Source organism: Oryctolagus cuniculus, chromosome 9 (genome assembly GCF_051225735.1).
Source record: "Oryctolagus cuniculus isolate XC-2025 breed Fujian yellow rabbit chromosome 9, ASM5122573v1, whole genome shotgun sequence".
In the NCBI taxonomy this organism is placed as follows: domain Eukaryota; kingdom Metazoa; phylum Chordata; class Mammalia; order Lagomorpha; family Leporidae; genus Oryctolagus; species Oryctolagus cuniculus.
Window position 1 is genome coordinate 72,374,475 of NC_142875.1, and position 144,179 is coordinate 72,518,653.

The window sequence follows — 144,179 nt, forward strand, 5'->3', positions numbered from 1 at the left end:
TAGCAGCTTTATTCATAATTATTAAGAATTGGAAGCAACCAACATATCCTTCGATAGAGGAGTGTATAAACAAACCAGCATGTACATAAAATGGCATATTTGTCAGCACTAAAAATATTTGAACCATGTAGCCATGACAAAGCTTGCTGAAACCTTGAATGCATATGGTTAAGTTAAAGAAGCCAATATGACAAGGCTACTTACTATATGATTCTAGCTATATGACATTCTAGAAAGGTATAGAGACAGGAAAAATGAGCAGTAGTTGTCAGGCACTGGTGGATGAGTAGAGGAATGAATAGGTAGGAGACAGGGAAGTTTTAGGGCAGGGAAATTTATGCTGTAATGATGGACCATGACACCATGCATTTAGCAAAACACATAGAACTGTGCAATACAATGAATGGACCTCAACTATGGGTTTTATTTGGTATATTAGCAAGTGTACCACAAGAATATAAGGTGTTAGGAATAGAAGAAACTGTCTGAGACAGAATGAGTATAATCAGTATATGGAAACTTTCAGTACTTTAATTTTTCCACAAATAAATTTTCTCTAAAAAATAAGGTATACTAGAAACAAAGTACAAAGAAAAATAATCATTCTGATCTCATGCTCTCTCTTCAGTTTATACAATCTTATAGTTTAGGTAGATGCTGACCTACATTACTGGCTTCAGGCTAACCAAATGGCCACCAGGGACTAATTTTTGCCATTCAACTGTCATTGTTCCAGCATTTTCCCCACCCCTTTATTTGTAACCTCACGTCCACTTTTATCCAGATGGATTTCCCCATCCCTACACTGTCATTTCCCTCTCACTTCCCAAAGTTCTCTGACATTGACCAGAACGAGACAGAGAACAGAATGTGGGGAAGGAATCTTAACCATCACATTGGTGCTTCCCCTTGCTTCCTTCTATTTCTAGTAAATAATTACATTCACAAGGACACACGCCCCCTCACATACACACACAAGCGTATTTTGAGGCAGGCTTACAGGTCTCGCTGCCATGATCCTAAACTGTGGCTTTAGTTCCCATCATGTGTCTCTAGGCTTTCGCATGTATGACTTATTCTTTGTTCCCTGAAACTCCTGTCTGGAAAGAGCATCATTTCATCCAAATTGTCTGATGGTTTTTTTTTTTTTTCCGTTTGTTTTCACAGGGATGGTAATCCGTTGACAGACATTTTGGTTGTCCCTAACCAGAATGTCAATAATAGGTGAGTTTGTTTTCTGTTATCTGCATGGGAAACCATTTTGGAGTCGTTATGACAACACACAGTTAATTTACAGCCTGTCAGTGTCTGCGTGTAACCTGTTTGTGTTTTCTACCTAGATGTAAAAAAGTGAGCCAGGTCAGAAAATATGTACTCATGATATGTTTGTGTACCTCAGAAACCAGAAACCTGAGCCTATCACAATTCAGAACCCAGGCAACTATCAGAATACCTGTGTGTGAGATGCACAGTGACACAAGGGAGAAGAGAACCCATTTTGGAAGCAAGCACTTGGTAGATGTAGGCAGGGAGCACAGGAGGCCTCAGTGCAAAGAAAGGAGCTAATCTTCCCAGGATTAATCCCTCATGCTCCAGGGCACTGCCACCACGTGAGGCTAATCCACTCAGCCCAAACCCACCATCACACTGGGTGGAACTCTTGCTTCTAGCCTGCAGTGAGTCAACCCTATCTATGGAGCAGGAAAGGCAACCATGATGGGTTTAATCAAGGAGATGGTGAGAGGGAGGCTGTTAAAGCAGGAAATCAGATGGGACAAGAGGTATAGGTACTTAGAACTTGAAGAGGTCTAGGAGGTAGTTACAGAGAGTGGCTGCACAATGGGTATCGAAAGAAAGTTAGAAGGAGAAAGTCCTAGAGTTCCACAGCACAGTGGGGTGACGATAGCCTATTACATAGTTCACAAAGAACTGGAAGAGAGAACCTCAGCATCTCCAAACATAATGAAAGAATAATGAGATGAAAATGCTAATTACCCTGATTTGGTCAGTGTATGCTGTGTACATGTGTTTTAATATCATTAAACCCATAGATAATGAAATTGTTACAGTTAATAAAATTTTCAAAAAGTCTTGAGGCATGAATATTTACTTTATAGGCCTAAGAACTTAATTTCCACCATATAAAACTTTTTTACTTTGGACAAAAAGGAGTGAGCCTATTAGCACATCAGCTCACATTGTGAGTTACCAGGCTAAGGATAGAAACAATCAAATTCGGGGGACAATATTCATTCTATAACAAAAAGGAATTGAGGAGGAATCCTGTTTGCACTAAGGAGAAGGTAAAATTGAGCACAGAGAAGAGGAGCCCTAAGCACAGAAAAATAAAACTAACAGACCCTAGGAATGTCCCAAAGCCTCAAGATACCCATAATCCATGCCAGACACACTTCCACAAACTTTTGGATGGACCCTCAAACATACGAGTAAAAATCCATTTGTATCTAGAATAACTGTACTGATTTCATCTGAAATTTTTAAATAATAAATATTTTAATTAATATTTAATTTAATATTTTAAATAATAAATAATTTTTAAATATACTTTTGCAATTTCCATGCAAAAGTATATTTCTCTTCTTTGTTTCTATCTATAGAACTCCTTTAAGCATTGTTTATAAAGCTGTTCAGATATAGACAGCTTTCTTCAATGTTTGTTTGTCTCAGAATATATCTCTTCATTCATGAAATATAGCTAAGCTGGTCAAAGTATTCTGATAGACTTTTTTTTTTTCAGAACTTGACTATATCTTTCTGTTTTCTCCTGGCCTGTATTGTTTCTGTTGAAACCACGGTTACTCTTCTAATGATGTTTCTAGTGAAGGTCACTTGATAATTTTCTCTGGCAGATTTTAATATTCTTTGTGTTGTACTTTAGAGAGTTTGACAGAATATGTCATGGTGAAGTTCTTTTCTAGTCATGTCTATTTGAGGTTCTGTGGGCCTTCTATCCTAGCATGTCCATATCTTTCTCTAGGTATGGAAGGAACCTGGGATGTTTTCAGCCATTATTTCAATGAGTCGGTTTTCTAGTCCATTAATCCTCTGTTCTCTCTCAGGGATTCCCATAACTTGGATATTTATTTGTTTGGTAGTTTCCCAACAGTCTCATAGACTGTCTTCATTCTGTCTTTTTACTTTTTTGTTTGTTTTGTTTGATGACTGAGATGATATTCCAAATGATCTGTATTCAAATTCAGATATTCTTTTTTCTGTTTGATCAAGTCTGTTGTTGAGGCTTTCAACTGTATTTTTCAATTTTTATTAGATAAATATAAATTTCCAAAGTACAACTTTTGGATTATAGTGGTTTTCCCCCCCGTAATCACCCTCCTACCCACAATCATCCCATATCCCACTTCCTCTCCCATCCCATTCTTCATCAAGATTCATTTTCAATTATCTTTATATACAGAAGATCAATTTAGTATGTACTAAGTAAAGATTTCAACATCAACTGTATTTTTTATTTGATCTGGTGAGTTCATCCCCAAGATTTGTTTGGTTCTTCTTTAGGATGTCTATCTCCTTCCTGAATATCTCATTGATTTTGTGCATTGTTTTCTGATTTTGTTTAGCTATTTATCTGTGTTCAGTTGTATCTCTTTGACCACCATATAATCATTCTTTTGAATACTTTTCCAGGAATTTCATCAATCTCTCTTCTTTGGAACCTAATACAAGAATGGTATTTTGTTCCAGACATACATGTGCACACAGACATAAATGTGTCTTTGAGCATTTCAAATAATTAATGTGAAAATATAATTAAAATGTAATGTACACTTTATATGAAATTTTTGAAATAAATTTGTGTACATAGCTATATTTATACACATGTTAATATATATACATGTTGATATTCAAACATCTGTCCAAAGCATACATGTACACACACAGACACAATATACACAGAAGCCATGAAAAGAAATAGAGGTCAAGATATATAATATTTACTGGGAGAAGTATCCTTAGCAACTTAGACTCTATTAGACATAATCTAAATCTTCTCACAATAAGATCTGTAAATAACTTACAGATCTGTAAATATATATATATATATATATATATATAAAAAACTAAAGCTTTCCATTTATTGTCTCTACTGCATTGAGCCACAGAATGAAAGAAATCTATGGGAAGCAAAAAAGAAAATAATGGACAGGAAACAGTGACTTCCTTAGCAGAAATGATCAGAACTAATGGAACCTGGATGTGTCTCTCATACTCCAGTGCTCCGTCACTATATGAGTTTGGTGGCCCCAACCCAGTGTTATTTTGGAGAGTGCTGCAGGCTCAGGCCTGCAGTTACTTGGCTGTATGTTCAGAGAAGGAAAGTGAAATCTGTATGAAAGTAGGAAGGCGATTGAGAGACTTGAGAATTGTTATATAGGTGGTTTGGAGTGATGTGTACCTAACGTAAATTGAATTCAAAGGAAATGCTGAGGAAACAAAATGCTGTTGGGGGTGATGTTTTTGTGCAGTGGGTTAAGCCACCACTTGACTCTGGCATCCTATATTAGACTTACAGTTTGAGTACTGGCTGCACCGCTAATGATCCTGCTCCCTCCCAGTGCTTCCAAGAAGCAAGCAGAAGATGGCCCAAGAAATTGAGTCCCTGACACCTACATGGGAGACCCAGATGAAGTAGCTGGCTTCTGGCTTTGGCTTAGTCTAGGCCCAGTCATTGCAGGCATTTGAGGAGTAAACTAGTAGATGGAAGATCTCTCTATGTCTCCCTCTCTAGGATTCTGTCTTTCAAATGAACAAACTAATCTTTAAGAAAAGTTTTAAGACTACAGTCACTCCTAGGAATTTAGAAGCCTTGCTATTTTCACAGGACATAGCTATCCCTTAGTGGGATGTAATGTTTCATTTCTGATTTTTAAAAAAATTTTATTTATTTGAAAGGTAGAAGTACTGATGAAGGGGACAAGACAGAGATATCTGTCATCTGCAGATTCATTCCCTAGATGGTCCCTAAAGCCAGGAAGCCAGAACCTCCTTTCAGGTCTCTCATGTGGGTACATGGACCCAAGACTTAGACCAACTTCCTCTGATATCCCAGGCACATTGTGCAAGGAGCTTGATTGGAAGTGGACCAGCCAAGGAGAGATTGAGTGCCCAGATCTGATGCCAGGATCCTAGATGGCAGCTTAATCAATGCCACTGCATTGGCCCTCATAAAGCTTCATTTCTAATAAAAATACAAACCATGTGCAGTGATATAATATGGCCATCTGGAGATCGACCAGTTCATGTCCATAATAAATGTAGTCATGTGAGCAAAAATAATAACATAAAATATTGTGTGATTTCTGACTTTGTATCTTTATATTCCCTTAGCTCACAGCCAAAAGAATCGACATCCATTACTTATGTGGAATCCATCAATGACAAGTGAGTGAAAAACAAATTCAATATGTGTATATGTATACATGAATCCCCCAAAAGACACAGGTAATAATACACAATACTTAAAATTAAGGTACTACCTGTGAACTGATTGATATAAAAATACACATGTGAATATCATTAATTTGGACATGGTAGATATTTTTGAAAACTAAAAATGAGGCCTCATGTGACAATGACTGTCTCAGAACTCTTAAATAAGTATATAATTGTTATTAAGGAAATAACTATTTCCCCTTGTCTTTCAGGTTTGCATTTATGTCAGATTATATACATTTATCTGTGTGTGTATATGTGGTGTGTTTGCATATGTATGGGTGTCTACATGAATAATCATCAAAAAGCACATGGAATATCTTTTCCCTCCTTTCATTTTCAGCCTGCGTGTATCTTGTTGGTGAGATGTGTTTCTTGTAGGCAGCAAATAGATGGGTTTTCTTTTTTTTTTATTTGACAGGTAGAGTTATAGACAGTGAGAGAGAGAGAGAGAGAGAGAGAGAGAGAGAGAGATGTCTTCCTTCCATTGGTTCACTCCACAAATGGCCGCTATGACACTGTGCCAATCTGAAGCCAGGAGCCAGGGGCTTCTTCCCAGTCTCCCATGTGGGTGCAGGGGCCTAAACACTTGGGCCATCCTCCAATGCCCTCCCAGGCGATAGCAGAGAGCTGGACTGGAAGAGCAGCAACCAGGACTAGAACTGGCACCCAAATGGGATGCCAGCACCACAGGTGGAGGATTAACCAAGTGAGCCATGGCACTGGCCCCAGATGGGTTTTCTTTTTTAATCCATTGAACCAGTCTCTGTCATTTACCTGGATAGATAGGCCATTTATATTCAAGGAGACTACTGATAAATAACAACTTTGCCCTACCATCTTTCCATAAACATTCCTATTTTTTATTTTGTATTTCCTTTGTACTTTTACTGAGAGGTTTTCTGCCTTTACCTTCTTTCATAGTGATAACTATGTTTCTGTGTTTCTGTGTGCAGCACATCCTTAAGCATCTCTTGTAAGGCTGGGTTGGTGGTGACAAATTCTTTCAATTTGTTTTTTATGGAAGGTCTTTATTACACCTTCATTCATAAATGAGAGCTTTGCAGGGTTCACTATTCTGAAGACAATTTTTTCTTTTATTCTTGGACTATATCTCACTATTCTCTCTTAGCTTTTAGGGTCTCTGATGAGAAATCTGTTGGTTGTAGATCTTTGGATTGTTTCTGGTGTTTCTAATTGTTCCATTGGTCTATCCATCTGTTTCTGTACCGGTGCCAGGCTGTTTTGATTATAACTGCCCTGTATTATGTCTTAAAACCAGATATTGTGATGCCTCCAGCTCTGTTTTTGTTGTATAAGATTGCTTTAGCTATTTAGATGTCCTGTGCCTCCATATGAATTTCAGATTCATTTTTTTTTCTGCATCTGGGAAGAATGTCTGTGGTATTTTGATTAGTATTGCATTGAATCAGTAAATTGCTTTTGGAAGAATGGACATTTTGATGACATTAATTCTACCAATCTATGAACATGGAAGATTTTTCCATTTTTTGTACCTTTTTCTATTTCTTTAAAGTTTTGTAATTCTAATTATAGATACCTCGGACATCCTTGGTTAAGTTTATTCCAAGGTATTTGATTTTGTAGCTGTGGTGATGTGATTGATCTTAGAAGTTCTTTCTCAGCTGTGGCATTGCCTGTGTGTACAAAGGCTCCTGATTTTTGTGTACTGATTTTATATCCTGGTGCTTTACCAAACTCTTCAGTGAGTTCCAATAGTCTCTTGGTGGAGTTCTTTGGATCCCTTAAATAAAGAATCATATCATCTGCAAAGAGGGATAGTTTGACTTCTTCCTTCCCAATTTATACCCCTTTGATTTTTTTTCTTGCCTAATGGCTCTGGCTAAAACTTCCAGTACTATATCAAATAGCAATGCTGAGAGTGGGCATCCCCATCTGGTACCAGATCTCAGTGGGAATGCTTCCAACATTTCCGCATTCAGTATGATGCTGGCTGTGGGTTTGTCATAAATTGCCATGATTTTGTTGAGGAATGTTCCTTCTATGTCCAGTTTGCTGAGGGTTTTAACTATCAAAGACTTGTATTTTATCAAATGCTTTCTCTGCATCTATTGAGATAACCATATGGTTTTTCTTCAGCAGTTTGTTAATGTAGTGCATCACATATAGATTTGCAAATGTTGAACCATCCCTGCATACCAGGGAAAAATCCCACTTGGTCTGGGTGGGTGATCTTTCTGGTGTGTTGTTGGATTCTATTGGCTAGAATTTTGTTGAGGCTTTTTGCGACTATGATCATCAGGAAAATTGGTCTGTATTCTCTTTCTCTATTAATCTTTTTCAGGTTTAGAAATTAAGGTGATGCTGGCTTCATAGAATTTGGGAGGATTCCCTCTCTTTCAATTGTTTTGAATAACTTGAGAAGAGTTTTAGTTAGTTCTTCTTTAAATGACTGGTAGAATTCAGCAGTGAATCCATCTAGTCCTGGGCTTTTCTTTGTTGGGAGGGCATTTATTACTGATTCAATTTCTGTCTTGGTTATGGGTCTGTTTAGGTTTTCTGTGTCTTCATGGCTCAATTTAGGGAGGTTGTATGTGTCCAGGAATCAATCCATTTCTGATAGATTTCCCTGTTTGCTGGTATACAACTCTTTGTGGTAATGTCTGATGATGTTTCAATTCTGTTTGTTTTTTCAAAAAACCAGTCTTCATTTTGCTGATCTTTTGTATTGTTTTTTGAATTCAATTTTGTTGATTTCTCTCTAATTTGAATTATTTCTTTTCTCCTACTAGCTTTGGGTTTGCTTTGCTGTCATTTTTCTAGATCCTTGAGTTGCAATGATAGGTCATTTATTTGGTGCCTTTCCAATTCCTTGATGTAGGCACCTATTGCTATAAACTTTGCTCTTAACACTGCTTTTGCTGTATCCCATAAGTTTTGCTAAGTGTTGTCATCTTCATTTCCAGAATAGTTTTGATTTCTCTTTTGATTTCTTCTATGAACCACTGTTCATTCAGGAACGTGTTATTCAAACTCCATGTGTTTGCATATGCTCTAGAGATTCTCAAGTTGCTGATTTCCAGCTTCATTCCATTGTGGTCTTAGAAGATGCATGGTATGATTTTGATTTTTTTTTAATTTGCTGAGAGTTGCTTTATGGCCTAGTATGTAGTTAATCCTGGAGAAAGTTCCATGCGCTGCTGAGAAGAATGTGTATTCTGCTACTTTAGGATGAAAACTTCTGTAGATATTGTTAGGTCCCATTTGGTCTATTGTGTTCACGTCAAGAGTAACTGTAGTCATTTGAGCTAAAATAATAAGATAAAACCTCGTGTGACTTCTGATTATATACCGTTATATTCCCTTAGGTCACACTCAGGAGAATCAACATCTAGTATATATGTGGAATCCATCAGTGACAAGTGAGTGAAATACAAACTCAGTGTGTATTTGTATACATGAATCCCCCAAAAGACACAGGTATGTTACTACCTGTCAACTGAATAATATTTAAATACATGTGTGCACATCATGGTAGGTATATTTGATTTAAAATGAGGATTAATGTTACAATAATAATTAGCTCAGGACTCTTAAAACAGCAGTATATCCAGAGTGAAATAACTATTACTTTAAACACTAGTCTTTTAGGGTTGCATTTATGTCAGATTACATATATTTATTTGTGTGTGTATATGTGGTGTGTGTGTATATGAATGGGTGTGTGCATGAATCATCAAAAATTGCATGGAATATCTTTTTCTCTCCTTTCACTTTCAGTCTGCGTGCATCTTAGTTGGTGAGATATGTTTATGATAGGCAGCAAATAGATGGGTTTTGATTTTAATCCATTCAGCTAGTCTGTCTTTTAACAGGAGAGTTGAAGCCATTTACATTCAAGGGGACTATTGATAAGTAATGAAAATATGTACTCATGGTATGTTTGTGAACTTTAGAGACTAGAAACCAGAGCCTATCACCATTTAGAACCTAGGCAAATATCAAAATACCTGTGAGTGTGATGCACAGTGATCCTAGGGAGAAGAGAACCCATTTTGCAAGCAAAGACTTGGTAGTTGTAGGCAGGAAGCATGGCAAGAGACAGTCTTTTACACTCCTTTAATGTGTTCTCACAGTAGCATATGTAGCTACTTTTTCTAGGTTTTTGTATATATTTGGATTAAAGAGGAGTATGTCATAAGAGGAATATTTCTTCCTTCTGGTATTCACATTGAGTAACCCCTAGACAAAGCTCAAAGGAAATGTTCAGTATGCTAATGGATAGGAGTCTGTCTCTTTGTAGAAAAACTGAACATGAATTTTGAGTCATTTTTCCCATAGGCCAAAGATATTCATTACAAATACACAAAGTGCAATTTCCATGCAAAAGTATATTTCTCTTCTTTGTTTCTATCTATAGAACTCCTTTAAGCATTGTTTATAAAGCTGTTCAGATATAGACAGCTTTCTTCAATGTTTGTTTGTCTCAGAATATCTATCTCTTCATTCATGAAATATAGCTAAGCTGGTCAAAGTATTCTGATAGACTTTTTTTTTCAGAACTTGACTATATCTTTCTGTTTTCTCCTGGCCTGTATTGTTTCTGTTGAAACCACGGTTACTCTTCTAATGATGTTTCGAGTGAAGGTCACTTGATAATTTTCTCTGGCAGATTTTAATATTCTTTGTGTTGTACTTTAGAGAGTTTGACAGAATATGTCATGGTGAAGTTCTTTTCTAGTCATGTCTATTTGAGGTTCTGTGGGCCTTCTATCCTAGCATGTCCATATCTTTCTCTAGGTATGGAAGGAACCTGGGATGTTTTCAGCCATTATTTCAATGAGTAGGTTTTCTAGTCCATTAATCCTCTGTTCTCTCTCAGGGATTCCCATAACTTGGATATTTATTTGTTTGGTAGTTTCCCAACGGTCTCATAGACTGTCTTCATTCTGTCTTTTTACTTTTTTGTTTGTTTTGTTTGATGACTGAGATGATATTCCAAATGATCTGTATTCAAATTCAGATATTCTTTTTTCTGTTTGATCAAGTCTGTTGTTGAGGCTTTCAACTGTATTTTTTATTTGATCTGGTGAGTTCATCCCCAAGATTTGTTTGGTTCTTCTTCAGGATGTCTACGTCCTTCCTGACTATCTCATTGATTTTGTGCATTGTTTTCTAATTTTTTTTTAACTATTTGTCTGTGTTCAGTTGTATCTCTTTGACCATCCGTAATTCTTTTGAATTCTTTCTCAGGCACTTCAACAATCTCTTTTCTTTGGGATCTGATACAAGAATGGTATTTTGTTCCAGATATACATGTGTACACAGATATACATGTGTATACTAAAACTATGTTCAGAACATGGAAGCACACACACACAAACACACACACACACATTATATACACAGAAGCCGTGAAAAGAAACAAAAGTCAAGATATATAATACTTACCATGAGGAGTATCCTTAGCAACATAGACTATATTTGACATAATTTAAATCATTTCAGTATAGGATCTGTAAATAACTGAATTTATATATATATATAACTTATATATAAAAATATAATTATGTTATTATATAATATAATTATATTATTATATATAATATATAATCTATTTTAATATATAAATATATATATTGGAGGGTGCCACAGGCTTAGGCCTGCATTACTTGACTGTATGTTTGGAGAAGAAAAGTGAATCCTGTATGAAAGTAGGAAGGCGATGGAGAGACTTGAGAATTGGGAACATAGGTGGTATGGAATGATGTATACCAAAAGTAAATTGAATTCAAAGTAAATGCTGAGAAACAAAAAGCTGTTGGGGCTGGTGCTGTGATGTATTGGGTCAAGTCACCAGTTGCGACACTGGCATCCCATATCAGACTTATGGTTTGAGTCCTGGCTGTACCAGTTCTGATCCTGCTCCCTCTCAATGCTTCTGGCAAGTAATTCAGTCCCTGCCACCCACATAGGAGACCCAGATGAAGTTCCTGGCTTCAGGCTTTGTTCTAGCCTAAGGCCTGCCATTGCAAGCATCTGGTGAGTAACCGAGTAGCTGGAAGATGTCTCAATGTCTCCATCTCTGGGATTCTGTCTTTCAAATAAAAAACTAATGCATAAGAAAAGTTTTAAGTTGGAGTCATTCCTTGGAATTTAGGTAATAATCAAGAGCTTCACATAATCCAGAAGCCTTGCGATTTTCACAGCATGTAGCTACCTCTTAGTGGAATTGATGTTTTATTTCTGTTTTTTTTATTATCTTATTTCTATATTTGAGGCCAAATATAGAGATCTGTCTATATATATATATATATATAGAGGGGGCCAAAACAGAGATCTGTCCTCTGCAGGTTCCCTCACTAGATGGCCCCAATAGCTGGTGTGAGACTGGGCAAAAACCAGGAAGCCAGAGACTCCTTCCAGGTCTCCGATGTGGGTGAATGGCTGCAAGAACTTGTGCCATCTTCTGCTGATTTCCCAGGCACATTGGCAGGGGGCTTGATCAGAAGTGTAGCAGCTAGGTGGAGATCAAGTGCTCAGATCGGATGGCAGCATCCTAGGTGGCAGTTTAACCTATAGCTCTACACTGACGCCCATAATTTTTCATTTCTAATAAAAATACACACCAAGTTCAAACAGTGATACAACATGACCATCTGGAGATCAACCAGTTCATGTCCAGAATAACTGTAGTTATTTGAGCAAAAATGTTAAGATAAAATCTTGTGTGATTTCTGACTTTGTATCTTTATATTCCCTTAGCTCACAGCCAAAGGAATCAACATCCATTACTTTTGTGGAATCCATCAATGACAAGTGAGTGAAAAACAAATTCAATATGTGTATATGCATACATGTGATGTTTCATTTGTGTTTTCTTTTTTAAGTTTTATTTCTTACTTGAAAGATGGAAATACAAGGAGGGATGGGGCAGAGAGATCTATCCTCTGCAGGTTCCCTCGCTAGATGGCCCCATTAGCTGGGATGAGACTGGGCAAAAGCTAGGAAGCCTAACCTCCTTTCAGGTCACCTATGTGAGTGCAATGGCCCAAGCATTTAGACTTTCTTCTGCTGCTTTCCAGGGACATTTGGCAAGGAGCTTGGTTGGAATTGGAGCAGCCAAGTAGTGATCAAGCACCAACTGAGATGCCAGTGTCCTAGGTGGCAGCTTCACCTATGCTACTACACTGGCCCCCATAAAGTTTCATTTCTAATAGAAATACACACCAGTGTAACATGACCATCTGGAGATCAACCAGTTCATGTCCAGAATAACTGTAGTTATTTGAGCAAAAATGTTAAGATAAAATCTTGTGTGATTTCTGACTTTGTATCTTTATATTCCCTTAGCTCACAGCCAAAGGAATCAACATCCATTACTTTTGTGGAATCCATCAATGACAAGTGAGTGAAAAACAAATTCAATATGTGTATATGTATACATGAATCCCCCAAAATACACAGGTAAGTGTACACTATCCTTAAAATTAAGGTACTACCTGTGAACTGATTGATATACAAATACACATGTGCATATCACTGATTTGAATGTGGTAGGTACTATTGAAAATTAAAAATGAGGCTTCATGTGACAATAATGACTATATCAGGACTATTAAAAGAGTAGTATATCCAGAGAGAACTAAATATTACTTTAATCCTTTGTCTTTTAGGGTTGCATTTATATCAGATTACATACATCTGTGTGTATATATGTTGTGTGTGTATGTGTACAGGTTTATCCATGAGTAATCATCAAAAGGTGTATAGAGTGGCACACATGGAAGGTTGATACTACTTGCAGCTGTGGCATCACAGATTGCAGTGCTGGTCCCAGTCTTGGTTGTTGCCTGTCCAATCTAACTTCCTGTTAATGCATCTTGAAAGGATGTGGATGATGACTCAACATTAGACCCTGTCACCCACATGGGGAATTGAGATGGAGTTTCTGCCTCCTGACATTGCCCTGGTGCAGCCCTTGTTGAAGCCAGTAAAGGATAGCTATATTTCTCTCTGTCCTTCTCTTGCTCTTGCTCTTGCTCTCTCTCTCCCACTCTTTGTCCCTCTGTTTTTCAAGTAAATCTTTTCTTTTCAGTTTCATTAAATGAATTTATTTATTAAAATAGTTTAACTCCAAATACAACTGTTGAATTTGTATTGAGTTATAACTACAATTCATGTTTCAATTGAAATGTCAAGATTTAACAGCTGACACTGTTTAAAAAAATAAGCCATTGTTAAATTTTAAATGGTCAGTTGTATTAGAGTTCAACAATTAACTGTGAACTATATCTCTGGGAAACCCCAAATCAATAATGTTAAGTTTGTTTCCAAAACCCACTGCAGTCATTCTTGAAACCCTGATCAAGATTTAACAGATGCACAATGACATGTTAAAAAAAAAAAAGACTCCCCCCATAGTCTTTAACATTTCATTGGCTATGGAGACAATTAAGCTTAATCAGTGCTAACACAAAACTACTGAGAAAAAAAAAAAAAACACTGGAAAAAAAAGACAAACAAAAACTCAACATCAGCACACAAAACAATTATCTTCATAGGAACACTGAGAACACTCAAACTGGAAAACCCTGAAAGAAAATGCCAGACATCCTTAGGTAACATTTCCTCATATAGGAAAGCAAATATCAGTAGTTTTAAATACAGAAAAGTGATGGCAACTATAGTGATCAGAGGTGAAACTTCAGTCCTAACTCTACAAACCAAAGGAGAAAAATGATCGAAGCACCCTCTGATAGTTTAAGAAAAGATTTTACATAATACTTTCGATCAGATGCCAGCTGGTTTTCTTGTAAGTTCAACAAAATGAAAGGCAGAGTTACCATTGGCATCACAGCTGAAAAAAACAAAAGTTGTAATATTAAAATAAAACAACTTAAAATAAATGCTGCTCTTGTATAAAAATAAAAACCAAAACAAAACCTTATCACGATAGTTAAAGAAAAAGAGGGTCTTTGGATCAAACCATAATATTTTTAGGCATGTTAGAAATTCAGGCCGGCGCTGCGACTCACTAGGCTAATCCTCTGCCTGCAGCGCCGGTACCCCGGGTTCTCGTCCCGGTTGGGGTGCCGGATTCTGTCCCGGTTGCTCCTCTTCCAGTCCAGCTTTCTGCTGTGACCCGGGAAGGCAGTGGAGGATGGCCCAAGTGCTTGGGCCCTGCACTCTCATGGGAGACCAGGAGGAAGCACCCAGCTCCTGCTTCAGATTGGTGCAGCACGCCTGCCGTAGTGGCCATTTGGGGGGTGAACCAATGGAAGGAAGACCTTTATCTCTCACTAACTCTGCCTGTCAAAAAAAAAAAAAAAAAAAAAAAAAAAAAAAAAAAAAAAAAAAAAGAAAGAAAGAAAAAAGAAAAGAAAAAGAAAGAAATTCAAACTCACCTATCTAGCTGCTAGTCTGATCAGGGCATAGAATAATGACCCAAGGTCACCAATTTTCCTCTGTTGACACCAGTATTTCTTATGCCAACAAATACAGTCTTCCCATTGTTAAGCTTTGTATTAACATCTCAACAGACAAATTCTCTCAAACTGAGTTTTGTTCATACCAAATGAATACCAATAATAAGAGCACAGGTGGACCCATCTCCAGGTTTTGGAAATTTTGTTATCTTGTCACAAAATGTGTAGGGCTATATGGGAACATTGATCAGGTAGCCAAATCAGTTATTATTAACATCTGTCCAGTAAAAGCCCACCTTAGTATCTGATAGAAACATTTTTAACTAAAACCATAAATGTAAGATAATCTTTTCCAGCTTACATTTTGCCAAGTCTTTCACATTTTTAACCTATTTATAACATCTGCATAGCAATCCAAAATTAAAACTGCAAAATTTTCATAGTTGCTTCCAAAATGCAATCTTAGTTGTCATAAATTTCTATTAATTATAGAATTCTCAGAAACCAGAACATTCTGGGAAGTTAGAAGCTTCAAAACCCCACCAATTCACTAATGAATGTTTCCTATTTCCGTAAACTATACTTCTTGAATCTGATTTCCCTGCATTTGAGTCAAATCAATTTTTATATAGTCAAATATATTTTCAATAAAGTTGGTCAAAACTTTCTGTCTTTTACACAAGGAGCTTCATAAATGAGGATTATAAAAATTATACCAAAGCTTGGAAATATTCACAATGGAAACATTCTTGATAGCCATGGCCTGGCTTTAATTTCTTCAGTTTCCTTATCTATGAAAATCCTACCCAGCTTTTTTCCCATCCTATAACCTTAATGCCAGTTATTAAGCACTTCAGGGGGTGGGCTACCAATAATTTCAATAATGTATAAAAGACACTCAACTAATTTAAAAGAAAAAGTCTTTGATACAGCATATTCTGCAGTATAGATTCTCAGTGTAGGCAATTATTTCCAACTTGTGCCAAATTCTTAGGAACCATAAATACATGGACACACAGCATACACTCTTCTCTCAGCTACACACATAAGACAAAAGGTTACTTGCACAAGACTGTGAAACTAAGCAAATTTGGGGTGGTACATAGATCTCAGGATCAGTGATATAGCAGTTCTGAAGGCTAAATTTATCTCCAGCGGCCCAGCTCAAGATAATCTTTTGTCAGCTTTAAAAACTCCAGTAAGGGCCAGTGCCATGGCTCAATAGGCTAATCCTCCACCTGCAGCACCAGCACACCGGGTTCTAGTCCCGGTTGGGGTGCTGGATTCTGTCCTGGTTGCCCCTCTTCCAGGCCAGCCCTCTGCTATGGCCTGGGAGGGCAGTGGAGGATGGCCCAAGTACTTGGGCTCTGCACCCACATGGGAGACCAGGAGAAGCACCTGCCTCCTGTGCCATTGAAGAGTAAACCAACGGCAAAAAAAGGAAGACCTTTCTCTCTGTCTCTCTCTCTCTCACTATCCACTCTGCCTGTTTAAAAAAAAAAAACACTCCAGTTAGTTGAAAGCTCTTCTACACTTGATTGTAAAGCTTATGAATAGGTTTTTCCTGTGCTATTAGTCATGCAAATGATAAATACTTCACAGCTATGAAAACCAAAAATATCAGAGCTTGAGCACCTTTTCAAAACAAAATATTCATTCTAGTTTTACGTGCCACTTCAGTAATCAGGGCAAAACTATTATACAAAAATCTTTATGCAATTCTCCAGGAAAATTAAAGGTAAAAGGCTTTTTTGTCCTTCACCTTCCACTCTGTAATTTATGTTCTATTTTTAAGCCAGAATTATTTCACATGGTTATTCGATTTTTTTAAAATGTCTGTTAGAAAGCTCTGCTACAGCAAACTGGATTTTCACAGCCTGTTAGCCAAGGGTCATGCCACAACCATAGCCCTTAAAGGCAAGGAGGAATTTGCTGCTTCAATGAGTGTAAAAGTGCCAGGAATTTGTACTGTCCTGTGAGGTTTCTGCAGATGGAAACACATGGATGCAACATGGCTTCATTTTCCTTAGATGATGGTACTAGCTAATTGTTAGTAAGGCGAGGCAATCTCTCCTCATTACAGTTGCTTCCTTCTTGTTGAGTAAAGTAATGCAGACCATCCCTGCTTGGTTAACAGAGGGTGGGTTTGGGGTTTTAATTCTGATCCAACCCTTGTAAGAGCCTCCATTTCCTGTGGCAAAGCACGTGATTTAACAAATTCAAAAGCCAGATTGTGTTTTTATAGAATCTGTACTTTTGTTTGATCAAAGACTGATGTGTGAGTTAGTTCCATGTCACAAATTAGGATAACATCTACAATTAAGCATCAGTTTTGGAAAACACAACCTTGTCAGCTGAGCAGACTCCCTCTCTGCAATGCTGCTGACAGGTCAGCTGTTGCTATCTTCCTTGATGGAATACATTGGTTGGAAGCTCTATACCAAGTACTAAAACTCAGTACTCTCTTAGCAAAATATTCCCCTTTACTTAACTTTTTTTTGACAGGCAGAGTTAGACAGTGAGAGAGTGAGAGAGAGAGAGAGACAGAGAGACAGAGAAAGGTCTTCCTTCCATTGGTTCACCCCACAAATGGCTGTTATGGCCAGCACGCTGCACCGATCCGAATCCAGGAGCCAGGTGCTTCCTCCAAATATTTTAATTATAAGCGGTCATGGGAATTCTTCTGGTTTCTCCTTCATGGTTATTTTTTTAAGTTATGTATTTGCTGCTTCTGTCAACTCAGCAACAATGTCATCATTGCTTTCAAGTGAAGTGTTTCATAGGCAAGGAAGACGACCATGAGAGGTGAAAATAAAGAGGGACATAAGAATGAGGACTCTGGACATAGTAAATGGTATGTGGATCTATAAAATGTAGTTTGAGTTTGTAATAAATGTCCTTTCCAAAGACTCTTACAAGCTGGTGTTAAGATAATAGGTACTTAAATCTGCATATATTACAACTTTCACAAGCCTAATATATTCATTTCCACCACAAAGAGCTTCATTTCTAATTTTTTAAAAAGCCAGATTGAAAAATAGTGATATCTATATCTATATATCACATCAGTTTTTAGAATGAATGTAATTAGTTGACACAAAAAGGTAAGATATCTTACCCCATGGTATCTCACTATTTACTTTTTAATTCTTTAGACCAAATACAGAAGAATTGACATATGAAAATTATGAGGAAGCACCCAGTACCATGTGAGTTATAAATTTTAAAAGTTATAGATGTATTTGTGTGTATACATATACACCAAACCCATATATATGCATAACTAAATATAGGGCAGAACTTCCAAGAACTCATGAAAATGGAATTCAAATAAAAGCTTATGTTGAAATTCATGCACAGAGATATCTTTAAAAAGTTTTTGGAATATGAATATTATTAACAAACTGTGAATGCATTCCCAAAATTTGCAGCTAATTTTAATTCCATTTTCTCAAAAACTATCACGAGTACCCTATGTATGTTCATACACAAAGGTATTTCTTTTAATACACACACACACACACACACACACAAGTAAGACTATGAAAAAGAAAACAAGGTTGAAATTTATAAGTCTACTCTTGGGAGTATCCTTGACAACTGATGAAACCTTTTGTATCATTTAAATGTTCTCATTTTCAAAAATGTAGTGAATTTTCTGTTTTCTTTTTAGTTTAAACTGGATGAGAGGAGAGTTGTGAGTGGGATGATTCTTCCAGTCTGTATATTTGTCATTCTTAGTAACAGCCAATCCTGTAGGAAAGTCTGCCACCATATGGGACTGATGCTCCAAACCCATTCTGAAACTCATTATGATTTTGACTCAGGCCCACAGCATGGATTCGTGGAGTACAATGTGATATTGCAATACATGTATTCCATATAATGAGCACATCAGAGTAAATAACATTCATTACCATAAGCGTTATTTCTTTGTGTTGAAACATTTAAAGTTCTCTCTTCTAACTATCTTGAAATATATGGTATATTACCAATAACAGTAATAACCCTACTTGCAATAGAATATTAAAACTTATTCTTGATAATTGTAACTTTAAAAATGATTTATTCATTTTAAAGAGCTTGAGAGAGAAAGAAAATCTTCCATCCATGTTCACTCCCCAAATGTCCACAAAAGCCTGGTCTGGGCTAGGTTGAAGTGAAAAACCAGGAAACCCTTCTCTCCTACATAGGTGGCAGGAGCCCAAAAATTTTGGCCATCTTCCATTGCTTTCCTAGGCATATTAGCAGGAAGCTGGATTAGAAGTCAAGCAGCTTGGACTCAACCGTGCTCCAATATGGCATGTGGGTGTCACAAGCAGCAGCTTAACTTCACTGTGCCATAATACCACACCCTCTGATTTTAACTTTATTTTTTAACTTTTATTTAATGAATATAAATTTCCAAAGTACAGCTTATGGATAACAATGGCTTCCCCCACATAACATCCCTCCCACCCACAACCCTCCCCTCTCCCACTCCCTCTCCCATTCCATTCACATCAAGATTCATTTTCGATTCTCTTTATCTACAGAAGATCAGTTTAGCATACATTAAGTAAAGATTTCAACAGTTTGCTCCCACACAGAAACATAAAGTGAAAAATAATAGATGATTTTTTAAATGATGATGAAATCAGATCAGACCTATTGTCATGTTTAATCCCAGTGAGAGTCAAGTTGGGAATTGATAATTTCTTCTTCTTCTTCTTCTTCTTTTTTTTTTTTTTTTTACAGAAGATCAGTTTAGCATACATTAAGTAAAGCTTTCAACAGTTTGCACCCCCATAGAAACACAAAGTGAAATATACTGTTTGAGTACTAGTTATAGCATTAAGTCTCAATGTACAGCACGCTAAGGACAGAGATCCTACATGAGGAGCGAGTGCACAGTGACTCCTGTTGTTGACTTTACAAATTGACACTCTTGTTTATGGCCTCAGTAATCTCCCCATGCTCCAGTCATGAGTTTCCAAGGCTATGGAAGCCCCTTGAGTTCTCCGACTCTTATCTTGTTTAGACAAGGTCATAGTCAAAGTAGAGGTTCTCTCCTCCCTTCAGAGAAAGATACCTCCTTCTTTGAAGACCTGTTCTTTCCACTGGGATCTCACTCACAGAGATCTTTTGTTTAGTATTTTTTTTTTTTGCCAGAGTGTCTTGGCTTTCCATGCCTGAAATACTCTCATGGGCTTTTCAGCCAGATCCGAATGCCTTTAGGGCTGATTCTGAGGCCAGAGTGCTGTTTAGGACATCTGCCATTCTATGAGTCTGCTGAGTATCTCACTTCCCACGTTGGATCACTCTCCCCTTTATTTATTCTATCGGTTAGTATTAGCAGGTACTAGACTTGTTTATGTGCTCCTTTTGACTCTTAGTCCTTTCATTATGATCAATTGTGAACTGAAAATTGATCACTTGGACTAGTGAGATGGCATTGGCACATGCCACCTTGATGGGATTGAATTGGAATCCCCTGGTATGCTTCTAACTCTACCATTTGGGGCAAGTCAGCCTGAGCATGTCCCAAATTGTACATCTCTTCCCTCTCTTATCCCCACTCTTATGTTTAACAGGGATCACATTTCAGTTAAATTTCAACACTTAAGAATAACTGTGTATTAATTACAGAATTAAACCAGTCATATTAAGTAGAGTAGACAAAAAAACTACTAAGAGGGATAATGTATTAAGTTGTTCATTAACAGTCAGGGCTATGCTGATCAAGTCACCATTTCTCATAGTGTCCATTTCACTTCAACAGGTTTCCTTTTTGGTGTCCAGTAAGTTGTCACCGATCAGGGAGAACATATGGTATTTGTCCCTTTGGGACTGGCTTATTTCACTCAGCATGATGTGTTCCAGATTCCTCCATTTTGTTGCAAATGACTGGATTTCGTTGTTTCTTACTGCGGTATAGTATTCTAAAGAGTACATATCCCATAATTTCTTTATCCAGTCTACCTTTGATGGGCATTTAGGTTGGTTCCAGGTCTTGGCTATTGTGAATTGTGCTGCTATAAACATTAGGGTGCAGACCGCTTTTTGTTTGCAAATTTAAATTGCTTTGGGTAAATTCCAAGGAGTGGGATGGCTGGGTCGAACGGTAGGGTTCTATTCAGGTTTCTGAGGAATCTCCAGACTGACTTCCATAGTGGCTTGACCAGTTTGCATTCCCACCAACAGTGGGTTAGTGTCCCTTTTTCCCCACATCCTCGCCAGCATCTGTTGTTGGTAGATTTCTATATGTGAGTCATTCTAACCGGGGTGAGGTGGAATCTCATTGTGGTTTTGATTTGCATTTCCCTGATTGCTAGTGACCTTGAACATTTTTTCATGTGCCTGTTGGCCATTTGGATTTCCTCTTTTGAAAAATGTCTATTGAGGTCTTTGGCCCATCTCTTAATTGGGTTGTTGGTTTTGTTTTTGTGGAGTTTCTTGATCTCTTTGTAGATTCTGGTTATTAACCCTTTATCTGTTGCATAGTTTGCAAATATTTTTTCCCATTCTGTCGGTTGTCTCTTCACTCTCCTGACTGTTTCTTTTGCAGTACAGAAACTTCTCAATTTGATGCAATCCCAATAGTTGATTTTGGCTTTGCCTGTGCCTCCCGGGTCTTTTCCAGAAATTCTTTGCCTGTGCCAATATCTTGAAGAGTTTCTCCAATGTTCTCTAATAACTTGATGGTGTCAGGTCGTAGATTTAGGTCTTTAATCCACATTGAGTGGATTTTTGTGTAAGGTGTAAGGTAGGGTTCTTGCTTCATGATTCTGCACGTGGAAATCCAGTTTTCCCAGCACCATTTATTGAATAGACTGTCCTTGCTCCAGGAATTAGTTTTAGGTCCTTGATTAAATATAAATTGGCTGTAGATGTTTGGGTTGATTTCTGGTGTTTCAATTCTGTTCCATTGGTCTATCCATCTGTTTCTGTACCAGTACCATGCTGTTTTGATTACAACTGCCCTGTAGTATGTCCTGAAATCTGGTATTGTGATGCCTCCAGCTTTGTTTTTGTTGTACAAGATTGCTTTAGCTATTCGAGGTCTATTGTGCCTCCATATGAATTTCAGCATCATTTTTTCTAGATCTGAGAAGAATGTCTTTGGTATCTTGATTGGGATTGCATTGAATCTATAAATTGCTTTTGGGAGAATGGACATTTTGATGATGTTGATTCTTCCAATCCATGAGCATGGAAGATTTTTCCATTTTTTGGTATCCTCTTCTATTTCTTTCTTTAAGATTTTGTAATTTTCATCGTAGAGATCTTTAACATCCTTGGTTAAGTTTATTCCAAGGTATTTGATTGTTTTTGTAGCTATTGTGAATGGGATTGATCTTAGCAGTTCTTTCTCAGCCATGGCATTGCTTGTGTATACAAAGGCTGTTGATTTTTGTGCATTGATTTTATATCCTGTCACTTTGCCAAACTCCTCTATGAGTTCCAATAGTCTCTTAGTAGAGTTCTTTGGATCCCCTAAGTAAAGAATCATATCGTCTGTAAAGAGGGATAGTTTGACTTCTTCCTTCTCAATTTGTATTCCTTTAATTTCTTTTTCTTGTCTGATGGCTCTGGCTAAAACTTCCAGAACTATGTTAAATAGAAGTGGTGAGAGTGGGCATCCCTGTCTGGTGCCAGATCTCAGTGGAAATGCTTCCAACTTTTCCCCATTCAATAGGATGCTGGCTGTGGGCTTTTCATAAATTGCTTTGATTATAGTGAGGAATGTGCCTTCTATACCCAATTTGCTTAGAGTTTTCATCATGAAAGGGTGTTGAATTTTATTGAATGCTTTCTCTGCATCTATTGAGATAATCATATGGTTTTTCTTCTGCAGTCTGTTAATGTGGTGAATCACATTGATTGATTTGCGAATGTTGAACCATCCCTGCATACCAGGAATAAATTCCACTTGGTCTGGGTGGATGAATTTCCTGATGTGTTGTTGTATTCTATTGGCGAGAATTTTATTGAGGATTTTTGCGTCTATGTTCATCAGGGATATTGGTCTATAATTTTCTTTCAGTGCTGCATCTTTCTCTGGCTTAGGGATTAAGGTGATGCTGGCTTCATAGAAAGAATTTGGGAGGATTCCCTCTTTTTCGATTGTTCTGAATAGTTTGAGAAGAAATGGAATCAGTTCTTCTTTAAATGTCTGGTAGAATTCCGCAGTGAATCCATCTGGTCCTGGGCTTTTCTTTGTTGGGAGGGCCTTTATTACTGTTTCAATTTCTGTTTCAGTTATGGGTCTATTTAGGTTTTCTATGTCTTCCTGGTTCAATTTAGGTAGATTGCATGTGTCCAGGAATCTATCCATTTCTGATAGATTTTCTTACTTGCTGGCATACAAGTCCTTGTAGTAATTTCTGATGATTCTTTTTATTTCTGTGGTGTCTGTTGTCATGTTTCCTTTTTCATCTCTGATTTTATTGATTTGAGTCTTTTCTCTTCTTTTTTTTTAGTAAGTTGGGCCAATGGGGTGTCAATTTTGTTTATTTTTTCAAAAAACCAGCTGTTCGCTTGGCTGATTTTTTGTAATGTTTTTTTTTTTTTTTGGATTCAATCCTGTTAATTTCTTCTCTGATTTTAATTATTTCTCTTCTACTACTAGATTTGGGTCTGGTTTGCTGAAGTTTTTCTAGATCTTGAGATGCACTGAAAGCTCATTTATTTGGTGCCTTTCCAATTTCTTGATATAGGCCCCTATTACTATAAACTTGCCTCTCAATACTGCTTTTGCCGTATCCCATAAGTTTTGATATGTTGTGTTGTTATCCATTTACTTCCGGAAAATTTCTGACTTCTCTTTTGATTTCTTGAATGATCCAGTGTTCATTCAGGAGCATGTTGTTCAGTCTCCATGTGTTTGCATACTTTCTGAGGTTTCTGAGTTGCTAATTTCCAGCTTCATTCCACTGTGGTCTGAGAAGCTGCATGGTATGATTCTAATTCTTTTGAATTTGCTGAGACTTGCTTTATGGCCTAGTATGTGATCAATCCTAGAGAAGGTTCCATGCACTGCTGAGAAGAATGTAAAGCCTTTAGATGTAGGATTGAAAGTTCTGTTGATATCTGTTAGATCCATTTGGGCAATAGTGTTGATTAAATCTGCTGTTTCCTTGTTGATCTTCTGTCCAGATGATCTATCTATTTCTGAGAGTGGAGTATTGAAGTACCCCAGTACTATTGTATTGGAATCTAAGTCTCCCTTTAAGTCCCTTAACATATCTTTTAAATAGACTGGTGCCCTGTAATTAGGTGCATATACATTTATAATAGTTACATCTTCCTGTTGAATTGAACCCTTAATCATTATATAGTGCCCCTCTTTGTCTCTCTTAACAGGCTACACCTGCTTCTTTTTGGTTTTTGTTGGCATGGCATATCTTTTTCCAACCTTTCACTTTCAGTCTGCATGCATCTTTGTTAGAGAGATGTGTTTCTTGTAGGCAACAGATAGTTGGGTGTTGTTCCTTAAGCCAGTCAGCCAGTCTGTGTCTTTTAACTGGACAGTTCAGGCCATTCACGTTTAATGTGACTATTGATACACAGTGACTTTGCCCTGCCATTTTCCCAGAGATATTTTCTAGTATATGCTTTGAGCTTCCCATGCTCTTTTACTGGTGGTTTTTCTTCCTTTCCCTTCTTTCATATTGATGGCCGTGTTTCTGTGTTTCTGAGTGTAGCACATCTTTAAGTATCTTTTGCAGGGCCAGACAAGTGGCCTCAAAGTCTTTCAATTTCTGTTTGCTATCACCTTCATCCACAAATGAGAGCTTAGCAGGATATAATATTCTGGGCTGGCAATTTTTCTCTCTTAGTACCTGGGCTATGTCTCGCCATTCCCTCCTAGCCTGTAGTGTTTCTGATGAGAAGTCTGCTGTGAGTCTGATTGGAGATCCTCTGAGAGTAATCTGACGTTTCTCTCTTGCACATTTTAGGATCTTTTCTTTATGTTTCACTGTGGTGAGTTTAATTACAACGTGTCATGGTGAGGATCTCTTTTGGTCATGTTTACTGGGGGTTCTATGAGCTTCCTGTATTAGGATGTCTCTGTCCTTCTCCAGACCCGGAAAGTTCTCTGCTAGTATCTCACTAAAAAGGCCTTCTAATCCTTTCTCTCTCTCCATGCCTTCAGGAACTCCTAGGACCCGAATGTTGTTTTTTTTTTAATAGTATCCTGTAGATTCCCAACAATATTTTTTAGATTTCTAATTTCCTCTTCTTTTCTTTGGTTTGACTGTATCCTTTTCTGTTCTCTGTCTTCTAAGTCCGATATTCTCTCTTCTGCTTCACCCATTCTGTTTGTAAGGCTCTCTAATGTGTTTGTCATTTGATCTATTGAGCTCGTCATTTCATTTTGGTTTCTCTTCACTATCACACTTTCCTGCTCTACTAGTTTCTGCATTTCACTTTGATTCTTCCTTAAAATTTCATTTTCACGAGAGAGATTTTCAATCCTGTCCAATAAGGATTTCTGTAGTTCAAGGATTTGCTTTTGAAAACTTCTAAATGTTCTTATCAAAAATTTTTTTGAAATCTGTATCTTGCATTTCTTCTATCTCATCATCTTCATAATCTTGGCTTGGGGTGTTTTGTTTATTTGGAGGCATCATAATGTCATCGTTGATCTTGTTCCCTCGATTTCTATGTTTATTGCTTGGCATGGTTAATTCTGTTTCCCTTAAGAACAGGTCTTCAAAGAGGGAGGTGCCTTTCTCTGAAGGGAGGAGAGAACCTCCACTTTGACTATGACCTTGTCTAAACAAGATAAAAGTCGGAGAACTCAAGGGGCTTCCATAGCCTTGGAAACTCATGACTGGTGCATAGGGAGATTACTGATGCCATAGACAGGAGTGTCAATTTGTAAAGTCAACAACAGGAGTCACTGTGCACTTACTCCTCATGTAGGATCTCTGTCCTTAATGTGCTGTACACTGAGGCTTAATGCTATAACGAGTACTCAAACAGTATATTTCACTTTGTGTTTCTATGGGGGTGCAAACGATTGAAATCTTTACTTAATGTACACTAAACTGATCTTCTGTTAAAAAAAAAAAAAAAGAAACTATCAATTCCCAACTTGACTCTCACTGGGATTAAACATGACAATAGGTCTGATCTGATTTCATCATCATTTAAAAAAAAATCATCTATTATTTTTCACTTTATGTTTCTGTGTGGGAACAAACTGTTGAAATCCTTACTTAAGGTATACTAAGCTGATCTTCTGTATACTAAGATAATCGAAAATGAATCTTGATGTGAATGGAAGGGGAGAGGGAGTGGGAAAGGGGAGGGTGGTGGGTGGGAGGGACGGTATGGGGGGGAAAGCCATTGTAACCCATGAGACGTACTTTGTAAATTTATATTCATTAAATAAAAGATAAAAAAAAAATTCTGTTTCCCTTACTGTGAGGTTTTTTTTTTTTTTATACTATGTCCGTGTTAAGTGGACTGCCTGCTGTTGGAGGAGCCTTGGAGGCTTGAGATGGGTGTGGCCTGAGAGCTCTGCTTGGTCATTCAGGGTTACAGGTGTGCAAAGGTGACACCCTCAGGTTATGCGTGGTAAATCTCTCTTTATTTATTCATTTATTTTATTTTATTTTATTTTATTTTATTTTATTTTATTTTTTGTTCAGGAGGTAAGTAATACTGCAAGGCTGAGTAGAATGGATGGTATTTAGGTTCCACTGGCTTCTACCCAAAGAGTCTGTGCAGGCTCCGTTTCTACTGCAGACTCCCACTGGGTTGCCTAGGCTACTGAATTGTAGGCTTAACTCTCCCCTTTTATTATGTATATCCCAGCTCTTTGTCTCTTGCTCACCTTTGCAAGGTTGGCGGAGAGTGGAACTTGTCTGTACCAGTATGCCCCCACCTATTTATTTATTTATTTATTTATTTATTTATTTATTTATTTATTTTTTCCTTCTCTCCTGTAGTCTGTTGGACTTTCCCGCTTCAAAACCCGCGTCCCTCTAAAATTCTGTCTGCCGTTTCCCCGCCAATGTCTCTGGTTACTGAGCTCACCTCTGCTTCCAGTGCCGATGTGTGGACTCGGAGCCCTTAGCGTCACTCCTCTCCCCGCTGGTGTCTTTGTCACATAGACTCCCCTTCCCACACTGGTGCTCAGACTCTGGGGCTCCTGTGGTTCGGCTTCCGCGTGGTGGGTGACCCTGCTCTCCCAGTAGGTCCTTTGGGTCACAGCGAATAGCTCCGGAAGAGTTTCCTCTGCAATTTTTTCCTGATCCTTTTTCTGAGGCTACCGTAACTCTGCTTTTATTAAACTAAATTTTCCCGGACTACCGGTGCGTGCCCTCACTATTCTGCCATCTTGGCTCCGCCCCCCATGATTTTAACTTTTAACTTGCTGAAATCCTCTTCCCCATTCCCAACTGCTAGCCATTACTCTATACTTTACCTCTATGAACTAGGCTTCTTTAGGTTCTATGTATTAATGAGGTTATTCTGTATTTGTCTTTCTGGCCTGGCTTTTTCATTTAATATATTTTCCAGTTCCATGAATGTTGTCACAATGACAAGATTTATCTTTTTAATTGTTGAATAGCAGCCCTTTGTGTACATATACACCAAATTTCCTTTATTCACTATTGATAGATATTTAGTTTGATTCTGTATCTTGGCTCTTGTCTTACAATAAACATAAGAATGTGAAAACCTCAACATAATGATTTCAATTTCCTTCAGTATAAAAGTAGTCATGGGATTGCTGATCCTATGGTAGTTCTATTTTTAATGTTTTCAGAAACCTACAAAATGCTTTTCATAATGGCTATATTGATTTACATTCCCACATAGAGTGTTTATGGGATCACTTTTCTCCACATCCTTGCCAGCACCTGTTAACTTTCGCCTTTTGAATAATAAACATTCCAGCCAGGGTGATATGGTATCTCAATGTTTTCTTGATTTGAATTTCCCCAATGATTAGTAATGCTGAATGCTTTTCAAAATACCAGTTTGTCATTCATGTCATGTTTTGTGAAATGTTCATTCAGGTCTTCTGTATATTTTTAAATGAGATTATTTGCTTTATTTTTTTTTTAAAGGAAAGTCAGGCAGTGAAACACAACCAGTCAGAGAGAACCTGCATTTGCTGATCTACTCCCCAAATGCCTGTTATGACCATGGTTGAGCCAGCATGAAGCTGGGAGCCAGGAACTTCATCTGGTCTTCCCACATGAGCACCAGGGACTCAATTACTTAAGCCATCACCTTCTGCCTCCTAGGGTATGCATCAGCAAGCTGGATTTAGAACAGAGCTGTAACTTGAAATCAGGCATTGTGATATGGCATGACAGTATCCTAACCAGTGGCTTAAATGCTAGGTATTTTTGCTCTTGAGGTGTTTGAGTTCTTATATACTCTGGACATTATTAACATTATCAGATGTAGAGTTTGTAAATATTTCCACCATTCTGTAGATTATCTGTTCACTCTGTTAATTGTTTTCTTTGCTATGCAGAAACTTTTTAAGTTCAACATAATCCCATTTGTCTATTTTTGCTTTCCTTGCTTGTGCTTTCCATCATGTCCAAAATATCAAGAAAGGTTTCTCCTGTTTTCTTTTGATAGTTTCATAGTTTTAGGTCTTACACTTAAATTTTCAATCAATTTTGAATTAATTTTTGTAAATTGAGAAAGATTGAGTCTTCTGCATGTGCATATTCAGTTTTCTCAGCATCATCTTTTGAGAGACTGTCCTTTCATTAATGTCTGGTCTGCTCATGTTGTCAAAAATCTTCTGGCTGTAGATGTATGGCCTTATTTCTAGACCTTAAAACACAGTACCTCACTATAGCATCTGTAGGTATATTACCATGTTTTTGAGATTATTTTTGATAAAAGGAAATAGCACATAGGATGCTTCTTTCTCTTGGTGTTTGCCATCCTTAATTAGGAGACAGCAAGTGCTTTGACAACTTAGGTTTCCTGTGCATGAGACTCTATTAGAGTCTCTACCGGGCCATGGGAGGAAAGAATCCCACTGAAGCAAGGAGGAGATAGCAAAAGGCAGAGATAATGGGAGCACTCAACACAGAAGAATGGAGCTAAGAGACCCAGTCTGTGTTCCTCACCCTCGGGAATTCTGCCATTATGTGAAGCTGTTGCCTCAAACCCAAACCTTCCATCACATTGGATACAGCCTCTGCCTCAGGCCTACAGTTCCTGAAATAGGAATAGAGAAGATACAAAAGGGTGGACAGAGATGGGTGAAAATAGAGAGTTGATGGAGAGACATGAGAATAAGAAAATTAGATGGGGTAAAAGGTATTTGTACCTAGAAACTGCAATTTAGTTAGCAATAAATTAAACCAGAAAGTGCTTTCACATTGTGTGTAGGTTCAACAGTAAATGACTAAGTTTAAATCTTTTTTTTTTTTCAGATTTTTCATATATTTGAAAGGCAGTGTTACAGAGAGAGCACGAGGGACAGAGGGAGGGAAAGATCTTCCATCTGCTAGTTCACTCCTCAAATGGCTAGAAAGCCAGAGCTGCACCAGGCTGAAGCTAGGGGCCTGGATCTTCTCTCAGGTCTCCCTTGTGGAGGCAGTGCCCAAGTACTTGGGCCATCGCCACTGCTTTCCTAGGTACATTATCAGGAAGCTGGATCAAAAGTGGAGCAGCAGGGTCTTGAACCAATACCCATTTGGAATACTGATGTCAGAGGTGGAGATTTAACCAGCAATGCCACAACACCAATCCTTTAGCTTAGATCCTGAGTCATTAAAGTTTTTCACAGAAGGAACATATTCATTAAAACATAGAAAGCTTGATTTGTATGAATAACAGATAACAACCTTTCAAGTAAGTTATTTAGATGTGAACTAAATGTCAATCAGTCATGTATTTTTAAATTCTATAGCTCTCCTTCACATGCAGCAGCATCCTTTGGTGGAGTTATCAATGAAATGTGAGAAATAAATGAATACATAGTTATATTAATAGATAATTACATGAGGAACAGTTTTTTCAACTATTTGTTGTACTCTTTACTTAATAGTTAATCATATGTGTATAAAGTTAATTGAAAATAGATCTTAGTAAAAAATAAGAGTTGAATAAGAGAGAGAGGAGGAAGAGCAGTGGAAGAGTAGGTGTGCAGGTGGATACAGTGGGAAGAATTGTGATGTTCAAGCCAGCATTGTGGCTCAAAAGGCTAATCCTCCACCTAGTGGCGCTGGCATACCGGGTTCTAGTCCTGGTCGGGGCGCCGGATTCTGTCCTGGTTGCCCCTCTTCCAGGCCAGCTCCCTGCTGTGGCCAGGGAGTGCAGTGGAGGATGGCCCAGGTGCTTGGGCCCTGCACCCCATGGGAGACCAGGAAAAGCACCTGGCTCCTGGCTCCTGCCAGGATCAGCGCGGTGCGCCGGCTGCAGCGGCGGCCATTGGAGGGTGAACCAACGGCAAAGGAAGACCTTTCTCTCTCTGTCTCTCTCTCACTGTCCACTCTGCCTGTCAAAAAAAAAAAAAAAAAAAAAAAAAAAAAAAAAAAAAGAAATAAACAAAGTGGAAAAAAAGAAATCAATGATATGGAAACTAAAGAAAATACAAAAGATCAACAAAAATAAAAGCTGGTGTTTTGAAAAGATAAACAAGATATATAAACTTTTAAGACCAAAATTTAAACCTAGAAAGTTATAAGGTATCTGACTAATGTGTTTTTAAATCCAACAGGACTTCAATATATGAATATGGATCACTACATGTTGATGGAGCTACAAGTGAAGTGTGAGATATATATATTTATATATATATAAATAAAAATATATCAAGATATATACATAAAATATATACATTTATACATATATTCAAGCATTCATATATACATATTAAACAGAGAGATGAAGATTTGGGAAGTTCGTAGTCAGAAACATACATGGCATACAGCATCTTTGACACTGTTTCTAACTAGTCTCTCTGTAGCCTATGTAGGTACCTTTCTTTTGGTTTGTATTGGATAAGAGAGAAAAATGTTACAAGATCAATGTTTCCTCTTCCTTGTGTTATTTATACCCTGGGCAATCACTAGCCAAACTCTCAGAATATCTTCAGAATCCTCTGTATGAGACCTTATTGGATTGGGTGGAAAGAGGAGAGACATATTTAGAGCAAGAGGGAGGAAGCAGTGGACAAGGAACAGATAAATCAGATAAATTCAGCAGAAAGGGGAGGAGGTAATGGAACCTGGATGTTTCCTGTATCCTCCAGTTCTCTGCTACCTAGTAAGGCAGGTACCCTGAAGCTAAAAATAACAGCATATTGGAGGGAACCCTGACTCATGCTACCAGCTATTAGACCCTGTCTAAAGGGAAGCAAGATCACCTTGATGAATTAAAGGAGTGAAGGAGGGTCTTAGGAAGCAGGGCTTTAGGTGCAATAAGCATCCTAGAGTTGAATTTCAAATAAATCCCATCAGAAAAGGTTTTTACACATCGCGTCACATTCAGTGATAAGAAACTGCACTTTAATACTGAACCATTACATTTTTTGACAGGACTAAAGTACTTACCACAATGATAGAAATAATCATTTTTAAGGAACATGGCATATTCTATTCAAAACAACTGATTTGTATATGAAGTATTTAAGGGTCAACCAGTTTGTAAGCTGAAGAGTTATTGAAACCGTTTTGAAGTAAAGCAGCAAGTTTAGCAAGTTGCATGGGGTCTTACTATGTACCTTTTTAATCCTCTAGTACTGCCCAGTCAGACTTGAAAACATCCCCAAGTGAACGCATCAGTGTAAGGTAATAAGACATAAATGATTTGTGGTGTGTGGGGTGGGGGGTGGAATTTGGGATAGTCACTGTCAGGAGCGCACCCATGAGAATACTTAGTTCCTTCCATGCCATTCCTAATGGTCCTTTCATGGGAAGCTTCGGTATGTAATACTCTTTGTTTTGAATCATCATAGAAAGAAGAAGCATAGTTTGAAAAAGGATTCTTCTTACTCTTACTGTTTACTTCACTTACTTCTCTTGTTACTTACTGCTTACTTCACCCTGAGTTTGTAGCAGCCAAACCTTTAGGAAAGTATCAGAATGTCTGTATGACACTATTAGAGCAGGCCAACGCTGCAGAGAAAGCCATCGGGATGGACCAAGGAAGTGGCAATGACAGCAGCTGAGGTGCCCTCAGCAGAAAAGAATAAAGCTAATGCATCCTGGATGTATCCTTCACTCTCCAGAGCTGTGCCACCATGTGAGGCTGGTGCCTACCCACAAAAAATGGAGCTGCCACCTCAGGTCTGCTTGACCTTACCTGAGAGGCTATAGAGACAATGTGATTCATGGAGATTGAGATGGTGAATGTACTTGAGAGTCATGAAATTGGATGGGGCAAGAGAAATAGGTATCTGCAAACTCAGGGTGAATTTTACTTTTTGACATATCTATGGTTTACTTTTTAAATTGATTTTTTTAAAAGTCAACCAGTTTCTAAGTTAATGAGTAATTGTAACTAATTGAACCAAGATAAAATCTAGGAAATTATGTTGTATCTGATATACATATTTTTAATCCTTCAGCACTCCATTAAGTCAGTCAACAGTAATATCTGTTGATGAAGACGTCGATGAAACGTGAGCTCTATATAAACAAATATATATTTGATTATGTAAACCAATACACATATAAATAGACACACACTCATACACATGTATACCCAGAGAGATGGAGATTTGATAATTTCATTGTCAGCAGCATCAGTGACAATACAGCATGTCTTTGACATATTTTTCTAAAGTCTCCTTTTATCTGTAGGTAGCTTTTATGTTTATTATTTTTCAGCTTGAAAATTTAATAATTTTTAGTATTTTGCCACATTTACTTCATATGTGGAGATTATATACATATATATTATTTGTTCTTCTAAATTGTTTTATTTAAAGAGTTACAGAGAGAGAGAGAGAGAGAGAGAGAGAGAGAGACAGAGAGAGAAGACTTCCATTCACTGGTTTACTCCCCAAATGGTCACATCTGCCAGTGCCGAGCTGATCTTAAGCTAGGAGCCTGGAGCACAAGTACTTGGGCCATATTCAGATGCTTTCCCAGGCACATTGGCAGTGAACTTGATTGGAAGTCAAGTAGCCAGGACTTGAACTGGTCCCCATATGGGATGCTGGAGCTGCAGGCCGGGGCTTTAACCTGCTGTGCCACAGCCCAGCCTCTACTATTTTTTCTTGAAAACAGATTAATATGAGAAAGTGAGGACTCATGATCATAATCATAATGTGAAAAAAGGACATATTGTCATGTATATGGTATGAATCAGTGAAACAATTATTTATAATTGTAATTGTAATGTAATTGTAATTGTAATGGCCAAATGATATGCCAGCCATGCAATTTTTATACTCTCCCATAATATTAACTTCTGCAAGTAAAACATGTGATATTTGTTTTTCATTGTCTGCTTTACTTTTTTTTAAAGATTCATTTTATTTATTTGAAAGACAGAGTTACAGAGAGAGGTAGAGACAGAGAGGTTGGTCTTCCATCCACTGGTTCACTCCCCAGATGGCCACAAAGGCCAGAGCTGTGCTGATCTGAAGCCAGAAGCCAGGAGCTTCTTCCGGGTCTCCCACATAGGTGCATGGGCCCAAGGTCTTGGGCCATCTTGTACTGCTTTCCCAGGCCATAACAGAGCTGGATTGGAAGAGGAGCAGCCGGGACTAGAACCAGCGCCCACATGGGATGCCACAGCTTCAGGCTAGGGCTTTAACCCTCTGCGCCACAATGCCGGCCCCATGGTCTGCTTTATTTTACATAGTCTAATGATCTCCAGTTCGATGCATTTTGTTGAAAAGGTCAGGATAGCATTCTTTGTTGTGGCTGTGAAATATTCCATTGGGCGTACATGCCACATTTTGTTTTTCTAAACATTTTATTAAAATAGTTATACCACATTTTCACTACCTGTCACCATTTGATGGTCATCTAGGTTGCTTCCATGTTTTTATTATTGTCAATTATTGAGCCGCTATATATATGATGTGCAGCTACATCTTTCATATACTGATTTAATTTGCCTTGCATATATTCCCAGGAGTGTGATGTCAGGATCACATAGATCTATTTTTAGTTTCCTGAGGAATATTCTTCATGTTTTCCATATGATTGATCCAATTTGCATTGCCTCCAACACTGTTTGAAGCTGCATTTAAATTTTGATAAGAACAAAATAGTCTTAATTGTATATTTACTCTGGATAGTTTTGAAAAGATGCAGAAAAAGAATAGAGAGGCTAGTGTCATTCCTAGCTACTCCTTTGTGCCTCCATGTTTCTGTCAAGCATGGTTCTCTATGGCCCCACTCTTAAGCAATTTCAGGGTTGTAACAATTCTTTGCTTCCTGGAGATCCAGTGTACTGCAGGAGTCAGAAAGGGCTTGTAGTAAGAGGATGCCTACCTCAAGGTAAATTTTACTTTTTTAATCAATCAGTTGCCCATCTACCTAAGTCTTAGCTCCTTAGTCTGGGTGGAAAGTGGGTGGGTGCAGGTGGATGAGGGAGATAATAAAAGTATTGAAGATTTCTTATATCTCAGGTTAACCTAACAACATTCATCTGTGTCCCAAGTTCTCTGCTCAGTATCTGTTCTCTCCATTCTCCAGTTTTGGGCATAGGCTATCAGAGCTGTGTTGGGATTCATTCCACGTGGGATGGAATTTGGGTCTTGCATTGGAGGTTTCAGCAGGGTAGGAAATTGGTCCCCATTAGTTACCTTGTCTGCAGCCATCTGGTAAAATGGAGCATCACTGGAGCCTACAGAAACCAGGTTTTCCCTCCTGTGATGAATGGAAGGCACTCAGTCTTTAGGATGTTTTTTCCTTGGAAATATGTGCCTAACTTCCTTACCTCCAAAGTACATTTGCAACACCAACTGTAGCTCTCATTAATGATTTTTTGTTCATGGGAATCTAGATGCAACAAATGAACATTATAGGATAAGAATACCATTTATTCCTGTTGCCCAACCCTGAAATCTCTTACTACTGTGGAACCTGAGGCTTAGTGCAAATCTGGTGACCTGCCCACAACACCCTAGCTCATTAATGGAAGAGTTGGTGTGAGAATACAGTTCTACCTTACCACTCTCTTGTCCATACCATGTGCATTAGTTTATGTCCTTAAGTTCAATATTACCATTTAGAGTCATGGCTTTACACCTAAGGGAAATGTTACTAAATATCCAAAGCTTAGTGTTTTATTCACACACGAAACCTCATGTTGCAGAAAGCTAAACAAATTTCATTTATTAGCCAAAAAAGCACTTTGTTTCACAACTTCTGAAATTTTTTCTTGTAAAATTATGATTTAAGGGCCATTCTGAATTAAAACCTTAATGTATTTTAAAGGAAACCTGTGATTGATTGTATATTTCCTCCTTTTTGCAGCAGCAAGATGAAGAACACTACTCGTTTAATTGTATCAGCCTTTGCATTCAGGTGATACTTTTAAAAAGAATGTATTTAAATATGATTATTTAATATCATTATTAAAATGGGAAATTATATGAAAACAAAATAGAAATATTTCAAACATACACACACACATATATATATGTGTGTATATACATATATACATACATATATATATATATATACACATAGTATATATATATACTCTGTGCTTCCCTTTCATGTAATCTCATTTGTTTTGGAATTCTGGCTTAAGCTGGACATCAGGACTTGCAAAGAAATAGCATCTGCTAAGTCTAACAGTAATATATTAATGTTTTTTCTACCTGTATAAGTGAAAATAACGAAGCACACATTATAAATATTGTAAGGCATTTTAGTAAATACAATACAGAATGAGAATTAATTCTTAATTTTGGAAACATTTTACTTAGTTTCTTTTCTGTACATAAGAGGAACTTAGTACATATACTTAGTTCCTCTAATATACAAAAATGTACATAAACTCTGAACAAAAAGTATATAAAAGAAGATTTCATATAAATTTATGGAATATAAATAATTCTTTCCTTTTAAATTAATATTTTCATTTGAGTTGGAATTATTAAGTACTCTGATGATTAGTTAATCTTCACAGGCTATATAATATAATCAGTTTATAGGGAATGTGTTTAGAAGTTTAAGAGAAAGGTTTAGGAGGCACTTTAGAGTACAGCATTCAAAATACTGATAGAATTGAATTCTGTCTTATGTGAGAATTACTGGGCCAGAAGCACCCATGAATTTGTAATCATGTACTTGTTGAAAAACTCACTGATAAAAAAAATCTTACTAGTCAAAGTGGTCTTTTAAGGCCTTGATGTTGAGTATGCCCTCACTTGGTTTTTATTAAGTATTCTTCAGATTAATGAGGTTTCAACTTTATGAGAAATTTATAGAAATTCCTTAGAAATTCTTAAATTAGAAGAATAATTTACTAAAAGAGACATACAATTCTAATTTTGTTTTCCTGCTGTGTCTTGAGGAGTCAGTATGATATGCATACTATAAGAAGACAAGATAACATGCTGTAAAATGGGCTGCTGAGAATTTTATTCACCAGCTAATGCTTTGATTGTGTGAAAACTGAGTAATTTTTTGAGATTCTGAGGCCACATAGTTCTTCCCTTTACTTGATGGTTTAAGCCTAAATACTCACATACTGATATCTGATTATTGAACTAAACATAGCCCAACTATAGGACAAAAATCTCTTTATCTGTATTATCATTATTTACATTTTGTTCTTTATAGAGTATTTGGAATCCTGCTCATCTTTGTGGACATATTTCTCATCATGTCAGATGTAATTTTCAATGATAACAAAATAGTTTTCGAATGCCATTCAATTTCTTTGGCTATTGCATTATTTTTTTTCTTTGATGTTCTACTCAGAGTGTATGTTGAGGGGTAAGTTTGATTCCTTTTTTTCTTAGCACACAAAGTAATTTTTTTACACATGATCTTAGCCAAAACTGCCTAGAAACAACAACAAAGTAAATTTTAAAAAGTATTTTTATTTATTTATTTGGAAGTCAGAGTTACACAGAGAGAGAAGATGCAGAGTGGGGGGGTCTTCCATCCAATGTTTAACTCCCCAGTTGGCCACAATGGCCGGAGATGTGCTGATCCAAACCCAGGTGCTGGGACCTTCCTCCAGGTCTCCCATGCAGATGCAGGGGCCCAAGGACTTGGGCCATCTTCTACTGCTTTCCTAGGCCATAGCCGAGAGCTGGATAGGAAGTGGAGCATCTGGGTCTCGAACCAATGCCCATATGGGTTGCCAGTGCTTCAGGCCAGGGCATTAACCCACTGCGCCACAGTGCCAGCCCCAACACATAAAGTAATTTATGTTATCATGAAACATATCCCAAAATAATTGGTTGGTCAGTCCAACCAAATGTGTACCTCTTTATCAAAATCTTTCTTCTGACACGCAAAGTCCATAGAGAAACAGCAATTCAAATCCCAGTTTTTCACCAATTGGATGTTAATAGTATATAGTCTCCAACGGAATATTGTAGAAGCTTCTTTGAATAGATAAAGAGGATGCAAAATAGAACCAGCAGCTGATGTGTCCACATGCACATTAACAAGGAGAACATGTGTTGAATATAGATAACAAAAATTCTCAACAAAATATGAACAAGTTGATTTCAGCAGCACATCAAAAGGATCATTCACCATGATCAAGTAGGATTTATCCCAGGGATGCAAGGATGATGGCAGCAACGTCAATCAATTAACATGATATACCACATCAAGGTAATGGATAAAATCCTGATCATCTTGATAGATACAGAAAGAGCATTCAGTAAAATTCAACATCAGTTCATAATAAAAACTCTGAACAAATGAGGTATATGAGGAATGTACCTCAATAATAAAGGCTATAGGTGAAAAACTGATAGCCAACATTGCACCGATTGGAGAAAAGCTGAAAGCAGTTCTTCTAAGATCTGGAATTACACAAGGCTGTCCTCTCTCAGTACTTTTATTCAGAACAATACTGAAAGTTTTGGCAAGATTCATTAGGCAAGAGAAAAAACTAAAAGGCATATAGGAAGGGGAAGTCAAATTATACATATTGGTAGATGATATAATTCATCTAAAGACCCCACCAAAAGAATGTCAAAAATAATAAACAAATTCAGTAAAGTTGGAGGACACTAAATCAACCTGGAAAAATCGGTAACATTTAAAAGGATTTCTTTATTTAAAAAGCATACTACCAGAAAGAGAGCAAAAGGCAGAGACAGAGAAAGATCTTCTACCTGCTGGTTCACTCCCCCAATGGCCATGTCTAGGCCAGGACTAGGCCAGGCTGAAGACAGAATCCAGGAACTTCATCTTTGTCTTCCACATGGGTGATAGGGGCCTAAGTATTTGAGCTATCATCTGCTGCCTTCCCAGGCACATTAGGAAGCTGCAACAGAAGCAGACTAGCTGGGATTCAAACCAGGCAGTCCAATATGGGATGTGGGTGTCCCAAGCGGTTCCTTAACTGCTGCACCACAATGCCTGATCCACTGGCAGTCTTGTTATATACCAATAATGAACTTGCTGAGAAGGAAATCATAAAAACAATCATGCATGATATCAATTTTTTAAAGAAAGCATCATGGAGTAAAATTAACCAAGGATGAGAAACACCTCTACAATGACAATTATAAAACACTGATAAAAGAAATTGAAGCACACACACACGTACAAAGAATGAGGTCCCATATTTGTGGGTTGCAAGAGTTAAGATCGTATAAGATGGTATAATCGCCATCAAAATACCCAATGCCATTGTTTACATAACTAGAAAAAATCCTAAAATTCACATAAAAGCACAAAAGACTCCAAATAACCAAAGTAATCTTGAACAAAAAGAACAAAACTTAAAGCATCACAAGCATAATATTAAATGATAGTAACCAAAATATCATGGTATTGGCATAAGGATACATAGAGCAATGAAACAGAACAGGGATCCCAAAATTAAATCCACACATCTATAACCAACTGATTCTCAACTAAGTCACCAAAAATATACCATGGAAAAATGACAATCTCCTCTATACATGATGCTGGGAAAGCTGAATATCCATAGACAAAAGATTAAAGTATCACCCTTCCCTACTTCTCACCCTATACAAATATCAACTCAATACAGATCAATCTAAATATAAGGCCAGATACTGTGAAACACCTAGAAGAAATCATAGGAAAAACACTTGAAGGCATCAATATAGGCAATGGGTTTTTGGATAAGACCACAAAAGTACAATCAACAAAAGCAAAAATAAATAAATGGAATTTTATTAATCAAAAAAGCTTCTGCATGGTCAAAGAAACAATCATCATAGTGAAGAGATGGGAGAAAGATTTGTAAACTATATATCTGACAGAGAATTAATATCTAGAATATGTAAGGAAGTAAATGAAGTCCACAGAAAAATTCAGATTCCCAAAAAAGATTTATTTGAAAGGCAAAGTTACACAGAAATAAGAACATGTATATGAAGTACAAATATTGGTACCTTTATTAAGAGTTGACTCATGGTGCTGGCACTGACTCAGTGAGCTAGGCTGCCACTTTGCAATGCCAGCCTCCCATGTCAGAGAAACAGTTTGAGTCCCAGCTGTTCCACTTCTGATCCAGCTCTCTGATAATACTTCTCTGAAAGCAGTGGAAGATGGCCCAAGTATTTGGTCCTGCCACCACATGAAAGACTTAGATGGAGTTCTCGGCTACTGCCTTTGGCCTGGCCCACTCTTAGCCATTGCTATCACTTGGGGAGTGAACCAGAAGATGAAACATTCTGTCTCTCTCTTTCTGTCTCTGTCTCTTTCTATGTGTCTTTGTCACTCTGCCATTCGAAAAAATATTTAAAAAATAACTGAATCATAAATGACATTTAACAGTATACTAAGTACTAGACAATAAATCATAAATCACCCTGTGTCTTATCTCAGGATGAAAATTTTGGAGCTGGCACTGTGGTACAGTGGGTTTAGCTGCCACCTGCAGTGCCGACATCCCATATGGCAACTGGTTAGAATCCTGGCTGCTCTACTTCCAGTCCAGTCCTCTGCTAATGCACCTGGGACAGCAGTGGAAGATGACCCAAGTCCCTAGGCCACTGCACCCATGTGGGAGACCTGGAGGAAGCTCCTGGCTCTGGCCTGGCAGAGCCCTAGCTGTTTGGGCAATTTAGGAGAGTGAATCAGCAGACAGGAGATCTCTCTCACTCGCTCTTTCCCCTTCTCTTTCTCTCTGTAACTCTCTGCCCTTCAAATAAATAATCTATAAAAAAAAAAAAGAATGCAAATTTTAGTGAGGTGAAGAGGAGACATGAAGCATGCTCATCCCATTAGAGGGCCTTGGTAGTGAAGCAGTGGTCACTTTTTCTCTGCCAGCTTTCTGAGAAGGTGTGTGGTATGAGCCAAGCCTTGGACATGACCAATAGGGGAGTCAAGAACTAAGTTCTCCAGCCTCCTTTCATCTAGAGGTCTCAGAAGGCAGTTTGTCTCCTCTGTTGACTCCCCATCCTCATGGCATTGAACTAAGCAGAGTTGCCCAAAATCAGGTTTCTCAGACCCTGAAAGGGGCCTCCTTGACTCAGAAAGAGCATTTCCTGGAGAACAAATGCCCATGTCTGAAGGAGCCACTTTGAGGAGGAAGCTGTGGTGAATGGAGTTCATCTTTGCCTAAAGGAGGCTACAGAAGCCTGCTGGTATTCCAGTGTGGGTTCAGAGCCAGAATGTGAGTTTGCAGGTCTAAATAGTGGATGCTTCTTCATCTCATAAGCTTCTCTGTTATAACTCCTCACGGCTCCAGGTGCTCTAATAGTGTGACATATTCAACTTCCATTTCCCAATAGTACTGCCCAATATCCCACATTTCTTCTGTCACCCACATGAAATCAATGCTTACCTCTTATTCTGTGGTTCTCCTCTATCTCTTACTACACTGAAACTGCCATAGTAAAGCTTTAGTTATACATATGAATCTATTAATGAATATAAATTTCCTATATGTAAAATTTCCATTCACATTTCATTTTTATCAAAGTTGAATCTAGAAATTTCATCTTAAATAATTATTGAAAGGAGAATGTTTAATGGCAATGAGTCAAATAATATGTACTTTTAAAATATTCCTATCTTGTGAGGGACAAACTTTTTTTATATTGCAGGAGGAAGACATATTTTACTGATCTATTTAACATCTTAGATGCTGTCATTATTGCAATAACTCTCTTGATCGATACCATTTACTTCTTTTTTGACCTAAGATTTCTGAAAGACGTACCAAGGTATGAAACATATGATATATCTCTCAGTTTTTTCTTTTCCTTTTTCTATTTTCTGTGGTAATTATTCCACATAGTCTTTTCAACTTGGAATATTCTGATTCTGTACCAAATAAGCTACTTAAAAAAGAAATCTTAGATAAATTTCCATGCACTTCAACCTTTCATTTTAGCATAGGCAAAATTCAAATAACTTTAATCATGAGTCTCAAAGAACAGCAAACAAAACAGAAAAATAGTAAGTGTTGTGGATAGCAATGCAGAGGTAGTTTTGCAGTATAGTTATTGTAGAAATTAGGAAAGCTGAGGCAAAGTTAAAACTGTTCAGGATTAGGCAATTAATTTTTTCTACTGGAGCAATGAGGAACAGAAGCAAATATGATTTGGGATGTACATATAGTGGGTGGGAGCTCACCAGGCTTATCCATTAGTCAAATAGCTGACTTTCTTCTGTATTCCAGCTTCCCTTGGCTTCAATTCAGACCCAATTAACTGTGTTATGTGTTAGGCTTTGGAGTTGTTTGAAAATAACATGAGCCACAGGTGGGGGTGGGCAGGACCACTATGTTCTTAAATCTGTATATATGAAATACATGAAAATTGTACAGCTCAAATAAAATTTAAAAAAAAGAAAATAGCATAAGCCAATGTGGTCTTCAATAAGAAACCTGAGCAGCTAGGAGAAAAATACCTTGGTCCCAATTCCATACCTACTAAATCTGTATCTCTGGGACCCAAACAAGCTATCTTTAAACAAGCTCTTTCAGGTGATGCATTTATGTGTGCCCAAGTTAGAAAAGTATTAGTCCGGAATATTAGTTCCCGGATAGCCCACTTGGGAAGGGTGTCAATTTGTTGTATGTTTGATGTTCATTCGCAGTGGTAGTGAACCTATGTTACTGATGGGAATAACTGTTGAATAATAAGCTTGTTTTGCTGGGGAAAACTTGAAAATTTCTTCAACTGTAAATGTTGAATAAACAAATTCTAAGAACTTATTATCACTTTTCTAGGATGAATTTCTCAACTTTATTATTATGGGCAGTTTAAGTTGGATAATTCTTTGTTAGGGGGAAGGGGGAAATTTTATTTATTGTATGGTATTTGGCAGCAATCTTGGCATTTATCTACTAGATGTGAGTAGCACCCCATACCAGCAGCTGTGACAATCCCAAATGTCTCCAGATCATGCCAGGATGGCCAGGGGCAGGTGGCATAAGTGCCCCTGGTTAAGAACCACTGCTTCAAACTTTGTCTATCCGGATAAAATCTTGTTTCTAAAACAAAAAATGTATCTTTTAAATGTTTGTTAGGGTGGCCGTTCTGCTTCGACCTCTACGCCTTATAATTTTGGTAAGAGTTTTCCATCTGGCTTACCAAAACAGACAACTCCAAAAGCTGACCAGAAGACTGGTGAGTGGGCAAAACTTGTGTTTTGGGACATAATGGCAAGGGATGTAGATACCTATATAATGTTCTTCACTTCTAAGTTGATTTGTGTTTGACAAGTTAATTATTGTTTTGAACTCTCAGGTTTCAGAAAACAAAAGGCGATACAGGAGAGATGGATTTGACCTAGATCTCACTTACATAACTGGTTTGTTAAGCTTAGCTATTGATTTACTTACATTGTCCTACTTTTCTTGTGTGCAAATTTTTATTTTGCTTTTGCTTTTTCTAAGCCATATTCTTCCATTTTTCCCCCCACAAAGACATATGCCAGTGAGATGGTATGACATATCTGTAGTTTAACTCTCACAATGGAAGCTCTCCACATCATACCAAATCAGGGATACTTGACTGCTCTAGAGAAAGTTGAATGATTTTCAGTTTCTTGAGAATTTATTGAGTTCGGATAGTTCTCTTGGGTCTTACAGATCCAGAGAGTCCTCTTCTCTTCTTAGAATACCAGAGATGGAGGCCACTGCATTGCAGGTCTTAAAAGTCTTCTGAGTCAGGAGTGTTGAAACCCTGGAAGTTCCCACAATCACCAGAACCCAGACCTCTCAGTTTTCCTTTGGTGCTTAACGAGGTGCTCCAGAATGAGCTCAACACAACTCTGGCATATTACTAGAATCAACTGAGTCTTAGGACACCATGACATTTAACTGGTCATTACACTGGGTAATTTAGTATATTCTCTTGGTTATCCTGTGTCTGGGATAGCTTTTTTCTGTCAACCTCAACCTTTAAAGTTTTTTTCAAAGTTTCCTTTATTGTATTTGAAAGGCAGAGTTACAGTGACAGGGAGAGGGGAACAGAGAGAAAGAAAAAGAGAGAGAGAAAGAGACAGAGAAATATTTGCCATTCACTGGTTCACTCCCCAAATGGCTGTACTGGTGAGGGCTGAGCCAGGCCCAAGACAGGAGCCAGGAGCCAGGAGCCAGGAGCTTCATCTGGGTCTCCCACATAGGTGGCAAAAACTCAAGTGCTTGAGCTATCTTCTGCTGCTTTCCCAGGCATGTTAGTAGGGAGCTGGATGAACAGTTGGGATTCAAACTGACACCCATCTGGGATGTCTGCCTCACAGGAAGCGGCTTAACCCAATATACCACTATGCCAACCCCTTGAAAGTTCTTTTCTGTAACAAAAGTCTAAACATACTTAAATTATTTTCACATATTGTTCCACATCTATAATCACATTCATAATAGTGATTATCGTGATTTTTTAGATCGCATTATCGCCATGTCATTTCCATCTTCTGGAAAGCAGTCTTTCTACAGGAATCCAATTAAGGTAAGAGTTTTTATCTAATAAATACTCAATTTTCAGTGAACACAGATGTGGAGTCATAGTTTACTGTTGACCCAGGTTTGTCAGTCTTCCTCTGAAATCTTACTCTCTAACGTAAAACATCATAATGGATTATATCAGATAGTTTTTGCTGTATTTTAAGTAATAGCCAGTATTTTTAAAATTATATATACACACAGACCTATATTAGTTTTTAAAAGAAATGAACCAAAATGTCTTCATATAGCTATGACTTTTCTAAAATTTGATAAAATCTATCATTTTATGCATATACAGAGTAATACTATATACTTTGCCTTTTATTTATTTATATAATGCTTAGACCATAATAATCAGTTCATTATCGAAATGATATCTATTCAGAATTAATTTAAATAAGAACTATATGTTAACTGGGAATTAAGAATTTGGACAATAAATAAAATAAAGCTAGCTAACCAGCCAGTTTCCTCCTCTAGTGGCAGTAAACAATGCTTACTTGGAGTAGAGAATAATTTGAGTAGCCAAGCACACTGGTTAACTGTATGAAAGCCATCCATGGGTTAGACATGACTTGGACTACATGTACCTTCATATTCTATGAATCTCTTCTAGAAGCATGAGTGAGAGCCAAAAAGTAACAGCCATCATGTTTATATAACTAACTCCTGGGTCATTCCTAGGTTATGCTGGATAGTAAGATATGTGTCTGTCTCTTTTAGGAAGTTGTGAGGTTCCTGGATACCAAACATCGAAACCATTACCGAGTCTACAATCTATGCAGTATGTACATGACTTGATATTTTGCTACTATAGATAGAAAACAATTATGAATGTAAGAAGACAATTTCATTTCTACTTGTCATTTAATCATAAGCATTTGGTGGCAGTGAGGAGAGTGAGTTCAAAAATACTGATCTTGCTCAGGTACATTTAATAGGAAGATTGAGCTCAGTGGGTGCCCTTCAACAGAGACAAGCCTGTTAGAACCCAAGAGGCAGAAGTGGAGGTTTGGTCTACTCCAGTGGTTTTAGGGTTAAGAAAACTTTCTATTTTCCCTGGAACACTGCATTGAGGACACAGACCAAAAAAAGGAATTCTCTATCCACTAGGAGTGAGTTGTGATGACAGCAGTGTACTAAGTGGGAGTGGGGAGGATTGTCATTTTTAGTCCTTGTTTATACTCCTGTGGAACTGTTGTCTTCTTTTTACTTGTTGCATACTATGGTTAGTGGTGAATTACCCCTGTGATTACAGAGTAGACTAAAATTTTAAAAAAAGAAACTAAACCTTTAAAGAATATTAACAAATGATATCCTTAAGTTACCACTCTTGTCTCTCCTGAGTTTTTCCTCTATTTGTTTATTAAATGGACATTTTGCAAGGGAAAGAATTTTGGCCAGTTACACTGCCTTTGCCCCATTGTTTTCAACTATCTTACAATAGTATAATGAATTATCTGCTAAAAAGTTAAAGTAAAGGCTATTCAAAAGTCAGTTGGATCAGTAACTTATCCATAGAATAAGTCACTAATTTTTTTATGTTTTTGAGGCCCTCAAGTTTTTTTAGAGCAGCTAGAGCCACTCAGAAAACTCCTTTTGTTTTTTTTTGTTTGTTTGTTTGTTTTATTTTTTTTTATTTTTTTGACAGGCAGAGTGGACAGTGAGAGAGAGAGACAGAGAGAAAGGTCTTCCTTTGCCGTTGGTTCACCCTCCAATGGCCACCGCGGCCGGCGCGCTGCGGCCGGCGCACCGCGCTGATCCGATGGCAGGAGCCAGGAGCCAGGTGCTTTTCCTGGTCTCCCATGGGGTGCAGGGCCCAAGCACCTGGGCCATCCTCCACTGCACTCCCTGACCACAGCAGAGAGCTGGCCTGGAAGAGGGGCAACCGGGACAGAATCCGGCGCCCCAACCGGGACTAGAACCCGGTGTGCCGGCGCCGCTAGGCGGAGGATTAGCCTAGTGAGCCGCGGCGCCGGCCAGAGAACTCCTTTTGATAAGGAATTTCAATAGAAAACTTTAACATGTTCATAACTCATCATTTATTATGTTATTAGTTATGAAAATATGACATCTGTATGATTTATTTTAGGTGAAAGAGCTTATAATCCTGAACATTTTCATAACAGAGTCCAAAGAATCATGATTGATGATCATAATGTCCCTACTCTCAGGTAACTTTTATGCAACACTGGCTATGAGAAGAGGGCCAGATACACTGGGCTTTATTGTTTTGGAAATATTTTAATTCAACTAAAAGTCTAACTTTTAAAATCAGCGAGATGGTGGTATTCTCCAAAGAAGTAAATATGTGGCTGGCTCAAGACAAGAAGAACGTAGTAGTGATTCACTGCAAAGGTGGCAAAGGTAATAGCATTTTTTCTTTTTTTCTAAAGAAATTCAAAATGTATATTAAAGTATAAAACAGATTCATCTTACTATCAAACAATATGAGTAAGGTTTAAAATTTAGAATTTTTTTAAAGATTTATTTATTTGAGAGGCAGAGTTACAGACAGGAGAGATGGGGAGGGCCTTCTACCCATTGGTTTACTCCCCATTTAGCTGCAATGGCCATAGCTGGGCAGATCCAAAGTCAGGAGGCAGGGCTGCTTCTGGGTTTCCCACATGGATGCAGGGGCCCAGGCTCATTAGTAGGGAGTTGGATTAAAGTACAGTAGCTGGGACTCTAACCCGTATGGTATGCCAACAGCAGCAGGCAGTGACTTTACCTGCTGTACCACAGCACCAGCCCCTTAATATTGGAATTTTAAAAATTGAAATGGATGTATTTCTTTTTCTATACATATAGTCCATTGTTCTAACACCATCTACTGCATGTTATTTTATTCTCTATTAATTTCTAATCCCTCTCAGCCTTATCTCACCTTTCAGGAACTGACATATCCTCACTCACTTCATCTGCAGCTTCTATTAGTGAAGAGTTGTAATGTTCCTTTGGGGGACTCATATTGTCTTCCTTATTCTTATTTCAGGTTTTAGCTTTGTTTTCAGCATATGTGTGTATAAATATATATTACACACAAATATTTATAAACTTACAGAATTTCTCTTGTGAGATTTCTGTTATGTGCTGCTCTGTGTGCGTTTCAAGTGGAAGCACAGAGCACTATCTACTGGAGCCCTGTTCACCTGTAAATCATGGTGGAGTTGGGTGTGAGCTGTGGTGCACTTAGCCCCACCTTCTGAGACCCAGATGAGTTCTCAATGATGGATTTCATGGGCTCGAGTTTCCTTGTTGCCTGACTTGCATGGTGGGGAAGAGTCTCCTCTGAGATAGTGTGGACATCGCTCCTGTGTGGGAGGTGTCGTGGGATGGCTCCCACAGTTGATGTTTGTGTGTCTGGTAGGCCAAGGTCTATGTTCGAGAATGTAAACATTAAAGATGGCTTCTGTGGGCCAGCTGCAGGTCTGGATGGGCAGGGGGAAAAGGGGTCGGACAGCATAGTTCCAATCTGTTTGCTTTTTTTATACCTTCTCTTTTTTTCCCCTCTTGGAACTTCAAAAGCAGTTCACCTATCTCCTCCTCCTGCTGCTACTCCCAGCTCCATGGACACCTAATTCCACCTAACCTGATCCACTGGGGACTGGCACCCTCCACCCCGACAACCTGTGCATGCTGCGTCTCCTCTGTTTCTCCTTCCTATTTTCCCTTTCAGCATGTACCTGCCCAGTCTGTGTTGGCCAACTGGGTTTCCCGGTGTAAATTTCCCGCAGTTCTATCTCCTGCATGTAACCTCTCTCCCTTTTAACTACCTATTTTGCCCCCATGTGACTTGGATATTCCTGTTTATTTTTTTTTTCTTTTTTTTGACAGGCAGAGTGGACAATGAGAGAGAGAGACAGAGAGAAAGGTCATCCTTTTGCCATTGGTTCACCCTCCAATGGCCGCCGCGGCCAGCGCACCATGCTGATCCAAAGGCAGGAGCCAGGTGCTTTTCCTGGTCTCCCATGGGGTGCAGGACACAAGCACTTGGGCCATCCTCCACTGCACTCCCAGTCCACAGCAGAGAGCTGGCCTGGAGGAGGGGCAACCGGAACAGAATCCGGCGCCCCGACTGGGACTAGAACCCAGTGTGCCGGTGCTGCTAGGTGGAGGATTAGCCTGTTGAGCCACGGTGCCGGCCCAGATTTTCCTGTTTCTAAGCTGCCATCTTTTCCCTGACCCTTTGGTTCTTCTTACAACTTGATTCTTACATTCAATTTTAGAATAATTTTGTCCGTTTTCACAATATGTTTAGGATTTTCATTGGAAAGGAACTGAATTTATTAATTTGGGAGAACTGACAACTAGGTTATCTATTTATTTGAATCATTTGGCCCTTCAATAATATTTTATACTTTATATTCACAGTGGTTTTTGTAGTCCATTTTCTGTTGTGGTAGCAAAAATACCGAAGGCTGGGTACTTTATAATAAAAGTGGTTTATTTAGACCACAAATTTGAAGGCTGAAAGTCCAGGATCAGGCAACCCCATGTGTTTGGGCCCTGGTAAAGCTGCTTGGTTGCATCACAGCATGTTAGATGGCATCATGGTGGGAGTGATGCATTCGGTTAGCACGTGGTACTTATATTACCTTCTTAATAGAAAGCTGCTAGATTCTGTTGATAGTTTGGTTTACAGTTCTTGTATCCGGGCCATGGGTATGATTGGATATTCTTTTTTTAGTTTCCCTCATAATGTTAATTTCAACTGTTGGCTTCACAAAATGAGCTAGGCTGCATTTCCTTTCTTTTTTATTCTCCAAGTCTGTTTAACTTGGTTATTATTTTTTTTTCTTTACCTTAAATGTAAGCTAGGACTCCCTAGTGAACCCACATCAACCTACAGTTTTCTCTGTGGATGTTTTCAAGTTGTAAATCAGATTTTGTTAGATATAGGATTGTTTAAAACTATTTCTTGTATCTATTTTAGTTAGTTGTATATTCCCAAGCATTTGTCCATTTTATATACAATTTCAAATGTCTTGGCATCAAATTGTTCAACATATAATCTTACTATTCTAATATCTAGAGTGTGCTCCCCTTTTTATTCCCTATGTAGCTTTCTTGATGCCTTGTCTCTATTTTCTTTGATTAGTTTCACCAGGGATTTTTCAATTTTATCAATCTTTTCAAAGTACCAAATTATTAGATTATTGTTGGTAGCTCTTTTTTTAGTATTATTATATTAGAGGGGAGAGACAAAGAGAGCACTGGCACTCCCATCTGCTGGTTCATTCCCCAAATACTCAGAACATCAGCCCCAGTAGTAGCCAGGAGCCAGGAGCCAGGAGCCAGGAATACAGTGCTGGTCTCTCAATGTGGATGGCAGGAAATCAAATTACTTGAGCCATCACCACTGCCTCCAAAAGTCTGTATTAGGAGGAAGCTGGAGTCAGGAGCCAACCAAGCTGTTGATCAGTAGCCTCCTTTTCAGGAAACTTCATGCAAAAGGTGGAAAAACTCCTCTTTGGAAGTACCTGGCTTAGAATAGTGTTTGCAATGACAGACTGAGAAAGCAATTTAGCGGTTCATTAAACATTTTTAAAATGATAGAAAATTCTGTGCATCTCAGGTAAAAATAAGTTTGGAATTACATTAAGTAATTAGGTTCAGTGTGTACTAAGTAAAAAGCTACAGTAATTAAGCAAACATTTTTATTTTTTTTTTGAGACACAGGATGGTACTCACGTTTTATTGTAAAATAAGAAACCGATATAAAAAGGGGATATAAAAAGGGAAGAGGACTGGCGGTGACAAATGCAGATGTGCCTTGCAAGGTGCAAAAGAAATTGACCCTGAGCATTGTGGGGAAAGTGAAAAAGGTCTTAGTAGATGCAGATGGTACATGAGATGGAATCCTCCAGGCGTAGGTTAGGGCAGGACTTCTTTCAGGTGCCATCGTCACTAAGAGGCTGGGCAGGATTTGGCTGCACCAGCGTAGACCAGGTGCCCAACCAGTGAAGCTGTCAACCCAGCCAGCAGGAGGGCAGGGAACCAGCTCCCATGAGGGTGCCACATCCCAGCCACCCTATAATAAAGGGTGCTTTCCAGGACAGCCACACAGCATTTCATTAATCCTCACAGTAGACCCTGTGAGGTAGGCATGATCAGCATTTCATGAAGTTGTGGCCACATCCCTGCTCAGCACAGCAGGAGGGCTGGGCTTCCCACCCAGCCTAGGGCTGCTTCTCAGAGCATTTTTCCCCCCAAACATTCCTCACAGTCAAAATTCTAAAAGCTAAGGCTGGCCCATCCTAGCTCCCACTGCCCCTCCCTCCCTCCCCCCAATACCACCAGTGCAGGCCAAGGCAAGTGGAAGAATTCCTGGGAGTTCTGAGGCATACCTCTACCAAGTAGGGTTCAAGCACCTGAGTCCCAAAATGTCAAGGTAGGAGGGCATGGGGGTCGTCAACGTGGTCAGAAGGTGAGACCTCAGTCTGAGTTGGGCCCCTCTCTCTTGAACATTAGTTTTTTACTGCAGGAGGTAGACTGCCCCTTCTTGGCCTTTGGGCAGCTGGAGTGAGCCCTGCTCCCCCAGGGCTCCTTCTTGGCCTTGGCATCCTTGAGCTCCAGGACCTCATTCAGCTCTTGGAACACCTTGAAGCATTCACGCCCACGGATCTTAATGATGCAATATTCTCTATCAAGTGGCTTCTTTTTCTTGGGAGAGGAGTCGGTGGTGGTGGTTGGCAGTGCTTGCTTAGAGCTCCCGGGGGGCAGCTCAGGGCAGGACTCCCCTTTCTTGAGGAAATTTTCTTCCTCTGTGCCGTGGTCCCTCCCAGGACAGGCACACACTCGCACCTCAAAGCTGTTCCATCCTAGCAGGTTCCCCCTGGAATCTTCCAGTGTGATGAGGGTGAGGATGGGCCACCGGTTCATGCCCCCCATGCAGGAGCTGTTACACATGTAATTATAGTGGATGGTGGTACAGTCAGGGCCAACGTCGGGTGGCTCATAGGGCACCACCACACTGTGTCGGAAGGTGTTTCTGTCATCCAAATACTCAGCACACAGATTTCCCTCCACCCGGATGAGATGCTGAGAGAGGGGCCAGATCATCACTATCGGAACAGCACTCGTGGTGGGGGCAGTGTCTGACAACTTCCTTCATGTGTTGAGACTTCTTGAAGATGGCCATGGCCCGCACACGGGTGCCAGGCAGGGGTGTTGAGTCGACCCACAGCTGCACAGGGCAGGTGTTTGCTAGCTGCTAGAAGAGCTTGTTGAGGCAGGGGGAGTACGTGCAGGTGACAGACTTGGCCGTCCCAGAGTGCAGGAAGCCCAGCCGGAAACTGGAGTTGCCGTGGTAGGTCTTTTGGGAAGGGACAGAGGATGACAGGGGCCAGCAGGTGGCTGGTGCAGGGGTCGCCAGCCCAGGGGCAGCTGGGGTGGGGGCCTCTGGTGCAGGAGCTGCTGGTACTCAGAGCCCTTCATCTGGGTCTTCGTTGAGCCAGTTGGCAACATCTTTAGTGGACAGCAGATCATCCAAGGGAGGGTTCAGCAAGGTGGTCAGCAGGTTGTACTCAGAAAGCAGTTTCCATAGGTCTGAAAGTGTCTCCTGACTCAGGGGAGGCTCCAGGCTGAGAACTGACTACAACTCCTCCATGGCAGCACCCAGGAAGCTGGCCCGGTCGCCAGTCCTCAGGAGAGCGCATCACAGCCCCAGACGCCAGGTGCCCCCGCAGCGCAGTGGCTACCTGCACCCTGGACGGTGGCCCCCAGGAAACAACATCTTTTTAAAGTTAAATTTTGTATGGCAGATGAAAAATAGAAATTCAAATAAAACTCGAGAAATTTTGAGGATAAATGACATGAAGCATAAGGTCAAGGATTTGCTTTAAAATGTAACAGTGGAAAAGAAAGGAGATGGCACAGAAGAAGAAAGGATAGAGGATAGAGGAGAGGGGAGGGGTAGGAGAGAAGCGAGGAAAGAGGAGAGGGAAAGTAACCAAGTTCAGCAAATATCAGTAATTACAAAATCAGGAAAAGTACACGAGGGTTCACTATCCTGTTCTGTATGCTTTCATATGTTTAAAAACTTTTGTACTACAATTAAATACTCTATGGAAGAAACAATGAGTATTGCAAATGCTAAAAGCCATTTTGAGTTGTGATCCTGGTTTTATTCTTTTTCTAAAAGAATGTTTAATTTATTTGAAAGGCAGTGGCACAGAAAGAGAGAGGGAGAGGCAGAGAGATCTTCTATCAAGTGGTTCACTCTCCAAATGGCCACAATGACCAGGACTGGGGATGGCTGAAACTGGGAGCCTGGAACCCTTTCTGGGTCTCCCCCATGGGTGGCAGGGGCCCAAGTACTTTGGTCATCTGCTAAATCCCCAGACTCATTAGCAAGGAGCTGGATCTGAAATGGACTAGCTTAACCTGCTGTGCCACAACTCTGACCGCTATTTTTAACGTTTATAGATACTTTTATTTATGTTATATGGATCATAGAGTGTAGAATTAGTTCCTAATTAGCAAGTGAGGCTTTAGGCTTGGAGTCCTAGGCAGAACTGACTGCCTCCAGTGTGTTTCCCAGCATCTGTGATTCAAGACAAGTACACATGTGCACAAGTGTATCATGTCCATTTACAGAACCAAATTCCAGATACAACCATAAAACAGCGAAATATCTTGGCTATTACTAAACTATTTGTGACAAGCACATTCAGGGTGTAAAAAAGTCAATCAAAAACACACTCTGGATACTTCTGAGTGTATTTTCATACTAAGTTCTACCATGAACTAGCTTCTTAAACTAACTTTTCTTTTCTAGGAAGAACTGGGACAATGGTCTGTGCTTGCCTCATTGGTAATCAGATCTTTGGTACTGCAAAGGTATGAAACATGTTACTACAATCTGTCTTGTGCTTACTGAAATCGCCAGTTCTGAACTATCACTGCTAGGATGTTATGGTGACTCTCTGAGTCCCAATGGTTAAGTGAAACTGTAACTGGAGAGTGGGTCATTAAAAAGTATTGGTTGGCTCCTCCTTTGTTTCATATCCACTATGAAATTAGTAAATGACTACTTCTTACCCTGGACAAGGACTAGGGTAAAATGTGTGAGGCATAAAATTTAAGGGAATATAAAAAATCTCAGTAGTTAGCATAAATAATGTTAAATCAATATTTTAAAAATAAAAACGAATGCAAAAAAATCATGATGTATACACTATTAATCTTTTAAATACAAGTGGGACCCAATAGGAGCAGGATTAAGTGAGGTCAGTAAAGCCAAGTTATACAAATGCAAAGCGTTGCAGGACTTCCTCATGAGAATAATATTCAGATTAATTAGATGCATTTTGCAGAGGACCTTGGCTATCCTTAAAATTGCTGTATATACATAAAAGGCCTTGCTTTCCCACTCAGAGTCTCTCATGGTTAATTACTATTTTTGCAAAGTCAATATACATAATAACTGTAATCTGGAAATTGCTGAGAAGAGAAGGTGAGTTGTTCCCATGTCTTAAAGCAGGGTTCATTTTGCTGCCATATTTTTGGGAAGCTGCCACTTAAGTCCCTACTTCCAGCAGCTCTGGTCTGCTGGCCTGCAGTAGAGAGAAGAGGAGCTGAGGGTTATGCACAACAGTCAGCTCTCCAGGAGATGGGAGGAGTGCGAGTGGGAGGGAAATTATGGGGGAGAAAGCCAATGTAATCCATAAACCGTACTTTGGAAATTTATATTTACTAAATTTAAAAAAAAGGAAAAAAAAAAAACAGCTCTCTAGCCACTTCTGTCTTATAATCTAAGATACACAAGTTTGGAAAATAGGTGTTTCTTTAAGTCATACATCATTATGTTTCAGTGAGTTGTAAAAGCAACTTACTGAGTAGTGTTTCACTTCTAAAATGTAGATTAGAAAATATCAATGTTTGATGGGTGTGTGTGTATGCCCAAGTCTGTGTGTATATCATGGGTTTATTAATGTGGGTTACAATTTCATTTTCTTTTCATCTCAGTCTTCTCATTTGTATATTGGAAGGTAGAAAGAAGAGTTGGACCAAATAGTTTCTAAGGGCATTCTAGTTCTGAAAGTCCATGTATGCAGGAATCTTTGAATGAGACATATCTTTGATGTAGCCTTTTTAATACTGTTATTTTGAGTAGCCTCTCTTCACAGAATGCTCCCCCTTAAGGAAATAATGTGTCCTTAGAAACTTAAAACACATCTACTATGGGAAAGGGAAGATTGCAGATGAACCATTGTTATGTTGCTCCTTTTCTATAGGAAAGTCTTGCTTATTTTGCAAGTCGACGTACTGATCACACCATCAGTAGTAAATTCCAAGGAATTGAAACTCCCTCCCAAGTAAGTTTTCTTTTTAAAGGGGCACTTCTTTGGGGGGAGTGGGTTAAGATTAGCCCGACACATGGTTTCACTTTAGACTCTTCTCTGTTGGATATCAGGCAGTGGCCCTTGGGTGCCCTGCAGCAGGCTTTAACTCCTCCTCAGGACCAAAACCTATACCTCAGTCGCTGCCCATGCTTGAGGAGCAGTGGGTCCTCCCTAGAGCATTTGATATTTGTTGTTGTGTACAGAGTTCAGCAGTTGATTACTTTCCTGTAATAGGCAAGTCTAATACCTAAGATTCCAGGCCCCTAATGCTTATCAGTTGCCTTTGATTTCCCCATAGAAGAGGAACTGAGTCTTTCACAAACCCCTCCTGCGGCAATGTTGCCCTCTCAGAGAATCATGAGAACTATTTCTAGATGATTTCCTTGTGAGAGTGGTTGGGGAGGGAGAAGGAATGTCTATATTTTGATGGTTAAAGAAAAAAGAAAATAGAGGCCGGCACCATGGCTCGCTTGGTTAATCCTCCGCCTATAGTGCCGGCATCCCATATGGGCACTGGGTTCTAGTCCCAGTTGCTCCTCTTCCAATCCAGCTCTCTGCTATGGCCAAGGAGGGCAGTGGAGGATGGGCCAAGTGTTTGGGCTCCTGCACACCCATGGGAAACCAGGAAGAAGCACCTGGCTCCTGGCTTCAGATCAGCGCAGCGTCGGCCATAGCAGCCATTTGGGGAGTGAACCAATGGAAGGAAGACCTTTTTCTCTCACACTGTCTGTAACTCTGTCAATTTAAAAAAAAAAAGAAAAAGGAAAATAAACACTTTTCAAAACCTCTAATATACCCCAAATGCTTCTAAACTTAAAACTATTTCATTTAGGATTTATAATATTTATGTGGAGATTGCTGAATTTTTTCCTTTTAAAAAGATTATGGAAATTTTCAAACATATGCAAAAAAGACAATTATACAACAAATCCATTTTTACTCAACATGCCACTTTATCTCATAACTAACCAATCATGGTTTATTCATTCTCTCCCCTCTCTATCCAAATTCCTCAACCCTATTCCACTCTGTTTCACCAAACCTGGGTTATTCTGAAGGAAATTACACCCATGAGATCATTTTATCCCACAAGTATTTTGGTATGACATCTAACATAAGGTCTCAAGAGAACCCAAAAATCTTAATACCATTTATCACATCAAATGCTGTATGCCTTATAAAATCTTAATAATTTCAAATTTTGAGTTTATTTTTAAATTTTCATAATTGTCTAAGATACTTAGAAAACTTTGTTTCAGTTACAATACAAACAAGGCCCATACATATCATTTGGATGCTACCTCTCTTAGGTCTCTTTCTGTTTCTGTTTCCCATCTCATTTTTATTCCTTGTGATTTGTTTATTGCAGAAATCAAAACATTTATCTGATAGAGTTTACAACAGTCTAGACTTTATTGATACATGCTAAGGGTTTTATATTCATTACCTAATTCAATAGGCACTGTTATGAATCCCATTTTACAGATTATGAAATTGAAGTTCAGAGAAATTAACCACTAGAACCAAGAACTCAAATCTAGATCTGTCAAATCTGAAGCCCAGTATAGTCCATGCTGTGAACAGCTTCTATTTATTGTCCCCCTAAAACCAAAGTGAGAGCTGATTGAGACTCTTAGGGAGATGTGAATGTAGCTATAAATGAGAGACTTTCTTTGAGTGAAGTGATGGCAACTGAATAACTACACTGGGCTTTGAAAGCAGCACACAGTAACTTCTCACCCTAGATCTTTGGTTAGGACAAAAGAATTCAGCCTTTACTCACCAATACTTTTCTCCCATACCTAAGCCAAAGAAAACAAAAAACAAGATATACATACACCCTTGGATAAAAGTAATACATCAACCTACTGAAGTCCATCTTTTATCACGCCATTTCCATGCTCAAAATCCATGATGGCTCCCTGCTGCCAATGGCAACTATATGTTCTAACCTAGCTCTCAAGATCTTCTGCGGCCGGTGCTGCGGCTCACTAGGCTAATCCTCTGCCTTGCGGCGCCGGCACATCGGGTTCTAGTCCCAGTCAGGGTGCCGGATTCTGTCCCGGTTGCCCCTCTTCCAAGCCAGCCCTCTGCTATGGCCTGGGAGTGCAGTGGAGGATGGCCCAAGTCCTTGGGCCCTGCACCCCATGGGAGACCAGGAGAAGCACCTGGCTCCTGCCATTGGATCAGCGTGGTGTGCCGGCCGCAGCGCACCAGCCGCGGCGGCCATTGGAGGGTGAACCAACGGCAAAAGGAAGACCTTTCTCTCTGTCTCTCTCTCTCACTGTCCACTCTGCCTGTTAAAAAAAATCCTCTTCAATTTGATTTTTCAAATTTTTTCTTCATTAAGTGCTGTCACATATCCTGTGCTCTAAGACAATAAGACCCTTTGCTATTTCCCAGCTTGTCAGCACTGTGTATCTTCATGCTATGAATCTGGTGGCAGGAGCCAAGGGTATGTGAAATGCAGCTCCTTCACTGACTCTCCCCATACATCTCCCTTTCTCCATTTCTCCTTTAGTCCTGCACAGTTATCCTGACTTTAGTCCAGAACTAGCACACCATATGCTACACCTGAATGTCTTCTGATTCACTGGGATAGCAATAGAAGAACTCAGCTGCAGACTTCAGATTTGGCAAGGCCCTGGGGCAGAGGTTCCTTTATGTCAAGTGATGATTCTCCAGACACCATCACATTCTGACCCTCCCAGTGAGCCAGTCTCCTGGTCACATTACATCTATCCCTGAGTTAAGAACTTGCATGAGACTATCTCATGGCTGCCCTTTCTCATAGAAAGTACAACACTTAATTTTATTAAACTTCCCAATGGGGAAAGAAGAATCTGTGAACTTCTGAGTCCTGTTGGTTCAGTGCCAGAACTGTTCAACTTCCTTAAGAAAGACTCAAGGACAGACCTTGTGAATAAGTTTATCACAGAAAGAATGAAACCAAGAAAATTCCAGAACTTCTTTGCAACAACAGAACTGAGAAAATGATAATTAAAGAAACTCTAGCTGGCAGAGGCAAGGTAAAAATGACCAAGAATCTACCTGAGAGATGTTGGTCTCCTCCTGAGTTTGCAAATACCATTCTTCCATTATCATAGGCTATTCTTCACCCAATCACAAAGCTTCCCGTAACTCAGTCACATCCTTGCTTCTATCCACACATGGATAATGTTGTAGTCTAAAACACAATCATAATTATAAGCACCCTATAAGCCAGACCTGATTCCTTTCTGGTTTCCTCCCAAAGCACTTAGTTCAGTATTGTTTCCTAAGGTAGTTTTGAGGCCACATACATAAAAACACTCTGTCTTATAACAAAATCCAGCAAGTGATTTCTTAATTTCTTACTGCCCTTACCAAGCTCTATGCCCTGCCCTCACAATAGGAATTTCTGATTTTCAGCTTTTCTTCCTCATGTAACCTGAAGCTTTTGTTTCTTTGCAGAGTAGATATGTTGGATATTTTGAGAATGTGAAAAATCTCTGCAACTGGACTCTCCCGCCAAAAAAAATCCTCACGCCATACAAAATTATCATTTATTCAATTCATAGTAAGTGTTTTTGTATAACTGAAAAACTGGGCAGAAGCAACAATGTTCCCATTCTTTGGGAAGATTTGCTTGTGGATATATACAGATGAGCTTTACTAGTACTAGGGCATCTAAAGAAATCTTTGTGAGTTTTAAACCATTTCAGGGAAGTCACGGGCATTTCAGCCTAATGAAGTTTTAACACCTTTCTCTCATAGGAACAATGAGAATAAAATAGTTTCTCAAAATTCAAAGCCTAAAAATCATTTAAAAATTTGGGAATTTTTGTGTCAGTCGGATATTATATCCTAAGATTATGTCTTCTTTCTTAATATCACTTTGGGTTTTATTTAAACCTTGTAGAAGGGGCCAGTGCTACGACACAGTGGGTTAAAAGCCCTGGCCTGAAGTGCCAGCATCCCATATGGACACTGTTTCTAGTCCTAGATGCTCCTCCTGATCCAGCTTTCTGCTATGGCCTAGGAAAGCAGTAGAAGATGGCCCAAGTTCTTGGACCCTTGCACCCACGTGAGAGACCTGCAAGAAGCTCCTGGCTTCCTATTGGCACAGCTCTGGCCGTTGCGGCCATCCTGGGAGTGAACCAGCGGGTGTCTCTCTGTCTCTACCTCTCTAACTGTCTTTCAAATAAATAAAATAAATCTTAAAAAAAAAAAAACACCCTGTAGAGACAATGCTTACAACTGTAAGGTGCAGATCTGGAAAAAATAGGGAGTTGCTCAAATTCACAACTTCAAGTTATTGTAGGTGAAGTTGTGTGGAATTTTATGGCATGATTTGCTTATCTCAGACTAACATGAAATAGAGGATTGGAAAACCTCAATCTCAGGGGCCAGCATTGCGGCATAGAAGGCTAAACCACTGCCTACAGTTTTATCATTCCACTTAAGTGCTGTTCCAAATCCAGATCCCTGTGGGTGCACCTGAGAGCAGCAGAGGATGGCCTGACTGCTTGGGCCCCTGGTACCTACAAGGGAGACTCAGATGGAGTTCCAGGCTCCTGGCTTCAGTGTGGCCCACCCATGGATGTTGTGACCATTTGTGGGAGTGAAGCAGTAGATGGAAGATCTTTGTCTCTCTCTAACTCTGCCTTTCAAACAAACAAATAAAAGACAATCTGAGATCCAAGATCCTGGGTGTTCAGCTTTCCACATGTCTTAGCTTGTAAACCAACTCAGGAAGGACTGTTGGACAAGTTAAAATTCGTCCTGCACCCGTGTAAATAAGCGGGCCAAACTTACTGGGATCAGTATGATTTTTGAATAAAAATAATCTTTCAAATGGTTGTGACAACAAGAGAAAGGAGCTAGGGAGACTGAGAAGAAAAAGTGTGAGAGGCTCTTAGATGGGTAATGTCTGTGACTGCACACTTTCCAGCTTTCATTGTCTTTGAGCTCTTTACTCTGCAAGTTGTAGAAAAGTGATAATGCAAACAACTTTTCTACATAGAAATGCAAACTGGATATGTTCAGTGGAATGCAATTGGCTACTAGCCCATTTGCATCTAGTCGTAGGTTCATTGCATCATTTACTATATGCTTGTGTGTGGTACTTTGAACCAGCTAGAATATTTTATTGTTTCCTCATTAGTGTGCCTATCTTTTTAATTTTATACAGATGTTGGAAAAGGCGATGGAAGTGACCTAAAAATTCAAATAACTACAAAACAACAGACAGTCTTTTCATGTTCATCTTCTAAAAACTGCAAGGTAAGAGAAAGCATATGAATTGAAAATTCTGAAGTTTTTTTAAAGCTCAAAGTTATATCAGCATGTTGGCCTCCTGAACCATCACTCACCACAAAGAAGATGTTATGTTGCTTTGTAGTTACCATCCAACATGGAAACCGTAAGTATGGATGCAAACCAGAGCTAACTTAACCAAATTGTTTGAAAAAAAAAAAGGGGGGAGGGTTTCCCAGGGTATTTTCTAAAATATATATCATTGTAAATTGTGGCTTTGCCTTTTAGGTTCCCACAAATGCTGAGCATGTTACCAGGAATCTATCAAGATTTTAATTTCAGATTGTAGTTATTTTTAGCCATATTTTTTTCCTCTTGGTCATTTTACCTTTTACTGTCCAACACTAAAATTTCAAATTGTAGCATACAAGAAAATCTCCTAGGGGCATGTAAAGATGCAAATTCATTATCTGTGCCTCCAAGGTATGATTCAGGAAATCTGGAATGGGTCTCAGCTATCTGTAGATATAGCAATGCTCCAGATGACTGTAACCAACAGTCCTGTGAGTTAGCGTTATGAGAAACTATGTAAGCATATGGATGAAAGAGGAGTCTCTTTACCCAAAGCAATGGGACCCTAGTAGACAATGATCTGCTAAAATGTTGAAGTGATGCCTAACTATATAAAGACTTTTGTGGAACAATAATAAAGCTTCTTTCATGAGTCTAGGAACTGTAAACATTCAGAAGACCCTCCCATGCTTCTATTCCTGACACTAATCCTCCTTGTCCTGTCCCCCTGTGTTGGTTTTGTTTTGTTTTGTTTTGTTTTGTTTTGTTTTGCCTCTCCTAGCTGAGGGCATTCACCTGGGCCTGATCCTTGACATTTGTGTTTTCATTTCTGTAACTACCCCATTCTTGGTTACTCTCAGCCATTCCCCTTCTTTACATTATTATTTGTTCTTTAAGCCGTGGAACATATATTAATGAGCACTCACTGTTGCTACATGTAGAAATTACAATATGGACAGTCTTTACCCCAACAATCCAAAGTTAGTCAAATCCAAACTTGCCAAATGGAGCTTTTCCTCTGCTACTGCAGATGGCACCATCATTCTTTCACTCAGGTCTTCACACGTGGTATTATCTTTGATTCTCACTTTGCCTTCTCCACATAAATCCAATGAGTCACCAATTCCTCTGATTATTCCTTTGAAATTTTTCTTCATTCTCCTTTCCTTTATGTTTCCACTGCCACTGTTTAGTCCATTTGCTCGTTGCTCTGACAAAGTTTCTAAACAATGGTCTCCTTACCTTGTCTTTCTTCTTACACATTGTAGTGGGTAGAATCCTACAACATGCATCTTGAAGTATTGCTCTCATTGTGAAGAGCTGTATGTACGTCAGAAGACACACAGTTTATGCACAGTTAAAGCCAGTTAGCATCTTTGGGTCAGCATTCTTATCTGAAAAATAAAGATGACATCTCAAGTGTTGTGAGAATTAAGTTAGGTAATAAAATAAAAATTTGTCAACTATAAATTACCAAGTAGATGTTAATTCATGACAGTAGTCAGGATACTTTGACACATAAAATACCCCTCTCCCCAATACTCTCTAGCAACTTCACTCTTATTTCCATGGATCTTGAACTCTCAAGATACAATAACCATATCCAACCTGAGCTTATTTCCATCAGCAACTTAAGCTGCAGAGATTTTTCCTTGTAAACCGGGTCATCCTCGCAGGTTCTTGGAATATAATTCTAATTTCTACTTCATGTTTCTGCTTGTCTTTTCCCTCTCCTCTGTCCCAATGTATGCACTAGATTCTATTTTCAGTGCTCTCTTTTATTTATTCAAACCCTTCCATACTCAACTCAGTAGCTATCTCCTTGAAGAGTCTCTACTCTATGTTGCCTAATAATACCACCCCCTGCAGTTCATAACAGCACACTCAGTCTTCACCATGTAGCCTGACATTAGTTATACTATTATTCTTTACATGCCCAGCTCCCTGAAGGGACCGACTGAGTCTATATCTTATTATGCTTTTCACAGGGCCCAGCGTAAGTCTTTCTCATTTTCTATACCATTATTGTATAAAAATAAATCTGTAACAAAGAAATATTTAGTATAATTCCAAATCTGTTCCTCCTGGAAAGTTTATCGTTAATCACTTCATTTAAAGGCCTGCAATGGAGCTTACCAATGATCCCATCAAAAACACATGATTTTGGATTAAGCATTCTGTATTGCTTCTTGAATGGCAGTGTCAACTTTAAAACTAAAGATTTGAGTGTATTATCAAAAGTGGTCCAACTTATGAAAACCATAACACATTAAACAGTAATGTTTACGTGACTAAACTTAATTGAAAATAAATCAAACACTTTGCTTTTCAAATGTGTCCCAATATCATGCTCAATCGGACTTGCCCCAAATGGTGGAGTTAGAACTGTGCCAGGGGATCCCAATACAATCCCATCAAGGTGGCATGTACCAATGCCATCTCACTAGTCCAGGTGATCAATTTCAGTTCACAATTGATCACACTGATAGGTCTAAGAGTCAAAGGGATCACATAAACAAGACTAGCGTCTGCTAATACTAACTGATAGAATCAAAAAGGGAGAGAACAATCCATCATGGGAAGCGGGATACACAGCAGACTCATAGAATGGCAGATGTCCTAAATAGCACTCTGGCCTCAGAATCAGCCCTTAAGGCGTTCGGATATGGCTGAAGAGCCCATGAGAGTATTTTAGGCATGGAAAGCCAAGACACCCTGGGGAAAAAAAAAAAAAAGAAGACGACTTAAATGACAGATCTCTGCAAGTGAGATCCCAGTAGAAAGAACTGGGCTCCATCAAAGAAGGAGGTACCTTTCTCTGAAGGGAGGAGAGAACTTCCACTTTGACTATGACCCTGTGGGAATAAGATCGAAGTCAGCGAACTCAAAAGGCTTCCATAGCCTAGGCAACTCATGACAAGAGCCTAGGGAGATTACTGACACCATAAACAAGAGTGTCAAATTGTTAAGTCAACAACAGGAGTCACTGTGTACTTACTTCTCATGTGGGATCTGTCCTTAGTGTGTTGTCCAATGTGAAGTAATGCTATAACTAGTACTCAAACAGTATTTTGCACTTTGTGTTTCTGTGTGGGTGCAAACTGATGAAATCTTTTTAATATATACTAAATTGATCTTCTGTATATAAAGATAATTGAAAATGAATCTTGATGTGAATGGAATGGGAGAGGGAGTGGGAGATGGGAGGGGTGTGAGTGGGAGGGAAATTATGGGGAGGGGAAGCCATTGTAATCCATTAACTGTACTTTGGAAATTTTATATTTACTAAATAAAAAATAAATAAATAAATAAATAAATAAGTGTCCCAATATAATTTTGAAACAATGTTACAGAAATTTATAGACTCGCAACTTTACAGAAAAGAGAGTTTATATTTACTTTTTTTAAAGATTTATTTATTTATTTGAAAGTCAGAGTTACACACAGAGAGGAGAGGCAGGGAGAGAAAGAGTCTTCCATCCGCTGATTCACTCTCCAGATGGCTGCAACAGCCAGAGCTGCGCCAATCTGAAGCCAGGAGCCAAGAGCTTCCTCTGGGTCTCCTACGAAGGTGCAGGAGTCCAAGAACTGGGCCCATCCTCCACTGCTTTCCCAGGCCTTCACAGAGAATTGGGTCAGAAGTGGAAAACCGGGACTCAAACCAGCATCCATACGGGATGCCGGCACTGTGGCCTGCAGCTTTACCCACTACACCACAGCGCCAGCCCCGACAGGTTCTATTTATTAATATATATAGTGAGTTTGCTATGAGGCTAAGAGTACTTGATAAATACAGAAAGGCTGAATGAGTGAAAACCACTTCAGTTTTACAGATCCCATCAGCAGCTAGATTTTTAGCTCTGAATTTCATGTGTTCATTCACAGATATTTCACGATGTCGAAACTGACAAAGTCATTATTGAATTGTTGAACTGTCCAATCCTATATGACGACGTTAAAGTCAGATTTCTCTCTCGGGTAAGTAATCAAGAAATTACTTCTGCTGTTGTACTTGTTTGCTCTTTTGATTGATTTTGATTTAGGACTTCTATTGCTACAAATCCCAAGAGCAGAGATGAGAGACTTCAATCCGTAACCAGGAATAAGAAAGCATCATATCACTAACATATTTTCAAAAAAGAAAAACACATGTAATCTAAGATATTTTGCTCTTTTTTAAAAAAAGTTCTATATAATTCACATGTATGAAGCTCCTTTGTGTTTTTCTAAATTCTACTTGATATATATATATATATAAAACTAATCAAAAAACTCACAAAAACCAAGGAGCTAAAAAAACGTGTTTTTACTACATAGCAGTGACAACTTCTTTGTTTTATACCTTTAAAATACATTGCTATAAACTGAATGGGACTTTGCTTTTCTCGAAGTTGATGCTTATTACAAATAGTATTCATTAACCCTATATTTAACTTAAAATTAACCTTATTTTAACACTATATTTAACCCTATATTTAACTTCAAATAAATAAGAATGCCTTTCATTTTCTTTACTTGAACATATCTGCATAACTTCTACTGACCAGCCATAAATTGTTGTGTTTGCATATTATTCTGCATATAACAAATTTATAATCCTCAATAGTTTCTTTTTTATGTTTTTAAAAAACTTCTATTTAATAAATATAAATTTCCAAAGTACAGCTTTTGGATTACAGTGGCTTTTCCCCCTATAACCTCCCTCCACCCACAACCATCCCATCTCCCACTCCCTCTCCCATCCCATTCACGCAAGATTCATTTTCAATTATCTTTATAGACAGAAGATCAATTTAGTATATATTAAGTAAAGATTTCAACAGTTTGCACCCACACAGAAACACAAAGTGTAAAATACTGTTTGAGTACTAGTTATAGCATTCACATTGAACAACACATTAAGAACAGAGATCCTACATGGGGAGGTAAGTGCACAGTGATTTCTGTTGTTGATTTAACAACTGACATTCTTGTTTATGGCGTCAGTAATCACCCGAGTCTCTTGTCATGAGCTGCCAAGGCTATGGAAGCCTCTTGAGTTCGTCGACTCCAATCTTATTTAGACAAGGTCATAGTCAAACTAGAAGTTTTCTCCTCCCTTCAGAGATATAGGTACCTCCTTCTCTGATGGCCTGTTCTTTCCGCTGGGATCTCACTCACAGAGATCTTTCATTTAGGTTGGTTTGTTTGTTTCTTTTTGCCACAGTGTCTTGGCTTTCCATGCCTGAAATACTCTCATGGGCTTTTTTAGCCAGATGCAAATGTCTTCAGGGCTGATTCTGAGGCCAAAGTGCTGTTTAGGACGTCTGCCATTCTGTGAATCTGCTGTGTATCCTGCTTCCCATGTTGGATCATTCTCTCCTTTTTAATTCTATCAGTTAGTATTTGCAGACACTAGTCTTGTTTATGTGATCCCTTTGACTCTTAATCCTATCATTATGATCAATTATGAACTGAAATTGATCATTTGACTAGTGAGATGACATTGGTACATGCCACCTTGATGGGACTGAATTGGAATCCCAACATGTTTCTAACTCTACCATTTGGAGCAAGTCCGATTGAGCATGTGCCAAACTGTACATCTCCTCCCTCTATTATTCCCACTCTTATATTTAACAGGGATCACTTTTCAGTTACATTTAAACACCTAAGAATAATTGAGTGTTAATTACAGAGTTCAACCAAAGGTATTAAGTAGAAGAAAAAAATAGTAAAAGGGATAAAGTATTAAGTTGTTCATAACAGTCAGGTCAAGGGCTGATCAAGTCATTGTTTCTCATAGTGTCCATTTCACTTCAACGGGTTTCCTTTTTGGTGCTCAGTTAGTTGTCACCGATCAGGGAGAACAGATGATATTTGTCCCTTTGGGACGGGCTGATTTCACTCAGCATGATGTTTTCAGGATTCCTCCATTTTGTTGCAAATGACCGGATTTCTTTCTTTTTTTTTTTTACTGCTGTATAGGATTCCATAGAGTACATATCCCATAATTTCTTTATCCAGTCTACTGTTGATGGGCATTTAGGTTGATTCCAAGTCTTAGCTATTGTGAATTGAGCTGCAATAAACATTAAGGTGCAGACAGCTCTTTTAATTGCCAATTTAACTTCCTTGGGGTAAATTCCAAGGAGTAATCCTCAATAATTTCAATTCATATTCCTATGAAGTCATCAACCAGAACTGCCAACAAGTATGCTGGGCAACTTAAAAGTTATTTCTTGTACCTTCCTTCATCCCCTGCTTGCTGCCTGTTGGAAAAGAATCTTGTAAGTATTCAGATGGTCACTGAGTTGAAACAAGTCTGGGTAGTTACCACACTGGCTGGTGGCCTCCTACCTAATGGAGCTGCTCTAAATTCTCAAACAGTGGTTTCTAAGTAGAAGCAATGGTGTAAAGGTCATTGGCCTAGGGTACTTGGGTAACATCCAGCCTCTGATTATGAAAGCACTCAAAATGTCAGATATTTCTATCATCATCAACACTGTATCATCTTCAATAAGTAGGGCTAACTATTCAGTGCAGCTGTTCCTTATAGAAATGGTTGATATTTGTTGAATATGCCAGTAGTTTGGTCTTGAGGGCTCTCTGGAGGGTGGCTGTAAACTGTAGCCTGCCCTGACAGGACTGCAGGTGAGGTGGTCATGGAGGTTTACACTGTGCTTTTCACAGGATGCTTCATTATCCTGGCAGATGCCTGATGCCTAAGTGCCTGACTGTGAGCAGCAGCTGTGGCTCTCCCAGGAAACCTGTTTTCTTCCCAGAATCTTTTATTTAAAGGATACAAACTTCATGCATTTCATAAATCCAACTTCAGGAACACAGTGATTTATGCCACCATACCCGCTCTGCCACCCACACTCCTACCACTCTTCCTCCTCCCTCTCAGTCCCATTCCTAATTTTTTACTAAGATCTATTTTCAATTAACTTTATACCTATCTGATTAACTTTATACTAGGTAAAACATTCAACAAATAGTATGGAAAATAAAAGTGTTCCTCAACAGTCAAGACAAAGGCTGTTCAAAGTCACTGCATCTCAAAGTGTCAATTTCACTATAATAGATCACCTTTTAGGTGCTCTGTTAGTTATCACAGATGAGAGAGAACATAAGGCATTTGTATTTTGGGGACTGGCTTATTTCATTAAGTATAATGTTGTCCAGTTTCATCCATTTTTTTTTTTTTGCAAATAACAGGAATTCATTTTTTATTCACTTTATTTTTTTGACAGGCAGAGTTAGAGAGAGAGAGAGACAGAGAGAAAGGTCTTCCTTTTCCCTTGGTTCACCCTCCAAGTGGCTGCTACGGCAGGTGCATTGCGACCAGAGCACTGCACCAATCCAAAGTCAGGAGCCAGGTGCCTCCTCCTGGTCTCCCATGCAGGTGCAGGCCCAAGGACCTGGGCCATCCCCCACTGCACTCCTGGGCCACAGCAGAGAGCTGAACTGGAAGAGGAGCAACCGGGACAGAATCCGGTGCCCCAACCAGGACTAGAGCCAGGATGCTGGGGATGAACCAACAGTAAACCAAACCCTAAACTAGTAGAAAAAAAGAAAAAACTAAAATTAGAGAAAAAAAAATTCAACAAAATTGAATTCAAAAAACAATACAAAATATCAGCAAACTGAAGAGCTATTTTTGAAAAAATAAACAAACTATTGGCCCAGCTAACCAAAAAAAAAGACAGAGTAGACCCAAATCAACAAAATTAGAGATGAAAAAGGAAATGTAACAAAAGAAACCAAGAAATAAAAAGAATCGTCATAAGATACCCTAATCCCATGTTGGTGGGAATGTAAACTGGTAAAGCTGCTCTGGAAGACAGTTTGGAGATACCTCAAAAATCTGAATATAGACCCACCATTTGACCCAGTCATCCCACTCCCAGGAATTTACCCAAGGGAAATGAAATCAGTAAACAAAAGAGTTATCTGTACCTCCATGTTTATTGCAGCTTGATTCACAATGCTAAGGCATGCAATCAAAATAAATACCCATCAACCAAAGACTGGATAAAGAAATCATAGGATACATACACTATGGAATACTACACAGCAGTAAAGAAAAAATGAAATTAGTTCATTTGCAACTAAATGGATGAATCTTGAAAACATCATACTTAGTGAAATAAGCCAGTCCCCAAAGGACAAATACCATATGTTCTCTCTCAACTGTGAGAATTAATAGAGCACCTAAAACAAAATCTGTAGAAGTTAAATCAACATTCACTTCAAGAAGGGATGACTTGAGCTCCCCTTATCTTGACTGTCGAAGAACAGTTTTTGTTATTTTTCCTTCATACTATTTTTTGAATTTTTTACTTAACAGTTAACCATATATATGTATATGTATATATATGTATATAAAGTCAATTGAAAATAGATCTCAGTAAAAAATAAGAGTGGGAATAAGAGAGGGAAGAGGAAGTTTGTAACTGTAAAGCTCTATAATTCTGCATATATTCCTGTGGACTTAATTCTAAGGGTACAGTTTAAAAACTTGTCATGGGACTCCAAATCCCATTAAGCCTGATGGTAAAAATCCCATCTTGGTTGTTAAAGTGGTCATATTAAGTGTTAAAGTGATCATATATATATATATATGATCAAGTGCCTGGTAATAATAATAGAATTAAAAAAGAGAATGTTCCAACATGGGAAGTAGTTCACACAGCAGACTAACAGAATGACCATCACTTCAATAATACTCTGACATCAGATTCAGCTCTTCAGTCTTCCTGGTCTGGCTGAAAAGCACATGAGAGCATTTCAGGCAATGAAAGTCAAGACACTGGCAAAAAATGTGCTACGTGAAGGAACTCTGTAGTGAGACCCCAGCAGAAAGAATTGGCCATCAAAGAAGGATGTACTTTTCTCTAAAGGAAGGAGAAAGCTTCCACTTTGCTTATGCCCTTGTCCAAATACTGACAGTTAGTGGACTTCCAAGGTTTCCATAGCCTAGGCAGATCATGTCAAGAGCTTCAGGTGGTCACTGATAATCATACATAAGATAAATTGTTAGTTAAATTAGTTGTTAAATTAACAAAAGGAGTCACTGTGCACTAACACCCCATGTAGGACCTCTGCCCTCAATGAGTTTCATTATGAGTTAACTATAATACTACTCCTCAGTTTGTGTATGTGTGCAAACTGTTGAAATATTTACTAAGTATAGGTCATATGGTAGGTCTGTGTACAAAGTTAAGTGAAAATGAATCTTAATGGAGAATGAGACTGGCAAAGGGAGAGGGAGGAGGTGGTGGGGTGGGAGTATGGGTGGAAGGGTGGGTATGGTGTGAAGAATAACTATATTTCTAACACTGTACTTAGGAAATTTGTATTCCTTAAAAAATAAATTAAAAACAAAAAAGGCAGAGAGAAGAGACTGCCCATCGGCTAGTTTATGCCTCAACTCCCCACAAGAGCCATGGCTGGGGAAAGCTGAGGCTGGGAGCCAGGAATTCAAATCTGGTCTCCCATGTGGGTTGCAGGGACCCATCACCTGTTGCCTCCAGGGTGTGCACTAACAGGAGGCTGGAATCAGGAGCTGAGCTGGGACTTGAATCCAGGAACTCTTATATAGGATGTGGGTGTCCCAAGTGGCATCTTAACTGCTATGCCCAAAGCCCAGGCTATCCTTGAAATTCCTGATAGAAACAAAAGGACAAAGCAACAGCATTCTATTAGTCTCCTCCTTGTCTCTAGGTGTATTATCAAGGAGTGCTGCCTATTTAATGGGTACAGTTGTTAGAGCAGTATATAGAGGCATAAATGAAGGGAAGACGCCAAAGAGATTATTCTGTGGAACTAGTTCTTGGTATCAATTTTACTATGAAAATAACCATTTTTTCTTTAACCATGTCTTTTTAGAATCTCCCCAAATACTACGACAACTGTGCATTCTTCTTTTGGTTCAATACAGCTTTCATACAAAATAACAGGTATGGATATAGTATAAATCCAATAGAAACAGCCTAATCTTCAATGCCTGTGTGTAAGATATAATGGCCATTCTTTTGCCAATTGTTATAATCTCTTCATTACACTTATTCAATGTGATTATTTAAAACCTAGATGAGACTCAACTGTTGCATGATCCTCATGGGCCATGCCAGAGAACTGTGTTCTAAGTTACAAAGGATTAAAATCAGATCCTGAGTATGGTGATAACGTACTCCCAGTAAATTCAATATGATTATGCACAGTACCTTGAATTCAAAATATAGCAGGTCCCCAGTAAGTGCTGATCCACTTAGAAGCAATCATCAACCTATGCTAATCTAAAGCACAATTTCTGGAGGCTCTCCCAAAGGGAGAGCAAGTTCAATGGGGGAGCCTGGATCCAAGTCATGGTACTGATGTAAGGCTGCCACAAAACACACCAGACACCAGAGTTAGAGGAAAGGTTTATCATTGGGTGGGGGGAGCCAGATGGGCTGGGGAAAGAGGGCAAGAGGGTAAGAGAGCAGGAGAGCATAACAGAAAGAGGGATCAAGAGAGAAAAGAAATAATTTATTAGTCTCCCAATTGCACATTTTTCTAACAACTCAATCAGGAAACTTTTTATTAAAAAGCATTTATTAAGTGGATTTCAAGGTTATCATTCCAAAGACCTTTTTACCCATACCTGGAACTCATTCCTGAATCTAGAAATGCTCTACTTTGGGGTTATGTTCTGTGGGGGTGAAAAGATGGTATCAACATACCCTACAACCCAAAGGAAAAGATACTTTGAAAATTATTCAAGTTAGAGTGAAGTTGGTTGCAATTGCATGTGGCTCTATTTGATATTCATCACATCCAACCCTACTCTGCTGCAAATCTGAACTGGCTCGAGTGCCATCCCAAGTCCTATAAGACAGCAGAGGGAACATCTCACACACACTCCTGTGATACACGCACATTTAATAGATTTTGAAGGCGAATGCTGCATTTCATGGAAAATTTTTATGCATTTATATCTGGAAGTAAACAAACAATAAACTTTGATTCATTACATGGGCAAAGTCCCTCAAATAGAGAAACCTGGTGCTACTCCTGAAAAATGGCTGTTACTACAGTGTACAGTTTTGTCCTTTGAAACAATGTGTTCATACTGGAGAAGCAATATTAGATCATTTTTATGTAAGTTTCTAAAGATTTCTGTAAGCTTTACATGTACACACTACTTGGCAAAGCAGATTTTATAGCTATCAGGATGTTGTTTGGCAAAAAACACCAATGTCATTCTTAAAAAAAAAAAAACAGTATTATTGGGTTTTATTATTCTTTAAAGATTCATTTATTTGAAAGTTGAGAGTGTTGTGGCACACTGGGTTAAAGCCTCTGCCAGGGAGAGGGAGAGGGAGGGGGAGAGGATGAAGAGGAGGAAAAGGGAGAGGGAGAGAAGGAGAGGAGGCAGAGGGAGAGAGGGGAGAGGGGCAGAGGGAGAGGGAAGAGGGAGAGGAGGGGAGATGGAGGCAGAGGAGGGAGAGAGGGGAGAGGGGAGTGGGAGAGGGGAGATGGAGAGGGAGATGGAGACATAGAGGGAGAGGGAGAGCATGAAGAAGGGAGAGAAGGGGGATAGAGGGAGAGGGAAGTGGGGGGAAGAGGGAGGAGAGGGAGAGAAGGAGAGAGAGAGGGAAAGGGAGAGGCATGATGTAGGCAACAAATGTCCAAGCCATTGGGCCATCTTCTGCTGCCTTCCCAGGCCATCAGCAGGGAGTTGGAGCAAAAGTGGAGCAACTGGAACTCAAACAAGCACTCCAATATGGGACGCCAGCATTGCAAGTGGCAACTTAACCCACTATACCACAATGGTGGCACTGTTATTGGGTCTTATTACACATCAAGCCTCTGGTGGCATTGTCATCTATGCAAACATGCTTTATCAATCTTGGATGTCATTAATTCTATAACAGGAGATGCTAAAAGATTTGGTAGTATGTTGTCACTGAGGTACTTGTTAGCGAAGATGAAGGTATTCTGTGAGGGATGTGGAGGAAGCCAAGTAAGACACAAAAAAAGGCTGAGGTTCTAAATGTGGTGAGCAAGGCTTTTCACGAAGGCCAAGGGGGCCTACTGCAGGGCTTGACTGTTAGTCCTAAAATAAAATGTAATGTGTGCTTGCTTTTCCTCCTTAGGCTGTATTTAAGACGAAATGAATTGGACAACCCACACAAACGAAAAGCCTGGAAAATTTACAGTTCATGTTTCTCAGTTGAGATGTACTTCAATCAGACCTAAGGTAATTATCCTGTACCTGGTACTCTTTTTAGTGTAGCTCCTCTTATAACACACATCATATGCTTCCCAATCGGTACCACACATGTTTTCCAAAGCTATCTATTTGTAGGCACATATACTGACTTTTGTGCATGTATATAATTGTATATAGTTGAGAAATTAAACATTAAAGTGTCAATGGTGATTTTTTAAAAAATGTATTTATTTGAAATGCAGAGCAACCGAGAAAGAGTGAGTATGTAAAAGAGAAAAAGAGAGAGAGCATATCTTCCATCCACTGGTTCACTGCTCAAATGGCCACAGGACCAAGGCCAGGAGCCCAGTACTCTTTCCAGATCTCCTACATGGATGGCAGGGGTCCAGGCACTTCAGCCATCTTCACTCCCTTCTCAGGCACATTAAGAGGAAGGTGGATCAGAAGCGGAGCAGCTGGGAGCTAATCTGCACTCCAACAGGGGACACCAGTTACAAGCAATGGCTTAACCGGCCACACCACAATGCTGACCTATATTTCTTTCCTTTTTAAGTAATATACTTCATGGGAAGTTTCCATCTTATGATGAGATAAATGAGAACAAAGGGCAAAGGAACATTAGGTTATAATTCTGGATAACTGTGATACCAAACTCTTATATCAAATGATTGATTTTATTGTCTCATCAATATGTATTTACTTACACATTTTTGGGAAAGTATTTAACACTGCTTTGTTTCACATTTGTAACTTCAGATTTTCAAAAAGCTAATTTCTATTTTCTTCCTCTACTTGATTTGCAAACTCTCTGTTACCAAACATCAACGCAGCAGCAAAGACTAAAATTTAAACCCAGGAAAGAAAAATGTTTCACACACCAGTCCCCAGCACTGACACACTGTTCTCTTGTTCCAAGTACTATACAGGTAGCTTATGTGACAAACTTCAGTTACACACACACATAGCAGGAGGGTAATGCAATCTTGGTAAACACAGAAAATAAAGAATTATCAGTAACTTCTTTTTGTGTGCAAAAGACAAAAGAAATAGTAAATAATTGGAATTATTTTAAAATCCATCAGTCCTGCTCAAACCAGCTTCATCCATGCCTGGGGAACTCTGAGGAAGACAGCCCTGTGGCCACAGGGAATCACTTTTTCTTGACTACTGTTGCTTTAAGTACTTTTATTAAAATTCATTTTTATTAAAAGTTTTTGTGAGGCCAGTGCTGTGGCTCACTAGGCTAATCCTCCGCCTACGGCGCCGGTACCCCGGGTTCTAGTCCTGGTCAGGGTGCCGGATTCTGTCCCGGTTGCTCCTCTTCCAGTCCAGCTCTCTGCTGTGGCCCGGGAGTGCAGCGGAGGATGGCGCAAGTGCTTGGGCCCTGCACCCCCATGGGAGACCAGGAGGAAGCACCTGGCTCCTGGCTTCAGATCGGCGCAACGCACCGGCCATAGGGCCACCTGGGGGGGTGAACCAACTGAAAAAGGAAGACCTTCCTCTCTGTCTCTCTCTCTTTCATTGTCTAACTCTGCCTGTCAAAAAAAGTTTGAGATGACATTTTAAATTTATATTACAGTCAAAGGTTTAATGTTCTACTGAATAAAAAGTTCAAAAAATAAAAAAAAAATAGAAAGACCATAGTCCAGCAGAAAAATAGGTGAGGACTATAATCAATAACCAAGTGAAAAGATGTCCAACTTCACTCATATAAAGCAAATTTTAAAAGTCACAGAAGCATTCTTACCATTGGAGCATATAATTCTTATCAATCTGTTGGTCAATCATTTAATACAAACTTTAACCCTTTCCATTTCCCTTTCCTTTCCTTCCTCCTCTATCATTTTCTTTTAACTTTAGCTCCCATGCATAAGGGCAAACATGTAGTATTTACCTTTCTTCTATGGCCAGCTGATTTTGATCAACATGATGTCTTTCAGTTCAAACCATTTTGCTGCAAATGATAGGATTTCATTCTTTTTTTATAGCTGAAGAGTATTCCATTGTGGTATATGCATGTATGTGTATGTATCACATTTCCTATATCCAGTCACCTAATAATGGACACCTTGGTTGACTGCATTTTGGCTACTGTGAACAGGGCTGCCATAAGTATGGTGGAACATGTATCTCTGATAAAATGATTTATCCAGGAATGGGACTGCTGGTTCCTAGGGCAAATCTATTTCTAGTTTCTAAGGAAATTTCCATACATTTTCCACAGTGGCTGCACTAATCACATTCTCACCAACAGCATAAAATAGTTCCCCTCTGTCAACATCACCAACATTGTTGTTTTCTTTTGGATAACAGCCATTATGAAAGAGGTGAGGTGATGTCTCATTGTGGTGCGGATTTGCATTTCTCTAATGGCTAGTAATGCTGAGCACTTTTTCATTTATTTTTTGGCCATTTGTACTTTTTTGAAAACTGTTTATTCAAATCCTCTGCCCATTTCTTCAATTAATTGGTTGTTTTCTTATTGTTCAGTTTTTAGAGTTGCTGATCTATTTTAGATACTAGCCCTTGCTGGATAAGCAGCTTGGAATATTCCCTCCCAGTCTGTTGGATGTCTCTTCACTCTGTTGTTTCCTTTGCTGGGCAAAAGCTTCTGAGATTCATATAAGGCCATTTTGTTTACTTTTACTTTTGTTGCCTGCATTTTAGGTCTTAAGAAGTCATCTACTCCATTGCCTTGAAGTGTTTTCCTTGTTTTCTTGTAACTATTTCATAGTCTCAGGTCTTAAATTTAGGTCTTCAATCCAAGTGAGTTTTGTATCTGGCAACAGACAGGAACCTAACTTCATTCTATATCCAATTTTGCCATTACCATTTATTGAAAAGACTATCCTTCCTTTAATGTTGTGTTCCGTCTGGGCACTTTTGTCAAAAATCAGCTGTCTGTATTCATGGGGATTAAATTCTGGTCTCTCTACTATGTTTCAGTGGTCTATGTGCCTGTTTTTATGCCAGTAGCATGCTGCTTTTATTACTATAGCTTTGTAGTATGCTTTGAAGTCAGACACTGTGATGCCTGCAACTTAAATTTTTTTCCCACGATTGCTTTGTCTATTCTGGGACTTTTGTAAAATTCCAAGTGAATTTTTAAGATTTTTTTCTTTAAAGAGTTTCATTGGTATTTTGATAGGAATTGCGTTGAATCTGTAGATTGCTTTGAGTAGTACAGATATCTTAATATTCTTTCTATCCACGAGCAAGGAACTTGTCTGTGTGTGTGCGTGTGTGTGTGTTCATGATTTCTTACATTTTATAGTGTTCATGGTAGAGATTTTTCACTTCTTTGGTAAATTTATGCCTAAATATTCGATTTTTTGATGGCTATTGTGAATGGGACTTTTTTCTTGATTTCTCTTGCCCAGTTCATTACTGATGTACAAAAAGTTACTTTTTTTGTATGTTGGCTTTCTAACCTTAGACTGTATTCATTTATCAATTCAAATGCTTTTTGCTAGAGTGTTTAGGCTTTTCCATGTACACTATGTCATACATGTCAACAGGGATGTTTTGACTTCCTCCTTTGCAATTTCAAAGTTCAATTTCTCTTCCCAAATTGTGCCTCAAACTTCCAATACTACATTAAATAAGAGTGATGAAAGTGGGCATCAAAGCAACTTAAGTCTGTCACACTAGCTTTCTTGGTGGAAATACACTACTACTTTCAGGAAGGGACACGGGTGCTGAAATTGCACCAATGTTAAGAACTTAAAAAAAAAAAAAGAGGGAAGGAAACTCCAACTTTTAAGAATTTTTTTAAAGACTTATTTATTTAAGAGGCAGTTACAGAGGGAGAGACAGAGAGAGAGAGAGAGCTCCAATCCTCTGGTTCACTCCCCAAATGGCCACAATGGCTATAGCTGAACGGATCTAAAGCCAAGAGGCAGGAGCTTCTTCTGGACCTCCCATGTGGCTGCAGGGGTCCAAGCACTTGGGCCATCTTCCACTGGTTTCCCAGGCCATAAACAGGGAGCTGGATTGAAAGTGGGGCAGCCAGGAATTGAACTGGCACCCATTTGGGATACCAGCACTGTAGGCTGAGGCTTAACCTTCTACACCACAGTCCCAGGCCAAAGATTTATGATTTTGAAATAGATTACTGCTGAGGTTTCTCTTCCCCAACCCTCTGAGATTCATCAAAATTCTGGCAGTCATGTGTCGCCACACTAGTCTGGGTTTGCTCATGTAGAGCACACTTGTTGAGATCTCTCGGGATACTGTGCTCACATGGCCCAAAGTGAACAATTCTTTGAGCAACATGAAAAACTTCTGTGATACTAGTTTTCTTAAACAGTATCTACTAACTTAGAATAGGATTATCCAAAAGTTAATAGCAAGCAATTTAACCACTTTAGAAACACGGAGAGAGATGTGGAGAGTAATCCTACTAGGGCAAGATTCTTAACTGCAGTGTACACACACATACACTTTTGTCACCTATGGTGAGATTACTTTACATGAGGAATTCTTGCAGTAAGTGAAATGCTTCTTGCAATAAAACTACCACCTGAAAACATTACTGTACATCACTCTTGACTATTCCTGACTGTTGGTTCTCAGTATAGATACAAAGCACATAAACAAATATCGTGGTGCCAAGTGGCTGAACAGAAACTAAAAAAGAACCATGCAGTTCAGTACTCGGCAACACAACCAAGATGTATGACCCAGTATTTGAAGCTTATTACAAGATTACTTTTAGGGGATCTCCCCACGGGGAAAGGAACCTTTACTATTTCTTCTCCCCCTAAAATGGATCCAGAGCAATTAACCAATGTTACCGCAGTGAAGAAGTTTGGACCCTGCTGTCTCAGCCGTGTCCTGAGGAGGGTGCTAGTGAGCACCTGCCACAGGGCTGCTTTCCACCATCGAGAAACTTCCCAGGGCCGCATGGACCCCCCTCATGAGAGGGCACAGAGAGCAGAGACTCTACCAAAAGTAGACACCAACCTATCCCACTGCTGTTGATGTGATCGCATTTATCTAGCTTATCCTTTGACCTCCCTGATACAAAGAATGATCGGCTCAGTTCATAACCAACAAAGAAGAGATAGCCTGGCACTTCTCGAAGTAAAGTGCTTGAGAGTCCGTGGAATACTTGAAGATATACCTTCAAGTTAAGGCTCTTCAGAATAAGGGTATCAGCTTTATACATACATAACTCACTCTGTCTTCCTGGAAATTTAAAACTGGGAAGGAGGAAGGGTGTTCTTTTCCTGGGTGACTCACAGGCAGTACTCAATGTTGAGGTAAGAGAACGCCCTTCTGGGCCCAGCACTGTGGCTTTGCTGGTAAAGCCACTGCCTGCAGTGCTGGCATCCTAATAGACATCAGTTCCAGTCCCAGCCGCTCCACTTCTGCTCCGGCTCTTTGCTATGGCCTGGGAAAGCAAAAGAGGATGGGCCAGGTCCTTGGGTGACTGCACCTGCATGGGAGGCCGGTAAGAGGCTCCTGGCTTCAGAGCTCTTGGCCCAGCTCAGGCCATTGCAGCCATTGGGGAATGGGCCTGAGGATAGAGAACCTCTCTCTCTCTGTGTGTGTGTGTGTGTGTGTGTCTGCCTGCCTCTGCCTATCAAATAAATAAACTTAACAACAACAAAAAAAAGAGTATGCCCTAAATCCTGCATCTTAACAACTGGAAGAGCAGGTTGTTTTGGGGGATGCTTCAGTGTTCTCCCTTACCACTGATGGGAAAATAACTCTCCTGCTAGAAGCAGAATGCTCAGGCATAAAGTAATATTTGATTGGTGTCTTAAAGAATAGGAGACACCACGATTCTCCAACCAGTAACTACACAGAGACTTTTCTGGAACTGAATGAGGGACAACACCCTCATTCCATTTTGTACTCCACTCAGAGCCTACATTCTTTTGAAATTCTTTTTTTAATTTAATTTTATTTAGGAGACAGAGAGAATAGGACAAAGCTCTCATAAACTGATTCACTCCCCACATGTCCACAATGATCAGAGTGGAAGCTGGGCACCAGGAACTCAATCCAGGGCTCCCACATGGGTGGCGGGAACTCATTACTTGAGCCATCATCTGCTGTCTCCCAGAGTGCCCATTAGCAAGAACCTGGAATCAGGAGCCAGAGCAGGGAACTGAACCCAGGCCCATTGGTGTGGAATGCAAGCACCCTAACCCATGGCTTAATGGTTGGACCAAATACCTGCCCCCTTCGGATATTTTGAACAGAAAAATGTATTGCATCTATTGATAGCTTTGCCAAAAGGGGGGAACTAAAAGAAAAAGGAAATAAAAACTTCAGTGATTTAAAACCTAGAACAGATGACGAAAACCGTATCGTACATGATTTTTCTGATCTCTCCAAATCAGTTGGTGTGTACTAAGAAGGAAGGTCCCAGCATCAAACTTTAACTAAATAAGATCATAACAAAATATTAATAATATATCATCTCTAGATTTACCTTCCCACAAATCACACAATACTAAATCATATAAACATTTTATAAGTAGGTTTATTACAAAAAGCCACAGTACACACATCATTAATGTAAGTTAAACATGCTACTGTAATTGGTTTGGAGAAAATCAGAAACAACCCTGAAGTGTAACAGCCAGGTAGTTAAATACAATGAGATCCAGGAAGAGGTTAAAAGAATGAGATGAGCAGAGCCAGAAGCTTCCACCACCACTGTCGGCGTCAAGAGTTGTGCCTGTAATGATGAGCTCCAGCTCCTGGAAACCATCAGTAAAAACTGCTAGAGGATCAAGAAGGGCTTTGTGCGCAACACGCAAGCTGACGGAATTTTCTATGGGAATTTTCCGATGCTTTGGAGAAGTTGTCACTCAGGGTGCTGGTGGCAGCTTTCTGCCAGCTATAAAACAGAATGGCAGTGTGGCAACCCTGCCTGGGATTGTTCATCCATCTGCTGCGTGTCCTGATGTCTATTCAGGCTATGGGTTTGCTGCTGGGAATATTGCAGTCTTTGAGACAAGTGACCCTGAAGCAATGGTATCCCTGGTGGTGTTAGATTTGACTTTAGCTGTAGTGTCTGCTGATTTAAATGAAAAAGATGGCCAGCCTGTGAAGGAGCAACTTGCCCAAGCTGCATTTGACCACATCCCTGTTGGCATGGCATCAAAAGCTGTCATTCCAGTGACTGCCAAAGACGTGGAGAAGGCCTTGGAGATATGTATGGACTGGTCCCTACAAGAACACTATGGTTGAAGATGAGATTTTCAGTGAGTATGCTGCTAAGAAAATGAGCTTCAACCATAAGGGACAAGTGTGCATGATGACCCACAGTGGCCACACAGGCATAGGCCACCAAGTAGCCTCAAATGCACTGGCAGTTGTGCAAAAGGCCAGAAAGACAGACAAGATTACAGTAAATGACCATCAGCTGGCTAGTGCTCAAATCACTTCTGCAGGTCAGGCCTGCCTAAAGGGAATGGTAGTGGCTGGGAACCACACCTGCTCCACTGCTCTTCCATGACTTTCTCAACTCACTGGGTATTGCTGTGGATTCGTTCTGAGAGGAAGAGTCATCACACAGACACCAGGAGTCAGGTGATAACGGGCCAGAGGTCAGCAGCCTGTAAACTCATTAATTTCAGCTGGTACAGCAGCTTATATAACAGGCAGCCAATCCAGTCAAGGGGCAGTTTATGCCCTAACCAATCACAGCCTGTTGCCAGGCAGGCTCCATTGCCAGGAGGGTTCCAAAGCCATTCCTGAGTAACTGACGCTCACTTGCCAGCGGCCACCTTGGCATGGCCTTCTCATTCCACCACATTTCCCCCTTTTCATTTATTTTTGAGCAACGGGAGGCATGATTCTTGGCCATACCATTGTTGACCCCATTTCCTTATGGTCTCCATACGTGGCTGTGCCTGTCTTAGGTTGTCCCTCAGGGGATCTCACCCGTCATTGACTAACCAGCCCTCAAAACAGGAGACTACAGGAGTGCTTGCTCAGAGGGGGGTAGGAATGAGGAACAATGGAAATCAGGAATGGTGTGACCGCACACAGGCTGTGAGCCATTTGAGTGGCTGACCAGAGCTAGTGGAGTATAAAGCAGTAGCGGATGTGGCTATGGGCAGTTCCTCAGGAAAGGATGATAGGGCAAGGGCTTGACACTCAGTAGCAGGTGCATCCGCTAACAAGGCGGACTCTCAGTCTTGTTCAGCTGGTTCTGGTTGACTGTCAGTTGCAGGCTTGATGTTTCTGGCTGGTACCCAAATGGGCTGCCCCGCATTCTCTGGAAAGACACAAGCATATCTTCGGCCCTTGTAGCAGAAGCCTTTCTATGGGTGTTGGTATCCAGGGCCTGAATTCTGCGTCTGCTCAGACATTAACGGCAAACATGTGGGTGGGATGGGGTCTAGCAGCTGCCCTTAGAGCCTGGGGTGCCCAGGGATGGCCACAAACATGGGGATCCTTATTGGGTGCGGGTGGGATGACCTCGCATGGGTTATCACCTCGAGGTCGTCTGAGTTCATCCCACATCTATTTAGGGGGTGGCTGACTAGGCACTGCTGCCTTCTCTGCTGTCCTGTCATTTTCACTGTCGGAGCTCTCTCCCCCTAAGTCATCAACTGTAGCCTGTGAGGCAGCGGCCTGGAGTGATAGGCTCTTATCACTCACAGATTCATTATGTTTGGTAATCTGGGTGAGCTTCTGAGAGGGGGGTATCTTTCCCATGTTTGAACACTTAAGAATGGCACACCACAACTCTAGCCAAAGGAAAGACACACACAGCACTGCTGCCATAACAAAACCAATTCCTAGCAACTCAGTGGCTGATGGCATTATGCAGGGGGTTCACTACGTTAGATGAACAGACAGTGGTGTATCAGATCCTAAGTAGGTCCTGTGCTTAGTGGGAGACTTCCTTATTTGTTAGGTCAAGGCTGTATGCACACACGTGTCTCTGGAGCATCACCTCAATACAGTGAAGGAAGATGACTTGGTTCTGAATTCTGGGATGATCAGTCCCTTATGTGAATTCACCTGGCGAACCAAAAGTAAAAGGAGGAGCCAAGAAGCGGCATTACGCTTCTGGGCGGTGTGTGCCTAACCTGGGATCACTTCAACCACGGACAAGGACAAGGAAAGGGATGTAGGAGGGGGTTCTGTGCTCACCCTCACTGAACTGAAGAGCACACAAAACAATGAGGGGCCTACTTGCTGATATCAAGGGGAGGGGACCTCGCCGAGTCTGACACGCTGTCTCTCAGTCACATTGGGCGCTAGAAGTTGCTGTGGATTTGTTCTGAGAGGAGGAGCGTGGTGGGGAGAAGAGATGCAGAGTCACCACACAGACTCTGGGAGTCGGGAGAAAGTAGGCCAGATGTGGGGAACAACTGCCAGCAGGCTGGAAACAGCAAGCAGGCCATCACACTTGGGTTGATTGCCGTTATCAAAGTGTGGGACCTTGACCAAGGGCACCACTGGACACCACCAATGCTCACAGAGGAGAACTGGACTGAAAGGCGCTTCAGACACCAGATGCAAGACCCAGCAGGTTACAAAGTGTGCAGCTCTAACTGCTTCAGGAGCCAGTGCTGTAAAATAATCTTCCACAAGAATCCACGCTGCCCCCATTTAGGAAGGGAAGAATATGTTCCACTGTGCCACAGATTAGTAATAAAATCTATTAGAGGACTGGTGAAAGGAGTCAAGAAATGGCCTTGCTCTATCATATGATCTTTTTAAATATTTACTTTACTTATTTGAGAGACAGAGTTAGAGAGAGAGGGAGAGGGGCAGAGATGGACGGAGGGAGGGAGGGAGGGAGGGAGGGAGGGAGGGAGGGAGGGAGAGAGTATCTTCCAACCACTGGTTCACTCCCCAAATGGCTGCAACGGCTGGGGCTAGGCCAGGCCCAAGCCAGGAGTTTTATCCGGGTCTCCCACATGCATTCCAGGGCCCAAGCACTTGGGCAGTCTTTTGCTGCTTTCCCAGGTGCATTAGCAGGGAGCTGGATAGGAAGTGGAACAGCTGAGATTTGAGGGGCATCCCTAAGGACTAATGTCCTTACTATATGGAGCACTCGTACAAATCAATGAGAAAACAGCCTGTAATGCACTAGAGAACTATACAAAGACTATTAATAGAAATTTCCCAGAAAAGGAACACAAAAACTCTTATAAACACATTAATAGATTCCCAAGCTTCACTGACAATAAGATAAAAAGAACATCAAAATACCCCTCTTCTTTTTAAAAATTATTTATTTTATTTGAGAGGCAGAGAGACAAGGAGAGACAGCAATCAATCTCCTGTGTGTGTATAATACTTTAAAAAGAAAACTCATGAACACACACAAATACACACAAGAACAGTTATGGATGGAGATTCAATCAATGACACTGAGACAACAGTGTTGCCACGTCGGGGGGGGGGGGTTCAACTTATACCTAAACATACTGCAGCAAAGTAAACTCTGGATGGATCAAATATTAGGGCCAAAAACAGAAAGAAAATTATAAAAACAATAGAAATGTCTGCAATGACTGGGCTGGGCCAGGCCAAAGCAGGGAGAATTTGACTGGTCTCCCGTGTGGGTGGCAGAGACCCAACCACTTGAGTCATTACATGCTCCTGCCCAGAGTGTGCATTAGCAGGAAGCTGGAACTGGGAGCAGAGACAGGTCTCAAACCTAGGCACTCCAAAGTGGGATGTAGGCTTATTCAGCTGCGCCTTATCTACCAGGCCAAGCAACCACCCTGGTACCCCTTTCACCCCTAAGACTGGCAAAGATCCAAAAGTTTCATAGCACTGGCTGGTGACTAAAGGAAAACCTCAGTGGAGAAAAAAAGTACTAATATCTATAAAAATTACAAATACACACATCGTTTGACCCAAGGATACTTGGAACTTGCTACACATGAATTCATACTTGGGCAAGATGATATAATATCAGGCTATCCATTGCTGTTTCTAAGAGCAAAGAATGAAAATAATTCAAATGGCATTCATTTGATTTATAGGCATTCATTAAAAAGAATTCATAGGCATTCATTAAAAAGAATATGGAGAATTTTTATGTACTTACAGTAGTCAATAAAACCTAAAATGCTACCGATTGTAACATGCATCTTGCTTTCATAATTGTTAAAATGTGAAAAAGTGTGCTTAGAAACAATGACATACAGTATATTCTCCAGATAATCAACTGAAAAAAGCAGCTTCAAAAGAGCAAGCACAGGATGCTACACATTCATATTTTAAAAAGTAAAAAACATTATGTTTCACACAAATACATGTGTGTGACACATATGCACAGCTCTGTAGAATGAGACACGTGGGGAGAACAAGGTGACCAAAAGACAGGGTGGGAAGGCGACTTCTAACTCTCTGGACTGAATCTAAATGTCCACTTCAGATCCCAATGTTGATGCCCTAAGGCCACTGTGATGGTATTTGGAGATGGAAGATGGTGTCTGTGTAAGGTCACCAGTGGGGTCCATAACAGCACTGCCTCCTGGATTAGTGCCCTTCCAAGCAGAGGAAGAGACATGAGAGCTCTCTCTACATGCATGAATGTAGGAAAGGCCTAGTGAACACACAGTGAACCAGTGGTTGTCCACAAGCGCCAGGAACAGGACCACACAGAAACACAGAAATACAGCCATCAATACCAAAGAAGTTAAAGGAAGAAAAACTCCCAGTAAAAGCTCTCAGGAAGTTCAAAGCATATATTAGAAATATCTTTGGGAAAATGGCAGGGCAAAGTTACTACTTATCAATAGTCACATTGAACATTAATGGCCTCAACTCTCCAGGCAAAAGACACAGATTGGCTAAATGGATTAAGGAACAAAACCCATCTATTTGTTGCCTACAAGAAACACATCTTACCAACAAAGATGCATGCAGACTGAAAGTGAAAGGTTGGAAAAAGATATTCCTTGCCAACAGAAACCAAATAAAAGCTGGCACAGCTATATTAATATCAGACAAAATAAACTTTAACACAAAAACTGTTAAGAGAGACAAAGAGGGGCACTATATAATGATCAAGGGTTCAATTCAACAGGAAGATGTAACTATTATAAATGCGTATGCACCTAATTACAGGGCACCAGTCTATTTAAAAGATATGTTAAGGGACTTAAAGGGAGACTTAGATTCCAATACAATACTACTGGGGGACTTCAATACTCCACTCTCGGAAATAGATCATCCGGACAGAAGATCAACAAGGAAACAGCAGATTTAATCGACACTATTGCCCAAATGGATCTAACAGGCATCTACGGAACTTTCAATCAGACATTTAAAGAATTTACATTTTTCTCAGCAGTGCATGGATCCTTCTCTAGGATTGATCACATACTAGGCCATAAAGCAAGTCTCAGCAATTTCAAAAGAATTAGAATCATACCATGCAGCTTCTCAGACCACAGTGGAATGAAGCTGCAAATTAGCAACTCAGGAATCCCTAGAGCATATGCAAACACAGGCATATGCTGAACAACATGCTCCTGAATGGACACTGGGTCACAGAAGAAATCAAAAGAGAAATCAAAAACTTTCTGGAAGTAAATGAGGATAACAACACAACACATCAAAACTTATAGGATACAGCAAAAGCAGTGTTAAGAGGAAAGTTTATAGCAACAGAGGCCTACATCAAGAAATTGGAAAGGCACCAAATAAATGAGCTTTCAATGCAGCTCAAGAATCTAGAAAAACTGCAGCAAACCAAACCAGACACAAATCTAGTAGAAGAGACATAATTAAAATCAGAGAAGAAATCAACAGATTTGAATCCTGAAAAAATTATAAAAAATCAGCCAAGCGAAGAGCTGGTGTTTTGAAAAAATTAACAAAATTGACACCCCATTGGCCCAACTAACTAAAAAAAGAAAAGACTCAAATCAATAAAATCAGAGATGAAAAAGGAAATGTAACAACAGACACCACAGAAATAAAAAGAATCATCAGAAATTATTACAAGGACCTGTATGCCAGCAAACAGGGAAATCTATCAGAAACGGGTAGATAGATTCCTGGACACATGCAATCTACCTAAATTGAACCATGAAGACACAGAAAACCTAAATAGACCCATAACTGAAACAGAAATTGAAACAGTAAAGACCTTCCCCACCAAAAAAAGCCCAGGACCAGATGGATTCAGTGCGGAACTCTACCAGACATTTAAAGAAGAACTAACTCCAATTCTTCTCAAACTATTCAGAACAATCAAAAGAGAGGGAATCCTCCCAAATTCTTTCTATGAAGCCAGCTTCACCTTAATCCCTAAGCTGGAAAAAGATGCAGCATTGAAAGAAAATTACAGACCAATATCCCTGATGAACATAGACACAAAAATCTTCAAAATTCTGGCCAGTAGAATGCAACAACACACCAGAAAGATCATCCACCCAGACCAAGTGGGATTTATCCCTGGTATGCAGGGATGGTTCAATGTTCGCAAATCAATCAATGTGATACACCACATTAAAAAACTACAGAAGAAAAACCATATGATTACCTTAACAGATGCATTGAAAGCATTTTATAAAATACAACACCCTTTCATGATGAAAACTCTAAGCAAACTGGGTATGGAAGGAACATTTGTCAATACAATCAAAGCAATTTATGAAAAACCCACGGCCAGTATCCTATTGAATGGGGAAAAGTTGGAAGCATTTCCACTGAGATCTGGTACCAGACAGGGATGCCCACTCTCACCACTGCTATTCAATATAGTTCTGGAAGTTTTAGCCAGAGCTATTAGGCAAGAAAAAGAAATTAAAGGGATACAAAATGGGAAGGGAGAACTCAAACTATCCCTCTTTACAGATGATATGCTTCTTTATTTAGGGGATACAAAGACCTCTACTAAGAGACTATTAGAAGAGTTTGGCAAAGTAGCAGGATATAAAATCAATGCACAAAAATCAACAGCCTTTGTATATACAGGCAATGCCACGGCTGACAGAGAACTTCTAAGATCAATTCCATTCACAATAGCCACAAAAACAATCAAATACCTTGGAATAAACTTAGCCAAGGACATTAAAGGATTCTATAATGAGAATTACAAAATCTTAAAGAAACAGAAGAGGATATCAAAAAATGGAAAAATCTTCCATGCTCACATGTATTGGAAGAATCAATATCATCAAAATGTCCATTCTCCCAAAAGCAATTTAAAGATTCAATGCGATATGAATCAAAATACCAAAGACATTCTTCTCAGATCTGGAAAAAATGATACTGAAATTCATATGGAGACACAGGAGACCTCGAATAGCTAAAGCAATCTTGTACAACAAAAACAAAGCCGGAGCATCACAATACCAGATTTCAGGACATACTACAGGGCAGTTGTAATCAAAACAGCATGGTACTGGTACAGAAACAGATGGATAGACCAATGGAACAGAACAGAAACACCAGAAATCAATCCAAACTTCTACAGCCAACTTATATTTGATCAAGGATCTAAAACCAATTCCTGGAGCAAGGACAGTCTATTCAATAAATGGTGCTGGAAAAACTGGATTTCCACATGCAGAATCATGAAGCAAGACCCCTACCTTTCACCTTACACAAAAATTCACTCAACATGGATTAAAGATCTAAATCTATGACCCAACACCATCAAATTATTAGAGAACATTGGAGGGCTGGCGCTGTGGCTCAATAGGCTAATCCTCCACCTGCAGTGCCGGCACCCGGGTTCTAGTCCCAGCAGGGGCACCAGTTTCTGTCCCGGTTGCCCCTCTTCCAGGCCAGCTCTCTGCTGTGGCCCAGGAGTACAGTGGAGGATGGCCCAAATGCTTGGGCCCTGCACCTGCATGGGAGACCAGAAGAAGCACCTGGCTCCTGCCTTCGGATCAGCGTGGTGCGCTGGCCGCAGCGGCCATTGGAGGGTGAACCAACAGAAAAGGAAGACCTTTCTCTCTGTCTCTATCTCTCTCTCACTGTCCACTCTGCCTGTCAAAAAAATAATAATAAATAAAAAAAATTTAAAAATAGAGAACATTGGAAAAACCCTGCAAGATTTAGGTACCGGCAAAGACTTCTTGGAAAAGACCCTGGAGGCACAGGCAGTCAAAGCCAAAATTAACATTTGGGATTGCATCAAATTGAGAAGTTTCTGTACTGCAAAAGAAACAGGAAAGTGAAGAGGCAACCGACAGAATGGGAAAAAATATTTGCAAACTATGCAACAGATAAAGGATTAATAACCAGAATCTACAAAGAGATCAAGAAACTCCACAACAACAAAACAACCCACTTAAGAGACGGGCCAAAGACCTCAATAGACATTTTTCAAAAGAAGAAATCCAAATGGCCAACAGGCACATGGATCACTAGCAATCAGGGAAATGCAAATCAAAACCACAAAGAGGTTTCACCTCACCCCAGTTAGAATGGCTCACATTCAGAAATCTACCAACAACAGATGCTGGAGAGGATGTGGGGAAAAAGGGACACTAACCCACTGTTGGCTGGAATGCAAACTGGTTAAGCCACTATGGAAGTCAGTTTGGAGATTCCTAAGAAACCCGAATATAACCCTACCGTACAACCCAGCCATCCCACTCCCTGGAATTTACCCAAAGGAAATTAAATTGGCAAACAAAAAAGTGGTCTGCACCTTAATGTTTAGTGCAGCTCAATTCACAGTAGCTAAGACCTGGAATCAACCTAAATGCCCATCAACAGCAGACTGGATAAAGAAATTATGGGATATGTACTCTATGGAATCCTATACAGCAGTAAAAAAAAAAAAATCCAGTCATCTGCAACAAAATGGAGGAATCCTGAAAACATCATGCTGAGTGAAATCAGCCAGTCCCAAAGGGACAAATATCATCTGTTCTCCCTGATCGGTGACAATTAACCGAGCACCAAAAAGGAAACCTGTTGAAGTGAAATGGACACTATGAGAAACAATGACTTGATCAGCCTTTGACCTGATTGTCGATGAACAACTTAATATTTTATGACTTTTACTATTTTTTTCTTCTACTTAATACTATTGGTTGAACTCTAATTAACACTCAATTATTCTTAGGTGTTTAAATTTAACTGAAAAGTGATCTCTGTTAAATATAAAAATGGGAATAAGAGAGGGAGGAAAGGCACAATTTGGGACATTAATGGTAGAGTTAGAAACGTGCCAGAGGATTCCAATTCAATCCCTTCTAGGTGGCATATACCAAAGCCATCTCACTAGTCCAAGTGATCAATTTTAGTTCATAATTGATCATAATGATAGGTCTAACAGTCAAAGAGATCACATAAACAAGACTAGTGTCTGCTAATACTAACTGATAGAATAAGGAGAGAACAATGCAACATGGGAAGCTGGATACACAGCAGACTCATAGAATAACAGATGTCCTAAACAGCACTCTGGATCAGAATTAGCCCTTACAGCATTCGTATCTGGATGAGGAGATCAAAACACTCAGGAAAAAAAAATGACCTAAATAAAAGATCTCTGCGAGTGAGATCCCAATAGAAAGAACTGGGCTCCATCAAAGAAGGAGGTACCTTTCTCTGAAGGGAGGAGAGAACTTCTAGTTTGACTATGATCTTGTCTAAATAAGATAGGAGTCGGTGAACTCAAAAGGCTTCCATAGCCTTGACAACTCATGACAAGAGCCTAGGGAGATTACTGACGCCATAAACAAGAGTGTTAATTTGTTAAGTCAACAACAGGAGTCACTGTGCACTTACTCCCCATGTAGGATCTCTGCTCTTAATGTGTTGTACAATGTGAATTAATGCTATAACTAGTACTCAAACAGTATTTTACACTTTGTGTTTCGGTGTGGGTGCAAACTGTTGAAATCTTTACTTAATATATACTTTAGTATATATTTGATCTTCTGTATATAAAGAGAATTGAAAATCAATCTTGATGCGAACTGAATGGGAGAGGGAGCAAGAGATGGGAGGGTTGCAGGTGGAGGGAAGTTATAGGGGGAAAAGCCATTGTACTCCATACACTGTACTTTGGAAATTCATATTTATTAAATAAAAGTTAAAAAACGTTTTTAGGATCAAACTTTTAACTCTCATAATTTGTCACTATCTTTGAAAATTATATAAGTAATAAAGTTTTTAAGTTGGAACCCAAGAGAATAAATCAAACTCCTTAATTTCTGTGAAAAGCAAGAGTGCATTGCTATCTTCTATGAATTCTAATGATCAGAAATTAGCATTTGCCATAAGAAGATGTGCTTGTATACTTTCTAGGGGTATTTAGTTATGTCAAAAATTGTAAGGCTGGTCCCATTTACAAGACTACCTTATGACAAACTCTAAGCAAAGTATTTTAGTGAGTGTCCAATTCTTACAAGTAATAACAGGATTCCACTGTGTTTAAAATCATATAGAGCAGGCATTTGGTCTAGCAGTTAGGCTACCAGTTAAGATGCTCACTTCCCACATCAGACTGTTTGAGTCTGATGCCCAGCTCCAGCTCCTGACTCCAGCTTCCTGCTAACAGAGTCCCTGGGAGCCAGTGGTGATGGCTCAAGTAACTGGGTACCCACCACCCACACAAGTTGAGACACCAGCTTCTTTCTTCAGTTCCCACGCTGGCCCAGCCATTGCTAGACACTGGGAAGTGAACCAGCAGTTGGGAGCTTGCTGATTCACTCTGCCTCTCAAATAAATAAATACGTAATTTTTTTTAATTCCCCTTTCCAAAAGCAAGTATTTTATTAATTTGAGAGTACATGATGTTGCATTAGAACATGAGTTCTGATTAAGAAGTGCTGTGTTTTATCTTACTGAAATCCAAGCAGAAGGATGTAAATTTCAAGCTCAAACCAGAGTCTGTTCCATTGCTATGTCAATTAACAATATGCAGACATAAAATCTTGCTGCTATAAGTGAAGAGATTGTGCAATAGTTCCCTTCAGGGTTCCAGGGGATTCTGATCTAAGCCTGACAGACAAGTTACTGCTGGTTTGCTTTACCACTCAGAGTTAGAATAATTTCAACTACTTAGAAGTTCATCAAACTTGGGAACTCACTGAATAACTTACCTTATTTTTCATGTTATTTCTTATGACATTAATACATACTCATTACTGACAAATCTGGAAAACATTTAAAGGAAAGCCTAAAATAGAAAATGAAATCATTCCTATCCATAGAAGCCAGAGTTTATATATATATATATATATATATACACACACACACACACACACACACAGAGTGTATATTTATATGCATGTACACTCTAGAAATGAGACCAGGATATTTATAGTTTTATAGCTTTTTTTTTCATTACTTAGAAACCTATACTAGCAATCCCTATGCTAACTAGGGCATGCTGTAATATAATAAACCAATCTCTGCAGTAGGCATTCAGATTGCCTTTGGTTTTCCCATCTATGTGACTGTAACAATCATGCACTATAGCCAATGCTGAGATGAGTATCTTCAAATGTAGTTTTCTTATGCATCCCTGACTCTCTCCCAAGGGTAAATTCCTAAAAGTGAAATAGTCAGCTGAAAGAGAACATTTGGTAAATCTGGTATAAGCTGCCAACTTGCCACATTATGCATTACTAATCTTCTTCACATTGTTTTCTAATTAGCTGAGGCCACAGAAGCATCTGTGAATGAAACAAATGACCTGTCTATACTGCTTAAGGAAACTACACATTACCCAGGCATAATGGGCCCACAAAAGCTGTGCCTGTACAGACAAGTGCACACACACTGATTCGCCAGGGGCACCGGGGTGTGGACAGAGCACAGGCCACTGGATCTGGCTTGGAACTGCAGCTCCACCAATGACTGCTTGTGTGGCCCTGGACGGCTTGCAGTTTTCTCAGCTATCCACCGCAGGTCTCTGTGTCCACATCTTTCGGCAGATTCGCCACATAAAGGCATCTGGCACTGCAGACTGCTCTCGCTGAAGTGCCGTGGCCCAGTGAACAACACAGCTTTAAGTCCCACCCCGCCTGCTACTCTGTGGATCCTAGGAAAGTCCCTTGGATCTCTCAGAGATATTTTCTTAATGAAATGCTCAGCTCGTACACCTGTTGTGAGGAATAAATGAGGTCATAAATATAAAGCTCCAAGCACATGCGAGGCACTTTAGTCATTCTGGTTTTTTTTAAGTGGGTTTCACACCCACAATGAGCCAGAAGGCACAGGATGACCAGTCTGTCCAGGGAGCGTGTTGGGACGCAAAGCCCTGAAGGCTGAGCATTCTCCACGGCAGTACCTAAGCCTTCTCCTTCCAGACGGGAGGCTGACTTGACCAGATCTGCACACCAATGTGCACACTGCTATGTCTTCGGTACCACGTGAGGTACCGACATGTGAGCACACTGACAACGTTCCCGAACCAGACGGCCAGGAAGGAGAAGTGGCAGCTCAACACTTCCGGAAACTACCAGTGTTCGTGGGTAAATGGGTTTAAGAAAAAAACTTCCTTTTCCCCCTTCATCCTAGTTTACACATTCCACCCAAGCCAGGATGTCGTGTGGTTTCACCGAAATCGTTCCGTAACACTTTCTATTTCTTTTTGCAAAGGCAGCTCCGGAGACGCCTGGGGGCACCACCTGGCTACGTCACCACCCAACACACTGGCTCCCAACTCCGTCCACCCTACAGGACTCACACATCAGAACCAGCAAACAAGAACCCGAGCCGCGGGCCCTGCGGCCTCTTCCGGAATCCCGTCCCAGGCCACCCGCCGCTCTGCGGGGACAGATGCGGGAGTCGGCGTGCCCGCACCCACCGTCAGCACCGGCGGCACGGGGCCGACCCGAGAGCGCGGCCCCGGGAACCGCTCCGCAGGCGGGCACCGCGCGGTCGGCTCGGCCCGGCCCAGCAGAGGCAGGCAGAGGCAGGCGCCGAGCGCCCCAGGCCGCCGGCGGAGAGACCGACCCGAGCGCCGCGCCCCGCACGCGCAGGCCCGCCCCGGCCTCGCCAACGACCCAGAGCCAGGCCGACCCGCTCACGCCGGGCCCGCCGCCGCCGCCGCCGCCGCCGCCGCCATACCTTCTCCTCGCCATCGTAGATGCGCACCCCGCGCTGCTGGATCACCAGGGTCTCATTAAGCTCCAGGAGGCCGCTGGTCCACACGAAGCGGTCCATGGCCGACGCTAAGCCGGCCGCCGCCACTCGCCAGCCCGCCCGCCTACGCCGGCGCCGGCGCTCCCGGCCCGCGAGTCCTGCGCCAGGCGGACGGCGGCGCCCCCTGGCGGCGAGCGTGGCGGAGGTCGCCTTCCAGGGAGGGTGGGCACGGGAGGGGGGGCGTGTGCGGCGCTCGAGGGCGTGGAGGCGTGCGTGTCGCGCCCCCTGGCGGTCAGTCCGCCAATGGCCTTTTAGACCCTTGCTGGGCAGCGCGGTCCACCCCATCCTAAGCCCTCAGCGTAGAGGGAGCCCACACTGTAGCTTGGACTTCTTATTGTCCTTTACGCCTGCGTATCCGTAGCAGTTTTCTTGTCGGTGCCTGTCATTTCATTAAAGGCTATAATTTTTTCTTCAAATGAGAATTGATGGCACGATTTTTTTTTATACAGCTGCGTTAAGTCCTTGTGCTCCTTTTCCTTTTCCCTCCTAAGATCGCTTTCATTTAAACATTTCCAGTATTAATACAGACATCCTGAATTTACTCTAGGCTGTATTTCAACATAGAGCTCCCATAATGTATCTGTTGATTGCTGCACACAAAACCCATCCGTGGCTTGCACCTCCCCCACCTCAGGCTTTCGACCCTGCTTATGTATTTTACAATCGTAAATGAGCTACGAATATTTGACTGTCTGCAAGTACCATCTGTTTTCCTCCTTAGGATTCTATTCTTAGAGCCGATTATGTATTGGAGACATATTTAGCCAGAGTGAAGTGTCACCAGCAAACTGGTCTTTTGCAGGCCAGGTAGCCCCAGCTATGTTACACATTATCATTTCTGTTCATTTCTGCTACTTGACCGTTATTTTTTAGTTTTTCATTTGCTGGTGAGGCTATTTCTTTTTTGGAGATTTATTTATTTATTTGAAAGGCAGAATGACACACAGAGAGAAGGAGAGGCAGAGAGAGAGAGGTCTTCCATCAGTTGTTTCACTCCCCAAACGGCCCCTTTTGGGGCTGGAATTGGGCCAATCCAAAGCCAGGAGCCAGGAGCTTCTTCAGGGTCTCCCACATGGGTCCAAGAGCCCAAGGACTTGGGCCATCTTCCACTGCTTTCCCGGGCAATAACAGAGAGCTGGATCGGAAATGGAGCAGCCAGGACTCAAAACTGGCACCCATATGGGATGCCAGCATGCAGGCAGTGGCTTTACCCACTAAGCCACAGCTGGTGCTTATAGCCCCAAGGCTATTTCTTACTTTAAAATTTCTTTGTTTATTTGACAGGCAGACACACACACGGAGAAAAGAGAAATGGACAGAAATACAGGGAGAGCTCCCAAGAGACCAGCACCGGGCACAGCATGTGAAACCACCACCTACGGGGCCAGCGCTGTGGTGCAGTGGGTTAAAGCCCTGGCCTGAAGCGCCGGCATCCCATATGGGAGCTGGTTCACGTCTCGGCTGCTCCACTTCCTATCCAGCTCTCTGCTGTATCCTGAGATAGCAGTGGAAGACGGCCCAAGTCCTTGGGCCCCTGCACCCGCGCGGGAGACCCAGAAGAAGCTCCTGGGCTCCTGGCTTCCAATCGGCACAGCTCTGGCCGTTGCAACCATTTGGGGAGTGAACCATCAGATGGAAGCCTCTCTCTCTCTCTCTCTCTCTCTCTGTCTCTACCTCTCTGTAACTCTTTCTGTCTTTCAAGTAAACAAAAATTAAATCCTTTAAAAAAAAAAAAAAAAAAAAACCTACAGCACAGGATGAGCACGTGTTGGAGTCCCAGCTGCTGGGCCTCCAATCCAGCTCCCTGCTGGTGTGCCTGAAAAGGCAGCAGAGGATGGTCCAAGCTTTGGCCTGGCACCAGCCTTGCCATTGAGGCCATTTGGGGAGTGAATCGGTGGATGGAAAATCTCTTTCTCTCTGTCTTAAAAATAAATCTTTAAACACACACACACACACACACCCTCACACCCTGTGGTGGGCTCAAAAGAGGAAGAGGACAGGGCTGGGCATTGTGGCATTACCAGTTAAGCCACTGCCTGCACAAATTCAAGTCCTGGCTGTTCCACTTCAGATCGAGCTCCCTACTAATGCGCCTGAGAAAGCAGCAAAGATGGTCCAAGTCCTTGGGCCCCTGCACCTGTGTGGGAGACCCAGAAGAGGGTCCTGGCTCCTGGTTTCGGCCTGGCCCAGCCCTAGTTGTTACGGACATTTGCGGAGTAAACCAGAGTAGAAGACATTCATTCACTCATTCTTTCTCTCTCTCTCTGTCTCTCTCACCCGAGCCGCGGGCCCTGCGGCCTCTTCCGGAATCCCGTCCCAGGCCACCCGCCGCTCTGCGGGGACAGATGCGGGAGTCGGCGTGCCCGCACCCACCGTCAGCACCGGCGGCACGGGGCCGACCCGAGAGCGCGGCCCCGGGAACCGCTCCGCAGGCGGGCACCGCGCGGTCGGCTCGGCCCGGCCCGGCCCAGCAGAGGCAGGCAGAGGCAGGCGCCGAGCGCCCCAGGCCGCCGGCGGAGAGACCGACCCGAGCGCCGCGCCCCGCACGCGCAGGCCCGCCCCGGCCTCGCCAACGACCCAGAGCCAGGCCGACCCGCTCACGCCGGGCCCGCCGCCGCCGCCGCCATACCTTCTCCTCGCCATCGTAGATGCGCACCCCGCGCTGCTGGATCACCAGGGTCTCATTAAGCTCCAGGAGGCCGCTGGTCCACACGAAGCGGTCCATGGCCGACGGCCTGTAGTTTCATGGTCAGCTCTGTTGGTGGAGACATTTCCGAGAAGGAATTCTTCTCTTTGGATCTTTTCGAAAAGGGTCTACCTTCTCTGACAATTCTGGGATAATGATATAAAAAAGAGTTTAAAAATATATCATTCTTGGAGAGGATAAGTCTGGATATTAGGAGAAAATTGCCGTGCTGGAAAACCTATCTGTTTTTCAAATTTTCCTGCTCACTCTCAGCCAATTGAGACCTCCACTGCTTTCTCTGAATCACTTCCTTTTAATATGCCCACTGAAAATCCCTGGGGGGAAATTCACACGATATCAAGTTAACGTTTAGAGTGAACCACACATCTATCTAGTTCCAAAGCATTCCCATCACTCCGAAGGAAAATCCCTTACCCATTAAGCAAGCAGCCTCTCCCCAACCCCATCATCCACCAATCCATGGACTTCTGCGGATTTATCTATGCTGGGTATGTCATACAAATTGAATGACATCACACACAACCTTCTGTGTCTGGCTTCTTTCACTTAGCAAGCTTTAGAGGTTCTTGAGTTTTTGTTAGCTGTCCTAATTGTTAAACTGGTCTCTGTCACTTAATGGGAACCCATGTTTACTCAAGCTGTCTGATGAAACTTTAGTATAGAACAACAACATTGACAGCAGTACATAAAGAGCAGTGATGTCTTAAGAATGGTGAGAGTACGACTTGACTGTTGTTTCTGCCAGAGTTGACCTTAAATGTAAGCAGCCGTACTGAAAATGGGACATTAAGAAAAAAAAAAAACCTACAGAAAATCCCACACCCGTTTTGCTACTAGCTGCCATAAGAGGTCTGAAGAAAAGAGTGGACAACAGTGGGGAAAACTTACCTTAGTGGAGGGCCGGCTTTGGAGGTTCTCACAGCTGGGCAGGGGCGCTGTGGGGAAGTCACACCCTCGCACCCCTGATCCCACGCTGAGACCCGGCTGAAACAGAACACAGCCCCAGTCCAGTCTTAGTGCAGAGACCAGGCAAGAGGAAGCAAAGTCGTGAACTCAGAGCGTAGAACCGGAAAGGCAGTCTGGACTCTCCCTAATTCTCCCACACTAAAACCTTCCGGCTGGGAATCGTTACGTTTTCTCTGGTGGAGAGGTGTTTGGGTGGCCTTTGTGAAGGTGCTATTTCTAGGTGAGGACTGAGCGTTATGGCAGCACACTTCAACACCAAGTGTCTACAGTAAATGCTTTTAATCTTCACAGGCGGATTATACACAACCTGCAGAAGGGAGCGCATCTTTCCTAGTTCTCTCTCTCTCTCTCGCAGCTGATAATTGTGTAGTATGCAGGCATAGAAAGCAGACTCCAGTTCCCGTCTGCGAGCTCAGCAAACGTGGAAACATAATTTCCGAGCTTGTCATCTGCGAAGCAGAGATGAGGCTCGAAATGGGGTCACGTTGGCGAGAGGAAAATACTCGTGCTCTCGGTACGTAGCCTGCTGGTTCCGTTGTCCTACAACAGGCGCAGCCAGAGCACACTTTTTTGTCTCCTCTGCCTTCCTCAAAGGACCGTGACCATCCGGGGACTCGTCCTATCTGCAACCTCGAGGCGCTGCTAGGTGAGGATTCAGCGGACCGACTCCTCCTACGCTGCACAGTCGGGACGAAGAGCGTTGTTTGACTTTGAAACGCACAGGCTCAGCGGGCACGGACCCGGGTGGACGCCCGGGCACGCTCCCGGCACCCGCAGCGCAGGCCCCGCCTCTCTGCGCCTATTGGCCCATTCAATTCACGCCGGCACCAATGGGCGGAGGCGGCGCCCGCGCTGTCAAAGGCTAGCGCAGGGGCCGCGGCCTGAGGGAGTCTGAGCCGCTCCGAGCAGACGCGCATCCTCCGAGCACGGGCTGCTATGAGCACGCCGGCAGTTCCCCGGGACCTGCAGCTGCCCCCGAGTCAGAGGGCCCAGTCCGCGTTCAGAGGTGAGGCTGGCCGAGATGGCGGGAGCGGCGCCAGCCGGCCGGAGGGGCGCGGGCGGGCGTGGGGGCCGGCGGTCAGGGCCACCGGGCCTCCCGCCGACGGTGTGAGCACTCGAACCGGTGGCTGTTGGCTCTGTGGCGATAGTGTGCGGGTTGAGAGCCTTTTGTGCGGTGGCTGCCGGCTGCGGACCGGTAGACACGAGGAATCCGTTTAGTGACGGAGCGAGTGCGCATGCGTGGGTGGCGTTGGGGGTCCCGGGCCGCGGGTGGTGGGGCCGCTGCCGGAGCGGGGCGGGGCAGGGCAGCGCGGGTGCACAGTCCGCCTGCGCCTGCGCCTGCGCCTGCGCCTGCGCCTGCGCCTGCGCCTGCGCCTGCGCCTGCGCCGAGCCCTCCCCGAGCCCTCCCCGAGCCGGGTCGTGAGTGCCTCTGGCGTGGTGGGCTTGCCTGCTCTGATGTTTGGATTCACTTCCTCGCTTCCTTATTCTGGGAACCCTGGGGTTAAGTGGGTCTCAACAAATACGACTACTGTTATTTCTTTGTTCTACAGATGAGGAAACAGTAATTCTCAGCTGAACCAGTTCTGGCGAGTTAGAACTTGGGAGTCCAGTGTCTCGCCTAGTCTACCGCTCGGTTCCCTGAGGCATGGCTTTCAGCAGCGTAGACAGTGGAGAACATGATTCTCCTGCACAGTGCTTGTGGGGCCTTTCATGATCACATTCGCTTATTAATGGAATTATTTCCCAAAGGCAGTGCTGAATTGGGCGCTTTTCTGGAAATGGAAAATGTGATCTCAAGTACAGCAGTTTTCGAAATAAAATCTCCACTTAGCAATATTTGCTGTTTTAATTAATGTTGACTTATAGATCCTATATTTTATTATTTAGAACAAAGAAGACAGAAATTCAAGGAACATCTGTTAAGAAGAAAAACATTTTTTCATACAAACAGGAAAATCAGACATTATCCAGGTGAGGTCAAATTTATTCCAATTTATTTTTACATTCTTTTTTTGGTACAAAGTTTTCAAATCTGGTGCTATTTTGCACTTTCAGCACATCTCAGTGTAGACTAGCCACATTTCAAGTACCTCAGGACCTACATGTGGCTCGTGGTACATTATTGGATGGTGTACCATTAGATTGTTGAGTTATTCTATCTAAATTGATTCACATTCTTAAGCAGAAACAAAGGTGTGTGTAGGTGGCGGGGCAGGGGTTTCCAAAATGCAGAGATTTGAAGATTGTTTTAATCTCAATTCAACTAGAAAACTCCTGATATTATCTTATTTACATTTTTAGAATTTTACATGGTTACAGCAAAAACAAAGCTTATGAAAGTATATGGAAGTAGAAAGACAAAAGGTTCCCTCATTTTCTACAGTTAGCTCATAATAGCATCATTCCAGGTTTTTTGCCTGATAAGAAGCTGGGCTGTAATCTATTATTACTAAATAATAATTTAGTAATATTATTACTAAAGCCATTATTACCAAAGCCACCATTCAAAATGTGTGCTCCTGGCTTTGTCAATGCTTTGCCACTTCTCTAAGCCGATTGAACAAAGATGTGAAAGGTGGCATAACCATAGTTATTAATTATTGCAGATATCAAATCGTGTGGATTCTAAATGTACAATTTTTTCATGTTTTAACGTAATCTGTAGACTTTAGATCTGTTTTAGAGTCAATTACAGGTCTGATGTTTTTCTCCTCTTGTTTCATGTTGGATAAAATCATTAGAATCACCTAAAAGATTGTCACAGCCTGTGCTGGTCAGTCTATAATTGTAAAAGGCAGATTAGGTTAGTTAGAGAAAACATTGCTTTGGATAAATGGCCTAAACACAATGCCAACTAAAAACTACAATTTTTAATGTATCCTGGTTTGTGTGTGGTAAATTCTGGATTTCCTTTGGGAAGAATATTTAAAAAAAGATTTTCCTCAATTTAATAAATCTGTTAGTAAGTGCTAAAACTAACCTAAGGAGGTGTTGCTTGATAAAGGTTTTTTTTCTGAAGACTTGTTTGGACACTAGATAAAAATGATTTGGAATAAGATTGTTATGTGTTTACATACTCTATGGTAGGGAAGATGTTAAGACTTTTAGGAAAATTCCTCAATTGTCTTGTTTGCTACTGCACTGTAATAAAACTTTTTCTTAGGAGAAATAAATCTCATCTCAGTTCTTGCCTCAACTTAAAATATAAAATTGTAAAATTGGTTAATTACTAATATCCCCCCAATCCTTCTTCCCAAAAGGAAACCTCCCTGATACAGAACTGATTTCTCTCTTTTTTTTTTTAAGTTGTGGAGACAAGACAGTGATGATGTATGAGGACCAGGTCCAAAAAGGAACAAAAGCTCTGAATCTTAAAACAAAAATGGTAAGAGATGAACATAGAACTCATAAATATCTTTGTTTTTTCCCCTTCAGAAACTCTTTCTGAAAGAAATGAGTCCTAAACTACCGTTTTGTCTTAAATAACTCTTTTAGGCTGATAAAGAAAATCTCAATAGACCTACAGGGGACAAAAATACAATGGTGGACAAAAATTGTGTTCCTTTAAAACTGTCTAATGAATTAAACAACTCAACCACAGCAATTGATGCAAAGAATTTTGGTGATGATAATCAAGCTATGCAGTTGTTATCAATTAAAGATGATCCCCAAAGTCAACATATGACATTAAGCCAAGCATTTCACCTTAAAAACAACAATAAAAAGAAACCAGTGACTGCAGAAAAGCCAAAGCAAGATGCTAACATGCCCAAAAAACCTGTGCTTGGAGCTTACCGTGGTCAAATTGTACAATCTAAGATTAATTCTTTCAGAAAACCTCTACAAGTCAAAGATGCAAGTTTGACAACAACAACAACAACAACTTGCAACTACTGTCTCTAAAGCCACAAAGCCTCAGCCTATAAACACTAGCAGTGAAACAGTGAAAAGTGAGCAACCCTCAAATATGACAGCTGCCACTAAATCTGTGAGCGCTACATCTCAGAATACACAACTTGTGAGACCTCCTATTAGAAGTCACCATGATAATACCCAAAACACGGGGAAGCAAAGCATCAGTAGAACCTTGGCCAACGTTACCATCCGGAAAGGGCCTCGGGAAAAGAGTTATTACAATCAAAACCAGCTTTATCTAGTGTCAAAACTGCTTCTTCTCAGGACATAAAAAGAAACAAGGCACTGTCCAGAGGCATAGCATCTGAAATGGTAGCCAAGCCTACTTCATTTCTAATGCCAAATTGGTAGAAAAGTCAAAACCCGTTGACCAGCAAAGACCTACTATAGCAACGGCAACTGTTAGTAGTCGGTCAGGTCAACCCAAAGAAACTGCAGAACAGAAAGTAAGTAGTTGTAATTTTCTTTATTTTATTACTTTAATTTTCAGTAGTATATCACTTTTGGATTTGCCTTATAATTTCATTGACTATACCAGAATTTTTCATGTGTCCTGTCATGTGCATGATGTCATATGTCATGGGACAATATGATCCGATAGAGATTGTGTTTAAGTATGTTTTATTAGTTTGCATTCTGTAACCTAAGTGCAAAATAATTGGGAACCACTTTATAACCTCTCCATTTAAAAATGAACTTGGGATCTTTGAGCATACACTTGATCTTGATGTGTTCAGTTTTTTGTTTTTTGGTTTTTTGGCAGGCAGAGTTAGACAGTGAGAGAGAGACAGAGAGAAAGGTCTTCCAATGGTTCACCCCCTAAATGGTCGCTATGGCTGGCGCGCTGCACTGATCCGAAGCCAGGAGCCAGGTGCTTCCTCCTGGTCTCCCATGGGGTGCAGGGCCCAAGCACCTGGGCCATCCTCCACTGCCTTCCCAGGCCACAGCAGAGAGCTAGACTGGAAGAGGAGCAACTGGGACAAAATCCGGCGCCCCAACTGGGACTAGAACTGGGGGTGCCAGCCCCGCAGGCGGAAGATTATCCTAGTGAGCCACGAAGGCGGCCAATGTGTTCGATATTTTTAAACTGTGAACTAGGTGTGTGTCACTAGTGTAGAACCACTTAAAGACCTGAAATACTTTGAAACTTGCTCCATTTGGCAGAATTCTATCATAAATATCAAAGTAATACTTACCTGCTGCTTCTAACTGTAGAGCTCGTCTGAGTGAGTGGAAAGCTGGCAAAGGAAGAGTATTGAAAAGACCTTCTAACCCAGTAGTTCAACAACCTGAGCCTGAGGGACAAGCTGGAAAACCGGTTGGGTCCTTCTGGACTACCATGGCAGAAGAAGATGAGCAAAGACTATTTACTGAAAAAGTAAACAAGGCAATTTCTGAATGCCTGAACCTGATTACTGAGGTAATGTTTATTTTATACAACATTTGTAAAGCATTTTAAAGTTTGAAGATTACTTATTAATTAGATTGTCAGTCTTTTTAACCAAGTAATGTCAGTGAGTTGCTGTTGATTTAATGTCAGATTGTTTGCACAGTTAATTAACTAATTGTAAGATATACTGCCTTGTTCATTGTGAGATTGTTAGTCTTTCATTGACTGAGTTTTCCACTGAGTTTACATAAATAGGACAAAGGGATAATTGGGTTTTTATTTGAGTTCCAGTTTTGTAAGATGTTAGTATCCAGTGGACGGGGTAGATATTTACTTTCACTTCTGATATTTCTGTTTCTTATCTTTATTCAACATACTTAAAATTTTTTTACACTCATAATGTATTTTACCGAAAGCTAGCAACACGAGTACTATTAACAGTAATCATTGGGGCCTGCGCTGTGGCATAGTGGGTAAAGCCGCCGCTTGCAGTGCCGGCATCCCATATGGGTGCTGGTTCTAATCCCGGCTGCCCTACTTGCAATCCAGCTCTCTACTATGGCCTGGGGAAGCAGTACAAAATGGCCCAAGTCCTTGGGCCCCTGTACTCGCATGGGAGACCTGGAGGAGGCTCCTGGCTCCTGACTTCGGATCGGTGCAGCTCCGGCCTTTGCTGCCATCTGGAACCAGTGGATGAAATACCTCTCTCTCTGCCTCTGCTTCTCTGTAACTCTGACTTTCAAGTAAAGAAATAAAATCTTTAAAAATAATGATAATAATAATTATGTGAACCATTATCACAGATTAAATTCAGATAATGAAAATAATTCTCTAACAAAATCCCATTCATCTCTAAACCAATATCATCCTGGTCTTGAATTTATTGTAAAAATTTACTATTTGAACCAAAATCTTCTGGAGTGATAATAATCAGCCCCAGAATATTTTCTTTATTTATTGGCTACTGTTTAATCTTGTTTTTGTGAACCGTTAGTGTCTAAGATCTGAAACAAGACTGAATGTAGGGTATGATTTTAAAACTTACTCTAGATGAACTTTTTTTTTTTTCAAAGATTTATTTATTTGAAAGTTGTATTTACACAGAGGAGGAGAGACAGAGAGAGAGAAAGGTCTTCTGTCCGCTTGGTTCACTCCCCAGATGGCCACAACACTCAGAGCTACACTGATTTTGAAGCCAAGAGCCAGGAGCTTCTTCTAGGTCTCCCACATGGTTGCAGGGCCCAGGGACTCGGGCCATCTTCTGCTGCTTTCCCAGACCATAGCAGAGAGCTGGATCGGAAGTGGAGCAGCCGGGACTCAAACTGGTGCTCCATATGGGATGCCGGCACTACAGGCAGCGGCTTTACTCACTACGCCACAGCGCTGGCCCCATAGATGGACATCTTTAAACCTTTTGAGGACCCATGAAAATTATATTCAGAAAAACGCTGGTCCTATTATTACTTTGCTGCAGTAAGGTTTTTTGTTTTGATACTATGGAATTTTTCTGCCCTGCTGTTTAACTAAATATAACTCTTACATAAACCACTACAAATTCATTTTGGCCATAATATCAAAACCCAACAAAGACAAATATGGAGGGACCAGTGCTGTGGCATATCAGGTAAACCTGCCGCCTATAGCACCAGCATCCCATGTGGGTGCTGGTTCGAGTCCCGGCTGCTTTACTTCTGTTCCAGCTCCTTTCTAATGCACGTGGGAGAGCAGTGAAGGATGGCCCAAGTGTTTGGGCCCCTGCACCCACGTGGGAGACCTGGATGAAGTTCCTGGCTCCTGGCTTCAGCCTGGCCCAACCCCAGCTATTGTGGCCTTTTGGAAAGTGAACCAATGGATGGAAGATCTCTTTTCTCTGCCTCTGCCTCTCCTTCTTTGTAACTCTGCCTTTCAAATAAATAAATAAATCTTAAAAAAAAAAAAAAAAAAAAAAAACAAGACAACAAATATGGAAAAAAATCCTCAGGCTGTTCTCAAACATTTGATAGATGCAAAAATTCTAAGTAAGGGGGCTAGCATTGTGGCACAGCAGGTTAAGCTGCCACCTGTGACACTGGTGTTAACCCTGATGGAACTATAGGCTCCTGGCTTCAGCCTGGTCCAACCGCAGTGCTTGCATCCAAGTGGGGAGTGAACCAGCAGATGGAAGGTCTCTTGCTGTCTCTTCTTCTCTCTCTATTACTCTACCTTTTAAATAAATAAAATCTTTCAAAAGAAAATTCTAAGTAAGGTATTAACATGGAACCACACTATAGACAAGAGGATAAACATCAAGACCAAAATTCATACATAACTTTTTCATAATATGCATTTTATTTTTTTTAATATTTATTTATTTATTTGAAAGTCAGAGTTACACAGAGATAGAGGAGAGGCAGAGAGAAAGAGAGAGAGAGAGAGAGAGGTCTTCCATCCAATGGTTCACTCCCCAATTGGCCGCAACGACTGGAACTACGCCAAGCCGAAGCCAGAAGCCAGGAGCTTCTTCATGGTTTCCAAGGTGGGTACAGGAGCCCAAGGACTTGGGCTATCTTCTACTCCTTTCCCAGACCATAGCAGAGAGCTGGATCGGAAGTGGAGCAGCCGGCACTTGAACTGGCGCCCATATGGGATGCCGCCGCTTCAGGCCAGGGTGTTAACGCACTGTACCACAGCGCCAGCCCCACATAATATATATTTTCTATTAACGTTTTGAAGACTGCTTATTTATGTCTCAACTAATATTTCATTTCTTTTGCCTTATACTCATTGCTGATGCTATGCTTCTTGAAGTTAGGATGATTTTTATTTTAATAAGCTGAATTATTATTTATTCATAGTTTGTAGGGTAAAAAAAAATCACACATGTTATTTCTTGCTGTTTTAGGGATGCCCAAAAGAAGAAATACTAATCACACTAAATGACCTGATTAAAAATATTCCAGATGCCACAAAACTTGTTAAATATTGGATTTGCCTTGCATGTATTGAACCAATCACAAGTCCTATTGAAAATATTATTGCAATCTATGAGAAGGCCATTCTGGCAGGGGCTCAGGTGAGTTAAAATTTATTTATATATATTATTACAGTGAAAAAGATACAGAATTATTTTGGGGACACAAGATAATGTAACTTAATAAAACTGGTTTATGTATAAATAGTATAATAGTAAAGAATGTTCAGACACTAAAGGATTGCATTATAGAAGCTATTTCGAGCCGGCGCCGTGGTTCACTAGGGTAATCCTCCGCCTTGCGCCGCTGGCACACCGGGTTCTAGTCCCGGTCGGGGCGCCGGATTCTGTCCCGGTTGCCCCTCTTCCAGGCCAGCTCTCTGCTGTGGCCAGGGAGTGCAGTAGAGGATGGCCCAAGTCCTTGGGCCCTGCACCCCATGGGAGACCAGGATAAGTACCTGGCTCCTGCCATCGGATCAGCGTGGTGCGCCGGCCACGGCGGCCATTGGAGGGTGAACCAACGGCAAAAGGAAGACCTTTCTCTCTGTCTCTCCCTCTCGCTGTCCACTCTGCTTGTCAAAAAAAAAAAAAAAGAAAAGAAAAGAAGAAGCTATTTCGAAGCCTTCTAAAATTTTTTGTCATGTACTAGGGATAATCAGACCTTAGTTCAAGGGTGGGGAATTTTTTTTTTCCTGTGAGCAGCCGTTTGAATAATTAAAACATCATTCACAGGCCATACAAAATTATGATTAGCATGCTATAGATGTATTGAATTTCAAGTCCTGCCTGTGTTTGCCTTGGCAGGACCAGGCCAAATGACTGCACGATAGGCATTCCCCACCGCTGCCTTAGTGTATGCATACTTTCAGACAGGCTCAAATGTGAATTTAATGAAACTTTTTGTGAGAAATGTTTTAGCATAACATGTCATTGTGTACATTTGCTATTTGGGATATTTACTGTGAAACTGATTTTTAACATTAAAATTTTCTTAATTAAATATAAAGCAAATATAACTAAATCAACTTTTAAAATATAATCAAGCTCGGCCGGCGCCATGGCTCAACAGGCTAATCCTCAGCCTTGTGGCGCCGGCACACCGGGTTCTACTCCCGGTCGAGGTGCCAGATTCTGTCCCGGTTGCCCCTCTTCCAGGCCAGCTCTCTGCTGTGGCCCGGGAGTGCAGTGGAGGATGGCCCAGGTGCTTGGGCCCTGCACCCCATGGGAGACCAGGAGAAGCACCTGGCTCCTGCCTTCGGATCAGCGTGGTGCACCGGCCGCAGTGAGCCGGCTGTGGCGGCCATTGGAGGGTGAACCAACGGCAAAGGAAGGCCTTTCTCTCTGTCTCTCTCTCACTGTCCACTCTGCCTGTCAAAAAAAAAAAAAAATATATATATATATATATATAAAATCAAGCTCTGATGGCTTTGTGAAAGAACTCTGCCTCTAGGAGTATATCTGAATGTACTTATGTTTATGCTCCACATGAAATCGTCCTGCTCACGTATAGAAAATGACCAACTAGTTTCTCTAACAGTATTACCACCATATTTCTCACCTTTTCTAAACTATTGATACAAGAAACCCTGTGTAAAGAGTGAATCATTTCTCAAGAGTTTTTCTTTGGTTGAAGATTTTTTGTTTTTATAGCTGAATGTACAGACATAATTGCTTTTCACCAAGTTTCTAAAAATATATTTTTGAGACTGTTTACATAACTAATTTTAAAAAATTCATCTTTTTGGCCTTTCTTTAAGAAAGGTTGATTCTCAGCAAAATATAAAAATAGCAACAAACCCCAAATTAGACTGTAGGATATGTATTAATAAATAGTTATGGACACTCCTGTATATAAAAAGGCCAGTACACATAGAAAATTTTGGCTTAGATTATGCATTTTTCATCTAGGGCATAATGATGTTTTTGAATGTAAAAATGCTAGGCAATATGAAGAGATAAAATGGCCTGAATACTTCTTTTGGTCACTAAAATGTAAAGCAGTATATGAATGTCTGTGAAAGCCCATATTAGAGAGTAAGAATGTGAAAGAATACATAAAATGTAATAGAATTTTTCCTTAATTAGATAATTGTTTCACAGATATTTTGTGGTATAAAAAATAAAATATATATATATATGAATTGAATATCATGATGTCAATGATGTGATATTGATGTTTGATTATTGATTGTTGATTACTAATTATGGATTGTTAGTTATTGCTATTAGTATGATTGTGTGTTAAGCTTGTGTTGTCATAGTAGGTATAGTGGTCAAATTAGAACATAGATCATTAAGCTATAGACTGCTAAGTATAAAGTTATAGACTGTCATGACTAACAGAATTCTGCAATCCAAAAAAAAAGAAGTTTGGACCTTTTACAATATATCAGCAATGGGCAGTGAGGGCATAATAAAAAAAAAAAAAAGATGAACTCATGGAGATGTCTAAAGAATAGAAGATAGGTTTATCTTCCATTTTGCTGAAATTGTGGAAACGTGGTATAGATTCCCAACAAAGGAATCACTATAACTCAAGAACTGTCCTTCCTAGTAAATAAAGGTGCAGCGACGTGGACCTTAGAGGCCACTGGAATGACTCAGGATTGCTCCCTCTTGAGCCTCACAATGCCTCTCACTCAGGAGAGACATCGAGAGCCAAGGGGGTGGACTGTGGAGAATCCCACAGGAGTCTCAAAAAGAGTCACGGATCACCGCTTACCTGGAAAGGAGATGAACTGTGGAAACTCCACAGTAAAACATTGAGTTAAAAAGTTACCACTAGCCACAAAATAAAAGTAAAGTGGAGTTATAAGTCATAAGCTGAGGCAATACCTAACGGCTGTTAGGGAGACACTCCCAATCATACCAAGCAGATGTCTCTGGTCAGTTAGATAACAGTGCACAATCAGTTCCAACATAAGTAAGGCGGGGACAGAATTGACTGGACTGTTCAACTGTAAGCAAGGAGGAAACAGCATTGCGCTACAGACAATAACTAACAATCCATAATCAGTTCCAACATAAGTAAGGCGGGGACAGTATTGACTGGACTGTTCAACTGTAAGCAAGGAGGAAACAGCATTGATTGGACAACAAGTCAGAGGATGGCAAGCTGGAGGACTGCCAGAAAATGAGGATAAAAAGGGGAGCCCTTGCACTTCTCTCCATCCTCTTGGGGATCATGGCCCAATGTGTGTGAACCTCTGGATCTCCACACATCTGGAGCTGAAGAGGCAGCCCACTACTCTGCACGGAGCAGGTAGTGGCGCAAGCCGACCTGCGACCTGCAGAGCTGTCCCTGAGCTATAACCCCACTGTCTCTGTGTTAGTGTGTGTGTGTGCGCGTGCGCACGCACGTGGCCCCAGTGCATGTGAACCTCTGGATCTCCTTGCACTTGGAGCTGAAGAGCCAGCTCGCTAACCCCCTTCCTAAGCGACACAAGGTGACTAGGAGATCAAAACTCCAGCTGAGATGCCGCCTCACCGCCTTGCTGGATTCCTTATCAGCCTGATGCCGGAGTTGACCACAGAGCCAGACCAGGCCTCTCAACAGGGGACCTCTCCAACTTCTCGCCTGGTCATCCGCCTGGGAACTTTGAGCCTACTGCCCAGAGTGACAGTCTTCCCACGACTTCCTGCCTGTAAGTGATTGATCCGAGATCCGTCTCTGCCGAGACATGGAGCTCTGGACCTTGAACACTGACACTCTTCTTCGTGACAGTGATACAAGCCTTGAAAACACAGCTTTTACAAATAATGTTAGTCATGTGTAATATAATATAACTATGCTTTGACCCTATGTTTTGACCCCATGCAAGGTATCTGCAAATAATGCTGGAGACCTTGATGTACATATACTATTATAATTGGATAGCCCTCAAAATTACTTTAACACTGTATACTGTATCTGTGTATACTGTGATCTGTGGATTAATGAATAAGTTCAAGTAGTATTATTGATATTAATGGTATAGATTCCAGTAGACCTCTAGTCATTAAGGAAATAGTGTTACCCTGATAGTTAAGTATTATAGTAAGTAAGTTAAGTAGAAGATAAGTAGTTATGTTAAGCTAAGTAGTTAAGCTAAGTAGTTACGTTAAGCTAAGTAGCTGAGTTAAGTAGTTAAGTCATGATTAAGTAGTGGTGTTAAGTTTATTGATAAGTGTATTAAATAGTATAGATTGATAAGTATATTGATACTGATAAGTGTATTGACTTCACTGAGCATGCTGATGAGTAGTGTGATAAAAAACCCCTGGTGTGTAAGCAATAAAATCTCATTGGAAAGACAGTCTTGTGTCCTGGTGTTCCTTTCTTCCCCATGACTGACAAGTCGTATGTCGCACTTGCTACTGTCAAGCTGCATGACAGCAGGCGCTTGCAACACACCGGAATCAAAAATCAAATATTGGATAGATATTCTCTTATTGATTATTACATTATTGAAGGATAATTGTATTTGACAGAATCCTAATTGAAAGGGAGTATTAGATCCCTGCCACAGTAAACCAGGATGGAAGTTTCTTTTAAGGCCGCTTAAAGCAGTGTAGTTAGGGTGTAAAACTAGAGCCACTGCTGTGTGTACAATGCAGTAATGTAAACAGAAAGATGTGATACCAGAGCAGAGTTGGAAAACAGGAATTAGAATTGGTCAAAAATTTGAAAGCAGATGGGAATTCAGGAGCACTTGGTAATCCAGGACTGCTCACTTATCTTGAATGTATTATGTTAGCAGGCATGATATCTCAAAGGAACATGGTAAGTACTATGATACATGCAAATAGTGCACATTTAATAAAGTTTTGAATAAATGAAATATATTGGGCTGATCAACCTTAAGCTATTCAGAGATGCATTTAATAACATGTGAAGCAAAATATAATACTGAACTTAAATATAGGAGAAAAGGAGCTATTAAATTTAATTCTCAGCCCTTTCATATATACTGATACTGTTAATTTACCATCTTCATTAATTTTGTTTATATCAGGAAAACAGCAATAGTTATCAAAGGCTTCAGAAAAATAGGGAAAATTTTAAATTGATGAAATTCTATCCTCTAAGTTCATTGTTACCTATAATTTGGAAAAAATGGTCATTTTTAAATCTTAGTAACTACTAAGTGTTTTGAGAAGCTTGACTAAAGAACCATTATCTCGGGGCTGGCATTGTTGCACAGCAGGTTAAACTGCCCTCTGCAATGCTGCCATCCCATTCAGAGTGCTGGTTCAGTCCTGGCTGCCCTGCTTCCAATCCAGCTCTCTGCTGATGTGTCTGGAAAGGTAGGATGGTCTGAGTACTTGGGCTCCTGCCATCCATGTGGGAGATCTGAAGGGAGTTCTGGGCTCCTGGCTTTGACCATTGTGGCCATTTAGGGAGTGAAACGGCAGATGGAAGCTCTCTTCATCTCTCACTCTGCCTTTGAAATAAAGAAATAAATCTTATAAATAAACAAATCTTATAAATAAAGCAAATACTGTCATATTTTAAAAGTGAAATTTTGATCACTGGCCTTACCATTTTCAACTTGAATCATCTAGTTAATGTCTGAGAATATAAAACTAATATGGATTTCCTTTCTTTATTTAAAAAAATTAAGCCTATTGAAGAGATGTGACATACAATTGTAGAATAAAAGATATTCTAACAATGAAGAGTCTAGAAAAGGTTATTTTTGGTAAGTTTTGTTTCATTTCCTTCAAGCAAATTGTGATTTTGTTAAATTTCTTTGCAGAATTCATTTTTCCTTTTATCTTTTAACTTTTTAAAATATGTAAGCTGTTTCTGTTGACCTACCTCTCAGATAAAGTGGATTTAAGTATTGTAAGGAATTTTTAATTAGGAGTTCTGGTTCAAAATCCAAATTGTCATTGATTATCTATGGAAGTTACTTTACCTCTTTAGGCCTTAATTTTCTACAAATACCAGATAGTTTGAGGTAGGCATTTGGAGCCACAGTTAAGATGCCACTTGGGATGTGTATATCCCACATCAGAGTGTTGTGATTTGAGTCACAGCCCCTCTTCTGATTCCAACTTCCTGTAATGCAGCACCCTAGGAGGCAGCAGGTGGTGGCCCAAGTACTTAAGTCCCTGACACCCACATGGGAGGCCTGGATTGGGTTCCAGGCTCCTGGCTTTGGACTGACCCAGCCTAGGCTGTTGTGGGCATTTGGAAAGTGAACTGGCAAATGGAAAATATCTCTCTGTCTCAGCCTTTCAAATAAAAATTTCAAAAATATTTTTTAAATGAGGCATTTTAATTGGGTGATCTCTAAAGACTTCACCTATTAAATTCTGTCATCTATTTTGTGCTCTAGAAAACCTCATTCAAGAATTCCTTGTTTGGATATAATAGGTAGAGGTATGAAAGAGATTCATTAGCTGTCAGACATAGAATATAAACATTTTTTAGATTCAAGTATAGGTTTTGCCAACCTTAGGCACTATAAGATGGTGATTGTTGAGGATACTGAATGAAATAATGTATATAAAGCAAGTATCATAGTGTATGACAAATAGTAAGTTTACTAAACTTCAGCCATTAACATTCATTAACTTAAATGTAAGCTAATTTGTTTTCTTGTTTAGAAACATTGTTTCCAGTTTTATTTTTGGTTTTCGGGTTTTATTTTTGCTATATGTCACCTAATCAGCAAATATTTCAGTTCATACTATTTATTGCCTCCCTGTCTCTGTTTGTTTTCTTTTGATTTATGTTAAAATTGTTTAAACCTTTTTTTTAAAGATTGACTTCTTTATTTGAAAGGCAGAGTTACAGAGAGGCAAAGTCAGAGCAAGATAGGCCTTCCATCTGCTGGTCCCCTCCCCAAATGGCTAGAGCTGGGCTGATCAGAAGCCAGGAGCCTGAGGCTTTCTCCAGGTCTCCCACATGGGTGCAGGGACCCAAGGACCCAGGCCATCCTCTGCTGCTTTCCCAGGCACATTAGCCGGGAGCTGAATCGAAAGTGGAACAGCCAAGCCTTGAACTGGCACTCATATGGGATGCCAGCACTGCAGGCGGCAGCTTTACCACAGTGCTGGCCCTGATTTTAAACTTTTTAAGGTTTCTGATGTATGCTGCCAGATTGCTTTCCAGAGCAGATACAGTACCATTATTTTTAGTACACAAAATGAATTTAAAATGTAGAACTCTAGATTCAGGATTAAAATTTAAATAATAACAAAGGTCATGCTTAATTAGAAATTGTAAGTATTTGGTTATGTGAAATACCAAAAAAAAAAAAAAAACCCACAACTGCTTGGTGGAGTTAATATGTTAATGCCATATAAACCTAATAATATGTTCTAGGAGACCATTCTGTTGGCAGTATGCTTAATTCAGTGGGGAATATTACATATTAAGGCAACTGTTAATAGACCCCATAGGATGTATGACCTGATCTTACTAGGAATATTTAATAGCTTAAGAAGAATAGGAAAAGAGGAAACTCTGGAAAGACTAATTAGTATATACAAAAGGAAGAGAAAGATTTAACCCAATTGTGTCTTACTTGCTAAAACAGCAAAGTGGAAGTAAAAGCCGTATAAAGAGTTTTCCTCATAGTTCTCACTAGCTCCAAAGGTAATGTGAAAAGCAAAAACCAGTACTTAAATCTGATTCAGTTACTCTTATTTTTCCTTAATAGAATAAAACTGGTGTTCTCTAGCAGGAGAATGTTTGTCTTTGGATGGGAAAAAAAGAGCTATCTATAAACTCTTGGCTTTCTGAAATATATCACTATAAGATCTGAATATAAGATCCATTTTGCAAATCAAAATTATTTATAAACAGCAGAGAACATAAGTGGGGGATATAAAACAAGTAATAATTGAGGGCCGGCGCCGTGGCTCAATAGGCTAATCCTCCACCTTGCGGCGCCGGCACACCGGGTTCTAGTCCCGGTCGGGGCGCCGGATTCTGTCCCGGTTGCCCCTCTTCCAGGCCAGCTCTCTGCTATGGCCAGGGCGTGCAGTGGAGGATGGCCCAGGTGCTTGGGCCCTGCACCCCATGGGAGACCAGGAAAAGCACCTGGCTCCTGGCTCCTGCCATCGGATCAGCGCGGTGCGCCAGCTGCAGCGGCGGCCATTGGAGGGTGAACCAACGGCAAGGGAAGACCTTTCTCTCTCTGTCTCTCTCTCTCACTGTCCACTCTGCCTGTCAAAAATAAAAATAAAAAAAAATAAAAAAAAATAAAAAAAAAAAAAAAAAAAAAAGTAATAATTGAGACAAAGGTTGGGCATTTGGCACAGTGTAAATTAAAAAAAATAAAATGACAGACCAGCGTTACCACTTGGGGATGTCTGCTCACATTGCTCAAACTCTCAAATCCAAACTTTGAACACAATACTTTTTTAAACTTTTAAAAATAAGTATGTATATCTATTTATTTATTTATTTGAAAGAGCAATTAGAGGGCTAAGAGTGCCAGAGAGAGATCTTCCATCTGCTGTTTCATTCCTCAAATGGCCACAGTGGCGGGCATTGATCCACACTGAAACCAGGAGCCTGGAACACCATCCTAATCTAGATTGCAGGATCCTAAACACTGGAGCAGTCTTCCACTACTTTCCCAGAAACACTAGCAGGAATCTGGATCTGCGGCAGAGCAGCCTGGACTTGACCCAGAGGTCCAATACAGGATGCCAACATCACAGGTGGTGGCTTAACCCAGCAATGCCACTATGTGGCTGCCCCAACACATAATTTTCCCTAAATCTGAACCTTCTTTTGGTTCCTGATCTAAATGAATGGTGCTATCCAGCTGTCCAAAGCAGAATCTTGGGATGCTTGTGACTCCCTTACCCTTCCTATCTCCCTACTCCTGCTTCCCAAGCACAGGGATTAAATATCTTTTTAAAACCCATCTACTTCTCTCCATGCTTCCTCTCATTAGTGTGGTAAGATCTCCTGTAGCTCAGCTGGGCCACAATAGCTGTCTCCTTTGTTTCCTCTCTCTACTCTTGCTCCATCCTAAGCCATTCCCAACGCTGCCAAAGTCCTGTCCTGTCACTCAGTTGCTCGAATTTCTGACTCCAGCATCTTCTCTTGTCACTCTTCCTCTGCCCCAAACCTTCTGTTTCCTTCTTGTGTCTTTTATTGTCTTCATTTCCCAGGAGGGATCATACTATCTTTGCTTCCTGGTCTTTTCATGCAAATCTTCCTTGGGGCCAGCACTGTCACATCATAGGTTAAGCCACCACTTGCTGCGCTGGCATCCCATATGGGCTCTGGTTTGAGTTCTGACTGCTCCACTTCCAATCCAGCTCCCTGCTAATGGCTTGGAAAAGCAGTGGAACTGCTTGGATCCCTGCACCCATGTGGGAGATCAAGAAGAAGCTCCTGGCTCCTGGCTTCTGATCAGCTCAGCTCTGGCTGTTACAGCCATTTGGAGAGTGAACCAGTGTATGGAGGCCTTTGTCCCTCCCTCTTTGTCTCTAGCTTTTCTTCTCAAATAAATCATAAAAAGAACTTGGGGCATTACAGGTAAAGCCTCTGCCTGCAGTGCTGGCATCGCATATGGGTGCCAGTTCAAGTCTCAGCCACTCCATTTCCCACCTGGGCTCTCTGCTGCGGCCTGGGAAAGCAGTGGAAGATGGCTCAAGTCCTTGAGCCCCTGCACCCAAGTGGAAGACCCAAGAAGCTCCTGGCTCCTGTCTTTGGATGGACCCAGCTCTGGCTGTTGTGGCCATTTGGGGAGCGAACGATGGGAGACCTCTCTCTCTGCCTCTGCCTCTGCCTCTCTATAACTCTGCCTTTCAAATAAATAAATAAATAAATCTATTTTAAAAATCTGCTTTTTCTTTACCTAATTCTCACTTACCCTTTAGACCTTAACTAAACATCACTTTCATGATTAACCTACATTAATACACCTTTTCTTCCTCCTACAATCTAGGTTAAATATACCTGCTTTGTACTCCCTTTTTTTCCCCTATGCAATATTTAGTGTACTTGGTTACTTATTTGTTTGTCTCATATTTTAAACAGTAAGCTTGATGGACAAGAACGGTATAGAATCTTCCTGACCACTGTATCCCTAATACTAATGCAATGCCTGACAAATATTAGATGCTTAAATTATTTGTTGAATTACTGATTCCATGTTCCCTTTTTCTCACCTTGGTCTTTCACTCACTAAAAAAAGTCATAGTCACTTATCAAGAAACATCTCTTAGTAAAACTCTCTAATAATTTTCCTTAAAAAGAAATGCAGAGACCTTTTTAGCTTAATGGATTTATCAGGATGTCTCAAAAGTATTTAAATCTAATGTGTTTTATTTTGAACTCTTTATCTTCTCATACTGCTTCCTTTCTCCAGAAGGGGAAAAAAAAAATCTCTTCTGGCATCAGTGACTCCTAAGAAATTTTTGAAGGAACATGCACACTCATCTATACATAGACATCATTTTATTTGTTCATGAAATCCTGACTCAAAAATATTTCTCAAATGGACCCTTCCTTCCTTTCCTGACCTTTCTATTTACAACAGCTTTGCCTTCTTACCATTATAGATCATTCCTTTTCATTCCATGCCTTTATAGACAATCCTTCACATCAACCAAATATATCTTTCTCTCCAATGAAATTGTTATCAAATTTCTTGCATATAAATTCATTACAGTTGTGCGCCTGCCTACTTGTCAGCTCCTCACCTCCTCCCACACTGCCACTTTTCTCATTACCTTCTAAACACATTAGCTCTTTAATGTTTTTATTTATTTATTTTAAAGATTAATTTTATTTATTTGAAAGGCAGAATTACAGAGAGGCAGAGAGAGAGAGAGAGAGAGAGGTCTTCCATCTGCTGGTTCACTCCCCAGGTGGCTGCAACAGCCAAAGCTGTGCTGATCAGAAGCCAGGAACCAGAAGCCAGGAGCTTCTCCCTTGAGGGTGCAGGGGCCCAAGGACTTGGGCCACCCTCCACTCTTTTACCAGGCTGGATTGGAAGTGGAGCAGCTGGGACCTGAACCGGTGCTCATATGGGATGCTACCACTGCAGGTGGCAGCTTTGCCTGCTATACCACAGCGCCAGCCCCTAATGTTATATTAATAGGTGATTTCATTTTATGTGTCATACTAAGAGTTCTTTCTTGGTCTTGTCCAGTACTCATTTTTCAAGACTCGGGATAAATGCTATTTGTGAAGCTTACGCTTGCCATCTCTGTGTACCACAAGCAAAATGAGTTGTTCCTTTTTGCAGGTTATAACAATCCTTGGTTCTTTTTTCATTTATAGTGCTTATCTCATTTTACAATTATTTTCATTTTTCAAATGTTTATTTCATTTTACTTACTTGAAAGGTAGAGGCACAGCTGGAATCAGGGGCACAGCCAGGACTCGAACCCAGGCACTCCAGTATGAGATGTGGACATCTTAGCTGCTCGGCTAAATGCTCATTCTGATGGCAGTGTTTACTTAGGAGAATTGATGGTTAAGAAATGGCAGTTTGGTTTCATTCTTTTATTTTGAAAATAAGGGCCAACTAAGAATAACTTTAATGTCTTCTGATTTTGTTCCTAAAATTTGGCCAAAAACTTACACTAAAAAGTAAATGTACCAAGGAACAAATTCAAGAAGGCAACACTGAAGATAAAGATCTTAATCTAGAACCAGTAAAACAGGAAATAGAAAATAAACATCATAGAAATGTGGTGTTTCAAGATTGGGAAAGAACAAGATGATAAAAGCTTCAACCAATGATGTTAAAATCCCCAATACTGAAACCAGAGCAAGTTGCATAATTAAATATAATGTATCCACTATGGCATACTTGCAAAGGTAAACTTTTAAAATATAACGGCTGAGATTTCTTTTCATGCTTAGGGATAATAAACATGGTATTTCTAAGGTAGCTCCAGATTGGAACTATCATTTATTAATATTGAAAACTTTTGATCAAATTAAATGTAATTGGACCATTTCACCTTTTAAATGTTCTCTTTGCTTTGCTTTTTTCTAAATATTGCCATTTTGGAAAAGAAAACTTCTATGTCATTTTATGGAATCTCTGTATATTGCTAATAATAGTAGGTGTTACATTTTAGGAATTAACCAGTCAAGTATCTACTGTATACAAGTTCTAACAAATGATGGAAGGAGTAAGTTCCTCTCTTCAAGGTTTACAGTATCTGTACCTTTCTACAAGATAAGCAATCACAGGGCTGTAACATATAAGTTATAGAATGATAAATAGCATAGACGTACAAAATAAAAATGTTAACTTTGGGGCCCAGCATAGTGGTATGATGGTTAAAGCTGCTGCCTGTGATGCTGGCATCCCACATGAGTGCCAGTTCATGTTCCTCCTGCTCCACTTCTGATCCTGCCCCCTGCTAATGGCCTGGGAAAAGCAGCAGAAGATGGCCCAAGTGCTTAGATCCCAGGGAGACCCAGAGGAAGCTCCTGGCTGCTGGCTTTGGACTGGTCCAGCACTGGCTGTTATAGCCAAATGGGGAGTGAACCAGTAGATGGAAGATCTCTTTCCCTCTCTGTCTCTCAATAACTCTGCCTTTCAAATGAATAAATAAATCTCAAAAAATAGTTTTTATAACTCGGAATAATTTTGTGTTTTATCAGTGTAAAAAAGAAGATGCAATTTGATGAAACAAATTCTACATATAAAGAGCTGAAGTTTTTTACACCAGTGAGACGTTCCAAATTGCCAATCTGTTCAGTTGCTTACTATTCAGCCTAGAGTCATCTTCAAGGGTCTCTATCACAAATCTTCTGATCATTTCTATCCAACTGGAAGGTTTCTGCATAGTTGAGGCGTTTGCCAAGGAGACCATGATATCAGACAGTGTTAATCCAAATTGCCAGATATGTTAAAAGACCATTATCCTTGTGTGTCTTCACTGGAGCAGTTAACAGAGCTGGGAAGTGAAGCTGACGCTTTTGTCTGCCATCCTAATGTAGCACTCTGCACGATGTTCTCCGAGACCAACACAACAGAAGAGGAATAAAGCTCTGAAGAAGAATGGGGTTTTATTATTCCTGAGTGTTGTGTTTTGTGTGGCTTTGTGTTTCCTTTTGGTCTGGATATGGCTAAGTCCCTAAGTATTCTAAGTATTCCTGACAGTGATCTCCTTTACTAACATTTATCTTGTAACAGGCATTGCCTTTCTATGCAATGAAAACATAATCCTGCCTTGTCAATCTCAACACTTTTCTTTAAAATAAATAGTTTAAAACAGCTAGTTTACTGTGTTCCTTGACTATATACAGGTTTGGTCATGTTAGCTTCTTTACTAAATCTAAGTACAGTAAGATGTATCATCAGAAAATTAAATGTTCTTGATAGAGTTTCTAGTTTTGCATTTTAAAAAGTTGTGATAATTTTCTTTGATGACTGAATAGAACCAACTCCCTTCAAGTATAAAACGAGGTTTGGCTTGCTTTTCCACCAGATTCCTGTTACCCACACTGTTGTGCCCTGCTGTGTCTCTTGGACAGCTTGTGGTTCTTCACTGTCACTTCATCAGTGATAGCCTGTGTCTCTGGTCTCTTGGCCTCTTTCTTTAAATTATAACTGAGGTCATCAAAAAGGATAAATAGCCTAATCCTAAAAGAGGGTTCCTTGTGTAAGAAAGAAAAGAAGCCACATTTTGTAGATATTTGAAACTTTAAAATGAGTTCCTTTTACAACTTGACTACCTAAAACATTAACTTCCATAGCTTCATTTGATAGTTTATGAACTATTAGAATTGAATTAGGAAAAGGAATATATAATATTTAATAAATGTCAATCTTGTTGAGGTATCACTTCTAAAATAGTTAATATTTATACTTGCTTTCTCCTCTATAACAACTTTACTTTTCAGTCATGACTGCAGCAAAATAAAATTTACATACAGTAAAGCATTTTCTCCCCATATATAAATCCACCAATAAAGCTGTTTTGTAAGTCCCAGAACTAATATTTTCATTTCATACATGGTTTTGTAACTCTAAAGTTTCAGATAAGTGAATCGTAAAAGATTAGTTTAAAAACTATGTATGTAATATGAGTGTGGTAAAAATCATATACTTAATCTTATGTATATTCATTACATTTTGTATAATATCTCTGTTCTATTGTGTTCTTATGTTCTAGAGAGTAGGATTTTTATTCTTTTTTAACTGCATACCTGATATGTATACAATAAAAATATCTGTATAGTGGTGTTTCAATGACATTTATTTTAACCAATATTTTATGAGATGCATAAATGAATCTGCATTAAATGAACTACAGTAAATGAATTTAATTTATCTTTTTGGGGCCAGTGCTGTGGCATAGTAGCTAAAGCCACTGTCTAATGCTAGGATCCCATATGGGTGCCGGTTCAAGACCAGGCTGCTCCACTTCCAGTCCAGCTCTCTGCTATGGCCTTGGAAAGCAGTGGAAGATGGCCCAAATCCTTGGTCCCCTGCACCCACTTGGGAAACCCAGAAGAAGCTCTTGGCTCCTGGTTTTGGATTGGCCCAGCTCTGGCTGTTGCAGCCATTTGGGGAGTGAACCAGCAGATGGAAGACCTCTCGCTCTACCTCTCTTTGTCTTTCAAATAAATAAATCTTAAAAAAGATCTTTAGGCAAGATGGCAGAATAGTGAGGGTGGGCACCGATAGTCCAGGAAAATTTAGTTTAATTAAAGTGGAGTTACAGTAGCTTCAGAAAAAGGATCAGGAAAAAATTGCAGAGGAAACTCTTCTGGATCTAGTGGCTGTGACTCAGAGGACCTACTGGGAGGACAAGGTTGCCCACCGCATGGAAGCCGAGCCGCGGGAGCTGCAGGGGCTGCGCGCCAGTGCAGGAAGGGGAGTGGATGTCACACAGACACCAGCGGGGAGAGTTGGGATGCCCAGGGCTCCGAGTCCACACAAAGGCGCGGGAAGGGGAGGTGAGCTCAGTAACCCAAGACACTGGCGGGGAAACGGTGGTCAGAATCTAGAGGGGAGTGGGAAAGTTCACCAGACTGACTACAGGAGAGAAGGAAAAAAGGTGGGGGGTTTCTCTCTCCACCAACTTTGCAAAGGTTGCAAGGTTTGCAAGACACAAATAGCAGGCCCCCACTCTGGATTTACATAACAACAGGGGAGAGCTAAGGAACTGAATCACTACAATTCAGTAGCCTAGGCAACCCAGAAGAACCAAGCAGAACTCTCAGGCCACACCCATCTCAAGCCTCCAAGGCTCCTCCAACAGCAAGCAGTCCACTTAACACAGACATAGTATAAAATAAAAATAAATAAACAAATGCACAGTGACGAAAGAAGAAGTAACTATGCCAAGCAAGAAACACAGAAATCGAGGGAACAAGATCAATGATGATACTATGATGCCTCCAAATAAACAAAACACCCCAATCCAAGATTATGAAGATGATGAGATAGACGAAATGCAAGATACGGATTTCAAAAAATTTATGATAAGAACATTTAGAAGTTTTCAAAAGCAAATCCTTGAACTACAGAAATCCTTATTGGACAGGATTGAAAATGTCTCTCGTGAAAATGAAATTTTAAGGAAGAATCAAAATGAAACGCAGAAACTAGTAGAACAGGAAAGTGTGATAGTGAAGAGAAATCAAAATGAAATGAAGAGCTCAATAGATAAAATGACAAACACATTAGAGAGCCTTACAAACAGAATGGGTGAAGCAGAAGAGAGAATATCGGACGTAGAAGATAGAGCACAGGAAAACATACAGTCAAACCAAAGAAAAGAGGAAATTAGAAACCTAAAAAATATTGTTGGAAATCTACAGGATACTATTTAAAAATCCAACATTTGAGTTCTAGGAGTTCCTGAAGGTATGGAGAGAGAGAAAGGATTAGAAGGCCTCTTTAGTGAGATACTAGCAGAGAACATTCCAGGTTTGGAGAAGGACAGAGACATCCTAGTACAGGAAGCTCATAGAACCCCCAATAAACATGACCAAAAGAGATCCTCACCATGACACGTTGTAATTAAACTTACCACAGTGAAACATAAAGAAAAGATACTAAAATGTGCAAGAGAGAAACGTCAGGTTACTCTCAGAGGATCTCCAATTAGACTCACAGCAGACTTCTCATCAGAAACACTACAGGCTAGGAGGGAATGGCGAGACATAGCCCAGGTGCTAAGAGAGAAAAATTGCCAGCCCAGAATATTATATCCTGCTAAGCTGTCATTTGTGAATGAAGGTGAAATAAAGACCTTTCATAGCAAACAGAAATTGAAATACTTTGTGGCCACTCGTCCGGCCCTGCAAAAGATACTTAAAGATGTGCTACACTCAGAAACACAGAAACATGGCCATCAATATGAAAGAAGGTAAAGGAAGAAAAACCCCCAGTAAAAGAGCATGGGAAGGCCGGCGCCGCGGCTCACTAGGCTAATCCTCTGCCTAGCAGCGCCGGCACACTGAGTTCTAGTCCCGGTTGGGGCGCCGGATTCTGTCCTGGTTGCCCCTTTTCCAGGCCAGCTCTCTGCTGTGGCCTGGGAGTGCAGTGGAGGATGGCCCAGGTGCTTGGGCCCTGCACCCCATGGGAGACCAGGAAAAGCACCTGGCTACTGGCTCCTGCCATCGAATCAGCGTGGTGCGCCGGCCGGGCGCGCCGACCGTGGTGGCCATTGGAGGGTGAACCAACGGCAAAGGAAGACCTTTCTCTCTGTCTCTCTCTCTCACTGTCCACTCTGCCTGTCAAAAAAAATAAATAAATAAAAAAGAGCATGGGAAGCTCAAAGCATATACTAGAAAATATCTCCAGGAAAATGGCAGGGCAAAGTCACTATGTATCAATAGTCACATTAAATATTAATGGTCTTAACTCTTCAATTAAAAGACACTGATTGGCTGATTGGCTCAAGGAACACAACCCAACTATTTGTTGCCTACAAGAAACACATCTCTCTAACAAAGATGCAAGCAGACTGAAAGTGAAAGGTTGGAAAAAGATATTCCATGCCAGCAAAAACCAAAAAAAAAGCAGGTGTAGCCATATTAATATCAGACAAAATAAACTTTAATACAAAAACTGTTAAGAGAGACAAAGAGGGACACTATATAATGATTAAGGGTTCAATTCAACAGGAAGATGTAACTATTATAAATGTATATGCACCTAATTACAGGGCACCGGTCTATTTAAAAGATATGTTAAGGGACTTAAAGGTAGATTTAGATTCCAATACAATAGTACTGGGGGACTTCAATACTCCACTCTCAGAAATAGATAGATCATCCGGACAGAAGATCAACAAGGAAACAGCAGATTTAATCGACACTATTGCCCAAATGGATCTAACAGATATCTACAGAACTTTCAATCCTACATCTAAAGACTTCACATTCTTCTCAGCAGTGCATGGAACCTTCTCGAGGATTGATCACATACTAGGCCATAAAGCAAGTCTCAGCAAATTTAAAAGAATTAGAATCATACCATGCAGCTTCTCAGACCACAGTGGAATGAAGCTGGAAATTAGCAACTCAGGAAACCCTAGAAAGTATGCAAACACATGGAGACTGAACAACATGCTCCTGAATGAACACTGGGTCACTCAAGAAATCAAAAGAGAAATCAAAAACTTTCTGGAAGTAAATGAAGATAACAACACAACATATCAAAACTTATGGGATACAGCAAAAGCAGTACTGAGAGGCAAGTTTATAGCAATAGGTGCCTATATCAAGAAATTGGAAAGGTACCAAATAAATGAGCTTTAAATGCAGCTCAAGGACCTAGAAAAACTGCAGCAAACCAAACCCAAATCTAGTAGGAGAAGAGAAATAATTAAAACCAGAGAAGAAATCAACAGGATTGAATCAAAAAAAACATTACAAAAAATCAGCCACGCGAGAAGCTGGTTTTTTGAAAAAATAAACAAAATTGACACCCCATTGGCCCAACTAACTAAAAAAAGAAAAGACCCAAATCAATAAAATCAGAGATGAAAAAGGAAATGTAACAACAGACACCACAGAAATAAAAAGAATCATCAGAAATTACTACAAGGACTTGTATGCCAGCAAACAGGAAAATCTATCAGAAATGGATAGATTCCTGGACACATGCAATCTACCTAAATTGAACCAGGAAGACATCGAAAACCTAAATAGACCCATAACTGAGACAGAAATTGAAACAGTAATAAAGGCCCTCCCAACAAAGAAAAGCCCAGGACCAGATGGATTCACTGCGGAATTCTACCAGACATTTAAAGAAGAACTAATCCCATTTCTTCTCAAACTATTCAGAACAATCGAAAAAGAGGGAATCCTCCCAAATTCTTTCTATGAAGCCAGCATCACCTTAATCCCTAAGCCAGAGAAAGATGCAGCACTGAAAGAAAATTATAGACCAATATCCCTAATGAACATAGACGCAAAAATCCTCAATAAAATTCTCGCCAATAGAATACAACAACACATCAGAAAGATCATCCACCCAGACCAAGTGGAATTTATCCCTGGTATGCAGGGATGGTTCAACATTCGCAAATCAATCAATGTGATTCACCACATTAACAGACTGCAGAAGAAAACCATATGATTATCTCAATAGATGCAGAGAAAGCATTTGATAAGATTCAACACCCTTTCATGATGAAAACTCTAAGCAAATTGGGTATAGAAGGCACATTCCTCACTATAATCAAAGCAATTTATGAAAAACCCACGGCCAGCATCCTATTGAATGGGGAAAAGTTGGAAGCATTTCCACTGAGATCTGGCACCAGACAGGGATGCCCACTCTCACCACTGCTATTCAATATAGTTCTGGAGGTTCTAGCCAGAGCTATTAGGCAAGAAAAAGAAATTAAAGGGATACAAATTGGGAAGGAAGAACTCAAACTATCCCTCTTTGCAGATGACATGATTCTTTATTTAGGGGACCCAAAGAACTCTACTAAGAGACTATTGGAACTCATAGAAGAGTTTGGCAAAGTAGCAGGGTATAAAATCAATGCACAAAAATCAACAGCCTTTGGATACACAGGCAATGCCATGGCTGAGGAAGAACTTCTAAGATCAATCCCATTCACAATAGCTACAAAAACAACCAAATACCTTGGAATAAACTTAACCAAGGACGTTAAAGATCTCTATGATGAGAATTACAAAATCTTAAAGAAAGAAATAGAAGAGGATACCAAAAAATGGAAAAATCTTCCATGCTCATGGATTGGAAGAATCAGCATCATCAAAATGTCCATTCTCCCAAAAGCAATTTATAGATTCAATGCAATTCCAATCAGGATACCAAAGACATTCTTCTCAGATCTAGAAAAAATGATGCTGAAATTCATATGGAGGCAAAAGAGACCTCGAATAGCTAAAGCAATCTTGTACAACAAAAACAAAGCCGGAGGCATCACAATACCAGATTTCAGGACATACTACAGGGCAGTTGTAATCAAAACAGCATGGTACTGGTACAGAAACAGATGGATAGACCAATGGAACAGAATTGAAACACCAGAAATCAACCTAAACATCTACAGCCAACTTATATTTGATCAAGGATCTAAAACCAATTCCTGGAGCAAGGACAGTCTATTCAATAAATAAATGGTGCTGGGAAAACTGGATTTCCATGTGCAGAAGCATGAAGCAAGATCCCTACCTTACACCTTACACAAAAATCCACTCAACATGGATTAAAGACTTAAATCTACGACCTGACACCATCAAGTTATTAGAGAACATTAGAGAAACCCTTCAAGATATTGGCATAGGCAAAGAGTTTCTGGAAAAGACCCGGGAGGCACAGGCAGTCAAAGCCAAAATCAACTATTTGGATTGCATCAAATTGAGAAGTTTCTGTACTGCAAAAGAAACAGTCAGGAGAGTGAAGAGATAACCGACAGAATGGGAAAAAATATTTGCAAACTATGCAACAGATAAAGGGTTAATAACCAGAATCTACAAAGAGATCAAGAAACTCCACAAAAACAAAACCAACAACCCACTTAAGAGATGGGCCAAGGACCTCAATAGACATTTTTCAAAAGAGGAAATCCAAATGGCCAACAGGCACATGAAAAAATGTTCAAAGTCACAAGCAATCAGGGAAATGCAAATCAAAACCACAATGAGATTCCACCTCACCACGGTTAGAATGGCTCACATACAGAAATCTACCAACAACAGATGCTGGCGAGGATGTGGGGAAAAAGGGACACTAACCCACTGTTGGTGGGAATGCAAACTGGTCAAGCCACTATGGAAGTCAGTCTGGAGATTCCTCAGAAACCTGAATAGAACCCTACCGTTCGACCCAGCCATCCCACTCCTTGGAATTTACCCAAAGGAATTTAAATTGGCAAACAAAAAGCGGTCTGCACCCTAATGTTTATAGCAGCACAATTCACAATAGCCAAGACCTGGAACCAACCTAAATGCCCATCAAAGGTAGACTGGATAAAGAAATTATGGGATATGTACTCTTTAGAATACTATACCGCAGTAAGAAACAACGAAATCCAGTCATTTGCAACAAAATGGAGGAATCTAGAACACATCATGCTGAGTGAAATAAGCCAGTCCCCAAGGGACAAATACCATATGTTCTCCCTGATCGGTGACAACTTACTGGACACCAAAAAGGAAACCTGTTGAAGTGAAATGGACACTATGGGAAACGGTGACTTGATCAGCATAGCCCTGACTGTTAATGAACAACTTAATACATTATCCCTCTTAGTATTTTTTTTGTCTGTTCTACTTAATATGACTGGTTTAATTCTGTAATTAATACACAGTTTTTCTTAAGTGTTGAAATTTAACTGAAATGTGATCCCTGTTAAACATAAGAGTGTGAATAAGAGAGGGAAGAGATGTACAATTTGGAACATGCTCAGGCTGACTTGCCCCAAATGGTAGAGTTAGAAGCATACCAGGGGACTCCAATTCAATCCCATCAAGGTGGCATGTACCAATGCCATCTCACTAGTCCAAGTGATCAATTTCAGTTCACAATTGATCATAATGAAAGGACTAAGAGTCAAAGGGATCACATAAACAAGTCTAGTACCTGCTAATACTAACCAATAGAATAAATAAAGGGGAGAGTGATCCAACGTGGGAAGCGAGATACTCAGCAGACTCATAGAATCGCAGATGTCCTAAACAGCACTCTGGCCTCAGAATCAGCCCTAAAGGCATTCGGATCTGGCTGAAAAGCCCATGAGAGTATTTCAGGCATGGAAAGCCAAGACACTCTGGCAAAAAAAAAAGACCTAAATGAAAGATCTCTGTGAGTGAGATCCCAGTATAAAGAACAGGTCTTCAAAGAAGGAAGTACCTTTCTCTGAAGGGAGGAGAGAACTTCCACTTTGACTATGACCTTGTCTAAACAAGATAAGAGTCGGAGAACTCAAAAGGCTTCTATAGCCTTGGAAACTCATGACTGGAGCATAGGGAGATTACTGATGCCATAAACAGGAGTGTCAATTTGTAAAGTCAACAACAGGAGTCACTGTGCACTTACTCCTCATGTAGGATCTCTGTCCTTAATGTGCTGTACATTGAGATTTAATGCTATAATGAGTACTCAAACAGTATATTTCACTTTGTGTTTCTATGGGGTGCAAACTGTTGAAATCTTTACTTAATGTATACTAAACTGATCTTCTGTAAAAAAAAAAAAAAAAAGAAATTATCGATTCCCAACTTGACTCTAGGTCTGATCTGATTTCATCATCGTTTAAAAAATCATCTATTATTTTTCACTTTATGCTTCTGTGTGGGAGCAAACTGTTGAAATCTTTACTTAATGTATGCTAAACTGATCTTCTGTAGATAAAGAGAATCAAAAATGAATCTTGATGTGAATGGAAGGGGAGAGGGAGTGGGAAAGGGGAGGATTGCGGGTGGGAGGGACATTATGGGGGGGAAGCCATTGTAATCCATAAGCTTTACTTTGGAAATTTATATTCATTAAATAAAAGTTAAAAAAAGATATTTAGGGTTGTTTTGAGGATTAAATGAGTTAATATGTATCTAGCCCTATGCTAAATATTTTGCATACATTAACTCACTTAAAAATAATACAGCAGCAATTCAACTTCAATCCCTGTCCCCTAAAATAGGAGCTGAACAAATTTCTTCATTTTTTCCTTTCGCCTTGGCAGATGGATCCAGGAGGTTGAGAGAAAGTGAAGGACTTCAGGAACAAAAAGAAAATCCCTATGTCACTAGAAACCCCATTTTTATCAATTGGAAGGAACACGCCAATGACCAGTAACACATCCAGGTTTATGAAAACAGGGGTTCACAGCCAAATGTCAGTTCACAGTTCAGGCTATTGTATCCTGTTTGAGGATTAGGTGGTATGGATGAAGGCCTATCATCTACTGAAGACCTGGAAGGATTTATTGAGATAATAATTCCATGACTAATTGAATGCTGGGTTGAAGCTGTGCCTCTACAGCCAGCTTCTTCTGTTTGAAATGGTATAGAATGAGTGCCTCTACAAGTTATGCAGCAAGTCCTTAATATTATTTCCCTTTTGTGGAAACTGTCTAAAGAAAATGATGAAATCCATAAATTGGAATCATGGATTTAAAGAATTGCCTTATTTATTTCAAACACCATTTTATGAGTCATTTTCTGTATGCATTAAAATAAATAACCAAGAACAGAAGGAAAGAAAAACATCAAGCATTGCACGATTTTCTCCAATAACATAGATCAACTCTTACTGAATTTTTTTGTTTTTGACAGAGTTAGACAGTGAGAGAGAGAGAGAGAGAGAGAGAGAGAGAGAGAGAGAAAGGTCTTCCATTGGTTCAACGCCCAAATGGCTGCTACGGCCTGCATGCTGCGCCAATCCGAAGCCAGGAGCCAGGTGCTTCCTCCTGGTCTCCCATGTGGGTGCAGGGCTCAAGCACCTGGGCCATCCTACAATGCCTTCCCAGGCCACAGCAGAGTTGGACTGGAAGAGGAGCAACCAGGACAGAATCCGGCACCCTGACCAGGACTAGAACCCAGGGTGCTGGCACTGCAGGCAGAGGATTAGCCTAGTGAGCCACAGCACCGGCCTCTCTTACTGAATTTAGCACTGTCTGATATCATGGTCTCCTTGGCAAATGCCTCAACTTTGCAGAAAGCTTCCAGTTGGATAGAAATGATCAGAAGATTTGTGACAGACCCTTGAAGATGACTCTAGGCAGAATAGTAAGCAACTGAACAGATTGCTTGGAGTGTCATGGAGGTTAGTGTAGATACAACACAGCAGAGAGGCTACTGAGACTCTGATTAAGGCAGTGTATACCTTTTATCAGCAGAGGGGCCTTATCCTTCCAGTTCAAACTTCATTGCTGAAGTTTTTCAGTAAAATCTATCAAAAGGAAGAGATACGGTCTTACAAGATTCAGATACCGTAGTAAAGTGTTTTCATGTTGGCTGGCTGGTTTACCATTGCAGCTTGCTCATCTTGGCTCCTGAAACCCTGAGCTTTCTGCATAGCTTAGAGATATCATTCATACTACTGCAGCAGGAGCAAATAAAGAATTACTAAAAAGTTTACAAGCTACTGCTCTCCGAATCTATGATCCACAGGAAGGCACTGTGGTGGTTCTCCCTGCAGAGCCTCAGCAACATTTGGTTCAGCTTGTACATTTTCCACCCAGTCTGCCTGCTGATCTGCTTTCTCAGTTAAGTCGTTGCTGTATTATGGGAAGACTCAGTTCAAGCTTGGTTGCTATGCTTATCGGGATACTGCACATGAGATCATCATTTTCTGGATGGAAGTTAATGACTGGTTGATCAGTGATGTGGATACGTCAGCTTTTTCTTTTCCACACTTGCAGGATTTTTGAAAGAGGAGTTGTTGGCTTCAGGGCCTGGAGGAGTTCCTCATGTCACCCAGACGCAGCTTTCCCCTGTGCTGCTCTACCTTATGGATTTGGGTCAACTTTTATACCACTGGCATGTGACAGAGGCAGTTTGTCACAGCTTATTGGTTATCCCTGTCCCAAGTCAGAGCTTTGACATCCTGCAAAGTGCCAGTAAGCTAGGCACTAGGTTGGGTTGACTGTAATTCCTGACAGCATGGCCGACTGTTTCTGGTGTTATCTATAGGCTCCTGGAGCATACTTGTGTAGTTGGTGAGACTCTACTGCCATTTCTGGCTTCTTGTTGCTACAGTCTTCTCTAGAGAAAGGGGAAGCAGAGCATCTAAAGAAGAGGGACAAGCTCTGGGGGGCCTGCGTCTCTACCTTGGCTCTTCTCCTCGAGTCCTCAGGTTGATGCAGAGCCTGTGGGTGAACAGGGTTGGGGCTGAGGAGCTGCCTGTGGTGGGCCAGCTGCTCCACCTGCCGCTTCAGCACGCTCCCCTCAGACCCACGTGTTGACCAATGCTATCTTGGTGCAGCAGATCATCAAGAATATCCCAGCCTTGAAGAGTAGCAGTGTGCAGGAGCCATGTACGTCAGCAACTTACGTTATTGCTTCCATGTGTACATCACAGGGCAATACCCACGGGCCCAGCGCCTGGAGTGCAGGGTATTGAAGAGGAGCTGTGGTACCTCCTGTGGGAAATTGGGTACTCACATCTAACTTATTTTGAGGAGAGGCTGATGTAATAGATGTTTGTCATTAAAGCTGAACTTTTCAAGAACAAAAAATAAAAAAGAGGAATTTAGACCCAGAGAGGGCACCCACAGAAGGAAGATGTGAAGAGACCCAGTGAGAAGACAGCCATCTAAAGGGAAGCAGAGAGGCCTGGAAGAGACCTTTCCTTCCAAGTGCTTAGAGGGATCCAAGACTGCCAACACCTTGATCCTGAACTTCAAGCCTCTGGACCCACCACACAATGCATTTCTGTTCCTCCCACCCAGTCTGTGGGAAGCTGCTTCAGCAGCTGGAGCAGACTAGTACACAGTGGAACAAGGGAAGGAGTCTCTCTCGTGACCGTCAGCACTAAGTGGGAAAGAGAACAATCAGGCCCTCTTATCACCTTCTCCGCTGATGCTGTCACTAATAGAGAATGGCTAGGTCTGTGCAGGCAGCTCACTCCTGAGGAGCGTTAGTCCATAGCAGTGTCCGCTGTAGCAGTGTTCTGCATACAGGCAAGTGCAGTACTTTTTGCTGTTTGTTTTGCATTGAAAACAGTCTCAAAGTTGAATACAAAGAGCACTCTGCAGGTGTTGCAAATGTTAGCCATTTGCAACAGTATACTCCAGGGTCCTTAGGGCTATCACTCAACTGCAGAGTAATTGATATATCAGAGTATACCAGACAGGTTCTGGATCAGCCTTTGAAGTAAATACTACATTTTCACACAGCTTGGTTACTTGCTGTGCCAGCTTCCTATAGCAGCTGTAATACCTTATCACAAGTCAAGTGCTTACAGTTGTGGAGGGCGAATCTGTAAGAGCTCTCATGGGGTTAAAATGACAGCATCAACAGAGCTACTTTCTCCTGGGAGCTCTAGGGGGCAATGTGGGTCCCTTTTCCAGCTTCTTGAGGCCACCTGCATTCCCTGGTTCCTGGCCCCTTCCTCCATCTTCAAATCCCTCTGTGACTCTGGCCTCCTCTCTTGCCTCCCTCTTCCACTTGAAAGGACACTCGGGATTACATTGGGCCCTCTTGGCTCTTGGCTAACCCAAGATCAACCCCCTATGTTTTTTTAATTTTATTTACTTATAGGAGGTAGGTCTTGCATCTGCTGGTTCTCTCCTCAAATGCCCAGAACTGTTGGAATCCAGGTTTCCCATGGTGGCAAAGACCCAAGTACTTGGGCCATCATCTGCTGCCTCCCAGCGTCTACACTAGCAGTGAGCTGGAATTGGAAATGTGGGAGGCAGGAGTCCTACATGGCCACTTAGCAGATGCACAAAGTGCTGGCCCCAGCTCCCTATTTAAAAGTCAGACAATTACCAACCTTACTTCCATCTGCAATCTAATTCCCTTTTGCCATACAGAAGAACCAATGCACAGGTTGCAGGCAGTTGAAGGGAGAAGTTTGGGAAGGTGGTGGGATAGAGGGGAGAGTATTATTTGGCTTTCCACACTTGCCCAATGTCACAGAACTGGTTAAGTGCTAGCACTGAGTACTGTATCCATTAAACTTAGCTATATGGGCTGCTCACTCGAACTCGATACAGGGTGTATTGTACAGGTAGACGTTTTCCTTCGATATGATTAGCATTGTTTCAGAGCAATGACAATGCATCTGATTCGATGTAGAAATGATTTCTAGATTTTCCTGATAATGTTGTGACTTAACAAATATAAACTTGAAGTTTTATACCTCACAATATTGTAGGTTTTGGGTTGTGATTTTTGCTTTATTGGTCATTCTCTTTATGAGATTAAAAAAAAAAACAGCATGAGCTTTTGGAAAAATAAAGCATGGTTTTTTTTAAATAATAAAAAAAATGCATGCTCTTTCTAAGGTCTTAATAATGAACATAGCTGCCATTTATTAAAGACCTGTGTACCAGGCAAGGCTCTGGGAATCTTACATCTCATTTTACATTTTGCACACACTCTCATATGTATTGGGCAGTCTGAAGTCAGTGTGTTTCACAACTCATTCCAGTTGCAGGCTCCTCTAGCTCAGCCTGTCGAAAATGGAATGGATTTTTCCTTTCTCCCATATTCTGCCCCACCTCTGCCATGCTCCTACCACCAGAAAAATCAAAGAAAAAGCTAGACACACCACCATTGATTATGCTTTTTTTCTCTCTAGGAATATCATCACCATTCATCCAGTTTATGCCAGAAATCTGGGAGTCCATGGTGCCTCCTCCTCCCTTCCTGTCCTTTAACTAATGTTAAATAATATAATTAAATGTTTTCAATTATTGTGCTTTTAAAGGTTTATTGTTTTATTTATTTGAAAGACAGAGAGAGAAGAGAGAGAGAGAGAGAAAGAGAGAGAGAGAAGAATCTTCCATCTGCTGGTTCACTCCACAAATGGCTGCAACAGCTGGGACTGGGCTAGAGCCAGGCCAAAGTCAGGAGCCCAGAGCTTCTTCCAAGTCTCCTGCATGGGTGCAAGGGCCCAAATACTTGGGCCATCTTCTGATGCTTTCCCAGGTGCATTATCAGGGAGCTGGATGTGATGCTATTTTAAGTACAATATTAGGGGTGGGTATTATGGCACAACAGGTTAAGCTGCCACTTGGGACGCTAACATCCCATAACGGATTGCCAGAGTACTTGGGCCCTGCACCCCATGGGAGACCAGGATAAGTACCTGGCTCCTGCCAGCGGATCAGCGCGGTGCGCCAGCCACAGCGTGCAAGCCGCGGCAGCCATTGGAGGGTGAACCAATGGCAAAGGAAGACCTTTCTCACTGTCTCTCCCTCTCACTGTCCACTCTGCCTGTCTATATATATATATATATATATATATATATCTGAAAGCACTGTGGAATCCATATTCTCTGGCTTCTAGATATGTTATAGTTTTCTGTTTTAATCAGAGCTCATTATAAATGCCAGAAGAAAGGTTAGTTTTTTCTAAAAACAATATGAATTATATTACTGGTTCCCATACTTTGCTTCTCCAACTTTATTTATTTATTATTCTTTTAAAAGATTTATTTATTAATTTGAAAGGCAGAGTCAGAGAGAGAGAGAGATCTTCTATCTACTGGTTCACTCCCCAAATGTCTGCAATGGCTAGGGCTGGGCCAGGCTGAAGCCAGGAGCCTGGAGCTTCTGAGTCTTCCATGTGGGTGCAGGGCTCCAGGTGCCTAGGCCATCTTCCACTGCTTTCCCAGATGCACTCCCAGAAAGTTGGATTGGAAGTGGAGCAGCCAGGACTCAGACTGGTGACCATATGGGATGCTGGCACCACAGGCAGAGGCTTAACTTTCTATGACATAGTGCCAGTCTGCTGCCCCCACTTTAAAATGTTTTTTTAATGTATTTATTTTTATTGAGAGGCAGAGAGATAGTGAGATACAGATCTTCCCTCTGCTGGTTCACTCTCCAAATGGCTGAAACAGCCTGGTCTGAGCCAAGCTAAAATCAGGAGCCAGGGGACTGGAACATTGGTGTAGCCAGTAAAAGCCACTGCCTGCTGTGCCAGAATCCCATATGGGGCTGCTCCTCTTCTGATCCAGCTCTCTGCTATGATCTAGGAAAGCTGTAGAAGACGGCCCAGGTCCTTGGGCCCCTGCACCCAGGTGGGAGACCCAGAGGAAGCTCCTGGCTCCTGGCTTCGGATTGGCCCAGCTCTGGCCATTGTGGCCTTTTGGGGAGTGAACCAGTGGATGGAAGACCTCTCTCTCTCTCTCTGCCTCTGCCTCTCTGTAACTCAGCCTTTCAAATAAATAAATGAATGTTAAAACAAACTAAACAATCAAACAAACACAAAAACAGGAGCCAGGAGCTCCGTCCTGGTCTCTCATATGTATGGCAGGGGTGCAAATACTGGGGCTGTGTACCTGCATCATCTGGAAGTGGGATCAGATGTGGAACAACCAGTACTCAAACTGGCCCTCCAGTGTGGGATGCTGGTTTTGCAAGCAGCAGCTTAACGCTGCACCACAATGCCAGTCCTACTCCCACTTTAAAAAATCCCAAAGCCCTGGTTGCATCCATGCCAATTAAATCAGAATATCAGAGGATGGAAATCAAGCATCAGCAATTTTTCAAGATGACCAATTTGTCAAGAGATTCCAATATGCAGCAACATTTGGGAACCCCTAGATCATGTCATTGAGTTAACATTTACAGGACTAGGTAATAATCACCTGGTTGGTAAGTTAGTTGATTGCTGAAAGTTCATCTGAGGGCCTTATGATTTAAGACTGTGGTGGGTATTGTGGCACAGTGGGTGAGGCCACTGCTTGCATACAATATCAGAGTGCCTGGTTCAAGTCTTGGCTACTCTGCGTCCAATTCAGCTAATGCAACGTGGGAAAGCAGTAGATGATGGCCCCAGTACTTGAGTCCCTGCTGCCCATCTATGAGACCCATGTGGAGTTCCTGGCTCCAGGCTCCGAGCTTCAGCCTAGCCCACAGTTGTGGGCATTTGGGGCGTGAACCAGTGCATGGAAGATTCTCTCTCTCTCTCTCTCTCTCTCTCTCTCTCTCCCTCTCTCTCTCTTATTCTGCCTTTCAAATAAATAAATATTTAAAAAGTAGAACCGTATTTTTTCTGATTACAAGTTCTATGTGCCTGTTGTGGGTATGAGTAGGCAGAAAGGATTGGACATAGAAGGAAATGGAAACCACCCGCTTTCCACAACTACTACTAAGAATCTTTTGGTGGGGTTTTCCCCTTTCTCCCCATAGCACTAATCAATATATTCTCTACACAATTTGATATCCTGATTTTTTTTCACTTTACCTTACATTAATTTCCCCACACATTCAAAATTCCTATATATTTATCAAGGCTTCATATATTTTACTTTATGGCTTTTCCTAAAGTTGACTTAACTTTTCCTCTGTCCTTGCCCTTATGTTTCCAGTTTTTGGAATTGTAAACATGCTGCAATTAACTTATTGTTTGTGCATAAAAATGTCATTGTCTTATATTGTATTTTTGGCATGGACTCCTAGAGACAGAAGCACCTGCAAGCTCTTATTACTTTCTACCAAGTGGCTTTCTGAAAAGGGTACACAATCTATACTAAATAGGTTCATTTCAAAGTAGAATTGACTATATTGGGAGCAAAACACCCCTCAAGGGATTTATTGGGAGACTGGAGTTTGGACTAAATACTAGACTATATAATTGAGTTCTCTGCTTGCGGGTGATAATGGTGCATGTTTATGAGGGAGAGTGTGTCCTTGCTCTTGGGAGGTACACACTGGAGTGTTTGGGGTGAGTGTTTGATACCTGCAGCCTTTTCTCCAGGGGTTCAGAGATACATAGAGGGAGATAGCATGCAAGTGTGGCAGATGTTAACTGTCGCTCCCCCTCTTCGTGGAGGAACGACACAGGACCCTGCGCTGTTCTTTCGTCTGCTCGGCCCTCCCCGGGTTTGCTGCTGGTTCTTCCCGGGTTGGCTACTATCCCTTCCACCTCCGTGGAAGGGCAGTTCCCCCTGGCCACATTCCCCACTTCCGCAGGGGAGCGGCACACCGCCGGCCGGCTCTTCTCGGGGGTTGCACGGGTGTTCCTTCAGCTAGATGTTCCTGGTGCATGTTGTCTCTCTCCTCCTTTATAGTCCTCTTCCGCCAATCCCAACTCAGCTGCCCACACGCCGAGTACGCTGCTCTCCTCCAATCAGGAGCAGGTCCTGCTGTTTATTGGTTGAACTGGAGGCAGCTGTGTAGAAGCTGTTTCCTCCTCTCCCAGCGCCATATTGTGGGAGAGCAGATGCATAGAATAAGTCTTAATTCCAGTAACTTAGTCTAGTCCGAGTTGCTCCCAGTTGCTCCCCACAGATCCCCCTTTCTTTTTATTTTTGGCATTGATACGCGCCTGTCTTTGGTGCCCTGCAGCACACACTCTGCTCTGCTTGCTAGAGTTGCCCACAGGTGCTTACACGCCCTACCAATCAGGCAAACCAAATCCGGGTCCTCTCTTCGCCATGTTGTGAGGTTTTTAGGCACTGATGTGTGCCTGTGTTCGGTGCCCTGCAGCACATGCTCTGCTCTGCTAGAACTGCCTGCAGGTGCTTACAAGCCCTACCAATCAGGCAAACCGAATCCAAGCCTTCTCATTGCCATATTGTGGGGAGGCTTATTGGTGTTGATTCGTGCCTATCTTCGGTGACCTGCAGCTCATACTCTGGTCGAGCTGCCTGCTGGTGCTTATCGCCTAATCAGGCAAACCGAATCCAAGCCTTCTAATTGCGGTATTGTGGGGAAGCCTTACTGATGTTAATTCGTGCCTGTCTTCGGTGACCTGCGGCGCATAAGCTGCTAGCCGCCCAGGTGCTCATCGCCTCACTTAATCAGGCAGACCGAATCCAAGCTCTCACATTGCAGTGTTGTAGGGAGGCCTTTCTATTTCTCTATTTCTCTATTTCTCTATCTCCGGGCATTCCTATTTCTCCCATTTTACTTCTATCTTCCAGCATTCCTATTTTTCTCATCTTACTTCTAAACTTCTGTTTCTCTTATCCCCGCAGCTTCCCGGCGCCTCGCCCTGCCAGCAGCTTCAGGGCTCCGCGCGGCTTCCCGGCGCCTCGCCCCGCCCCGAGGCTGCTTCTCGGCGCCTCGCCGGCTCTGAGCCGCTTCAGCCTCTCTCATCTGCGCGGCTCCGCTTTGCGCGGCTTGGCTTCGCGCGCCCCGCGGTCTCCACGCCCTTCGCGTCTGCACCACGGCCTCGCGCCAGCCCCGTTCCCTATCTATTCACGCCCTGTGCTCTCTCTGCACGCGGCGGCTTCCGCGAATGTTTCCGCCACCACCGGCATTCAGTCCAAGTTCCCCGGACTAACCTGGCGAATTCCAACCTGGCGGCCCACGTCTCTGGTTCCAGATCTTCGCCTCTTGCTCCCCGGGGTGACTTGAAGAACTCCAAGGTGGCTTATATCTCCGCCTCGGCCTGCACTCGCGGCTTCATCCTCCCTAACACTCATTTCTCCTGGCTTCTCCCCACAGTCCGTATCCAAGTCTAAGTTTCTTATAGGTTTCACTTTCACTTTCAACCTGCAGTCCGTATCTAAGTTTCTTCTTGCTTTCACTTTAAATCCTAACTTCTTTCCCACAGTCCATATCCGAGTCCAAGCCTCCTCCAGGTTTCACTTTCGCTTTCAATCTCCTAGCTTCCCCGCCATAGTCCGCATCCGAGTCTATGAAAGCTTTCACTTTCGCTTTCAATCCTAACTTCTTTCCCACAGTCCATATCCAAGTCTATGCCTAGGCTTTCAATAGCTTCTTCCGGCACCTTTCTCGTCCGGCTTTCCCCTAGGCTCTTCGCTAGTCTCTCTCTCCGGTATTTTCCTGCTTCTTCCCGTTTCTTCCCTCCTAAGTTTCCTATCCGTCCTAGGTTTCCTATCCGAGTCATTTCTTCCAAGTTTCATATCCGTCCTAGGTTTCCTATCCGAGTCACGGCACCATTATGTCGCTCCCCCTCTTCGTGGAGGAACGACACAGGACCCTGCGCTGTTCTTTCGTCTGCTCGGCCCTCCCCGGGTTTGCTGCTGGTTCTTCCCGGGTTGGCTACTATCCCTTCCACCTCCGTGGAAGGGCAGTTCCCCCTGGCCACATTCCCCACTTCCGCAGGGGAGCGGCACACCGCCGGCCGGCTCTTCTCGGGGGTTGCACGGGTGTTCCTTCAGCTAGATGTTCCCCATAGATGTTCCTGGTGCATGTTGTCTCTCTCCTCCTTTATAGTCCTCTTCCGCCAATCCCAACTCAGCTGCCCACACGCCGAGTACGCTGCTCTCCTCCAATCAGGAGCAGGTCCTGCTGTTTATTGGTTGAACTGGAGGCAGCTGTGTAGAAGCTGTTTCCTCCTCTCCCAGCGCCATATTGTGGGAGAGCAGATGCATAGAATAAGTCTTAATTCCAGTAACTTAGTCTAGTCTGAGTTGCTCCCAGTTGCTCCCCACATTAACCATTGGGGAACCTGACTGAGAGCATGTGGGCATTTGTAACTCCTGTAGGCTTGAAATTTTAAAAAAGTAAAATCGAGGGAAACAATTAGTTAAAATAAAACATAAAATAAAAGGAATGTCCCAGTGGAATTGTGGTGCAGCAGGTTAAGCTGCAGCTGATGACGTCAGCATCCCATTTCTGAATCCTGAGTGCTTTACTTCCGATCCAGCTTCCTGTGCTGGGGAAGACAGCTGCTGACAGCCTAATTTCTTGAGCCCCTGCTATCCACATGGGAAACCAGGAGGAAGTTCCTGGCTCCTGGCTTCAGCCTGTCCCAGCCCTGGCTGCTACAGGCATTTGGGGAGTGAACCAGCAGGTGGAAGATCTCTGTCTGTCTCTCTCTCTCTCTCTCTCTCTGTAACTCTGCCTTTCAAATGAATAAATACATCTTAAAAATAATAATAACAAGAGTGTCATTGAGAAAAAGCCTGGAGGATGACAACTGGGCAGTGAGGCTGCTGGAGGAGAACTGAGATGCTTGGCATGAGGCAGTCGGGCACAGGACCACCCATAGGCCTCTGGTGAGTTTGAAGAGCTGTTTTGTGGAAGAACGAGTGGTCTTGTTCTCTTTCTCTTGGAGCATGAGCTGACTCTAGGCCTGGAGAATGTTGCCAGAGGACACATTTGGCTTCTGTGAGGCAGGAGGTGCTACCTTAGGCCCGCCAGCAGGGCAACAGACTATGCTGCGTATGGCAGAGAGCTGTCCACAAGGAGCTGCCCTCTTAGGCCGGCTGCCATGCACGTGGCGGTCTGGTGGAACCTCTAAAGGCCCTCCTCCAGCTCTGACAGTCTCAGTTCACAGATACTCCTTCCTTTTGCCCCTGAATTCCCTAATGCTGTTGAAATGGTATCTGAGCCAGCGCCGGGGCTCACTAGGCTAATCCTCTGCCTTGCAGCGCCGGTACACCGGGTTCTAGTCCCGGTCGGGGCGCCAGATTCTATCCCAGTTGCACCTCTTCCAGGCCAGCTCACTGCGGTGGCCAGGGAGTGCAGTGGAGGATGGCCCAAGTACTTGGGCCCTGCACCCCATGGGAAACCAGGATAAGCACCTGGCTCCTGGCTTCGGATCAGCGCGGTGTGCCGGCGGGCTGTGGCCCGCGGCAGCCATTGGAGGGTGAACCAAAGGCAAAGGAAGACCTTTCTCTCTGTCTCTCTCTCTCTCACTGTCCACTCTGCTTGTCAAAGTAAAAAAAAGAAAAAGAAATGGTATCTGAACCACCCTGATTGGGAGTGGTACAAGTTGGGGAGCAGAGAATTTTATTGTGATCATTATTCTTAGTATCTAAGTATTAAACCAAAATTACTATATGTCTTCTTTAAATACCTAGGAATTGCTTATAATATGCCTATTCTTACTAAAAGTAGGATAATTTTTCATTTTTTAATTTAAAAATGCATCTGCATCTGTTTTCGTGTAATAACTCATAACCTACTTACTGATATGTTGCTTCCTCTACGTTTCCAGTGACATCTGGTCCTTAGGATGCATTCTGTATGAACTCTGTACCCTTAAGCATCCGGTAAGTATGGTGTACAAAACATAACTGGAAGCTTGTGGTTATCTCTGGCTAGGTCCTAAGCAATGTAGAAAATTCCAGCTGGCAGTTCACTTACCTAGGATGAATTCATTATGAAAAAGTTTTCCTATGTTGTCATTATTGTCTTCTTTGCCTAGAGCCACTTTTGTGATGTATACCAATAGGAAATGTCTGTTATTTCATTTCTGTTGTTCTATATGTAGTTTGTCTTTCCTTCTTCTTTCCATAGTGTTCTTAAATTTTTAAGATTTTTGGTAAAAAATATATATATATATATATAATATACAATTTGCAATTTTAACCATTTTTATGTGTATAATTCAGTGGCATTAACTATATTGTAAATATTGCACAATCATCAATAATACTTCACTGTTAAACTTCTTCACCATCCCAAACAGAAACTTTACACCCATTAAATAATTACTCCTTGTTCCTCTCTCCCCCAGCTCCTGGTCTCTAGTCTACTCTCTGTCTCTATGAATCGCATATTCTAGATATTTCATGTAAGTGAGGTGATAAAATAGTTGTCTTTTATGTCTTGTTTATTCCACTTAGCATAATGTTTTCAAAGCTCATCATCCTTGTTGAACATGTATCAGAATTCCATTCCGTTTTGTGGCTGAATAATATTCCATTGTGTGTATACAGTATACAGTGTCTGTGGACACTGGAGTTGGGGTGTTTCTACTTTTTGACTCTTGAGGATAATGCTGCTATGAACACGAGAGCAAGTGTCTGTCAAACTCTCTGATTGCAGTTTTTGAGGTGTATATCCAAGAGTGGAATCACTGTATAATACGATAATTATATGTTTAGCTTTCGGAAGAATGGCCAAACGTTTCCAGAATGGCTGTACCATTTTTATACCAATCTTTTTGAAATTAGATTTTACTTATCATGTGTGTTTCCTCTGTAACTGAAATACGAGAAAATAGACTTTGCAACATTGTGTTGTGTTTTTCTAAATATTTTAAAAAATAATTCAACAAAATAGATGGTAAATACTTTGTCCTTTCTGTTTAGCAGTAGTTTATTGCAAAGAACAGCAATTGTAGAATGGATTTCCATTAAGTCGTTGCTTTGCATGAAAATAAATTCTGTTCTTTGGGCATGAATTGAAAATGAGCTCTACCAAGCTTTTACACAGATGTGCTTGACTGCACACAGAGCTCAGTAGAGGGAATGGCTGAGAAAAATCCCTCAGCACCACCAGAGGAAGGTAATGCAAAGTGAAGGTCTGTGCTGTTCAGGAGAGGGCATCTGTTTGAACAAGCGGCTTGTCATGCTGCCCGTCCAGTTAGAACGCGGTGGGGAACCTGTGAGAATGCTGCTGCCTGGGCCCACACTAACTCTGAAGGTGTCCTGGACATTAATATTTTTAAGAGGTTATTCTGGGTCTGGTGCTGAGGTGTAGTGAGTAAAACCGCAGCCTATGATGCCAGCCAGCAGCACACGTGGGCACCTCTTTGAGTCTCAGTGGCTCCAATTCCAATCCAGCTCCCTGCTAATATGCCTGGGAAAGCCTGGAAGTTGGCCCAAGTCCTTGGGGCCCTGCACCCACATGGGAGACCCAGATAAAGCTCTTGTCTCCTGTTTTCAGCCTGGTCCTGCCCTGGCTGTTGCGCCATTTGGGGAGTGAACAAACAAATGGAAGATCAGTCATCTCTCGCTCTCTCTCTCTATCTCTATCTCTCTCTCCCCCCTCTCTCCCTCCCTCCCTCCCTCTTTCTTTCTCTCTTCCCCCCCTTTCTCGCTTTGTAAGTCTGCCTTTCAAATAAAATAAAGAAATCATAAAAAAAAACCCACAGGTGATTCTGATGTACAGCTTATGTTGAGAAACACTGTTATATACAAATAAAATTATTTAATTTTAACATCATGAATATTTTAGAAATGTTTTTCATAAGCTTAAATATACTTGTTCTTCTTCCTAGCAAGAATACACAGGGAGGACTACAGTGCCCAGATTCTTTGGCACACAGTCTTTCATCTCTTCTCTGCTTTATGCCAAAGTTTTTGTATTTTTAGGGTCAGATGCTGTTGCAGTGGCTAAGATGCTGCTTGAGATACCCACATCCCATACTGGAATGCCTGGGTTTGTGGCTAATGCCCACCCTGGAAGGCAGTGGGTGATAACTCAAGTAGTTGGGGCCCTACCACCCATGTGGGAGACTCAGATTAGAGTTCCAGGCTGCTAGATTCAGCCTGGCCCAGCCCTAGCTTTTATGGGCATTTGGGGAATGAACCAGCAATGGACGATCTCTCTCTATCTCTGCCTTTCAAATAAAAATAATAAATAAATATATACATTTTTTTGACAGGTAGAGCTAGACAATGAGAAAGAGAGAAAGAGAGAAAGGTCTTCCTTCTGTTGGTTCACCCCCCAAACGGCTGCTATGGCTGGTGCTGCACTGATCCGAAGTCAGGAGCCAGGTGCTTCTCCTGGTCTCCATGCGGTTGCAGGGGCCCAAGCACTTGGACCATCCTCCACTGCTGTCCTGGGCCACAGCAGAGAGCTGGACTGGAAGAGGAGCAATTAGGACCACAACCCGGCACCCATATGGGATGCTGGTGCTGCAGGCGGAGGATTAACCAAGTGAGCCATGGCACTGGCCCATAAATATATACTTTTAAGTGCAGGGGCCCAAGGACCTGGGCCCTCCTCCAACACTCTCCTAGGCCATAATTAGGGAGCTGGATTGGAAGCAGAACAGCTGGGACCCCAGTTAGTGCCCATATGGGATGGCAGCACCGCGGGCAGAGGCTTAACCTACTAAGCCACAGCACCAGCCCCCATAAATAAATATATTTTTAAAAACAGTTGTTCCCAAACCTTTAGGAAATGTAGAAATGCAGTATTATTGTTTAAAAGCCTGAGGCCAAGCAGATTCAATTTTATTTTTCATTATCTGAAGTTTCCTTTGTTATAGGTTGGGTTTTTTTCATGTCTTCACTTTTTTTAATTAATAAGGCAATACACTTTCAAGATAGAGTACCAACATGTTCTTATATGAGCATTAGCAAGGCTGACGGATAATGTTGGTTCCAATAAATATATTACACATGGAAAACTTTTAGCATGTTATTCCACTGTGTTATTTTATATCCCCACTCTTTTACTTGTCAAACTTCAATAACTTCTTTAATGGCATGAATGTTAAGAAGGATTTTACAGTAGTAGTTTAAATCTGGAAAAGCCTAAAGTACATGTTGTTATAGTATAAGTCTTGGGGTTTCTGGGGAAGAATGGAGCAAAAGAATATTATGCATATTGTGAGTCTTCTGTATCATTTGATTTTTTAAAAAAGTCATATGTATTATTGTGATTTTATGTTAAAATGTTTATTTGTAACAACATTGATGTTGACTTTAAAAGTATGCAAGGCAGGCAAGTTTCTTATTGTTCATGCTGACTTTCTGCTGAACCACCATAAGGTTATAGAATATTATCTTTTTAAATTTTATGTATTTATATGAGAGATAGAAAGAGCTTGCATCCACTGGCTCACTCCCCAAATGCCTGCAGTAGCCAGGACTGGTAACTGGGAACTCAATCCAGGTCTCCCAAGTGGGTGGCAGGAGCCCGATTTCTTGAGCCATCACCTCTGACTCCCAGGGTCTGCTTTAGCAGGAAATTGGAGTCAGGAACCAGAGTAGGTGTCCAGCTGAGGCACTCTGGTTTGGGATGCAGGTGCCTTAACCACTAGGCTAAACAGCTGCTCCCTATAGAATAGTACCTTTATTTTAAGGAAATATTTATTTTATTTATTTAAAATAAGAGTTAGAGAGAGGTAGAGACAGAGAGAGAGAGAGGTGTTCTATCCACTGGTTCACTCCGAAATGGCTGCAATTGTCTGGGCTGGGGCAGGCTGAATTCTGGAGCCAGGAGCTTCTTCTGGGTCTCCCACATGGGTGCAGGGACCCAAGCACTTGGGCCATCTTCCACTGCTCTCTCAGGCCATAAGCAGAGAGCTGGATTGGAAGTGGAGCAGCTGAGACTTGAACCGGCACTCATATGGGATGCCAACATCACAAGCAGTAGCTTGACATGTTTTGCCACAACAAATATCTTAAGGAAACTTCTGGAAAGAAAAATGACCCAGCCTGAGGTACATTTATAAAATTAAAATAGTTTATATGAATTCAATTCAGTTGGTATTTTCTAATTTCCTTTTTCTTTCCCTGTTTCTGCTTTTCAAGTTCCATTTTTACTTTCTAGTTTCAGGCAAATAGTTGGAAAAGTCTCATCCTCAAAATATGTGGAGGTTCCATCAGGCCACTGCCTTCCCATTACTCCTACGAGCTGCAGTTTCTAATCAAGCAGATGTTTAAGAGGAATCCCCTGCACTGCCCTTCAGCCTCGGCGCTCCTGTGCAGAGGCAGCCTAGCTCCGCTCCTGGGGAAGTGCTTCCCCCCTGAGGTAGGACGCCTGTTGGATCAGCTGTGAACAGGTTTCCAGGGCTTGTTATCTTGTCAACACACTTGCAAGAGTACTTTTAAACTTTTAACCTACAGTGCGGCCCTGGCACACCGGGTTTGAGTCCTGGTTGGGGTGCCAGATCCTGTTCCAGTTGCTCCTCTTCCAGTCCAGCTCTCTGCTATGGCCCGGGAGTGCAGTGGAGGATGGCCCAGGTCCTTGGGCCCTGCATCCCATGGGAGACCAGGAGAAGCACCTGGCTCCTGGCTTCGGAAAGGTACAGTGCGCCAGCGTAGTGGCCATTTCGGGGGGGGTGACCCAACAGAAAAGGAAGACCTTTCTCTCTGTCTCTCTCTCTGTCTAACTCTGTCTATCAAAAAAAAAGTTTGGGAGAATGGAATTAAAAGTTTCATATATTCATATAAAAAATACCATAAAGGTACATATAAATTGTGAAATCCACATATATGAGGGTCTTCAAAAAACTAAAAAAAAAAAATAAATGCTATGAAAAAGCTGTGCATGAAACTCAAAATTGTCTTCTATTAAATTAATTATAACTCCATTTTTCATGAACTTTTAAAAAAGATTTATCTATTTGAAAGGCAGAGTTATAGAGAGGGAGAGAGAGAAAGAGATCTTCCATGCACTGGTTCACTTCCCAAATGACACACAGGGCTAAACAAGACCGAAGCCAGGAGCCAGGAGTTTCTCTCACATGGGTGCTGGGTCCAAGCATTTGGGCCATCTTCTGCTGTTTTCCCAGGCTATTAGCAGGGAAATGGATTGGAAGTTGAGCAGCCAGGACTTGAACTGGTGCTCACATGGGATGCTGGCACTGCAGGCAATTGCTCAACCCACTACACCACAATGCTGCCCCTTCCATAAACCTTCTGTGGTGCCATTTTGGGGCTGGTGTTGTGGTGTTGCAGGTAAAGCCTCCATCTACAATGCTGGCATTCCATATGGGCACTGGTTTGTGTCCCAGATGCTCCACTTGCAATCCAGCTCCTTGCTAATGCACCTGGGAAAGCAGTGGAAGATAGCCCAGGTGCTTGGGCCCCTGCACCCCCATGGGAGACCAGGAGGAAGCACCTGGCTCCTGGCTTCAGATTGGTGCAGTGTGCTGGCTGTGGCGGCCATTTTGGGGGTGAACCAACAGAAGGAAGACCTTTCTCTCTGTCTCTCTCTCACTGTCTAACTCTGCTTGTCAAATAAAATAAAATAAAATAAAAAATGTTAATGCTTCCTTCCCTTTTCTTCTTCATCCCACAATACTGTTTCCAAGTGTAAGCTCAGCTGTGGCTTGTGTAATCGTACAGGTCTTTATTTATATGTATAAATTTACTTATTTTATATATAAATAATATACAAATGTCTATATTTATCTCTCTGCCTAACTACATGTATTCTTAAATGTTATTTTTTATTTTTCAACTTAAGTATTATTGTGCTGAAGATTGTTGATAATTAAATAACATTACAGCAGTGTCTAAAGAGATGTATATAAATTCCCAACTTTAATTTTCAGATCATCTCAGAATATGGTGAACAGATACTAGAAGAAACCAAAAAGTCTAAGCATAATGCACAAAGAAAAAAGGGTAAGAATTCTGGAAATGTTTTTTCAATTTAGTTTCATTTATTTCAAAGGCAGAAAGAGAGGTAGAGACCGACAGATCTTTCATCTGCTGGTTCACTCCCCAAATGCCCGCAAGAGCCAGGTCTGGGCCAGGCCACAGCTGGGAGCCAGGAACACAGTCCAGGTGTCCTGCTTAGGTGTCAGGAACCCAGGTGCACCTTCACAGGAAGTGGAATCAGGCGCCCAAGATGGGAATTGAACTCAAGCATTCTGATGCGGGATGCAGGCATCCTAGCTGATGTCCTAACTGCTAGGCCAAATGCCTGCCGCACAATAGCAATTTTTTATTTTTATGTTTTTTTTAAAGATTTGTTTATTTGAAAGGC

The 144,179-nt window shown here is 41.0% G+C and overlaps 1 protein-coding gene, 1 non-coding gene and 1 pseudogene across 3 annotated transcripts; 2 read left to right on the forward strand and 1 right to left on the reverse strand.

The window, feature by feature from the left end:
- Positions 1-36,859: 36,859 nt before the first annotated feature.
- LOC127487170 (cellular tumor antigen p53) lies at positions 36,860-93,568 on the reverse strand. Its single transcript, XM_089304212.1, is given in 5 exon segments — positions 36,860-50,951; positions 50,953-51,611; positions 57,302-57,437; positions 60,803-60,954; positions 91,755-93,568. Coding segments are annotated over 2 exon segments (705 nt in total). The 5' UTR covers positions 51,046-51,611; positions 57,302-57,437; positions 60,803-60,954; positions 91,755-93,568; the 3' UTR covers positions 36,860-50,339.
- Positions 62,390-79,996, forward strand: LOC100346342 (uncharacterized). Its single transcript, XR_016213323.1, has 3 exons — positions 62,390-63,538; positions 69,434-69,504; positions 71,686-79,996. It is a non-coding gene; the product is annotated as an uncharacterized LOC100346342 (transcript).
- Positions 93,569-96,341: 2,773 nt separating the features above from the next.
- On the forward strand, positions 96,342-108,052 carry LOC100346597 (cytoskeleton-associated protein 2-like; annotated as a pseudogene). The gene is made up of 7 exons (XR_016213322.1): positions 96,342-96,508; positions 97,390-97,473; positions 98,809-98,887; positions 98,998-99,867; positions 100,635-100,837; positions 103,689-103,859; positions 104,913-108,052. The product of XR_016213322.1 is annotated as a cytoskeleton-associated protein 2-like (transcript).
- Positions 108,053-144,179: the final 36,127 nt, after the last annotated feature.